Source organism: Dreissena polymorpha, chromosome 15, assembly GCF_020536995.1.
Source record: "Dreissena polymorpha isolate Duluth1 chromosome 15, UMN_Dpol_1.0, whole genome shotgun sequence".
NCBI lineage: Eukaryota > Metazoa > Mollusca > Bivalvia > Myida > Dreissenidae > Dreissena > Dreissena polymorpha.
Window position 1 is genome coordinate 53,795,457 of NC_068369.1, and position 144,179 is coordinate 53,939,635.

Consider the following 144,179-nt stretch of genomic DNA (forward strand, 5'->3'; position numbering starts at 1 on the left):
GCTTCTGTGTCCCTACAGAGAGGGAGAAATGTATGCTTCCTCGTCCCATCCTGCCGAACAGACCTTTACAGACACTCCTTCTTCCCAGCAGCCATTAGACTGTGGAACCAACTGCCGCTAGCAGTCTCTACATCCGGGTCCTTGGAAAGCTTCAAGGCAGGCCTGGTCGCTCTGCATTAGACCACAAGCACAGTATTTATCTGGTTTTAAATCTCAATGTGTTTTTGTTACCTCACAACGACCTTGTGCAGTTACAGTGCGTAGATGCTCCAGAAGAGCCATGCATTTTATGGGAAGAAGAAAAAGAAGAAGTTTGTCATATGACGTGATGATTCTTCTATTAAATGACACATTACTGACCATCTACAAAACTACCTGCGTACCATAGAAAACGCTTCTATCACTTCCCATGGCAAGAACCATCGACAATCAAGTTATCACATTCCATGCGATGTAATAGCACTACTGCTGTATTCACGTAAATTCGATGAACAAGCGACAACGTTGTTATCACATGCCATGCGATTTACCGTTGAAAACACGTGTATTATGTTACATACCATGTTTCAGCGACAACGCTGTTATCACATGCCATGCCATGAACCATTGGGGACGCTGTAACAACTTGCCATTCTTTTTAACATTGACGAGACAGTTAGCACGTGTGATGTGACGTAACATATAAAACGCTGCTATCAAATGCCCTTCGTCTCTTTTCATGCCATATAATTGTAAATAACGCATTTTTAAACAATTTGATTACATCAACCATGGCGCGATTTAACGAGGCCTCAGTTTACTGTTGATTTGAAAACTTTATTTGCATCCTTTAACAATTGTATATATAGTGGTCTATTTAAAGAAATGATCACCACAAACAGAGCAACTCTAAGGAACACTCAAAGCAGACTCAACTTAGCAGGCTTTGTTTTCTAAGTTTGAGCATGATTAATTGCATATTGCATACCCGTATCCGGGGGTGGGGTGCGTTGGGTGCGTTCGCACCCAACATGTTTTGACGAGTACAAAAATGTGTAATATAAGTTGCACCCAATTTTATTCGAGGCAAAGAAAATAAATAATTTGTATAAAGCAATTTAGCTTTTTTGTACTTGAATAACACTTAATGGCATTTGTTCTGCTCTACATCCAGAACTTTTCACAATGTTTTAATAATGTCAAACTATTATGATTAAAAAATAATGACACTAACAAATATGTACTACTCTTAAACAGTTGTTATAATGAATTTAAAACATTATAACATATGATCACGTGGACGTTAACGTTTTATGTTCATTAACTGTGACGGACCTTGAGCATAATGTACAAATTTGTTTTCTTTTTTTCTTCAACGTTCTGGTATACATTGTAAGGACTTTGAGACATAAGGCCAGTAGTTTGTGGTTATAGGATCTTTATGAAGCCTTATGTAACCAGTTATACCATTTCGATTTATGTTTATTATTAATGCAGATTAGAGAAGAACCAGTGTTGTTTATCAGTGTTTGTTGTACAATACACTATTAGCATGTTTAGAGCAATGCTAGGCCGCTGGTACTATCCATAGAAGCAGCCAAGCAATTGTTTAAAAAAAATCAAATGTTTCCTTTTAATTTTCTTGATTTATCAATGGTAGAATTTTGGAATGGTAAAATACACCAATGTTATCAAGATTCCAAAATTCCAATTAATAATGATATTTTATACTGTTCTTATTGTCGATTTTACAATTTCTATAAATGTGTTATTGCCTATGTACACAAAGTGTGTGCGAGGATAGTGGTGTCGGGTTAAACATCGTATAAAATAATGTATTCCGTGAGTGATCGAAAAAGACGGTTATTGAAAAACGGTAGTGGGGAATACATGTATATTATATCATATTCATGTCGATCAGTCACTGAGTATGGTCAATGATAGTGAAATTTTATATTAAAAATCTCTATAACGTCAGTCTCTAAATACAGATAAAAAGTCACCAGAATTCAGGATTTTACTTTTCATTTTCAAAATAGTCTAGGGGGAGGACCCCCACACACCCAATGCAGGAGGGGAGATCACCCCCTCTCTCACCTCCCCCCCCCCCCTTCGCCACTTCGTTGCTCAATAACACTCGTAAACGGGAAAATTCGCACCCCCCCTTTTCAAAACCCTGGCTACGGGCCTGTTATTGTTTCATTCAAAAGATAAGAATGTCTTATTGTTTGGTAACTTTTTCCTTTCCATAAATATAGAAACCCGACGTATTATTCGGTTTTTATACTGCTGATTCATCTGAGGTTTCAATTTATGTATATGTTACATACTATGTGTATAGACATTGCGTTCTGTGAATGCGAATTCTTAAAGGTTTGATTCAGGAACTCAATTTTAATAAAATTGCTCAAGATGCAGTACTATTCCACATGTTTGTATCGAAACATATTTGTTGTGGTCTTTGTGTCTAAACGTGTTTCACATAAGTGTGAACCCAACAATTTGTTTTATCTGCTCGTGGTTATCGACTTACCCATAACGGGAGCTTATTTATCAAGTCACAATTTGCAAACACATGTGATAGTTTTCTCCCTTGAATATTCAACTATATAATTAAAATATTTTAAAGTATGCGCATATGTAGGCGAGCTTAATAAGGAATATAATGCTGTGAAGGGGGAAGTGTCAATGAATTTGGAGTTAAATATTTGATGCCGTTTTAAAACTTCCAATTGTTAATTGCGATGTTTAAACACATCGGTTACGCACATACAGTAAATCAAAGTAAAACAAAAACGAAAACCAGTTGAAATTAGTCAATTAAATATAACGTCACCTACGCGACGGTTATCATACAGTATATAATATAATGAACTACATATTATTGAACTAAAATGAACTGAGAAAACGTTAATTGCGTTGTGTATTTATAAGTCGTTGTTTTTAAATATTCAAATAAGACACAATAGATTTACAGCCTATGTTTCACGCAGACGTTTTGACAACGGCATTTTGCCTTATATTTTTTAATAACTTTGCATTTAATAATAAAACACATATTTTAAAAAAGCACATGGACTGTCATAATCGGCTCTCATATAATTCATACGTTAATGATTGCAAAACAAAACTGTTAACACTGGTTTTACTGATACCGATCATTTCAACTGAATTATGTTTAAGCTTTCGCGTAACACCATCGTCTATAGAAGGTATACGCGACAATCTACGAAACTAACGAAAGTAAAGCGGTCACCTGACTTATTGCATTCGCTTGCACGATTGTATCGCCACAGTTAGTTTGTGAAAATATATGCGCGATGTGTCACCAGAAAAAAATGCATAAGTGTACAATTCTGTTTAAATCTAACATTTGAAAATATAAGAGTCATAACTTTTCTAGGAAAATTAGGATGGCTAACAAAGAAGGTATTCGGAAACTTCGAGTGTCCGAAAACTTAACGTAGTTTGTGTAACAATGTGAAATGCGTGTTCTATCTTTCAATAACCATTGTTTGCACGGTTTTGTTTGTATGTAACAATGTCCTTTTTTATTATTTTTAACATAAATTTGGAGATTAAATGCATGAACGCGGCTCATCCGTTTTCCATCAAAGCAGTAAATCAGTCACATATAATTAAACTGTCTTCAACACAATGTCCTTTCTGTAAGCTTTTAACAAATAAAATTAAACGCGTTTAATGAATAAGGCAATACGTATTATGCCGAAGTGATATCGTCAACAATGTTTTACGTGTGTAGCAACACACACTTTGATAGCTTTCCATTTAAATAGACATAAGATGTTCATGTTTATTACAATATAAATCTTAAAGCATTAGAATTACTGTTATTCCAGATTATTATTGAGACAGAGGTTGTAAACTACTAAATACAGTACGCGATTTAAAAACAAACTGTCGATCGTCACAAATCGACAATACCGCGTGAAATCAATGTATTAGTAAAATACTATTCCACTTTATTATTGACTTAATTTGTTAAACTCAGAGTACAGCTGATGTATGTATATGTTTAAGTTTGCCAACAAAATGTAAGATGACAGATTTAAGTATAGTAACATCAATGTTCAAGTTATTAACGATATAACTTCACGTCAAACAAAGTAAACATAGCTAAGTATTACATAGGGATGCGTAACAATTTTTTTACCATGTTCTTTTTATCGAATGATAAATCGTATTGACTACTTTATTAAAATAAAATTTATACGGCTCTTCAGTTAAATGAAATTAAAATAAAATGCCATAAATTACAACCAATATCTTGCAATGTGTTATATACTCAAACCAGATATATGTCTTCAAAGTTAATGGTATACTTAAAGGTTCGAAAAAGAGCCATAAAATCAGTATGTTTTCCAATGTATGTTTGTTTCATTTATTGTATGAGTTTTAAATAACACGACCTTGTGTGAGCTTTAATAGATGTGTGAGTTGAAACCCTTGGCTAAGATGACTCTTTTTCAGGCAATGTCCTACTTTTAGAGCAATGTTCTAACTACACCACGCTGTTATTAATTAATAAATGAGTATTTACGTAATCTTATCCTATAATGCCGTGACTACTTAAAACATAATTGCCACACATTTTATCTATGTGAGAATGATGCGTTTTACACAAAAGCCATATAAGTTTATTCAATACCAAGGTCATACTTTGAAGTCAAGGGTTGAACCATGTGCTTGCAAAAGAAGTGATTGCCATCCAAACTTTTACTTATCCAGTCAGTTAAACATATTGAAACAAAATGTTATCAATGTCTCCCTATTAAAGGTGGTTACACAGAGGTATTCTATCGCCATCTTCTTTGAATATGTCATACGATAAGGTCAAACAGTAAAGAGGACCATCTTCATTGCCAAAATAGTACGTACATTAGTTAGAAATATAAAATAACTTGATAAGGTGGTCAATTATATAAGGTCAGAAGTTGAGGAAAACAACCCGATTCATGAATTTAATGCCATAATAAAACGTTGAAGTCAACAGCAAAGCCATTTCCTGCTGTAATTAATGTATGCTTCTTAACTTGTGAAGACCCTACATCATTTGAATATTTCACATAATTATGTACTTTTGTAAGACAACGTATTATACTTATGTTTAATGCTCATGGATCAAAGGATAAAATACACGTCGAAATAATATTGCAAATGTAAATATATGCTACTATTTTGGAATCTCCTCTATTTTCATTTAAGCCCTTATTGATGATATTATGTATTATTAACAATACATGGTTCTGTTTCATGGAAGTATGCGGGATAAAGCTGACATTGAGCGGTATTTTTACTTAAACTGTACCCTTTTTTCATGTAGTGATCTTAACATTTTTGCTACGGGTCAAATAAATGAAAAAGACTACATGGTCTAATTTAATAGATTATATTTATTTATTTATATATTTATATATTTTTATATATTGAAGTGTATCTGTATTCATACTTAATCAATTAAGATTATTAATAGATAATTATGCTTGTCAAATATTATGCTTACAATCCAGTTATCCTACTTCCAACAATTCTTTAGAATTTTCATAATTGGTAATTATGTTGTGAATTATTATAGTTATATGAGATAGTTATGAATGCAATGCCAGAACATACATTCGAGCCCCAACATAAAATAGTTCTACTTTCAATAGGTTAAATGAGGTGAACGGAAAGAATTTTATCCTAAGCACTTTGGCTATAAATAGAATCTTTCCGTCTCCTAACCAACTTGGTACCACATAACCATTAACGTGTTTGAAGTTTAAAGGCTAAATCAGTAAAATGATCTCTTTTTGTTTTGATTTAATCGATGTTACGTTACACACGCTAAATTATTTTACTGATTTCGTTTAATGACCATTCATAAACAAACATCTCATTAAAATATGTCTCTTACTCAGGACTGCTTTTTTGCATGTCAAACTAAAGTGCGTAAATCGTTTTCCAACTCGATGACACTTCTCGAAAATTGAAAAATGTCATTTTTAAATAAAATGTGAAAAAGAACCTTTAGTGCATTTGATCATTTTGCAATTCAATGTATATTTATTGTAAAGAGAACCCAGCTTATTTCGGTTTCAATTGTTTTTCCGTCCCGGATATGAGGGGGTGATTGTTTGATTAGCACATGCTACTTATTTTAGGTAATTTCCCGATCGTTAAACATTGTTGCCTGCGTAATGGATGAAATTTGATTGTGTCGATATAAATATGATCTTACTCGATTTAGCCGTGAGCGACACTTTGCGTTATTTGTATTATCCTTTGTTTCATGCACGATTTGAATCGAACACTTCAACAAATGATATTGAAATACATATGAGTCACGTTGCCCCAGGCTAGTGCGTTAAATGAAAAACATTTGTAAATCACTGTGTTTCCTTTATATATACTTTACTTTCTATTTAAAGGAAGCACAATGATATATATATGTACACTATTTCAAATAAAGTGGTACTGTCTACATGTTTATAATCTTACCTGATTGCTCGCAAGCGGCTTTTTCCCATGATTTGTTAGAGAGGCAAGTGATTGTGGGTTTGATAATGAAATCCGGGTCACAATTAATATCAGCGATTGAACCATATGTTATATCGGTATCTTCGCGTAACTTTGCATTTCCGTTTGCAATTGATTGCGGTGGTCCGCATACTGTAACCGCGAAGTGCAAGGGGGTCACTTACGACCCGAATATCCAATTTAGAGAATGAAATATCCTATCATTTGTATAAAATTGTTTATAAAAGAACAAGTAACTGTTGACAATTTGATAAAATGGTTCCAAGCTGATTAATATAGAACAACTCGGCAGGACGAGCTGTATTGTTTAAATTGTATTTACATCAACGTATAAACATAATATTAAACTGCAATATTAAAAGTAAAATTATGACCTTAATAGTTGTTGTCTTCAAAAGAGTTCGTTAAACCTTGTATACATTGAATACAAACGTACTCATGTGCACACAACACTTGCATACCCCTATTGTTATAAATGCTGATCGCCCAATTCCCTCCTCATGTCTTGGTTTTGTCTCAACGACATGTCATATAACAGTCGGATTCCGGCAATGCAGTTGCGTTCAGCGTATTACCGCAGAGGCATGTCGTTCAGTACTATGCACAAGATACACAATTATGCTATACGAATAAGTAACATAAGTTTATCACTAGCATATATTTAGTTTTACATTTTGTTATTACATATTCGTTGTCCGCGCTATTATTTTTGAAAGTTTGTGTATACGTTTATATTGCCAGTTCGTATCATTCCATAAAACATGACATGCTGATTAATAAACCATTTCGTCATCTTATACGCCGATCTGTTGAAAATAAAGAAGCGCCTCAACTTGTTTTAAACAACAACATCAACAAATAAATTAAACGGTGGGTTTGGCCATCGAGCCTTATGTGTGCATCTGACAACTCATGTAATTGTAATTCGGTCGTGAAGGACAGTTATTGAAATAATGATGAAATCCTAGCTGGCAAAGGTGTTATTCTTGTGATCGGAGTTTCTTGGTATCCATCCCTAGTGTTTGAGAGCTCTATTTTCAAACACCGCAAATTAAAAAATAGTGTCACAATCAGGTATTTCCACATTCAGATAACTCAATACCACATATAAGCCTAATATATGACAATAGAAACTTAAAGGTCTTCAAAAAGCTGTTTTTATTGGAACGTATATGATTTTAAAAATACTGTTCTTTGAAGTATGTATGTGGGGTCGCGAAAATTCATCTTTTGATGCGGTAATGAGATACGGAAGGTTACACCTACATATTGAACTTTGCGTTCACGCATTCACTTGCGATTATTAAAAAGCTGTGAAATAGAAAGAAAATGTAGCCAATATGTAACAAAAAACTTTAAATAAGCCTATTTAGGCCTTATATATCCGGAAAGAGTGAAATCTGTTCTGTGTAAAGTCCATAATTATCTGCGCCTGATCGGCTATTGCACAGTTGTTAGCCTTTAAAATAATACCATAAGGCAATTTGGTTCGCTGTATGACAAAGGAAACACTATAGTTTAAAAGTCGAGTCGTCTATAGCCACGATGGCGGGCTTCACAAAAGAGACCTTAGTCCTCCACTCTTGTCTTCTATTGCCATAAGCACTCTTAATAATATTTTTAAGAATTATTATGGGAAGCATTAATAGACCTTGACATTTTGTTGATACTACATTATATCTATTATTATTCAAGTTTAGATAAGAATTATTGTGTGCTTCAAGAAGAAAACGAAAATAACGGTTCCTGATCTACAATTTTACATTTTGCCAATTTAGAAACATTAAAATATACACTATATTTAAACTGTTTGCAAACTCAAAATGAAGTTGCTTAGAAAACACATCATATTAACAATTACTTTTTTTTCAAATGTTTTAACTTATTAAAAGAGTTGGGGCTGATTTAGACACTTTCGCCATCATGTGTACCTATTATATTTCTTTATCAACTACGTTTTAACATGAAAACTAGACAGGAAAATTATTCCAAAATGTGTCAGATAATGTAAATTGATTCGAACTTGATGTGTGTAGTTTGGACTACTTTCATAACAATCCTATTTGTAAATAAAATATCCAAATGTGGTAGATGTATGAACGCCATAAATACGTTTTAACTGAAAACAAAACATAAATATTGCGTATCTAGACCACGTACATGCAAAATACACATTAATAACAACTTAACTCTATTTTTTTTTGTCTATGTACACAAAAGTGTTGTTTGTTTTTGTTATCTTATTTTGTCCATCGTTCTTCGTTAGTCGCCATCATTTACATTTCAAACACAATAGATGCTTCGTTTATTGCTTAATACGCATGCAACTTGGTAAGAAGATTTGATACAACGATAATGTTACCGAGAACAACAGTAGATCAATTGAGGTAAAGACAAGGTCAATAGTTTGAATTTTAATTCGAAACTGGGCACATGTATCGGGTCATTAGGTAAGGTCACGGACCAAGTTTCATAACTATGATCTGAGGTTGAGGACAAATTATGTCATTTGTTGTATTTGAAACAGTGCAACGTTTGCGTTCAACTTCTGTATATCTCTATAATCTCTATAATAACTAGATATACATGTAAAAAACGTTGCAAAACTGTTCAGGGTCTTTATAAATATTTACCGCCAAACACCTATAAATGTGACTACCTTTTGAGGAGTACGTCTGCTTGTGTACTCATAAACTTCGATTAAGGCTGGCATGAAATTTGAAATGCAGTTTGAAATTTGTATGCAACATATACATATCGCTATAACTATTACGGATATTCAGATAAACATCACATATGTCTTTCAGATCACCCTCTCTAATCATTGACCAAGGCCAATAACTCTGACATGCAATAAAGTCGAATTATTCCTATTATTGTACATTTTATGAGTAGGAATTCAGGTAGGTGTTAACGTTAAAAGCTCCTTTCTGAGGCTTTAATGCAGACACAACATAGGGCTTTTTTTTGAATCAGTTGGTTCAATGGCAAAGTCAGTGTTGCTATAAATAAATCAAATGTTTACATTCAATAACTTAAAACAGGACATGGGTTTTACGCTGAAATTGTGTGTGTAAGAAGGTTACAGGTTGAAACTTACATAATGTCATGATATAATGACTCATTAACTCAAAAATACATCGCTCAAACAGATTACCGTACACAAGGAGGTTTACCTGCCTTACGTTGAGGTATTTGTGGTACACAAACCAGTTACCAATTAAATCTATATTTAACGCCCAATTCGTGTTCATTCGTTAACTATTTTTTAGTACCGGCTTGGCTGTTTTCACGAATAGTTATTATTCAGAACTGTATAATTCATTGATTTGCATTAACCATACATCAACCTGGCCTTATTCTACGTTTTTAGGAATTATCAACTAACTAAAGGGATTTTTTCTTTGTAGACATGCGAACAATTATAAAAGAGTAGTGCATAAAAGTGTGTTTTTTTCCTTAAAAATACCCTGTATATTACACATTATAATTGTTCAGGGCATGTCAATCGACGACTGTCACCACAAAACATGTGCTAACATCATTACAGTAGAGGCATTGCGAAAAGCAATATAAGCGTTAAATTAAATTAACTGCTCACTTGTATCCCAGCGATATGTTTAATGATGCCGTTTATAACACGCATTTTGAGTTTGAACGGACTATTTTATTGTGCAGGGAATACAAGTAACATATTAAAGATGTCAACAACACACATTTAGTTTTTGAACGCATTCTTTGATTGTGACGGAAATACTGATGTTGTGTAAAATCTAGCAACAACTCACAATATGCTTTAAATAAATAGCTTGCAATAAATCATTTAATTCTGCCATTTCAATTTGTTAAGCCGTTCGCGAATAATTTACTCTGTAGTATCTCAATTTTTCAAATACTTAAAAACGCATTCAAAGTGGACAAAGTGCTCGTTTACAATCCCAGCTTTTGTTTAAATCAATAAGAGGATATTACAATTTCTTTGATGATCTGCAAAAGCGCTACTCTAAGGCTTCCAAACCTCATTTGAAACAAATGAACGCGTTATTTTAAGTAATTTCGATATGCATTTTTTAAGGTAATGCATTTGAATTCTGCCATTAGATCATTTAAATACACAGTTTAAGTAAGCCCATGCAATTGTGTTGTAAACTAAGGTTCTGAAACCCGTAAATGTGTTTGACAGTTTCTAATATTCAATGTTATGTGTTTTAAAAAATCATTCGTCCATACTGATAGGTTTTGATCGTCATCAAAATGGTAAAGGGTCTGGTGAATAAAGGGTCGCTCTACCACCACAAAACATAACTCGGATTGGTGTGCACTTCATCGAAAAGTGCTCGTAATCAGGTGGGAATTGTATCCCCTACAACGTGTCATCGAGAGGGGAAAACATCGTCACCCGATTAATACCCTCGCCCCACATCACACTACTTATACTTTTTGCAGGATACATGTTTGTGGTTGTTTGCGTTTTGTAACATCACCAATTTCTTATAAGTCATTAATTTAAACACTCAAAAGATGTTCTACGGATATTCATATGATGACATATGTGAAATAAATGCAGTTGAGACATCTTTAGACGTTTTTTTAACAATGATTAGTACTATCTGGCATATTTATGTGTCTCATTTCGAGGATATGAGAACTAATATAACCGGTGCTTATAATTTCAATCGTTGGTTTAATTAACGATGGTTTAAATTTACATCTTTTTTTACTGGCATAAACTTTACTATGGAGGTGTAACTCTGCAAGAGTGGAGTACGATAATATTTTGTTCTGATTAATATTCCGACAATATCAAATCTACGTATAAAAATACCCATGAATCTTTTTTTCCCGTAGAGTATAATTCATTAACCTCGTCTATAGGTACGTGCAGGTCGAGGCATGAATCATGATAATTATTAACCAATCGACGGCTTTTCGTAGGACTGAGTGTAGATAATGATTAAGACGTGTTTTATAACACTACCTATAGTGACTGGTGTATATACGCCTAATTTAAATGACGCATCAACATTTGCCTAGTGAAATGTAGTTTTAAATGAGGAAGACTTCCATAAGGAGTTCATGTAAAATGTGAACTTGACGAAAGTTTATCATACAAACTTTACGCTTTCAAAGGCACATCGTGAAAATGTTGGTTAACATACAAATATAGACGTTTATTATCAAATGTTATCGAGTTTAATTAAGTTTTGATATCATAACAACTTCTGACAGCAACACTATATTTTGTTTTAACAATAATGTCTTTTTCATCATTCGCAGGGGAAAAACTTAACATATATAATAAAATATGTACATGTATTTGTAAAAATAGCATTTATAGTTATTCAAGTAAGATATGTATTTGCATATACAAATACTTATATTGTTACTCATTTAACTTTTATAGTATTATTTGAAACATTCAAACGTTAAACAAGAACGGCACGCGTTGTTAGATTTTAAGTTGGTTGGCTATGACAAGGCCTAGCGTTTGTTGTGTCCGCTAACAAGACTGTCTCTTTTTTATGCCGATTCTAAATTCGTTTGTTTTTGGTACTACAAAATGAAATTTTGATAATTGAGAAACTCCAATCATAATTTCAAAAAGAACTTTTACATATTAAGAAAGACATGCTACAAATAATTTTGAAGATTTTTGTCATTTTGTCTTCGAAAAACCTCATCGGAGTAAAAAACAACTTGTGCATAGTCAACGAACAATAATGTTTGGAAGAAATACAAACTTTTATTGAGATGTTAGTGTAAACATAATATTCGTGTGTTGGTCTTTTCATTACATGAATAGTTCGTGTTACGAGATAATAAATATATCACCTTCCATTTACTACTTTAGACATTACGAAAAGAAAAAAATGTATACACATGCAACTGTAAAATATATCAACGTGGCTAGTTAGACTTTTAAACTTTGCCATTTGCGATGACTACTGCGATGATATCAGCTACGGAATCGTACACACGTGATGAACAGTAATATCATCTACCACTGAACTATAATAAAATCAAAGTAAGTAAACATAGACACACAAACTATGCATGTTATTATCCTTGGTGCGTATTCTGTCATACTGAAAATTTATTTAAATCAAACGCGTTTTGTCTTGTTGGGAAAATGCAATTCCAATTTGAATCCACTTAAATTAAACGTGTATCGATTCTATCTTAATTATATTAACTTATAGAAACATAGTTTTGGGGGCTTTATGCAAATCTGATTTAGAATTATTGTTCAAAATATTTGAATAGTATATTATGCAGAACAATAGTATTCTGAACGTATATATAACATGGAGATATAACTTATATAATGTGTTTTAGAAGCTGAAATATTTCCTTTCTGATTTGAGGCAACTTGTTTAAAGAACAATGTCATTCGGGACCAAGACATGGTTGCCACAAACATGACAAAATAAAATTCACTGACTTTTCACTGACTTTTCCCTGACCAAATTTTGCTTTTCACTGACTAATTTCGCGACATATTCGGCCTTCTCCTCCCCACACAGCCGACCAAATCTAACCATTTAATGTTTATTTTATTCTTAAACATAAAATATTTAACAACTAACAAAGCAGTACTACTTGTACACTAAACTATGCATGATGCAAGTCTATATAGTAAATACAAGAAAACCAAAGATAAAAAAGTTATGCATGTATAACAACCACATCATATGATTATGTCTCAAAATCTAAGAACAAAACGTACTTCTATAGGTCGTTACATGTGATGTTAGAAATGGCAATACAGTAGTGGCACAACACCTATGACTAAAATAGCTGTCCAATATCCATTACATGCTATGATCATACTTTAGCATCTAGACACAAGCAAAGGGGAATACATATGAGTATGGGTAATGGGAAATGTTTATAGAAATAAATCTATTTATAAATGTACATAACTGTTAGAATTTAGTACAAATGATTATTGCAAATAGCCATGGTCTTTGGAAAACATTATTGTGCAACAAAAAAAGGATAAATTTACATTTTTGAACATGATTTACACATATTAATGTAAATAGAAAAAAGTCAAAACATTTCAAATAAAAAATATACTGTTTAATCTACTAAAACATATGATACCTGAAGACTGCAATAGCCACTAAATAACTTATGCATCGACCCAAAATTTTATTTTTCACTGACCTTTCAATGACTTCTGAAATTTCATTTTTCACTGAACATTTTTTTGAAAAAAAATCAAATTTCCCTGACTTTTCAAGTTAAGTGGCAACCCTGCAAGAGATAGAAATGCTTATAACGTAAAGAATGTTTCAGGATGTTCTGAAGGCATCCATGCTAAAGAATCTCATCAAGGAATGATAAAATAGTTGAGGTTTAAGATTCACGGAACAAGTCGAAAAAAACTCTTTACGGAATTATGCTTAAAAAAACGTTTCAGGTTATATTGAAACGTTGTTGTTTGCTAATTTTTAGGCACTTTAATGTTTCGGAATCAGTCACAACACACAAGTTTTGCTAAAACATAGTTTAATACATGTAAAGGTAGCATAGACAGATACAGGCAGTAAGTATTCCAAAAGGTCGATCTAAAGCTACGATGTTATATTGAAACTTCTGAGACTTGAAAAGCGTATTAACTCTCGACAGCAAACGAAATTAATTGTAAATGACACGTGACCAACTGACTGAACTAGACAGTAAATAATAATTAAAAAAACTGAATAAAACATACGGTCGTTACAACTGGGGTGATATTTTTTTACGCCGCTGTATGCACATGTCGACCATGACACGTAAAACAGAATGATTTACAATATCGACAATTTTACTAAAGCACTTTTAAGATCAAATAAGTATAATTCACATTGCAAAGAAATAATATAGAGAATAAAGTCATACATTTGTAAAAAAAACCACAGCTTAACAGGGTTGCAAAACCCGTCACATTTAATTTCAAAGCCAATATCATCGTAATGCATCTCAGGAAGAAGATATGAATCGTATAAAATACAGGATTTCAAAGCTAGAATGTATATGCACAATTAAAGCATGTTATATTTTCGAAAACAGTTTTGCGTCATTTTGTCGTCTATATTACAGGCAATAGTTATGTAACGCTGTCTATTGGTTTTAAAATACTACCTTGAACAAGCAATTCATATACGTAGTAAAGCTGTTCACCATACACGAGTTGATTAAGTTTTGGTCGCAAAAAGAAGTTATGGATAAAAAACAAGTTTATAATTATAATACACATGTCAAAAAGAACACATACATATATGAGTATGAGACGCGCATAAACAAGAGGTTGTTCAAATAATAAACTCATTTGATGGCTGGTAGATTATTCACTCCACTTTATTTGAAGAGTGTCAGAAACGGGCTTAAAAAGCCCATAAATCCTCAAAATAAACAAATATTAAGTACAATATATCGAAAATTTAAAAAAACAGATAAAAAAATCAATGATCCTCATAACAATAGCAAAAATTTTAACGCAAGATGTGGTATGGTAACATAGACTTAACAAAATACAAAATGTTCTTTTTTGTTTTTTTGCTGGACAATATATTAAACACATGTTCATGCACCAAGTTAGTGTTCGTGTGTCGTATGAATATATATCGTTGCGGAACATTAAAATTGGATTAAATGTGGCACACACACACAATAAAAACGAACATTTTGTATCTCATAACATCTATGTTACTGTACCACATCTGAAATTTTGGCTATTACTATATGGAACACTGTTTTTTTTTTTAATGTTTAACTATATTTTACGAAATATTTCGCCAAATATTCGTTGATTTTTAGTATTTATGTTACTTTCATATTACAATATCGGCGAAACTTTCCACTCCAAAATTGTTCGAGTAGATGTCCTATGAATACCCAAATTTCGTGTTTACGTACACAGCCTTACCTGCAAGCAATAATGTAAACTTATGTTATTATAACAGTGTCAAACAGTTGCCTTACACTTAATGAAACAAAGGAGCATAAATTATCTGCTCGTTTTTTTATACAAGTGTAATGTCGAGGCCGGTTTATGCAATCGTATTGTGGTTTTTTTAACAGATAGCACGCTGATTAAATCAAACATGAATTAAAGGTCAGAAGAAGTGGTACCAAAAGATCAACCAAAGTAATGTTAAACAGTTGTTAAAGGGGCCTTTTCACAGATTTTGGCATTTTTTAACTTATTCATTAAATGCTTTATATCGATAAATGTAAACATTGGATCGTAAAAGCTCCAGTAAAAAATCGAGAATAAAATTAAAAAAGGAAAAGAACATTGCCCGGACCAGGTTTCGAACCAGTAACCCCTGGAGTCCTGCCAGAGTCCTGAAGTAAAAACGCTTTAGCCTACTGAGCTATTCCGCCGAGTACACATGCTGGACGTATTTTATACATTATATAAGCAATCTTCGTAGTTTCACAAAATTTAACGACAAAAACAGAACTCTCCAAATTATTCAATCGTTTCGCGTTGCAACGCTTTATAATTTTTAAGTTTTAAAATCGTCAAAAGATGCATATAACGGCTATATTAGACCACGGTAAATGTTCAGTATTACTGTTTCCTCACAAATATCATAACTAAAACGAAAATTTGCGAATCTGAAACAACTTTTGTCAATTTTGTCAATTTACCAAAGCGTGAAAAGATCCCTTTAATACATTGTGTGTTTGTAAAGTGAAAACACTTCCATGTACAAACGACACATATAGTGTTGGGAAATCCTCGCTTTTCTGTGCAAATTGGTTTCTTTTTTTTTTCTTTTTTTTTAAGCAACAAATACGAGAAAACATGTCGGAATCAGTGTAAACTTAGTCGTTATGAATTGCGTTAAAAAAAAACCTAATGTTTGGCACAGACAAAAATATATTTAAATCATTTCAATTACTTTTTCTTTCATATGAATGTGTTTGTTGAGGAGATTGAGCAAATTAATGCAGGCATTTAAACGTATATACGTGCTTTATAACTTACCTTTATCACATTGTACAGATGTATTTTCATACTCATGTGTTATATCGTTGTGCGGTTGTCGCCTTAATTCAGAGTAATGATGAAAATCGCTATAAAATAAAACATAACATCGTCATAATGAGTCTTGTTTTCTTATTAATGGTAATTCATATATAATATATGTTAGAGCAATACTCGACTATGAACAAAATTACGAACTTATTGTTACGCCTGTGTTACCTTTCACCGCCAACTGAAATGAGAAAATAACCAAATGCCAATTAATTCATCACGTGGAACATACACATTATTTATTCGAAGTATTCGACTTCAGTTTGCATTTGGTTATCTATACATCATAGAATTAATTATTTATACGTTAAGGTGCAGTTCAAACGATAGTAATATTGTTATATATGCATGACTGTGACATTTCAGTGTGATTTCCTTATATTTCGAGAGTAGTGAACTCATTTCCACTTTACACATTAGGGACAGATGTGACCACTGGTATTACGCACCTGTTATCTCGTATGCGTTGCTATCAAGGGTATTGCCATCACCAGCACCAATTGAATCATGATCATTCTGCCTGCAAAGGAATTCAAATGGAAAAGAACCGTTACATGTTATAATTATCAGCTATTTTACATGAAGGTGTGTACTGCAGCAGCTCGTTTTGAGATGTTAACATCCTTGCTTTTCATGAGTATTTTTATTAAGCCTTTCTTCAAAGAATGTTTGTTTTTACTTCGACATGTTTAACTACGGCATCGATGAAAACTACGTACCGAAGCGCCTGTGAATTTTCATATATACCTAAAATGTAAATCATATGCACGCATTACCAGAAACATAAATGATATACACTTGTCCGATAACATGTCATTTTTATTTAAAGTAACAATTTCCAATAGACAAACACTCACACCCACATATCATACCGTTGTTTCTAAGTGCATCTTTTGGTGTCTCATATATGTTCAAAGCCTTACTCGTTGATTCTGAAATACGTGTTAAAATATCGAAGTTGTACGTTTGTTTGTTAACGAATGTTGTCAATATTAACCACCGATTATCATGCACACGGTTATCGTGTATTGCTTTGTTTTACATCAACAAAAAAAGGCACGGCTCGTGGTAATATCGTAAGGTCAACAAACTCTATATCTTGCAAATTAACAAAAACGTTTGTGGAAGCGCTATATATATATATATATATATATATATATATATATATATATATATATATATATATATATATATATATATATATATATATATATATCAGATTTACAGACATCCTTACCTTTTTTACGTACGCATGTACACTTCATGTCATATTTCCTCAATATAACAACAAGAAGCATAATGACAAGAAGTCCAACAAGTCCTCCAACAACACCTCCTGCAACACTGCCTGTATTTGACCTCATCTCGGATTCTGAAAACAGATTATATATTTAATAAGCCTTTGTTTATTTATTTGTTAATTTTTATTTATTTATTTTATGTCTTTGTTTGTTTCGTTTCCTATTATCCCCACTGATTTGATATAGACAAAGTTTGCATCATATTCACAATAATTTACCTCCATCTAGTTGTGATGTTGTAAATGTTATATTTTCTGTGCTCCCAGAAGACCCAATTATACTGTGCGATATCATGAAAGCAATATATTCTGAACTGGGAGTCAGGTCGATTATTGTGAAGTTCATTTCTTTTTCTCCTGTATCGTTTATTTGTTTTTCCATCCATGATCCCCTTCCCTTCTCCTTGTACATAATATGAAATATTTGTTGTGCTCCACCATTGAAACCTGGAATCCAGGTAATTGTGACTTCGTTGTGTTTTACCGAACGGATCAGTACATCAAACATGATTGGAGTATTTGGTACTCAAATTTTGTATAAAAGTAAAAATATGGGCCTTTACTTCTTACGATATTGTTGTTAAGACAAATTAAAAGAATACGACTAACGGCATCAACACTATTATTTGTAAACCAAACACTTACACAACAACATTAATTCTTTAAAACAAAATACAAACACTTGAAGAGGTTAAGTAATTTATATTTTAAGTGTGTATATATGATTTTTTTTCCACCAAAAACTGATCAAACATAGAAAATAACAGTTTCGAAGAAATGGTACCAAAACTTAAACGAAATTAGATTTGCATGCAATTTCAAAAACGTTTTGTTGTGTATAGTCAAACACTCATTCATGTACACTGTTGCAAAATCCTTTGTTTAATGTGCAGATTTATTCAAACAACACATTCAAACACATTTTATATTTTACAATAACACGTGTAAGTTCCGGGTTAGTGCCGAGTACAACTAATGAATAACAGTCAAGTAACACGTGTTTTAATTGTCGAACCATGTTACTAGTATACTATATGTTACTTAACTGTTCTCGTTATTATTTATGTGTTGCATTAGGACGCACAAATCAAAATGTTGACTTAAAAAAATGTATAACAACGCTGTAAATAATCAAAGCGCTGTAGGCGCTGAAGTCAAATGCCCATAGGGCGCTCAATGAGACTCAAAGTAACAAAACTTGATTCCTATAAATACAGCAATGAACTGACAACTGCAACATGAATCGTTTTGGCTGAAATAAACCTATAACAAATGGTTTGAGCAAAAATGTCGAAAAATAGGGAAAAACGATGTAACACGGCTAAATTTAGGCCTACATGAGGCCTTATCTCGCTCAATTAACAACGGAAGGAACATAACTGTTTTGACCTGTTTTTGTTGTGTCAGAAACCATTTTTTTCCCCGGCGGAGATATTATTTGAAAAAAAATGAATAGAGAACACATGAAAATTCTAGAGTTTTCACGAGTGTTTAAGTATATCCATCTATAATAAACTTATCCGCTCCCTTACGGCCAAGTTTTACAAAAGATCAATCCTATTTTCATACTTGGTTTACATATTTTTAGAACTTGGATGTCATGATAACAAATGTGCTGAGCAAGTTTCATAATAATTGCGAAAGATGTGACTTAAAATTTTCTCAAGCTTATCCATGTATACGTTTCAAAGTATTTCTTACTAACCATATGGAATCAGTTGAAAGGTCTCATGCCAAGCTGTACCAATGCCGTTGCTAACAACCACTCTGTAGCTTCCATAATCATGCTGTTTAACATTAAATATTGTAAGGTTGGAGACCAGACCACTAGACAATATGACGCAGCCAATGCCATTGACCATATCCGTACATGAACTCGCACAGTTTTGCCATGTGTAGTGTGGTTCTGGATAAGCAAGTGCGTGAAAAGACATGGTCGTATTTACAGATTGTGCACTACTGACATTGTTTTGAATTTTAATGTAAGGAGACTTTCTGGAAGAACCTGAAAATAAATAAAGATATGATGGGTATATTCCTTACAATATTTTGCGTTTGTGTTTATTTTATTAACATACATGAACATATCTTGAAGGTGATTCTAAATACGTATTGTGCCTCAAGTAATGCAATCGGCTTACAACACAGTGGCTCACTTTGCGAAGTGATTATTAAATAAGTAGTTCACTAACACATTGCACGCAAATCAATCTGTGTTGATGTACTAACAAAATAAATGCAAACCAATCAGTGTCAGTATATGGTACGCTGTATTGGTAATATCCCGTATTGTGTAATATTATACTCAGATAATTCAAGATCAATCATATGTTTTAACATCTGGCTTAATGTATGCCCCATAAAATTGTAATAATGTTCTTACACAGGACTCGCACGTCAATCTGTTTCCGAGGTGAACCAGGATACTCGTTTTTTCCCGTACAGATGTGAACGCCTGTGTCTTCACATCTCCCATAAATTGTGTATGAGATTGAATTTGTATTAGCCTTCTCTTGTTTTAACTCTGCGTCCTTTCTAATACTAATGGTTGAACCCGGGTTGCTCTCAAGGATACAGGTCATATTAACGGGTTCGTTTTCTGTCAAATTAATATGAGTTTCACCAGGGAACTTGTCAGTTGAGAATACCATTTTCTCTGCACCAACTACAATGATACAGATTCAATTAAAATCATTAGATATAAAATGGCAATTATAATGTGTTGTACTTACAATGCTACAGACAAAATATATGATTATGCTTCAATATACAAATATACTATTTCGTAAGATAATTGTATGATTTCTTTCAGCGTTCAATACATAGTTCTTATTCATACTCTGAAATAAATGTGTCAAGTCTATATTCAATACAAACTTACAGAAAACTTCTAAATGGAAGAAACCAGCATGACTCCCTATCTGTACACCTGGCTCAGCAGTCAGGTTGAGAACATTGGAAGCCTCGCACGTGTATATGCCATCATCTTCACGGAGTATTTTAGTAAGGTTTAAAGTGATTCCGTTCCATGTCCTACCAGACTCTTTATGAGTCCATAAAAATGTTGTATCGGGTGGGTTACCAGGTGTGTAAGGACAATCATATTGAAATGCAGTTCCTTTCACTGTCTGCTGATCACTCATTGAGCTCACTCTTGGACGATCTACAAAAGGGTGGTTTAATTACAAATACGTGAATGATTATAGAGTAGCATCAGGTATCGTAGTAATGGCCCCTTAAAGTAGTAACAATGCATATATATATATATATATATATATATATATATATATATATATATATATATATATATATATATATATATATAGATATATATATATATATATATATATATATATATATATATATATATATATATATATATAAAGTCATTAAAGGGCATTCAATAAAACAATACCGTCGTTAACTTGATGTAACAATTATAGCATTAAAAGTTAACACACCACAATTTAAGTAATACACACCCAAATATGTTGGTTATGGTTATTAGTTTAAAATGTATACATGTTTTTGTTTTATTTTGTTAGAAATGAACATGTCATAATCTATATCTTTTCAAATGAAGCGGCTTTTATCACTCATTGATTTTTACCGAAATGCTTCTAAAACCAAAATATCATATAGTTAAACGCGAACTTAATAAAACAGCAAAATATTAACCCATGAAGCAAATAAGGAAAAAAAGTATTTATACCTTTATATCATGTCAATTTCCAACCATCATATAAACATGAATCTTAGTATTTTAAAGACGGTTAAATATGAATACATTACAGAGCACATCCACATTCACTGATGACTGGTTATATCTGATCACAGTGCCTTCAAATGTTGTCACCATCCTGTTCTCGGCAAAGCAAGTTATTTGTTTTGAGACATCTCTTGTAACGTTTCCAAATCTGAGAGTAGATGAAGAGAACCCCGGTGTAGACCAAGTGTATGAGGCATCGGGAATGCTAACGGAGTCACAGGTGAGACAGAACGAATCCCCTTCAATGATCCTCATTGTGTAAACAGATGAATACGACCGTGTGTTGTTGCAGTGAGGTTGATAGGTGATGGTTGGTGCAGCAGGAGGAACTGAAAACAAAACTTTTGCAATCTCACTAAATGATGTGTTGTAACTTATGTACCGATTAACTATTGGTCTTTAATAGACAATGATTATATTTGATTAAGAATCAACATTGGGGAGTCAAAACATGTCAACATACAGTCGAAATGTAATAAATCGACTTGCAATACAGTGTACTGGCCGGGAAGCATTACCTTAAAATGGCCGGATACTGTGAAATAAGATGCCAGTCCTGTCCAGTTTCCTTATTTCTTATTTATTTAATAAAAAAAAAGGCTGTCTTGCGAATCGGCAATACAATTAAAATAAGTTTTTTAAAAAATGATTTGTATTGCTCTTTCGTTAAATTAACAAAAACTAGCTTTTCACACTTTACCGAGTATGGGAACGTCTGCCATAAGCAGGCATTTGTTTGACATTAGTAGTTCATTGTCAACTGAGATGCATAACAACTCGCCTATTAATTAATCCTTACACTATATCATTATGATATTGAGAATACTTAGTTATTATTGAATACATAAACGTTTTATTTATCGAGGTTTGGAAAGTATGAACCACGAGCGGTTGAAAGTTTAAGAAAGCGATAGAAGCAATCTAGATTATACGACCTGGTCACTATTTTCGTATATGAATCACGCGTGCTGTGGACCACACGCGCTTGACATTAACCAAATGAAGTTAACGCCTTGGGAAACACGCATACAATGGGCATTTTACGGTAGCGACTCTAGTTCATATACAATTCCGAACTGCCTGGCTGGTAACTTATAAATCACAAGTGTTTTTTTTTATTGAATTGTGCGTATCATTTAACAAGAAAAACACAATTACGTAAAACAGTTATGTAATGTTAATACAGGCAGGTCCTCGATGTGTTAACACTGAACATTACCACATGTCGTATACAAGGCTTCAAAATCTAAAAGATTAAACAATATTTAAGATGAGATATTGCTAACAATTCCATACGTCCCTGAAACATTTGTTCTATCAGGTTTCTTCAGTATATAGAGCACATTTATAAGACTAGGTACTGTCGCAAATGATAAATTGATATAAATACATACCCCATACAATTATGGTTAATGTCTGGGTCTGATTTCCTGACCTTGACTCTCCATATCTGATGCCAGATGATCCAAATGTTTCAACCATATTGTTCTGTGCAGTACATGTCCTTGTTGTGTTTCCAGTAATTTTGGCAATGTTGAGCTCTTGAGATGCTGGGTTTTGGAATGACCAGGAGTAGATTGACACCGGAGGATTTGCCTGAGATACGCAGAGGACTGGAAAACCTTCACCTCGCACAATTAACAGCTTGCTATTTTCAATGCGAGTTCCGCTCAAATTGGCGTAGTGGAAAACTGGAGTTGTTGGTGGGTCTGAGGACGTGAATATTTGCATGCACTTTATATAGGTACTATATTTTAGATGTTAGTATTCAAGTGAGATCAGATGGAAGTGTTCAGTTCTTTTGGTACAAGAGTTTAAAATGAGGGCATCTGGAACAATTCGCTCACTGGGTACCTTAAGGAAATTACTGTTCTGAGCAGGTAATATTAACATGATTTCGTAACAGACTTACATTTCTATCTATTCCAACGACTGAACGCCAGTTTTGAAAAAAACACAATCATTTTCAAAACCTTAAAAGATACCATAACACAATGTTTTGTCGCTCTGATGAGGTTTAAATTTGAGTGTGTAAAAACAGTACCTTAAAGAAAGCTCAAATGAATTAACCATAGCCACAAAAGGACACAGCCCAGCGTCATAATTTTCAATGGAAAGCAAGTTTCATGAATATGCTTTAACATTTTTTTCTTCGAAACAGTTAAAAAACTGTTTCTTTAGTTTGACTCAGTTACCTTGTTTTGAACCAAGAAGATGCAGTGAACAACTCGGTCGAGATATACGTGTTAAACATTTTCTGAATCATTGAGATTTGACAATACAAATGGCATCTCGAGTGCCCGAAAACTTTTTCTTTGTTAGGGTAAATTCTATTTTGACCGCTTAAAACCCAGTTTCAAACTCGCCCGATCGATACTTGAGTAACAATTCTGCTCTAGTTATGAATGGGCAATACATGTCAGAGTGGTCTCAAGCTTTTTCTTTAATTTGACCTTATGACAAAGTCTTGAACGAAACTCTGAAAAAAGGTTCTGACTACGTTAAAGGAAGATTGGGCAAGAAATGTTGCGTCTAGACTTTTCTTTTTTTTAAACTTTATCTAGTGACCATTATGTTGAAGCCGCAGGAAACGGTTTCAAAATCAGCCGAAATATGAAACATATTATTGAGAAGAATGTTCTCACGCAGTATTTTCTAGTTTTCAAATTTAATTGCTAGAATTGACCTTGTAACCCAGATTTTACAACCTCATAACCCAGTTTAAAATGAAACTAATATGTAATTGAAATATATGTTTCATCCCATTTGTTTTGAAAGATTCGGAAATACATGTTGTATTGCTCACAAGCCTTTTCTGTAATTTGACAAAGGGATCTATTTTGTGGACCTCATGCGCCTTGTTTATGCAACGAGATACCATTGGGATGATGATCATTCCAAGTTTCATGAAAATTGGTCAATGAATGCGGTCCTAAAAATGTTTACAAGCATCTATAATTTTACTTAGCGATATAGTTTGTTATCCAGTGACCCAGTTTCGAACTCGGCTTTGATATTATAAAGACAAATATTCTGACCATTTTTCAACAAGATTAGGTTAGAAAAGGAACCGAGTGTTTTCACAAGCTTTCCATTTATTAAACCTACTGACCTAGTGTTAGACCCCTAAATCAGCCGAGACAAATATTCTTACTAAGCTTCATGAAGACAAGAAAATAAATTTGGCCTCTAAAGTTTAACTGAGCCTGTTCTTCAAATTAACATACCTAACAAGTTTTTTTACCATACGTGAATCAGTTATCTTAGTAAGCATTGAAACTGTTGTCAAGCAATTTGGGTAAAACTCATTCACATTCGAAAACAACTGTGCTCAACCACACAAATAGTGTAGTACAATGACATAAAAAAAATGTTTGTTTTCATGCACACGACTTTCGAACCAAGCTTCACATGTATGTGCTTTACAGTTGGCATTATGATTTCTGTTTCTCATTGTGTTTTTCCATGGCTATATTTATCAAAGAACGTTTTTATTTGAGGTATCATCAAATTTCATTTTTACGATTTTTTAATAATTATAGGTACACGTTTTAAGCAGTTTGAGACCCTCACAGTTCTTAGAAACCTACAGCTGTCTTACATTAAGTGTTTGCTTTAAACTGTTAAAAAAAACTCTTTTCTGAAATATCCTTTTGACAAATTTTCTGGTTAGGTCTTTGGAGAGTAGACTATACATGCTTATGTATTCGCAAGTTTTTTTTGTAAATTGATCTGGTGACTTACCTCTTACCCAAAATAACCCAGTTTCAAACTATCATTGGTACAAATTTTTTGACAAAGTTTGTTTTTCATGAAGAAATATGGCCTTATATTAACAAGCAACATGTTGAAGAAAGATAGACATCACACAAAGAACCACGGAAAAAAGGCTATCACAAACGCTCACTAACAGCATGTTGGACTTAGTTAAGATAAAAACAGTGCAAGCATTAAGGCACAATGGATATTTCTTGTTCATGGCATATTATTGATTTTTTTGAAAATTGAAATCAATATTTGAACGAGAAGCGCGGTCAATAAATAATGGATAATTTACAGAAAAAAACATAGTTTATTTGTGTGTAATGATTTTCTAATAGAATTTTGGTGAATAAAAATAAAGTGATAAACATACACGAAAAGCTTACCGTTAAATAGGAACTATGGATATATATCATTTACAGAAACAACATCATTCGTCAGGTTTATTAAAGAAAACAAGAAATGAGGTCGACGTCATCAGACATTAAGGGCGACGCCAAAGTCTGGCATACACTTTCTGTGCCATATTTGTTAGGAAGACCAGGAAGATTGAAATGTTCCAAAACAATTGTTAATATTTAAAGAACATGCTTTATATCAAACTTATTACTGTTTATACACTTAGTACAAACATTCATTAATTACTTGTCCAAAATTAAGTACTTAAGATGGGTTATAAGTTCAACAAAATATATGAATATCTTTACAGGCTTATTAAGAAGTAAGCTAGTGAATAATAAATGTAATAAAGTCAAGAGATTATGTTGTTTTTACAATCAAATAGTGTAACTATCGATTTTTTAAATGAAATGTAGTGTTATAATTACAAGAAAGGTTAATTATAAGTCGTTAGTAACTTTTATTTCGCTATAAATAATAATAAATAGTACTAAATAATAATTATTAGTTTAGTTAACCGACTTACACAACACTTCTACAGCCACCGTCGCATTCGCTTGCCCAACCACATATGTATCTCCTGTTGACTGCATGGTGTTTTCAACTGTACATATGTACTGTTTATTACCGGAAGGATGCTGTAAATTACTCAGTACAAGATCAGCGTTGTTCGTTGTTCCCCCAGGTGTCCAGGTATATATGGGTGCAGGATTACTCTGACTAGAGCAACTGATAGTCTTACTGTTACCATTTATTATCTTTACTTTACCGGATACAGTAGAATTTCCTATTCTGAAGGTAGGGACAGTTGGTTGGTCTGAAAGAGTTTTATTCACAGTGATCAATGCTTATAAAGGACCTTTTACAAAACTTTGCATTAATGACACTACATATACAAGAAAGTCGTAAATGCTAAGCATCAAAGAGGTGCATTTTGAAGTTTATATTGCGACACAAACTTTATTAGGTTTGATAATTTTTTTAAGTACCAATAACGGAATCATAAAGCTCCTTATTTTAATTAGCGGTAGATATTGAATACAACGCCTCACTCTGTGTATTATTGTAATATCCCATAAACCGACCCTGCACAATTTTAATATGCCAAGGCGTTGCAGCGTTGTAAATAACGATCTGACTAGTAACACGGATTTTCCACAGGAATCTGAACGTGCGACTGCTTTTTGTGTTTTATATGAGATAATAATAATGAAACTCCAGTAAATTACAGTATAATAAGATAATTATCATAGATGTATTTCAGAGTATAATATAGAAAGGCCTCCATCTGGAAGTAATATTAACCTCGGTTCATGAATCTTTCTACTAGCTATGCCATATAAATAATTTGCAAAGTCATATCAAAGCCCATTAATTGACAGAAGATGTTATGTCAGTGCGCACAAATATTGATTTCGACCGTTTAATATTGAATACTGACAATATAGACAATTGAAACAAAAAGGGAATTTTTTCCAATCCATATAATATGAAATAAGTTATGAAACGTAATAATCTCGCCATTCCCCATGATATCATCTAACGCCAAAAGACAGTCAATATGACCTATCGAAAAATTCCTCTTATCACATCATTTTTCACAAAGTTGAACGCTTAATCAAAACATCAATTAATGAAACTTAAAATCATACCTAGTAACTGAACACTCTTAAAACACATAATGATGCAACTGTAATTTATTAATAATTAATTAATAATGTCATAGAGACAAATATTTGCCTTTTGGATTGGCGGCGATAAATGAGACTACTAAAGGGGTATTAACATTTTTCATTAAATTGTACCTAGTGACATTGTTTTGGACCTCAAGTGACCCTGTTTCTAATCCGGCATCAACTTCAATAATAATAATGTTTTGCCTGAGTTTTATGAAAATAAGAAAGAAATATGGCTTCTAGATTGAGAACAAGGAAAATGTTTGTAAGACGCAATTGGCATGATAAACGAGGTACAAAAGAAAATATTTCAAAAGCTCAACATGAACATGTTGTGCACAGTTTAACTAAACATATTTTTTCGTTTGTGACGCTTTTATTGCTTATTTGCAAAACTTGTGTATTATTAGATTATTACGTTATTAACTTTTAAACCTTGTGGTTTAGATGTTATCGAATGTAAATTTGCTTCCGAAAGTGTTCCGTTTAAATCCGGTGAGGACAGTTTTTAAGCATACTTTTTTTACTTGTTTTAAGCATTTGTTTAACTATTCATAATATTTTCAAATCTAAACACATTTAATGACATTTTCAAACAAGAGGGATTACAGGCTATAGGTCGCCCCAAGGGAAATGTAGAATTTAACCTGTTGTGCGTAATAGTGTGATGTTTGTTTAATAACTGTACGTTTTTCCTTTTTGTTCCACGTACGACACACACTTAATGTGGTATGAGACTGCATTGAAACACATTGAAGTTTCGACTAGAAACATAAAACATGCAACATCATGAGCATGATTTGAACAACTTAGCAGAGGATTTCGCTATAAATATAAAATTACAGCAAGTAACGGTCTGGATGGGGCTAATTTTGACCCGATCGGCATTATTGGAACAAACTTTGTAGAGGACCACCATAAATTTTACACTCCAAATATTAAAGACATGACCTTTGTGAATTCAAATAAGAAGATTATAACGTAATTAGTATTTTAATAAGGAGATCCCTGAGCGAGACCATTTTTTCTCTCAAGGGCATGATTGTTAAACAACTCAGAGAAAGACCATACAACGATTTAACCCATCAACTTTTTAAAGCCGTGACCCTTATGGTAAAAAAGAACCACCGGTGACTTGCCAGGAATCGCACCGGAAATGATTTGAACGACTTTTACAATGTATCACCGAAGTGTCATTCCTATGAGGATTTTCTTAACTTTGCCTAGCGGTTTATGGGGGGAATTCGTTAGAGGTAAACAGTTAACAGACGATTGGACTCACGAAAACACAAGATGGACATTACAAAATCCTAAAGGCGCCCCATTAACACATAGCATGTAAAGATACGAAAATATGTGAATCGATTACTTTAATATCAATATAGGTTCATAAGGAAACCAGCGCCTACAACTTTCTACCAGGATGGTGATTGCCTCCACTAACCACTTGCTACACTAACATGCTCGTTGCAATTGAAGTTGATAGTGAAACAACATTTCAATTGATATTCTGGAATCCATTTGCTGGTTTAAAGATAAAGGATTGGATATTGTTTTCGTATTAGTTGTTGTTTGGCATATATCGACTAAACAATATATTTTTTCATAGGGTACACATATTACCACACTCCACTTTTGTCTCAAAACCACCCTTAGGTCACAAATATTACATTTATAAATATAAATATATCTGACCAAATATGAGACAGGTGATACATGCGACACTATGTCTCCTAATGGAATTCAAGTATGGTATGTTATTTTAAAATTGCAGGATGACTAACATAACAGCCCCGACAAATCATTTGAAATTTGAATTTAAAGTGCGAACTTGATCTCTACAGTATGAAAACGATTTTTTCACATGACATGCTGTTTCTTCATATTAGTCAATAATGGCAAGTTCTTGCTAATATCTTGATGAATGATAAAATTAACAGTTCCGGAGAACTAAATTATAATGGCTTAATATGACATGTGAAGAGTTGCGTGCTGCATTATCATGTGATGGTAGGCATTTGCGCATATTGTTTTCGAAATTCATTAATTTAGACAATCATACAGTACTATAAATAAAGGCCGCCTGCTTTGAAAAAGCTTAATAATACAAAATATGTATACTAGCAAATTGTGTACATAAACTTTTCTGTCTTTGTTATATATCTTTTAAGCCGAAGTTGGCAACGACCAATTTTTATCATATTTAAAACACGCCACAGTAAATCTACAGCTCACTTTTAAATACTTACAGAGTATGTCCACTAATATTTGAGATGCGTTTGTTTTATTAACAGATGTGTCTCCGGTAGGGCTGATGGTATACCAAGCTGTCACTGCAAATATCCCTCCATGAGTTGTATTTATATTAGACAATGTAAGAGTCTGTCCAGTGTAGGAACCACCTGGATATGTCCACATGTACAAAGGACCTGGTTTGCTGTCACTTATACACGACATCACCAATGAAGTACCTTGACTTATTCTGATCGGACCAGTCACTGTCTGTCCTCGATATGTGAAAACTGGTTTACCAGGACCATCTGAAACAGCCAAGCGCAATGAAAACCACTAAATAAGTATGTAATATCAAACTCTGGTGTTTCAGTGATAGTCATGTTTATACAGTTTTAGAGCTTTACCTTACAAATTGATAGCCTCATATATAATAAGTTTCACACATAAACATAATTCGAGCTCAATAGTGCATTTTCACTTACAGGCGACATTCAGCGACGGCTGGCTTTGTGAAGATATGGGTGGTCCTAGATTGGTAGCTGTGCAGTAAATCTTCCACCCATCGTCTCCCCTTGACGGCGTAAAATTAAGTGTGCTGGAAGTACCCGTTTCATTTGAAATGCTAGATATCTGAGATGTAATTTCTACTGGAGGAGCACCAGGTGCACTGCTGACTTTGTACCAGTTGACTGTTGGCGCGGGTCGTCCAATAGATGTTTTACACAATATCTGTGTGTTGATACCGTCGATGACCGTTAAATTAAAAAGGTCTGGTGTAAGTGTTACAGAGGAGACTCTAACTGAAATGGATTAAATTTTACAGCTAAACATTTCATTGGCAACAATACTTTTGACAGAGAGCGTGACGTACATAAACTGTTTATTCTGTGACGTGTTTCTTACTTCAAGTGAAAGATTGACCAACTATTAACGCACGCAAGATATTAAAACATTTTGCTAAGCATACCAATGGTGTGTGTTTGAAAATAAAGCATACACATTTTATTTATATTTGCTGCGCATTAAGGCGCACAGTTCAGTATTTTACAGGGATGCAACCGGTACCCAAAATTACACGTATTCTTTGTTTCATTAAAATTAACTTACATTCACTATCTTCTTGGAATTTGTGGAAGGTTATGTATTAAAAAAATACTATACATTTATCGAATTTATCGATATTTTTATGCAACATAATATTAATTCTTAAGTATTTTCAATACAATTAAAACGAGTACACTTGTTTCCATCATTCTTTGTTTTACTGTCAAATCTGTTTGCCATTACGACCTTCGACCACAACAAACAAATTATACTTGACTATTCAAAGTTAATTAACAATTTCATGTTGTTGTAAAAGCACAGCATTTCTTGTGCTTAAATATGTGTTTCATTATTTCTAAAAAAATGTTTAATATAGAAATTGCTACCAATTTTCAAATCGAAGAAGAGGAAATCATCTACCAAGTGTGTGAGTTAGTAAAGAGTTAGTTTACAGGTCCCAGTGCCTCTTCACGACTGTCTGTATGTGATGTCCTGAAGTAGCCTAATTACTTGCTTTTCCAATTAGTTTTCTAGAAAAGTTAAAATGAGTCTTCTTCCTTAATTATTTGTAACAGTCGGTCAAAAGACTTAATTGGACACGTATTACCTTTATTTGTTCATATACCAAAGGATTACAAATTTAATTGTGTAGCTGTTTTACCATTGTGTAAGAATGGGAAAATAGTAAGAATAGAAAATGCCATATGTCGCATAAGTACTCATTTGAGTCAAATTACGATGCTAAGATCGATTAGATAAATCAAAATCTATGAACAGCATTTTTTACTGATTTGGGTTTCCTTTTCAGAGTGTGTTATATTATCGGGATGATAAATAGTATTGAGTAATATATTTAAGGTGAACATTGATGTATACTTATATTTATAACTGGCTCTTAAATATCCGAACGAACAAAACCAAACCCGACCTTACCAAACACAACATTAAATCAAATTTCAGGCCATACCGCATACCATGTATAGCAACCGCTTTCATTTTATCATTTAGGAATTTGTTTACGTGAAAAATACCATTATATAATACATGTTGAGGTATAAAGGGAAATCATTGCAATCTTAAAGTATCCATCTGCAAGACCTGAAGTCCCCATATCGTTACCAGAAAAACTAAAGCTATGTCAAAAACGTGACTAAATATATGCAATGGTGCAGGATCACGTGACTTTGTGGGTTTACGTTTACGTAAAACACACCGGTAAATGGTGTTTACTTAAGCATTTCAACTCTTGCATAGAAACAGTTATTTATTCTGCTAAAGACAATGTTAACTACATCAGAATAACTGTTGAGCTCACCTGATTGCTCAGGTGAGATTTTGTGACCGGTCTTTGTCCGTCGTCCGTCAGTCGTCCGTCCGTCCGTCGTCCGTCCACATTTGTACGTAAACACTCTAGAAGCCACATTTATTGTCCGATCTTCATTAATCTTGGTCAGAAGATTTGTCCCAATGATATCTCGATCGAGTTCGAAAGTGGGTCATGCTGGGTCAAAAACGAGGTCAATAGGTCAAAAAAAGGAAAAACCTTGTAAACACTGTAGAAGTCACATTTAATGCCCAATCTTCATGTTACTTTGTCAAAATGTTTGCCTTAATGATATGTTGGTTGAGTTCAAAAGTGATTTCGGTCCGTTGAAAAACATGGCCGCCAGTGGGCGGGGCAGTTTTTCTTATTTGGCTATAGAGAAACCTTGTAAACACTCTAGAAGTCACAATTTTTGCCCAATCATCATGAAAGTTAGTTAAAACATTGGTTTTATTGATATCTCAGACGAGTTCGAAAATGGTCCAGATCGGTGAAAAAACATGGACGCCAGTGGGCGGGGCATTTTTCTCTAAATTTATATAGTGAAAACATGTCAACACTCATTTTGTCACATTTTTGGCCCAATTTTCATAAAATTTGGTCAAAATGTTTCCCTTAATGATATGTTGGTTGAGTTCAAAAGTGGTTTCGGTCAGTTGAAAAACCTGGCCGCCAGTGGGCTGGGCAGTTTTCCTTATTTGGCTAAAGAGAAACCTTGTAAACACTCTAGGAATCACAATGTTTGCTCAATCATCATGAAAGTTGGTCAAAACATTGGTTTTATTGATATCTCGGACGAGAATGAAAATGGTCTAGATTGGTGAAAAAACATGGACGCCAGTGGGCAGCAATTTTTCTCTATATGTTTATAGTTAAAACATGTGAACACTCTAGAAGTCACATTTTTTGCCCAATTTTCATGAAATTTGGTCAGAACATTTGTTTCCTTGATACAAGAGTTGAGTTCGAAAATGGTTCCGGTCAGTTGAATAACATGGCTGCCGGGGAGGGGCAGTTTTCTAATATTTATATAGTAAAAAAAGCTTGTGAACACTCTAGAAGTCTTATTTTTTGCCCAATCATCATGAAACTTGGTAAAAAGATTGGTTGTATATATATCTCAGATGAGTTCGCAAATGATCCCGATCGGTCAAAAAACATGGCCGCCAGGGGGTGGGCAGTTCTCATTATGTGACTAGAGAGAAACCTTGTGATCGAACACTATAGAAGACACATTTTTTGCCTAATCATCGTGAAACTTAGTCAATACATTGGTTTTATTGATTTCTCGGCCAATTTGAAAAATGGCTCAGATCGATAACATACTTTTTAGCTCACCTGATTGCTAAGGTGAGGTTTTAGGATTGGTCTTTGTCCACCGTCCGTCCGTCCACATTTGGGTTGTAAACACTCTAGCATTCACATTTCTCAAGCATTCTTTATCAAAGTTGCTGGAAGATCTCAGTCAAGTTTGATAATGAGCAAAATTACATAATAAATGCCATAATTATTGCCCTTAGATTGTCCAATTTTTCACTGTATTATTCAAAATCCTTGTAAACACTCTACAGGTCACAATTTTGTTTCAGATTTTATGAATCTTGGTCATATTTATTTTTGTAAGCAAAGTTTGATGTTTGGTAAGGGGGGTCAACTCAAAATATAGGTAACCTTGTCAAATCTTACAAAAATAAAAACACTCCATGCTCCAGAGTTTTGGTTCAATAATGATGAAACTTGACCAGGATGTTTGTCTGGACAATATCTAGGTAAAGTTTGACATTTGGTTAAGATTGAATGAACTGACTCCTCTCAGGTAAGCGAACTAAGGCCATCTTGGCCCTCTTGTTTAAATAAACCTGTGTTCTTGGCAAACAATACGATGTGAAGAGCATCATGTACACATTTATTCTGCACGCAACATGAAACGTTGACACCGATTTCAGACGTATTCAATGATTTTTCATTCAATCTTTAGATATGGGCAAAAACTGAAAAAAACTCTCTTTTATAGCTTATGATTTTTTCTAATTTATTTCAATTACATAAGATTTGTGCAAAATAAAGTTGTTTACAGCTCGTGTACAAACCCCGTGTTAACCCCGTTGACCCTGCACCTTGTATTCACGAATCGCTTACGCACCAAGTTCACATACCTGAGGAATTAATCGATCACTGCCCGTAAAAACTGTATTTCGCAGATAAACACTTGATAGTGATAGCATATTCCGCGTTTAAATGCATATCCTTGATAAATGCAAAAGAAGTGAAATGCGCAATATTTTAAGATTGTATGCAACAAAATCAAAGTCACACGCCTAAGGAACATGTGGATCACTGCACATGAAAGGTATGTAATGTATGTGTGTGTATCCCATGATGATTTCATAAAATAAGTTTCATTCAATAGCTTGAAAAACAAGAAGTTGTTTGCTCCTTATACCTATAGCAGTTTACGGATTATAACATTATGATGCAATAGCTTGATACATTTAGACGTAAACTGTCGATTACCGCATTACAAAATTATGTCTTTCACATCTACACTTAATGTTTTTTTTTTATATTTTCCGTTTCAATTAAATCCAAAACACTATTTTCCTTTGCAATATATTTTCAGAATATAATATTGTTTTACATAGTTGAGTTCAAACTTATTTAGCCAGGTATTAACAAACAATCGCGAAACATCTACAAGCATTTTCCTCATGCATGTAAGGCTCCAGCAATGAATCAGGTGGGCAAACAAACCCTCTATTATTTAAGGGACTGTAAAGGTTCTGCAATCTAAAACACTTAGAGCATATCCAAATTATGTGCGCACAAACAATCCAAACCTTAACTTAAATCATAAAATATCTTGCAAACTGATTGCACATGGTGTTTAATGCCGATGTTGAACTGCAAAGATTTCGCAAATGTTAATTTCAGACAGCAAAGATTGTTCAAACGAGTATATAATAATGTTTATTATGGTTTATTTCAAATCGTATCATTCAAAGAGGGTAAACAGTTCATGACAGCATGTTTGACGTATAAGTTTGAAAAACGTGTTAAAAGCTTATACAACTACTAGATGATTGTGTTTCAGTTTTATAATACGTTTCCTTATTAATTATTCTCATCAAAGAACGTGTACATAGACATGACAATTTAAAGCAAAACATAACAATGTATCGATTCTTCGGAAAAACATTTAGGACTAGGTACATGTTTAAAAAGACCTTTTCACAGATTTGGGCATGCATTGAAGTTTTGTTTTAATTTTGTTAATTTACCAAAACGTGAAAAGGTCACATTGGTGGTTGAAATATTTTTGCAAGAATTCAAGCAGATCTTTGCAAAAATATTTCAACCACCAATCACAACAAACACATTAACATTTAGGTATAATTATGCCACAAATGAATTTTGTGTTATTTTGAGAACCCCCTTTTTTATAATCACACACCTGACTTGATTTATTTGTCTTACTTTTTAAATTGTTTGTACAAAGGATCCCTAGTCTGATACTTGCTACTTGACTGTATTAATTTTTGAAATGACTTTTCAATCATTTGCAAGTACCTGATTGGTATGTTCAATGTCTTTGCATTTTGTTTGCATTTTCATTTCCAAGCTTATTTTAAGTACTACTGATATATTACTTGTAGACTTTGCATTATTATATCAGAATGTGTTTGAAAACTATTAGCAAATAATTGCTTATCTCGTTCTTATTTCTTTCTTGTAGAATATATCCTTCAAAAGTCTGTTGCAACTATGCTTTAATTTATTAACAATACATTTGCATATTCGAACATTGCTTGCATGTTTCTGTTTTCCAACGTTTTGCAAATAAGTTGCTTTATATCGGTGTCCGATTTTTTTCTTTCATAATAAATATGAGCTCAAAATAGTATTCAAAAAGTTGACGAAGAAAATATTTAATTCGGTAAATACCATAATAATGCTTGAGATAGCTTTAGACTTGAAGAAGTAATTTGCTACACACATGTATTATATTTTATGCGTAAAAATATTGTCATAAAAGATGCGCTCATCAGTTAATAAAGTGTAGGTAAAGATAAGACAAAGTCTAAATTGATTTTTCTTATTTTACCCTTCTAACCTAAATTTTGACCGTGACCTTCGACCTAGGGACATGATTATAGTGTGAGCCATTCAGTATGCTTCCAACTATTGCAAAGTTATGTATAACCCATTCATAGACCATTTTACATTTGCAATATCGAGTCATGTAGAAGTTTCGACCTTTGATTAAACTATCGATAAGGAGGCTGACAATGAGGAAGCATTGAATGCCTATACAGAGGCATTATATTGTTCAGTTTATAACATGTTAAAAATAAATTTAAAAAAAGTATTGTTTAATTTTCGGTTACAGTTTTACAGTCAAAATAAATTAATTTAGTTTATTTGAATATGCTAATATTTTTTGTATATAATATAAAAAAAAAATAACTATCACACGATCTCCGCTTGTGATAATGTAAATATTAAGCCTGTCATTATTCATGAACACAAGCAATAAGAAGGTTATTTAGGTACCCATGGATCGGGTAACTTTTGGGAAAAAGATAGCATTACCTTTCTAACATTTATATCATTATCTATCGAAATACATGTTCTGCAAACAAGAAGGCAAATGACCCTGAGGGGCTCTCCAAAGACCCGACGGAACAAGTCGTTTGAGAGATTGGAGAACCTCACATTTTTCGCAGAATTACTCGCAGACCAAACGCGCGTCTAAAATAATCGTTATCAAATAGACATATGTAGTCAGAAAATAGAAATAAAAATGCAAAAACTAAACCCGCGAGTTAAATTTAGACACATAATTCTTGTGTATCATTGTCGTAGGTATCGGAAATCTATAAAATGATAAATATGTCACGTATACAAAATATATTAAACTATTCAGCTAGTTGTGTTTCTGCAAAAAATTGGCAAACAAACTTGATTCAAGAAAGATTGTAAACATTTCATCCACACAACAAATAATAGCTATGGTATTACCAATATTTGATTATTTAAAATATTCCATATACAGGATGTATATTTACGTAATAAGACCTTACATCTATGTATAGAGGATAACTCTACTGCAATAACCCAGTTATTGGGCAGGTTGTAGTCTTTCCTGCAAAACATAATGTCTATACAAGGTTCAATAGGTCACTTAAAAATCTTGTATAGATCACTTGATAGATTCAAATTAATGGCCATTAAAACCATGTATATTGAAAGAATGGTTATATTTGATTTATATGAAACAGCTCTTGTTTTATTGTGTTCATCATTGGGATCTTCTGAAAAATATATTATATTAACATGAAGTAATGAATATATTTAAAACGAGATGTCAGATATCGTTAAAAACAAATCGGACCAAGTGTCATGAAGATTGGACCAAAATTGTGTTTTATAGAGTGTTAACAATATTAAACAATAACCATAATAAATAAAATCCCCGCCGACTATATTTTTGAAGCATTGAATCTCTTTTCGAACTTGGCACAAATATACATCAAGACAATAATGTTCTGACCAAATTTCAGGACGATTTGACTTAACTTGTTTCTTTAAGAGTGTTAATTTTTTCATCCAACCTTTTTGCCTGGTTTTATCCTCTCGTGATCCAGTTTCACACCCAGTCGTCATTTCATTGTGATACATGTTTTAGGCAAAAAGAATGCTAACAAGGTTTTGCTATAGCCTTATAAAGAAAATTACCACGCCCTTGGCGGCCATGTTTAACAACGTACAGGAACAAGACCGAGGTATCATAAGAGCGAATTGTTAAACAAGTTTAATGTATATTGGACTTATATCTGACTTGTAGAGTGTTCACGAGTTTTTCATAAAGCCATATAAGGCAAACTTTTCCACGACATGGCGGCCATGTTTTTAGACGAACCGGAACCATTTTTTAAAATTTGGCGGTGATATCATAAGTACAAATATCCTGACAAATGTCATGGACGTTTGAGTATAAATGTGACTTCCAGAGTGTTAACAAGCTTTGTATATTATTTGATTTGGTGACCCAATGTTTGTTGGACAATTAATGTGTCCTCAAAGTGTGCTCAAAATGTTGACGACGCACACGCAAGACGAACGACAAACAAAACGCGATCACAATTATCAAATTCTCACCATGAGCATCGTGTGCTCAAGTAAATTGAAAAAAAAAAGAGATGTATTTCATCATGGGTTCAAATTGGTACACACTACTTATCTCCCATTAAATTGTAATATAGTATGCGTGATAAGAACGGAAACAAGGGCATTTTCATCAGTTGATGCGTCTAATTATGGTGGTAATCCATGAATATATGGCAAAGTTATTGATGATAAAGGAAATTTCGCACAGACATATAGGCAAACATATGAAACACGCACGTGACCTGAACGATTATGAATAGTATTGAAGTCAAACGGAAGTAAATTTGTCAATCCTATATTCAAAAATAGTAGGAGTTGTTAAACATTTTTTATAAGTTTAATTTATTATTTATATTTAATCTGATGAACTAATTTTTAACGCTCGTTAACAAGATTCAAACTCTTCCCATATATTGCCAAGATAAAGATTCTGACCAAGTTTCATCAAGATTGATTCATAGTTATGGTATGCAGAGTGAAAACCAATGTTACTTGAAGATATTACCAGATGACATAGGAGCACATTTTGACCCAGTTTTATCAAAATTAAGTCGCACATGTTGTCTCTAGTGGTTACAATCTTATTCTAAGATTTGTCATGGTAACCTAGGTTTAGACGCACTTTACCCAGATGCAAACTCGGCCCATATAATGAGCAAATAAAAATCAAGATTAATCAATATTTTTTAGTCATTAAGTGGTCTCTCAGGTGGTAATAAGGTGTGGCCTAGTGAACTTATTTTTTTTACAAACGTGACCCAAATTCTTATTTTGCAGGTTATTTTGTAGATAAACATCTGCACTAAGTTTCATCAAGATCTGATAATAAAATAATTATGCTGCCTTTAGAATAACAAAGAGATGGAAGTTGGCAACGCAGCTACGGATACCATAAATAAGGCGATCACTTTGTACTCACTGTAGCTAACAATTAACGATTTAACTTTACAAATTGTAGTAAAAACGACCCGATACGTTACAATACAAAATACTCGGCACAATTTTCAAATTTGTTGAAAAAGAAAACATTATAATTTTAACATAATCATCAAAAGCAATTACACACTAAACATAAGTTTAAACTATATTAAATATTTTTACGAATTAACCTTCTGATCACGAGTATAACATACATAAAAAAGTATTGAACAAACAATTCGCGTATTCATTGTTGGAAAAAAGGGATGAACAACTTTAATTTTGTATTTACCCATAAAGGTTAGGTTCGTGATAAAAAGTTGTATGCTTGTATAACGCGTTAAGTGTCTTCAATTTGAACAAAATACACATAGTGCTTCACGAGGCGGAATCTTATACACACAACACATATCTTAAATATATTATGAAAATATATTGCAATAGGGAATAGTGTGGTGAGTTAGATTGAGAGGTAAAATATTAATTTCACCATTTAGTGTGGATGGGCATGACACAATTTTGCAAATATTCTTGTGTAAATAATGCTGCTGATCGTCCAACAATTCCTTACCTTAACATCCTTTTACCATTTGGGTAATTCAGATATTTAAGTTTGAACGAAACCCATCACGTCGTTTAAGAGGATATCGGTGTACTCGAATTTGAAGACCATGTATTATGTTATGGATAAACCAAAAAAACTAGTCAACAATAATCATCATATAAAACTCTCTCGACTAGTATCAGCCACTTTTATCAATTGATAAGAACAATAAACCCATATCGGATTAATCATAGAAACAAATATTTAAATTAAGTGTCATGAAGTTTTTGACCACAAATGTAGTTTGAAGATTTTTCAGATGCTTTTTCTTAATGTTAACGATCTTAAAAACTTACAATTAGCAATTTGTGATCGGTTGATATCAAATGGTAACAGCAGAAAATCCATTATTTAACCTTATACATGAGGAAAAAAGCTGAGTAAGTTTCATGACGATTTGGCGAAACATTGTGACTTCCAGATTGTTTAAAATGTCTTACTAAACATAACTGAAGAGAAATTCAATTATCTATATTTAGCTTTGAAGAGTCAAAATATTTTGTGGGATAATTTAAATGTTACACTCACAGGAGACCTTTACCTTCAACCTATCCCCATGTAACATGATTACTAATTTGAAAGAGTGTATGGTTAAGCATAAATTATATATGATGCGGTAACATAAAATGTTACTGGCAGCTCTGACCTCGATATTTGAACTGGTGACCTTAAAATAAGAATGTCAATTCATGACGGGAAAAGATCCAACAAATTTTAATAATTAAATGTCATTGCGTTCAATTTACATATGAGAAAATCGGTTTCACGTTTCAAGCATAATTGACATTGACTTGTTAGCCTCAAAATCAATTGGTGTATTTTTTTACTCCAAATGAACCTTAAAATCAATTGGCATGTTCAAACATGGAGATGACAAGCTTTCTTTAGATATAGTACGGAAATAAATTTAATGTTACACTTTTCGGTGACTTGGACCTTTGACTAAATTGATTTTCTTTCCTCTTTTCCTTATAATTAACTATCACGACCAATTGGAATTCCTGTATTTCAACGACGTTCCTCAATATCGTCCAAAAATTAAATTTTGTGTCGATCTACAATATTACAAGTAGGTTCAAAGAGGATCAGTTAGCTCAAAAAGTAAAGTACTAGGCTACTAATCCGACGATCGCGGTTTCGATCCCCAGCCGGGTCACATAACTTGAGTGGATCATAAAATATGTTCTAAGGGTATTATCACCCTACCTTTGATTAAAGCATACAGTTGGAAACGACCGACTTATAACCGAACTTAACAATAAACAAAGCAATATATGTAGCCTGTTACCGCAACTTTAAATGTGTGGGATTATCATTGAAAAACATTGTGTAATTATAAAACTTTAATGATGGCCCTGAATAGCAAACCTAAATTTTCAATTAAACAAGTGTTGGAATACCATTCAACATAACCAGCGATTATATTAAATAAGTATATCAATAAGTATAATTTTAAGAAAGTTAAAAAAATATTCATACATAACGCCTGCTAAGATATTTTCGACTGGGAAGGTCCAGGCCTTAGCGTTCCTTTATTAAAACAGTGCGAAGCAATTTTGAACCCAGAAGCATTTTTTGAAAAAGCCTGGTACAGAACCACTTTGAGATATTATATTTCACATTCCAAACATATAAATATGTTTGCTTAGCGAATTTAGATCTTAGAAGACCACCAAACGATATGACTTGCATAATTTTACACTTCTTGTGTGTGTATTTTGCTATTTAGGTAAGTTTTCAGTTTATAAATCTATTTTAAGCACTAATGACCTACATATGCAGCGGACCAGAACGATTTGAAAAACTACAAATGGGGTTCATCAAGGATCATATCTGTAAAATTTCGTGTGGCATGTCGTTTGAATGAAGTTGATGAAGAAACAAAACAACGAACGACATAGAGCCACAAATGAATATAGCTCGGCATCGGCTCTTTTTGCTCGCACGCGCTAACAAACGTTTCGAGATATTATGATCGAGACATGGTCCATGGCAATAATCAGGCTATTTAAATATTTTAAAGATATAAATTATAACTGTAATAATACGCACGCTTGTACAAGATATCGCCTAAAATGAATATGATTAAATATGAAACAAAGGCACTAGGAAAACCAAGTATAATCAAAAGTATCTTTAAGTGATTTGTAGCTAGTATTGTATTTAAGTTGAGAAGAGTTCATAGTTATCGATTATTGTTTTCGAAATCAAAATCTGCTATTACCCTTTGTAAAGATAAGCTCATAAAATCATATAACGTTGCCACTTCAACATATGTTCTTAGTATTTTCCGTAATCATAAAGTGTAAAGATAACTTACCAAGAATATTAATCTGTAGTGTATTGCTAGAACCTCTAAATCCGCTAAATCCGTTAAATGCATCACATCGATAGGAATCCCCATGGTCACCATCCTGTATCCTACCAATCGTACACACGTACAGGCGGGCACTGATACATGCGCACGTCATTCCTGCGGGAATCGGACTCGCAAATTCACAGGTTCCGCTTGACAGCCGATCCATTTCAAACAGTCTTGTGAAAACTGACTCATAGCTCTTCTTTTTCCACCACACGATATTCAAAGCATCTTGTGATGTACTACAATTCAAGGTGAGTGCACTCCCTTCAGTTACTGCAGATCCATTTGAAGATGTGCCATTTCCAGATAGGGTCACTTCCTGGGCGCCTGAATTAACATTCAATGAGTATTATAAAGTCAATAATTTGTGAATAAGTTTCATAACCGGACTTTAATGCAGTATAAATATCAATACTCATATACAAGTTCTAATTGTTTAAGGTTTGTTTTATTCTAAGCAACATATTAATGTATGGTCGTATTAATCACTACTTGACAAAACTAAGCAATCATATACGGCATTTGTTTTTTAATGTTAGGAATTTGACACGTCGAATCAATGATATGGAGGATCATTTTAAGTTTAACAACTATGTTTTGCTATAATTTTTTATAGATTTACGGAAGATATATAGATATATCGATTTGGAAACCTACGTATATAATCAAATAGAACTAAAATCGAGGGGAAACAGTCAGACGTCTCGAAACTTGTATTTAGGGTCTTTAAATTAACAACACAATTATGCCACGATTGACGTTTCTCTCAAAACTTATGAAAGTTATCATGTTTATGGTATAAAACTTAACTTCTGTTTTCAAATTGAAAATTAGCATATACTCTCATTTTGTATCTTATAACTGTTATAAGTAGTTCGAAATTAGAAATAGAAATACGAAATATAACCATGCGAAGTTGATGCAAATTAATATTTTTATTTTTAAATTATACTTGATGAATGTTTATTTTATAACGTTTGATCCTAATGTATTTACATTAAATAGAAATTAGTATTCGATGCGTTAAACATGAATATTTTATTTTGTTTTTTGACCTTGTAAGACATTGACAATTAGATTGTATTTATATGTCAGATGTGTGTCATTGTACACCCACGGGCATAGTGATTAAAATTAAATAAACTGTTCAACTATCAAACTATTAAGTCAGTGAATAATACAATGTAAATAAACATGTCAAAAAATAAGGTTCTTTAAATCGAAGCACGAACAAGACATATATTGAGCAACTCAATTTATTCGTTGTATGCATATTATGATATTCCTTAGTATAGACGGACAGGCTAGAGTTCATTGTATGTCAAATATATTTGTGTTTGTTATCAGGTTCTTTTTTATACTACAGTGATACTTTAAAGATGTACTTAAATTTATTACCGGGGTACCTATTTTTCAAATTGCTACAATTCAGTACAATATATTTATTATCGTGACTTTTTATGCACAAAGGGCCACCATAAATCACCTCATTACAAACATACCTACAACAAAGTTGTGTTAAAAGATAAAGAAATATGAAAAACGAAACGTTTAAAATAATAAAATCAATGTTTTGATTGGAGCTTAATGTTTGACTACCGGTGCTCTTCCAAGAATAGTGCAAATTTCTCCATAAACGTGGGTTATTGCTTCACCTAATTGCATGCAACTTGATTTACCAAACCTAAGACATATGCTAGAATTTCATAGCAAAAGTCAGTTAAGTTCTTACATTTGTATTTAATTATTTTTATAAGATATATGTACATAAGCAATTGTTTACATAAGCAACAATTCATATTAAATAAAAGAGCATAGATATCACTGCAAAAACTATAACTTGGAGTGCCCTGTACAAACTATTTGGCGACTTAATAAATGAACCTCGCTTCTTTACTTAATGTAAATATATGCCACTTTATAAATGGCTTACAGATAAACATGTCGCAAAATATGTATTATACCAATTAAAATACTATTTAAATTGTACAATAAAACTTATATTTGAATCGACCGCCATTACGTTGTGTGAGTTACGGGATTTGGTACAAAATGTGTTCGGAATCAGTAGAATCTCTTCGCGGAGGAACCGTGTCCCTACCTTAATGATGTTACACACGAGCATACATTAAGACACATCGGTTGTCCTCAGAATGATTAAATTATTTCTTTGTAAATTCTTGAATTTTTATAAAGCCATGTTTTACATTGAATTAAAACCCAACACTAAAAAAACGTTTCTTTATAGTTTATACATATACATGTTTGTGCAATAAAAAGCCTGTACTTGCGTTTTCATGCATCTTTTACATTAACATCGTAGTTCGTATACACGCATATATATTAAAGATGAAAACGTTTGTTTACGTATACACGTATAATTTGCACTAGTGAAGCAATTTATAATTGATTAACTGATGAAATGTGTGCATAGGAATATAGTTGCGTTCCACAAAAATACACTATGTTGATTTTTGCAAATGTCTAACGGAAGCGTTTTATGCTAGTGTTGGCGCAAAATGTAAATAGTACTTTAGATAGTCCATAATACAAAGAACATTTAGCGCACATATAAGTTGATAAGCTATTCATGTGACCTTAATGTGTAAGATCCGAAATCAATCTTACGGAGAATTTCTGAAATAGTCAACGTTTTACAATATTGTCATAAGCATGTGCTCTCGCTACTGATATTCCAGCTTAAGTGTTATACCTTAAATAGTGTTACCAACTAAGTTTAGAACCCAATAAATCCCTTCTTCACTACACAGCTAAACCCACAAACATTGTTAAGATACATCCAATTATTGTTTATAATTCAAATCGAATACAATACCAACAAAAGTGTACACACATAAAAACGTTAAACATGTTAAAGTAGGTTACTTTTGAACAATTGACAGTCCCTCATTGTGCATGTTCAGTTGATCGTGTCTGGTATTTTCGACGGTCACATTCAACTGAATAATATAGCGAAAAAAGTTAAGTAACCCTCTTCACATTTAATGGAACACTGTGTAATACGATTTCAACTTAAATATCGATATTATTTGAAAATTGTACGATGTAATGTCCATTACACCCGTGTTCATATTGCTCTCCAATGATCATTTAATATTCTTATATGCACTCGCTATAGACGCATGGATCAATCTTTCAAACCTATAAGAATTGTTGTCAAAAATTCCAAGTGCACTCATTATTGATCTATCACAACTTATCATATAATATGTAAGTTAAAAAGAAATGCACTATAGAATATTGGTGGGTATGACAGTTTGCATGTGTTTTTATATCCTACTAGAATTTGACTTAAAGTAAACTTTTCTTTTCGCCGGAAACCTTTTTCTGTTGAACAATAATCTATATGGTCTACACATAAGCATCACATGACTTTTCTGGAATGTACTGTATTTAAAAAAGACAAAATGAAAACATATGGATTAAATCCAAAATTAAAATGATAAATGATGAGTCATAATATTAAAGGATTAGCTGACAAGGATGAAAACTATTGTGTATGAAAGAGAGTGTGTAGATAGATCGTATTTATTGCTTTAATCACTTAATTTAGGACATCTGTTGAATGAACTGTGTTCATCAAATTAAATAACATGACTCTTTCTTTTCGGAAGTTGCTTTTTATCAGAGTTTATTTCACCTTTATTTGCGTTCATGCCGTGACATATGTATCACAATTTTTTTTAACCGGTGACGGTAACAAAACATAGCAGATGAATACAACAGACCCTGCACTGTTACGTTTGGGTAGATAGGAATGTGAAATCGATACACGTTATTATTTATACGATAACTGTAAGCAGTTATGCAGTTGATTTTTTTATAAATAAAGGTTTAGTCTACAGTATATTGATTCTTACGTTTGTACTTTGTGGTATAACGTCAACATTTTCGTATTTGTTTGTTAAACAACATCAAAGTCTCTTGATTTTCTGACATTTTCTTTTAAGAATATCTCAATGTTCGGACTCGAACGAATAGTTATTTTTCAGTCTCCGAAATTTAAAGAGAGTATGCACGATTTCGTCAAATTTTTATGAATTTATATAAAATCTGTAAAACAAAACAACTTATAATACATATATTTCAATATAAATTAAAATAAAAGTTAAGAAAAACATGTGTCGAAAAATGCGAAATAAGCCAGATATTTCATTCTGAAATCGAAAATGTCTGTACAGTCGAATTCGCCAGCATGTATATCACGCATGTATGATGTGAATTTAAATTAAGGTTTACGGATAATTTTAATTTCCTGCAACGATATCTATTCATACGACACACGAAATCTAACTCCGACTCTAATTAAAAGACTAATGCTTCGGTTATTGTAGGAAAATATGTACGAAATTTCTTCGTAACAATCGGCTCGGGGCGTTTATTTGTCTTTGCTGCATTTTATTTGTCTTCAATTTATAATTTTTCTTGCCTATTTTGTGTTATTGTAACACATTTTTTTATCAATTTACTACAATTTAACACATATAAAAGTCGTGCATACTCTCTTTAGGAGTAATTACTGTATATATTTTCCAGTGAGATTTATCGAGGGTTTTCGTGCACCGATCTTATTTTTAAAACATCCAGTCAAATTACTGATAATAATAACGTAGTTGTATTACAATGTAGTGAAATAAAAAGCCAGCAATGTGAATTGCTTTAAATTAAAATTCAGCATGACTTAATTTGCACAATTGAAGCTTGTACCATAGTAATCATAATAAGGTGAACGAAACTACCATTGGTATATGAATATGTCAGATTTGTTTATATATATAGAAACTTAGACTTAGTTGGAGATTGTATTTAAAAGAGAGAACAGATACGTTTTAACTTTAAACTAGAGTAAAACCAGTAACATTACCAGTAAGAGAACTCCAAATAATCCAAGGAAGTATAGTTAAACATATCGATATCATGGTTACAAGGTTATTGAAAAAATCAAACAGGAAGTTTCTGTGCCTGTTTATTCATCAGCAATGCCTGATACGATACTCGACAATATAAATAAACCAGCGACCAATAAAGACGACTAGTGTGATGTCACGCATGAGAGATTTTATAAATTGTACCGAGTCTGCATAGAGATGCGCTGTTCGGTATTCGGTATTCGGTCTTTTGCCACTACCTGAGCGTAGAGTGTTCTCCCTTTCCAAAAGTACATGTTAACAAGATACAATAAGAATTCGATTTCGGACGATTCCCTGAGAAATTATGGCTCCATGGTGAAAGTATCGGTTGATTAGTTTGGTTATTAAACTCGTGAATATATTCTTTATAAGCTCAGCTAGTGTCAAGGTGAGACTTTGAGCGAGTATTTGTTAAACAAGTGTTTTATTTCAATGCTAGTATGCCACGTGATGTCAGACTCCCGCGTAATTAGATATGTGTTTATTTTGCGCAATAATAGGCGCTGATCATTATTGACATTTAATGACAGTTACGTTTTAATATCTTATCTTACCGATCAATAGACTTGTGTGCTTGAATTAAGCTGTAGAGCTGTTTTAAGGATCAAATCTAGTCAATCGAGGATTGACCCACGTGGTTTATTCAAGGTTGATAATCCATAGAGATTTGTGACTTGGAATAAAAAGCAGTTACCTTTCTTTCATCGAGTAATTCATTGAACGCAAGAACAATATTCCAATAAGTATATTTTTACTGGCAATACAGCTTTTACCACCCTTTTACTACAACTGTTTAACCCTTCCAAGCCGCACAGCAAGCATTATAAACATTTACAAAGATGCTTGTTTCAATGATTTGAGTGCTCTCTATTTGCTATTCTTGGGAATCAGTTGCTATCAATGTGTACCATGATCTTGATTGTATGACTGAAGCTCATTACAATAATAGAACATGTGCATTTGGACTACGTCTATTTCTGATAATGTTCTGTTGCTCATTTGACAGAGACAAGTGTCTTTGTTTACATGTGAGTAATTCTGGTCTCTGTATTTTTACATCTTTTAATTATCTGATGGCATCGACGCCTTCGATTGAATAAAGTTTGAAGTAAAACTTTACAATAAAAAGACCTTTTGACTTCGCCATCAAGATGTCAGATGCAATCCAATGCAGCATGACCAGCAGTCCAGCGCATCGAGAAGACGATGCTACAGTTATTAACCCTGATGTAACTGTACATGCTATTGGCAATGGAGAAACTTTAAGAAAATAAAAAACTTTAACCGACAAAAGGAGTATGCACGATTTTTATATGTGTTAAATTTTCAGAAAAACTAATTAAACATAGAAGCGTCATACAGAACAGTTTAACTGAATATGCAACAGCTTAAACATACAATGAATCCTGCCAAAAGTTAAAATTACAGTTAATAGAACTGTTTGACCAATATGAAAAATACCATTATGAGTTTTACAATTTTCTTTCTCGACACGGTACATAACAGAGTGATTATGAAAGACAATCCATCAACATTTTTAGAAGAACGTTTAAAGAATGTGTTGGCTTCATTTGTAGAAATGGACAAGCAACTGAATAGTCATTCAATATCAGTTATGTCTTATAGAAGTGGCAAATCGGCGACGTCCAATGCTGAAAAACGATCCAAGGCAGAGGTCGCAAAGGTCAGCCTGGCCTTTGCCAAAAAAAAATGGAGCTGAAGAAAAAGCAACAAGAGATTGAAGCAGAACTAGACCTTATGGAGAAAGAAATAGAAGTAGAACTAGCAATGGCAGATTACAACGCGTTAAAAGCAGAACTTGAAGGTTAAGATGACAATGAACAAAACGAAAAGCAAAGGGTTGTGCAAATTAAACAAGAAAACACTAGTACTTTGAATCCAGTTACAATTAAACAAACAAACACTAGTATGTTGAACCAAGTGACAATAAGACAAAAACAGTTAGTGCTATGAACTTACTCACTGCACCTTTTGTCCCAAAATCCACAAATGTTCTCGAACTTTTGACAGCACGAGAAGTTTCCACCTTTTTAAAGATTTGTTTGCTAACAGACTTACAACGTTTGACGACAGGCCGGAATATTTCTCTGTGTGGCGTAAGACCTTCTGGTCAGTAATTGAAGAACTGAATCTGCGCCCTGATGAGGAACGCGACCTGCTTGTTAAATGGCTTGGATCAGAGTCAAAGAAATATGCTGCCAGCTGTGGAAGCTCTTCAGCCGGCAACCCATCAAGAGAGCTACACCGTATCTTGGAAAGACTTTTTGAGAGATATGGCTACCCGGAGATGATCGAGTCAATCCTGAGATCAAAACTGGGGAAGTTTACACGAATAAACAACAGAGACAACAAAAGATTGCATGATCTCTCCGATCTTTTGTCAGAAGTCGAGTCATGCATGGAGGATCCCAAATTCAAGACGTTGCTGGGATATTACAACTCATATTCTAGCGTCTCACAAATCGTTGCCAAATTGCCTACACACGTCAAAAGCAAATAGATGAACAGAGCCACGAAGTACAAAACGAACACAGTGTAACTTTTCCTTCATTGTTAAGACTTCTGTCAGTTTGGGAATGAGATAGGGACCATGTACAACGACCCTAGCTTCACATCCACACCCGCTCCTAGGTTCACAGTCGACAGTGGCGCTGCCTCCACAAAGGAAGTCCACGTCAGCAAACTGAGGTAAAGCATAATGGTGCAGATAAGACAGTTAGCCCATTTCACAAGATCCCGCACTCAGTGAACCACTGTAAAGCCTTCAAAAACAAAATAATGGCCGACAGAAGGAAGTTCCTGGGAGAAAACAACATATGCTATAAATGTTGTGACAGTGACGCACACATCTTCAGAGATTGTACAGATATTTTCCAGTGTAGCATATGTAGAAGTGGCCGCCATCCAGACGCCTTAAGCTCCGAGCATCGCCGTTTTGAAAAACGCCCACCATCCAATGGTCAAGGAGCTGCCAAGAACTATGGCAGGGAGGAAACAGAGCCAAATGGTAGATTGTCTGAAAAAAGCCAACCAACGGAACGGTAAATTCAAAATGTACCAAACGCTTGCGGCTCCGAGTTTCTTAGAAGATCTTCTGCAAAGATTGTTCTGCTTAAAGTGTTCCCGGATTATCATGTACAAAATGCACAGAGAATGTTTGCTCAAACGAGGCAGTAAACTACACTCTTGTTTCATGCACAGGAACCTATCAGACTCAAGGACGAACTGCAAAGGGGTTTACAGTTGACGCGATTGATAATACCTTCGCCTTATCACTACCAGGATTTTAGAATGCAGTGAAATTCCAAGCATTCGCTACAGCAGAGATCACCAAATTCTACAAGCATCTGGAAGACGTAACAATCTCAGAATTGGATAATGCTCCTAGGTCGATACGTTCCAGAAGCTCACCCCGTCTTTGACCAAAGGACCGGCCCAAGAAATTCCCTCTCTGAACAGAAGCTAGGTTTAGGCTGGGTGGTGATTGGTGACGTGTGAACGGAAGAGCACACAGTCCTGACCGAGTCAACGTTATGAGAACGAGAATTCTCGAAGACGGACGGCCGACCATTTTCCCCCAATGTAATTACAAATAAGATGTCAAGCGACATGATCAACCAATGTTGGATGAAGATGTATTTCTCACGACCGACCATGACAACAAACCATGTTATTCACAAGAGGACAAACAGTTTCTGACCCTAATGGACACAGAGTTCAGAAAGAATACAAATAGTCACAAGTCAGCAATATTGCCATTCAAATATCCACGTCCACGCTTGCCCAACAACAAACAACAGGCGCTGAAGAGAGCTCTTGAATAAGACGCCAGTCTAAAAAGAGACTTAAAAAAAAACATTTTCAAGAATTCATGGAAACTATATTTAAAAATGGACAAGCAGAAAAGGCGCTTCCTTTAAAGAAGAACAAGGAATGTTGGTATCTCCAAATTTTCGGGTTTTACCAACCAAAAAAGACGGATGAAATTAGAGCCGTCTTCGACTCTTCCGAAAAGCATGAAGGCACGTTCTACTCACTGGCCCAGATCTGACTAACGGACTAGTTGGGATCCTGATGAGATTTTGGCAGAACAATGTTGGTATTTCTTGTGACATCCAACAAATGTTCTATCAATTTCAGGTTGAACCAAAACACAGAAATTATCTTCGCTACTTTTGGTATAAACACAACAACATGGACAACAAGTTTATCGAATACCGCATGTGTGTTCATATCTTCGGCAACTCGCCTTCTCCTGCCGTCGCAACATATGGTCTCCGAAAGATTGCGCAGCTAGCAGTTTACTCCAACGTTGACAATTTCATCAACCGTGACTTTTATGACGACGACGGCCTAACATCTTTGTCGTACGATGACGAAGCTGTCCAACTGATGAAAAGACAACGAGATACCTTGTCCACAGAGGGTCAACTAAAACTTCACAAGATCTCCTCCCTGACATAAGGGTCTAAAGCGCATTTCCTAGAGACTGCTTTAAGTTCGATGTAACCCAACAGAATTAACCCCACGCCATGAGAGTTGTACTATCGACAGTCAACAGTCTATATGAGCCGCTAGGTTTCATTGTTCCAGTTACGTCTGGTGGGAAGCTGCTTCTTCGCGAAATATCAACTGAAGTACAAGACTGTGATGAGCCAATTCCGAGCAACTTGGAAGAAAAGTGGGAATCATAGCTGCGTTCGATACAAGGCTTAGCTGACGTGAAAATACCAAGGCCGTATTTTCCTCCAAGAAGCTACAAGCCTGAAGAAACGGGAGTTGCATGTGTTCTTGGACGCGTCAGAGTAAGCAATAGCAGCTGTCGCCTACATTAAAATCGCAGATGAAAATGGCCAGACATATGTTAGCTTCGTATGTGGCAAGTCCAAAGTAGCTCCAAAACACGGTCACACCAACCCCGCCTTGAGTTGGGTGCAGCTTTGCTAGCTGTAGAAGTTGCCGAGCTGGTATCAGAAGAGCTTTCGCTGGCTTCTAAAAGCATGCGGTTCTACACCGAAAGAAAAGTTGTTCTTGGGTACATTCAAAATAAAACCAGACGGTTTAATTTCTATGTAGAAAAACACAGTAAACCGTATTCTACAATTCACAAGTCCTGAATATTGGTTCTTTGTTTTGACCGACAAAACCCTAGCAGATCAAGCAATCCGCGCAGTTGCATCGGTTGATCTACCAAAAGGGTCTTGACAGGTGGCACTGTAAAGGAGATGTTTGAAGAAGGACACAACCAGACGTTCCCATTGATTAGCCCAAAAGAAGATTGTGAAGTAAGACAGGTAGAACAGACGCTGAAAACTGCGGTTTCCAGTCCCACACTGCTAGGAACATAGCGTTTTGACAGGTTTTCCGATTGGAAGAGACTTCTTGTTGCATTATCCCTTCTCACCCATCGAGCTAACACCTTCATGAATAAACCTTAGGTCAACAGAACATGTAAAGGTTGGCATATGTGTCAGCAGTACAAGACGGTAAAGACCCAGAAGCATGCCGCCAATTTTGTCATTCGTCAATACCAAGAAGAATCCTTTAGTGAGGAAATCAGATGCATAAAAGAAAACAAGATGCTACCAAAGGGTAGCAGTAAGGGTGTCACGTTTAAACGTTTAAACGGTCGCGTTTTGCTGAAAAAAGTTTACCAAAACAGTAAAGGTTTAAACGACAGTCAATATTAATATAATAAATATTGGGGTGCAAATAACGTAGCCGACTAGCCGTACGAAGTATATCGATGAAGAACTGCGAAATCCAGGTACTTGCGGTAATTCAGGATAGCGTGGATGAGGCTTTAAGCTTAGTCTACTAGGAGCGCCGCACAACGACATAATACACAAATAAATTGAACAAGCAAGAACGACATGTTTTGCTGTACTTAAATTATATTGTGTTGGCTCAAAGTTTAAAAAAATATAAAATATCAATTTTACAAATGAAATTAGAAGTAGTAGTAGTAGTAGTAGTAGTAGTAGTAGTAGTAGTAGTAGTAGTAGTAGTAGAAGTAGCAGTAGTAGTAGTAGTAGTAGTAGTAGTAGTAGTAGTAGTAGTAGTAGAAGTAGTAGTAGTAGTAGTAAATTAGTAGTAGAAGTAGTAGTAGAAGTATCAGTAGCAGTAGTAGTAGTAGTAGTAGTAGTAGTAGTAGTAGTAGTAGTAGTAGTAGTAGTAGTAGTAGTAGTAGTAGTAGTAGTAGTAGTAGTAGTAGTAGTAGTAGTAATAGTAGTAGTCGTTGTAGTAGTAGTAGTAGTAGTAGTAGTAGTAGTAGTAGTAGTAGTATCATGCACATCAGAATAATCAGATATACGCACGATCTTCATCAGATGGTCTAATAAAGATGTATAAATGTATAAGGATGAATAACTATGCGCTAGTCTTTGTCAAATGTGCACAAATGAGGCAGACACATGTATTAGTTCTGCTATCAACTCGAGAAAAATTCCGACCCTAGTCAGTATATGCATTTCTTGTTCTCATTTCCATTCAAGTTAAATCGAATTTAATTCATTATGCTAATTTTCTACGTATTCTAGTTATTTTGTGTTGATTTACTTAAAAAATGTATGCATTATTTTTCTTAGAAAGCATATCAAATATGTATATATTGAATAATGAATAAGAAAAGGTTCGAATAAAAACGAAAGGTAAACAGAACGAACATACTCTCTCTCCAGAAATGCCTGTGTTGCCGTTGCATGTTACAGTGAAAAGCAAAAACAATGTTCGGATAAAGTCAATTGTTCACATAGTTTGAAAAGATTTTAATCTGTTTACGTCGCTCTACGTCGGCAGTGCTGTTGTGAGGGATGCATTTGATATGAGATGGACGACGTTTTGGTCGCTTATTTAGGTAAAAAAAAATGTCAGCTCCTTATTAGACTCGACTAAGGAATAAGGAACTTGTTCCCTTTTTCTTATTAAGCAGCGATTTAAGAACTGGGCTACCTTTAAGTAAATTTTAATTATTATATAACCAACCTTGTTATGACGAGGATAAGTTCCCCATGTTTGATAAAATGTACACATAGTTACCGATCCAGCAGCAATAAATGTCAGTCAATAAACAGCTATTCCACGTGTGTGTGAAATGGCGACCATAGCAAAAGACCAGCTTTCACTCTTTTTCATAATTAGAACCGTATGAATATATCAGTGTGACTTGTAACAACCTGCCCTACTTATAATATTATTTATAAAATTCATTTCCATCTTATTAATACGATATTTTATATTAATTTTTGCATTTTATAGTTTGTTTATTTTACGAAACGTATTATAAAAGTATGTGTTTGAAATTGATATTGATTAAAGTTTCATTCATCAAATACAAACATAATTCATTTACAACTGTATCAGCCGGATGGATTTATTATTTGCAGGGTCAAACAGTAAGAGATTGCCAAATCAACAAAGAACAAAACAATGAAGCAGATTATAAACACAATTTCAGATGAGGGTAATATGAAATTATTTTAATGTTAGAATAATACGCTTTGGGAAAACTTGAGACGCTTTGGATTTTTTTAATAAGAATGTTAACACGTATACGTTTCTCTGTTTAAAATATTTGTTACGCATACGAATATTCCCTTCTTAGATAATTATAATTTAAATAAATTGGTAGACATAAAATATAAAAATAAACGTATGATATTTATTGATGTAATTTTTCCGCGAAATATGTTTGCTCCCGTATGGACCAACAAAGACATATCTAGTTGAAAAACTGCAGTAAGTAAGCAAACTCATTGATAATAAGTGTTTGAATACACTAATATCAATTATTTCAGGTTTAACGTAATGTTTATTTACAGTTGGGTGTTAAGTTATTAATTCTGGACTAAATGTATAATTTTGTTATACCTTTTCAAAATTTTAACATCCTCGATGCTTGGATTTACAGTTCTAGCTTTATTTTTTATGTTTAAGGTAGTGTTGTATAATAAATTGTAGATTGTGCTGCTTTGTATAGGAATTGTATACATGTATATAAGGTGCTGGTCGTTTTCACAGAAACTACAGACAATTTAAATGTCTTGCAAAATACGATATGACTGCCTCGTCTTCAATAACAGTACATTTAATCAATTTAAACAACAACAGTAATGCCAATTATAAATTGCTAACCTTTTGCTATGCAAATCCTTAAAATGTGACAGATTTCCGTTTGAATTTATTGTTGACTGGGGAAGCATTTTGTACTTTAGTTTATTACAGTAATTTAACGTGTAGTTACATAAAAAGTTTCCGTTGTTACTTTTATAATGTCGTATCATTTAACACGACATAATGGCTGAGACAGTGGGCATTTATGCTGAGTCAACTACAAACTGTCCGATGTTCACCAGCTCGAGACTAGATTCAATGAACGGTATTAACAACTAATTAAGAAAAAACGAGACCACAACAACGAATGAACACGTGTATCTATCAAAATTGTCAATGTTTATCACATAAATAAATGTGCATGCAAATAGCAGATTTTAACATTGAAATTCTGATGTATTTAGAAATAAAGTATTAAATCATAAATACACATGTCATAGTTTAAGAAAAAATCTGTATTAAATAAGTAGATTAATTAATTTAAGGTAGAATTTGCAACGTTTGCTATAAGTTTATAAAATATTAGAATGTTACTAATATTTATGTGTATCGTACTTGTTTATTATGTACATGGCTTTCAACTGTACTTAATGATAACGATTTAATCACTCACAAGCTGCTGCGTTTAATCAATATACAACAACTAGAACATCACATTTGTGTTATCAGTTATATATGAAAAACGTAGAGATTAAACAATCAGCAACACACTCGTTATATAGACACGTGTGTCAAAAGTTTGATTTAATAAAAATATTTTGTGAAACAGCAAACAATAGATCATGGGCAATGAGCTTAAATCATTTAATGTTTTACAAACGTGCTTTAAATCTGAAGAAGTTAAATAGAAATTGAAACATGAAAGTTGGATTTTAGACGTAATTATCGTTTTAAATACGTGTATTTTATTGTTCTTGATCTGTGCTTGATAAAGATTAGATAAAGTCAAAAACTAAAATCCGGAAACAATGGAGATTTCTCGGCTTTTGACCCTGAAACTGTTGTGCCTCTTTATTGGATGTCTCGCTAAATTCACCACTGGATCCTTGTTTGTGTTTAACGTCTACCAGAACGCCATTAAAGACACGTTCAACTACACACAACAGGAAGGTTGGGCTTTATTAATTGAGTCGCGTTCTGAGAAAACTGGGATTAATATATGTGCGTAAAGTAGTTTCAATGAGGTCCCTCCTTACCGAAAATAAAGTTCAGGCGGAAAGTGTCGTCCCTGATTAGCATGTGCGGACTGCACAGGCGTATCTGGTTTGACGCTTTACGCTCATGCATTATGCCCAGTTTTCTCAGAAAAAGGCTCAATTGTTCAATGTATAATTATTATATGATTTTATAACATATGGGTATTAATTTGTGTATTTATCGCGTATGCATGTGTATATATATAATGTGTACGTTGCTTTAAACAAAATCGGAATATAAGCCTAACTTTTGGCAACGTTTAATTTGGTAACGTTTTCTAGCTGCTATATACGTATATAAATTAAATTCTAATTATTAATGCATTTGAGATGGCGGTTGCATTGAAAGAGATATTGAAATAAATTCACTCTTTCCGAATCCGCATGCACTTCAACATGTTTAAACATGCCTATAATGTGAATCTCATATCATTTCAGTTGAGCTAATGTCTTCCATGTTGAACATGGGGCTAGGCATTGGGTTCCTGCCTGGAATGTTCTTTGACAGGTAACACATTGTCTGGTGTTGCTTGTTTCCTTTAGAGAAGTTGTATAATTTACTTCTTGGAATACAAACAAATCAATATCATCAGCATAGTTGCAAACGAATCTATGTAAAATATATGCAATACCATTTCCTAGTCATAATCTATTTCAATACATTATAGTGTTGTGTATTTTTCTTTTGTCTATTACCTGCTTTAGTCAAAACAGTTATGTACGGTGGCATAGAGGTGACATTCACTCCTCTTTTTTTAAATTGCACTCCTCTTTTTTTCTATCTCGTGGCCACGAGTTAGCTAAGTCGGGATCTCGCGATAGCTATGTCGTGGCCACGAGATAGAAACAAGAGGAGTGCAAAACTAAATAAAAGTGGAGTGCAATTAAAAAAGAGCAGTGCAGTTAATAAAGGAAGGGTGCATTAAACAAAAGAGGAGAGAATTTCGAGATCTCGAGATCCCGACTTAGCTAACTCGTGGCCACGAGTTAGTCAGCCAATTAAATACTATCTTGTTCCCTCAAATTAATCAGCCAATGAAATCGTCCCAAAAGCAAGGCTCTGATATAACATAACATACTACTATTAATACTACTATTACTACTACGACTACTGTTGTTGTTGTTGTTGCTGCATGCTTCTACTACTACTACTACTACTACTACTACTACTACTACTACTACTACTACTACTACTACTACTACTACTACTACTACTACTACTACTACTACTACTGCTACTACTACTACTACCACTACTAATACTACTACTACTACTACTACTACTACTTATACTACTACTACAACTACTACTACTACTACTACTACTACTACTACTACTACTACTACTACGACTACTTCTACTACTACTACTACTACTTCTACTACTACTACTACTACTTCTACTACTACTACTACAACTACTACTACTACAACTACTACGACTACCACTTCGACGACGAAGACAACGGACGACGACGGACGACCAACGGACGACCGACCGACGGACGATGGGCGACGCCCAAAGGACGACCGAGGGACGACTGATGGACGACCAACGGACGACAGATGTTTGGATGAGGGACGACCGACTGACGACCGACGGACGACGCCGGATGGACGACCGACGGACCACGACCGGAGGACGACCGACGGACGGACGACCGGAGGACGACCGAAGGACGACCGACAGACCACGACCGGAGGACGGACGATGGACGACCGACTTACAACCGGACGACGACCGACGGACGACGACGACTACGAATAATACTACGACGACGACGATGACTACTACTGCTACTACTACTACTACTACTACTACTTCTTCTACTACTACTACTACTACTTCTACTATTACTACTACTACTAGCAACAGCAGCAGTAGCAGTAGCAGAAGTAGTAGTAGTAATAGTAGGAGGAGGAGGAGGAGCAGTAACAGCAGTAGCTAAAGTAGTAATAGTAGTAGTAGTAGTGGTAGTAGTAGTAGTAGTAGTAGTAGTAGTAGTAGTAGTAGTAGTAGTAGTAGTAGTAGTAGTAGTAGTAGTAGTAGTAGTAGTAGTAGTAGTAGTAGTAGTAGTAGAAGTAGTAGTAGTACAGAATATTTACACATGTTACGCAAAATTTGATTGGTTGACTAACTCGGGATCTCGAGAAATTCTACCCTCTTTTGTTTAATGCACTCTGCCTTTATTTACTGCACCGCTCTTGTTTTTATTTAGTTTTGCACTCCTCTTGTTTCTATCTCGTGGTCACGACATAGCTAAATCGTGGCCACGAGATAGAAAAAAAAGAGGAGAGCAATTTAAAAAAAGAGAAGTGAATGTCACCTCTATGCCATTGTAGTTATGTGTATAAATGTGAATATTTCAAAGCTCCAAGAAAATATGACGACTCGTGAAATATTTTACAATCGGTCTGCTAAATGTAGCCTTAGTGGATGGTTCTTGATCATCTGCGACGCTTTCACTTTTTAAAACATGTACACCACTATAATTCTTGAACTCATAAATTATGTTTAAGAAAAGAAGTTGAAAGAACAATAATACATCCGCTACATCAGTTTGCTCCTAAAAACATCATATAAAATCCAATGTTATATCAATTCTTAGCATAATTTGCCAGATATATAATTGAGTCTTTAAAGACAGTGATTGAAATAGAAACAGGTGATGTTCTAATGTAGGTTTGGGCCTCAGCTGACGTCATTCGTTGGGCTTCTGGTGTCCGTGTCCGCATATATGCTGATATGGAGCACCACCCGTTACGTCCATTTCTACTCCTCCAATGCTTGGTTGATGGCAATATATTTCTTCATCTGTGGTAGGCGTAAGCGTTATTCTTTTGTTAGCTAGTTTTGTCTCCGTTTGAAAAACTATTCCAGTTATCACGGTGTATCAGCGGTCATGTTAACCTAATCAAAGTTTTGTCAGGGAAAACATAGCCGATTTAAGCGGTAAGCTAGTTATTATTTCCCAACTTAAATCAGAAGAATCGAGAGAAAACCCGTTGATATAACTTCATTTCAAATCCTCATCTTCATGATCTCTGAATTTTCAGTCCCAATTATATAATTTTAAGATATAATACATGAACGTAGTTAGGAGAATATATTGGTAAATATGTGATTGAGAGTTTATTGGTTTAGCTGCAAATATGTAAGTATACAAAAAGAATAAAAATAAAAACTATTCACCTCTGCTAGAGATCCTCCAAGGCAGTTAATTAATGTCTGTACACACGTGTATTACATTAACAAAATGCACCGTCTGATTGTTAAAAAAATAAATTGACATAATTACATTGTTTTGTTGTTAAAACCCGCATTATGCAAATAACCTGTTTCTACTGTATCAGCTGAGGTATCCAGCATGTAGAGGTGAATTCATTTTACTGTATCTAGTGTTTTTTTACTTTCAGGGCTTGGTTCTGTGTTTACCTATATGGTTGCCCTGAACACCAACGTGATAAATTTCAATCCGAAATACAGCGGAATGATCGTCGGAATCCTGAACGCTTTCTTCGCTGGTTCTCCTTCAATCTACGCTACCATATACTACAACGTTTTCACTCATGGCGATTCCACCGTCACTTCTAACCAGGACTACCCCGGTTTCATGCTGATGTTCGCCATATCGTTCGCGGTTGTGGACATTCTGTGCATCATTTTCATGAAGTTATACCCGGACGAAAACCCGCTGTTTGAAAGGTTCGATCAAGAGTCATCAAACGATGTTGTTGGTGTCGAAGAGCACACCACAATCGACCCTCACCACGAGGTATTCAACTTTAAGAATGGTACCAGTATTAACAGCAACGTATCGCCACCATCACCAGCTGTAAATCCATTAGCAGAGAGAGAAATGTCTCTGACGGAAATTCTAATGACCTTTGACTATCAGATTTTAATTTGGATGATAGGCTTTGCTTCTGCAATCGGGCTAGTTTATGCCAACAATATCACGGTGATCAGTAAGTCTGTTAAATTGGACCACCATGACAATGTTTTAACGATCATTATTCCGATAACTAATGCCGTTGTAAGCGCTGCCGTTGGAATATTTTCCGATTACTTCAAAGACAGATTACCAAGAACGTGGATTCTAATTGCTTGCTGTGTTTTCTTCACATTATCACAAGTCTTAGTTTTCATTTTTGCAGACGTTTACGGGATTTTAATATTGTCATTAATTCTTCTTGGAATCGGCATAGCCATTTTATGGACGATAACACCAACCGTCGTCAAGGAGAATTTTTACGTTGGTAATCTAGGACGAAACTGGGGTATCGCCATTTTACTGGCGGCGCTAATAGGCTTTGGTATCCAAGAGGCCTTTGGTGCCATCTACGACCATAAAGCTACCGGGACTGTTGACCAGAAGGTGTGCTATGGGATGCAATGCGTCCGAGGTGGCACTGCGGTGGTGATTACTTGTGGGGGTATTTCCATAGCATTGGGACTAATAATGCAGTTGAAACAAAGATGCTGTAAAAGAAATTGACTACCATACATATGTTGCCAATTGGGATTACGCACATACTAAATTATTATTAAGATAAATGAATACGTCGAGAGATTAAAGACCAATAGCTTCATAATCAATGATGCAATTTGCATACAACTATTTAACGTTAAAAACGTTAATTATCAAGTTCACTAAACTGTCGTGAATTATCAAGTTTACAAAACTTTTCGGTTTATTTATTTAGGCATTAAACAAAGCTAATTATTTAAATTTATTTTATGCTTTCCGGTGGTTTATAGAGAAATATCAGTGAATTAAAACTGATAATTTCACTGTTTCAAACAATGAAAATTATCAGTGAAAATTATCGATAATTTTCATTGTTTATGTTAAATGACGTCATTTTTTAGACGAAATGACGTCATTTTCCAAGCGAAATTCTTTAGTTAAACCCTTTAACAATGTATATAAACTGTGAAAAAAAAGCATAAAATAAAAAGAAAATTTGTTGGGTTCGGTGGATTATCGATTTTAATTCACTCGTGATCATATAAAATATATATTTTCACTCGTGGCTGCGCCACTCGTGAAAATATTATTTTCTATGATCACTCGTGAATTAAAAACGATAATCCACCGAATCCAACAAATATCCTCTATGTACTTAACTTTATTGCGTCTTTTTTCTTTCCAAAAAGTTTTAAGATTTTTTTTGTTATCTATTTTCTCGTTTTTCTTGCATTGTTTTCGTGACTAAAACGTCCATCAATAAGACTTATAGTGCAAACGTTGTGTTTTTTTCAGAAGGCTTTTACGGTAACTGGATTGTATGTGGCGATCTAGTATAATTACATTTTTAGATTATATGAAATTATCAGGTTTTTTTACTATGAATAAAAAAAGTATTGTTACATTCAATTTTAAGTTTTTGCGAATTGTATTGTTAATTTTAGTTGTTTCTATTGCATGATCGATGTACATACATTTTACCCCAGTGTATATACATGAAGACTATATATATATATAGAGTCGTTTAATTCATTTTCAATCATTTGATACTACATTTCATTATAATGTTTAAAATAACAGAAATGCGAATTGTCATGAAAAGAATACTTCGAAAATAATTTATTGACGATGCTGCTTCAGCATCGTCTAAGTTATCATACCATGGAAAAATTCTTCACAATGGCGAGCTATGTAAAAGACCGAGCCAGTCCGATTGAGATAATGTCGATTTTCTAATCGGCATATCTCGGTGATTAGCATTGGTAACATTCTCCAGCAGAGTTGTCGTTCATGCCTCAACATAGGGTACGACTAAAATGCGTATATGACTCATATCGGCGGATATCACTGAAAAGTGCGGATAATGGCTTTTTAAATGTATTTTCCTTTATTTTGTTATATGAAAATCGTTCTGTGACAAAAATACACGTTGCTAATGTGTAATGTTACGATCGAATGAATTTATAGCGTTTTTCATTGGCATTTTAATTTCAGTAACTCCAAATTAATATCCGCGAATATGAACGACCAGTCAGACCACCGCTTTTATTAAATTGCTATATTTTGAGGCAGTCTTAACATATTTATCACATATTGTGAATTTTTAATTCAACAGTAATTTGTTCATAACAAAACTGCAAAAAAAAACGCATAAATATTAGCTATATTCGTTCATATTAGCACTTTTCGTTCATATCCGCGAATATGAGTCATAAACGCATTTTAGACGGACCGCTCAAGGTCATACAACAATGGCCGCGCCCATGAGAGAATCTTCACACTCGTGTCAAAACTTTCTTACATCAAAAATCGGCTTGTTTGGCTATTTAGAAACTGTCATTTAGGATATATGAGTTATTTATTAACTAAATTTCCGCTAATGTCAACAATGGATTGAATTCGAAGGATACATTCGATGTGAATGCAGGACTTTCTGGATCTTGACAGCTTGACATGGCAAAACTGGTATTTTAAGTTATCAATTTAAGTCACATTTTGCTTTGTAAATTGTATTCCAGCATTTTGCGACTTATTGAATGACTATGATACCCGATATCAACATATCACATGGGATTTGCAGATCACCAAGCTGTCCTGAAAACATTGATTATAAAGTCTTTATACTCATATTACGGGTTTGTATTATTTCTTCTTTCTAATTTAGTATTAAATATCATTTTTAAGTCAAATGAACTGTGTCAGTAAAAGAGACATTAAGGCGATTGTGGCCAGTTTGGATCCAGATCAGCCTGCTGTCGCTTAAAAGCTGTTTGCTTAAAAGCGGTTTTCTGACAATAACAAATAGTTTAATTGGATACTGATTAGACTGCCCTTTCCCTGTGACTTGGCTCAAATAATAGTATTGTCATTAATCAAATGATTTTATTTCGACCATTAATCAAGTGTTTTTTTCTGGTCCTTCAGGATTAATGACTCCAGCACTTTCTTGTTGAGAATCGAATACTGCGTAAGGCGATGCTGGGGGCGTGAGAGATGTTGCACCTACCATTATCTCTCATGAACTGACTCAATAATACCGAGTCGGCAATATTTGACTTAATTTTTGGTTTGGTTGCTCTGACGAGGGATCAAAAAATTTCAGAATCTTGCTAAAAGCCTAGTGGTAGAGTGTCGTCTTTGATTGCAGGAGGTTTTGCTGCGGGTTTGATCCCCAGAAGCGACATTGAAAACTAGCCAACTTTGTTATCTAAAAGGCTGCTAAACCTGCTATACTCAGATAATGTGAATTTTTTCTCACATGATGGTCATTAGTTATATTATATAAAAACTTACAGCAGTAGGTAACAATAGGACAATAATTAATGAACGCATCTTTCATTTGACTTTGACACTTTGAGTTTGACATGGCCTAGATTGAAATATGTGACATGACTTTACCAGGACTCTTGTGACAGAGCTAAAGTGTAAATGTACCATTGAAGATCACCTAAATCCAGATTTGCTATTATAGAAGTGTGGAAAGTTTTAAGGTTGTGGCAAGTTAGCGAAAATGGGTCATTACCGAGAGGCCACAACTGATCTATGACTGTTTTAAAACAAGAAAAATCAATGCCCGATTTAGATTTCTTTACATAGTTCAATAAAAATTAATTTCAGAAGACTGGTAACAGTTTTACGTTAATCTGTCCAATTTGTCAGACCAGGGCCTTGATGGACGATGCTGCGAAGCAGCTCGTCTAAGTTATCATACCATGAAAAATTCTTCACAATGGCGACCTATGTAAAAGACCGAGCCAGTCCGATTGAGATTTTTCTAATCGGCATAACTCGCTGATTATCATTGATAAAGGTATAGGAAGCTCAGCTATAAATAGGACAGCATATTATGGGGAAAAGATTTAATAATAGTTTGAAAACGTTAATTTTAAATAAGTTACATTCAATCCATTATTTGTTTATAGATCAATAAAACAACTATGCATTTTCTGTATTGTATTTGACATTTGTCGTGATTCAGTTAATAAATTGCGAATTAAAACGTGTATAATTAACTTTCAACGCGATCATGAGTGTAAAGAAAACGAATTAATTTCAAACCAGCCATTTGTAAACGTTGTAGCGCCTATATGGGGTATATAAACAGCATAATAGCCGTATGATATCTGTGAAACTCGCTCTTATGCATGCTTTCTCATTTTGCATATTTAATAAACTTTTCAAACAGAAATTACAGAGCCACATCAGTGCACATACTATGTTTGATAATTCATTCGTTTGTTGGATATAGTTTGCTGTTTTAAACACATCTTAGGTCATATCGCGGAGATTTAGTTAACCTTACCATGTGTTCATGGGCGAACTCACGTATTCAAGTGCTCTTACGACTATGTGCTCATACCTACTTCCGGGAATCATCATGAAATTATTGCCGTACTTAACGAACAAACATGCCTAAGCTTATTGAATTTGAGAAAAAAATAATAATCAAAAGAGAAAAATTATATGTTCATGCACATGGGCATGTGAAATCACGTCCGTACACATAGCATCATTAACTTAGGAAAGGAAACAACGAAATATAAAGTTTGGTATGATATACATGTGAAATTAAAGAGCATGGTGTAATTAATGAGCATGTCAAGTTTTGAATTTCTATGCTGAAACGTAATGTTATAACCCACAAACGTTTTACTGTAACAGAACGTGTTTTTTTTTAAAGATAAATGGTACAGAAAATACACGTCGAATATCTTTTTCAAGATATTTCTTGTTATATTTGATCCAGAATGTAACCCGCCTCCCAGTTTCGCTGAATGGATCATGTTCCCCACGGGTACTACTTCCCCGTACCCCCAAATTTTTTTAGTACCCAACATTTTTCGTACCAATTTTTTCGTACCCTATTTTTGTTCGTACCCAAATTTTTGCACGTACCCAAATTGTTTTTCGTACCTAATGTTTTTACCCAATTTTTTTCGTAACCAAATCTTATTTCGTACCCAATTTTTCTTTGGCATAATTTGTGTACCCAAAATTTTCGTACCCATTTTTTTCCTACCCAAAATTTTCGTACCCACATACACAATTGTGGTGATGTAGATAAACTTAAATAGATGCTTTTATATCAATCCTCTTCAAAAGCATCGTCACACCAGTACTGTCAGTACTTTGATTTGATTTTTGTCCTCTACAAGCGGAAACATTCGGTATACCTAATTGTTGCACTGATCGACTTGACTGTGATCGTGTTGTTGAGAAGGATGTAACACTTGACAACACTTAGGGAACGGCGTATTATCTAAAACATCTCATTTGAAACGTAGGGTCTTAGCTGTGCATTATGGATTTATAAACGTTTTTCCGATTACGAATTTTCATTTATTTAGTTAAAGCAACACAATTAAAAGTGAGTGAAATTTGAAGAACATTTACATGATAACCATATTTATATATGGATTGTATGGTACATTTGTGTAAGGTTAAAATCATTTCCGGGATGTATAATTTTTTCAAATAAAAAGTTGTTGCAATGTTTACACATATGTTTTGTCTAAACTAAATATTTTTACTATATGTAATTTTTGTTGTTGATGGGATCAGCGAAATATGGCGGTTTAAAATTTTATTTAAAATCAGTTTGCGAATAATATTAAATCATGCACGTACGAGTTAGGATACTTAAAGCATTTATAATCCAATAATTCTTTATGGTAATTCCTAAAACGTTTAACTTGTTGATTTCAGAATTATTTTGTTAATGCATGGTTGCATTTATTTTTTGTAATGTACGCCATTATACATAAGGTTCGTATTTGAACTGTAAATGATTTTATTGTTTTTTATTAATACTTTTCAAAGAAAACTGCAAATAGATACATATATACTTATAATGTTAAACACTCAACACCAGTTTTGGCTATTACTAAAATTGAAAGTTATGATGCTGGAAAGTAAAAGTAGATAGCTTTATGACAGAGGAAAATGGGTCTGCGAGTGATGAGTCTGGTTCCACTTTCGTTGTTGGCAATACAGTTGGTCCATACACAGGTTGTTCTTTGTAAGTAAAAAATCGGTATTTACTCACACATATTTCATTCTTTTATATAGCATTATTTGGTTTGCCGGAAATTCATGCCGATTGTGAAATAAAATGTTGAAACAGGCTCAAGTACCAAATAAACCAGTATGTGTCAAAAGTGGTATACATGTTACCAATAGTTATCGCATTTGTAAAAATAGTACTTATCCGGAATCGTGAGGGAAAAAATATTTTATATAAATGTATAATACAACAGTTAAGCAAATGAAAATAAGTGTGTTTTTCTGCTTTAAACAACAAGCACAAATATTCATGTTGATTTTTAAACACCGGATAAGTAATTTGTTGATGTTGCTGTTGTGAAAAATGTGGTGCTTTTCACTACAGCAACATTGGATATTAACCCATCTCATTAAAAAAATATTTTTTCCCGTAAAAATTTAATTCTATACATTTTTCGGAACGCTATAGATTTCAATTCGACGTCATAAATTATGACGTCGCGTGTAGTAAGCAACGAAAAATCTGAAAATCGAAAACCAACGATTGTCAATATACTTACCTCTCGCTGGTTAAATGTTTCATGAGCATAGACCATAATGATAAAAATAATATTATGTTAGTACATATAATAAATATAATGATCGCATGCATAGCCTTTTAATATTTCGCAATACGCAAGTCTCGCGTCATTTCATCTTGTCTTGTATCATCCAAAACCCTCACCCAATATCTTCATATAATTTTAGCACAGCCAAAATATGCATGGTGATGTTGTTTTTCATATACATGACACGTTTCTTAATGATAAAAAACATAAGACTGAACTGTAATGAGGAAAATTCGAACATGCCATTTAATGTACACTATTCTCCTTCTTGTCTTGTGTTAACAGACCACAACTGCACCGAAAGCTATGATTCGTTGACACACGTGATTTACGTGTACAGCGCCAAATTCGCAGTTTGCAGCTGGAGCATTTTTGCACCAAATGAAGAGCCCATTCACGTGTGGCGAAATGACGCGGTAGTGCAGGTTAGTAATGAGATCACGGTAATGTATATACACGCATACTAATATTTTATGCAGAACATGATCGAAAGTTCCAAGCAAAAAACTTAATCACGTTAACATAATTTATATTTAAAAATAACATAGTAATGCCGCCGTTGCACTTTCACAGAAAGGTGAATTATGCATTACAACAGAAAGTGTTATGATTTATAATTGTAACATAACAATGTGTGTAAAAATACATTTTTAAGGTGTTCCATCAGCATGTGAACAAGTTTGATTCTCGAAATTACAATTCAACACAGTCGATAGACATTGGTGAAACTATGATTGAGATTGTTACCACTGGAAACGACAGAATGAGATTCCGAATTAATAGATGTGAGTATGAAGCAGTGTGTTTTTACTATAATCATAATATTTCCGTTTACATTGTAAAAACCTACCATTTTCTTTGAGCAAGACATTTCGTTTTTCCAATTTGATTTAGCGATCATGTTCAGTGGTGTTGTTAGTCTAACATGTTGCCGATGTGGGTTCTATAATGGCCATATATTACACGTCTAAAGTGTTGAATGAATGTTTTAAGATAAAATAACAATTGCATATTCTCGCAAAAGAGCCAAACAGAATACGTTTATAGAAAATGAGAACATTTCAATTCACCAGCAGTAAAGCCATACACGTTCCTCCAGAAAAGTATGCTAATCAACAAACTTAATGAGCTGACGGTGTTTAGTTATGTACACATACACAAAAAATGCAGATATTGTATATGTAAATTCTGGAAAAAACGTTTTTGTTAATTTTTCATGACAAAAAGCACATCCCATCGATACAGTCTACGAGTACCACGAAGAACGCATAAGTTGGTCAAAGGCAGACGGCATTTGCAGTAAACATGGCGGCACTTTGATTACGTCATATCCAAAAGTCTTGAGTACGAGTCTAAAAGCAATAACAATGTCGGATAATACAGCAATATGGCTGGATAAAGCTCTCTCTAACTGGATTTGGCTGCAAGGTAAATGCTTTCTAGTATTAGTACCAAAGATTATTTGAACTTTGTTCATAAGTCTCATTTGCTTCATATACATCTGTTCGTTAAAATTCACGCGGAGACGCAATAGATTACCTCTTTTCGATGTACTAAACAAATAGCGGTTACTTTCACAAATGAAAACAGAAATAATATGAAGGATTGTTATTAAAACGTGATTATTGATATGTTTATTGTTGTAAAATACTTCTCGAAACAGTGCATGCACTTTCATTTTCATAATATTATATCACTTAAAAGCTCTACAAAATGTGATCAGCCATCGACACATAATTCTTTCTGATTTTAACCGCTTAAGAAAGTAAACAAAACAAGCGGGAAGAAACCATTAGCTATTAGCTTTACATTTTAAAATGTGGTTAGTTTCCAACCCGTAACTGAAAATTCCGCACAAGAATAACACTGTTAATGGGACTCACACATTATGATGATTGTAATGCCACTTCACCTGCTTTACAGAAATTTAAATACATAACGTTATAATACATATATTCGCTAACACAGGCTGTGTTCACGTGACTGTACGCAATGGTTCGATGACGATTTACGAGATGACTAAAAAAGAACAGCTAATGGCGTGTGAGACTTTGTGTCATTCCTACAAATATTTCTTGACAAATGTAAGAAGTTATTCATCATTATATAACTCCCTATACATATAAACAACCGTTTTCCAATAAAATACATTGAAACATATGCATTGTTTTGTGTCATTATGCTTATTGCTAAACACGTTTAGAATACTAAAAGAAATGCGTTGGTCAACTCTCCAATAGCATGCCATCTAACAAAAAAACAACATATCCGGTAAAATAACATGATATGAAAATAACTCTCTTATCAGATCCATGTACATGATATTCTTCATTCAAACGGCACAGCTCAGCGTTAACTATGATTCATGCTTGATAACATATACTTGATTACAGAGGCAACGGTGTTTCTGTTCAGACGTCAGTGTAGGTCGCAAAGTCGCCATGGCAACATGTCCACTTTACTATGACGTCTTCATGGAAGTCGGGACAGAAGACAAATTCGACGACTATTATATTCTGTGGGAAAGACGTAAGCCGTTGTTGAGTTAAAGTTTCTCACTTTCATAATGCAACTGGTGATTGTATTATCATCATCATCATCATTATAAGTTAAAGTTCACTTAAACATGAACAAAACGAGACACATTTGATCATGGCTATTACCTCTTTCTGAAGATTATGACTATTAGCCGAAACAACATAAAAGCATTCTAAGACGGGAAAATAAGTTATCTAGCATATAAATTTCTTACTAAAAAGCCTAATGTAATGAAAGTTACTTTTTCAGTAAGCTAAACTTGTCATTTTTCAAAACGGATTTCTGAAACAAAAAGAATTTATTCTAATTTCTAGCATTGGTTCATTACCAGCTGTGGTAAGAGGTTAAATTTGCTGTTTCCACTTGCATGTTCATCGAATGTACTTAGGTTAACAACGATACATATTTCTTCATTTGGAAATATAAAATTGCAATTATATTAATGGAAATGTGATTAACATTTGTGAACATATGCGTAATTAACAATTAATGTATTGCTGTTGACAATGTACCTGCTATAAAACCCATTTATTGTCACAGATGATGAGCAAAACTCTCCAGTGGGTAATTTGAAAGATCAACACTGCGTTACGAAAGGCAAAAACATATTTTTAGAAGTAACGAGTTGCCAGGATCAGAACGGTTTCACGTGTGCAATTGAAAATGGTTCGTGTTTAACTTATATATTTTTTGGAATTGAGACAGTTTCTACATCACTTTTTAAAACGTATAAATGCCTACGTACAATGATTACAAAATCTGCATTTACGCATCCATTTGTCCTATGTATTGATGTACTGTTAAGAAACAATAACACTAATACTATTATTAACGCGGCTTCTTACTGACCCCGCAAGATGTTTTACACGGGCGCAAAAAAAACAACAACAACCAAACTGAATTACTAAAAGCAAAATCTTACAAGTTAATATCACATTTTCGCTCGCATTGCAGGTTCAAACCAAACATATGCACAGCATATTCCTGGTTTCAACGCTGCCCTCAGTTGGGTCGAGGCTAATGCCTTCTGCTCGTCCAAAGCCAACAGCACCGGCCTTGCAAGTGTTCCTGACTTAAAACACATCGCTATTTTCGAAGGCGATAGATATTGGACATCTTTAGTTCGAAATGTTACATGGTCCAAGACGTCGTGTATGTATTTGGAGCTTTGAACAGATTTTCAAGTTACGGAAAACTGTACTTCTGGTATTACATCTAGCTGATGCGAAAAAAAGGGCAGCATGTTAATAGAATTGTACATTTAACTGATTTTAAATAATGTGTAATAATACTCGTTTTTCGCAGATGTCTCATAATGTTTTCTTTAAAAAAATACTTAACCTTTTTTAATTGTGAGGCTTTTTATATGTCAGTACACAAAGCTTCAAAACGTTATATTGCTCTGGTGAATATTACACAATTTATAAACTTGATTTTGATTGAATTGTAAATGAATAAAATTATTTGTGTATCAGTATTTTGTTTGAATCGCAATATTTTCATATTAAACTTGAACGATAGTGCATCTGTTTTGATTAATGCTGGATTCCTTTTTTTCGTTATTTGTTTAAGTCTGGTTATGCTTATTGCCTTGCGCTGTAGTGTAGGGGAAATTGACTTGTCAACGACATCAACATACAAAACATTTACAAACAATCGTAAGCCTTTATTTAAGACAAGTGCCCGATGGTCAATACAGGTCAGGCAATACCTATATCACATCACTAAAACATTAGACGTCAGCATAGGTCACAGCCTTACGTGACTTGCCTTGCCAACAGGATTCCTATCACACAATAGCTCGGGTCGCTAGAATGGCGATAACAGAACGCTTTTCCAACATGGTTGTTGCTAGAAACATGGTTGCTGGGCTACTATCATGCTAAATCATGTCTTTGGTTTTGTACTTGTGCGAGTTTCAATTTGTTACTTGTGTCCCGCTTAATGGTTGATCGACATTATAATGCTTGGTTAAAGCATGATATCGACTTATTATATTATTTAATACACCACTTGGTTGATGCAATACCAGAATCGAAGTGGCATATATGATTTAATAGCCGAGGTACAGAGGTCAAACATGTGAGACATCTTAAACATGATTTCGAGGCTCGCGTGAAAACGTACTACGTAAATTGACAATTATTGAATCTTGTTAGTTTGGAGCTCTATACAAATTTTATCATGTTAACAATAAAACTATTTTGTGAACAATTTAGCTTTAATTGAACCGATTTCAAGTAAGGTCAATCCTGACATTAAGCCCTAAATTAATCACAACATACATCCATGCAAATGTATAAGCCTCGAGCAGTAAGTGTATTTGCTTTGAATATATTTCTACTAATTATACTCTTATGTTTTCCAGACTACAAGCGGAAACCTCGTGTAAGTTATGTGGCGAATGACTTAAACATCTACCCGAAGAACAGCACAGATGACAACCCATTTATATGCAGTTTTGGTAATTTGTATGTTTATGTGTGTACAAATATCTTTTACAGCCTTTGATGTTTCTATCGATCTCATCTTAACCTTAGAATACGTTGGCAATCATGGAAATTTGCTATAGTTAACAAGATAATACTCATATAAGTATATTGATTTTCATTATGATTTATAAATAATCTGAGGCCCTATTGATACAACTGTTTAATAATTTGTAACGAATAATGTTTGCATTGATTCGGTAGTTTGATTTCTCTTCATTTCTTTCGCAAATCAGTCATCTTAGAATAATAGCAATTTTTGTAATTACCGAACGTGATTGCACTTTGCAACGAAATCATTCCAAAATAAAGAAACCCTTATGAGAATTAGCACTTATCTAAATGACAGATGTACCTACATGCGGTCTCGAAATATCTGGGGTAAGCGGGATTATTTCATCGCCAGAATACAGAGCATCCTTGTTTTGTAAATGGCGAATACTCGTACCGGTAGGCATGGTCGTCCATCTTGAACTCGCTGACCTTGATGTAGAGCTGAGTGACTCCTGCATATATGATCGAGTGACGGTATGAGTATATTACATATATTCGACTAGTATACACACGTGCATTTATATATTAGAATGTACATAAGTTTAAAAAAATATGTATAACAACAAATTATCAATACATTTGTTTTCGCACTGAAATCGTGATTAAATATATGAAATAATTTACTTTGATTATTCGTATAATACCATTTAGAAAGTGTGATATATCATGTCTTTACTACATCGCGAGATATTTAAAAGAATCGGTTAATTCTCCTTCAAAATAGTCCATTTCTTGGAATGGGTGATGTCATTTACCGGATACCGAATATTTCAGTAAGTAAAAATTCCAATTTATGAAACTCAAATAGTTCAATACGTGCATTTTGTTTAAAGGGATCTTTTCACGCTTTGGTAAATTGACAAAATTGAAAAAAGTTGTTTCAGATTCGCAAATTTTCGTTTTAGTTATGATATTTGTGAGGAAACAGTAATACTGAACATTTACCATGGTCTAATAGAGCCATTATATGCATCTTCTGACGATTTTAAAACCTAAAAATTATAAAGCGTTGCAACGCGAAACGATTGAATAATTTGGAGAGTTCTGTTTTTGCCGTTAAATTTTGTGAAACTACGAAGATTGCTTATATAATGTATAAAATACATTCAGGATGTGTACTCGGCGGAATAGCTCAGTAGGCTAAAGCGTTTTTACTTCAGGACTCTGGCAGGACTCCAGGGGTCACTGGTTCGAAACCTGGTCGGGAATGTTCTTTTCCTTTTTTTAATTTTATTCTTGATTTTTTACTGGAGCTTTTACGATCCAATGTTTACATTTATCGATATAAAGCATTTAATGAATAAGTTATAAAAAAAGCCAAAATCTGTGAAAAGGCCCCTTTAGACCTAATTATAGTTTTGTTTGTTTTTTAAATATCAGATAACAGATAACGTTGGGCCAGAGAAATCATTCTGTGGCCAAAAGAGAGGTGTTTCCCTGACAACAAGGTCAAACACTATAAACATGGTATATCGTACCGACGATACCGTTCAGAGTAAAGGTTTTGTAATGAAATGGCAAGCAGGTAAAAAAATCCAAATGACCTTAACACCCAGCTTTTTTTAAGTATTGTTTTGTATTTCACAATTGGAGGTACATTATTTGACTTTTTTTTAATTTTACACATATTTATCAATGCGTTTTGTTGGATTTCATGCAAAACCTTTAACAGATAAGAACTACAAAATACTCATTCAGAACCTACTGATTATATTTTGACCTATTGACCAGTTTGATTCAAATTTGACCAATAGCATCCACTATTATGTTTCAGTTATATATGACGACGCAGAAGAGAGCACGACAAAGTCTGCACATCGTATCACAGGTTAACCATGAAGCCACATGTTGAACGAATTATTAAGCCTCTATAACGCTCAAAATCAACGAAAATTTCGCAAAGTATTTCGTAAAATAAAGTTAACACCTAAACAAGCACTGCTCCTTATCACAATAGCCATAATTTCAACGCTAGATGTGGTATGATTACATAGATTTGTGTAGATACAAAATATTTTTTTATGGTACCATTTTAGTTTTCATGTGTCGTATGAATAGATATATTCGCGGGAAATTAAAATGGAATGAAATATGCAAAACAATAAAAAAACGAGCATTTTGTATCTACAAACATTTATTTTACCAGACCACATCTGGCGTTGAAATTTTGGCATTTGCCATTAGGAACACTGATTGTAAATGTGCTAAATTTATTTTATGAAAAACTTTACGAAATTTTCGTTGACTTTGAGCCTTATAGAGGCTTTAATTGTTTTGAAGCAGCATACATATGTTAAACTAAAAAAGAACGGAATGAAATCATATGAGATAATACATACGTAAATTGTAAATAGGATAAGTACATGTTCTTAACTTAATAAAAAACGTAATGAGTGTAGTGCTTCATTCAAACATAACGTACGGTAAGCAAAGGCTAATATAAGATTCATATTTGCTTTCCGTACGATGCGTCAAAATTAACGCAGTTCGAGTCATCTGTCTGAGCGTGTATTTCATTTCGCTAAAATAGCTGGATGTTATCGAAATCCAAAAAAAAATCATTTAATATTTAAGGAGGAACCATAGCAGGCATCGTGGTAGGTGTTATCTTCCTGATTTTCTTGACCTGCTTCCTATCGTGTTGTTTGAAATCTGAAGAAATGCGTAGAAATGTAATCTCCTGTTGTCGAGGTCACGTTGGGTAAGCACTAGAAGCAACACGTTATCATGTATTTATTTTTTAAATGCAGATTTATAGTAAGTGCGCTGTTAATGTTACGCGATTGTATTTTTATACAATGGATTAAAATATATATTCTGAGAAATACCTCATATTAAACATATTATGCTTTCATATGATTTTTCCAAGGTTGACAGATAAATCTAAGACCCCGCAAGTCAGTAACGTTCTTTATGGAGTGAACTCGTTCTCATTTGGAAGCGAATTCACAGATGGTAACACTGGATACGACACTATTGGAGATGCGCACCACGGCCTATTGCTCAGGGTATGGTTTCGCTTACAAAACCGAAAAATCCAGTTCTTATAAAAAATTTGAAGTATCTATATTTGTTTAAGTATTTTTGCAATTGCAGAATGTCAGTTATGCCAACAATCCAAGCAAAGTCAGTCGGCATACCTATGAAGACATTGAAAATGACATGCTCACTAGAGATCACTATGCAGACATTGAAAATGACATGTCAAATATGAATGAACAGAATAAACCTGAACAGCCAGGTGCAATGTCTAAGAGAGAAGTGATTCACACACAGAAGAAGAACACAGTAAAAATAACCGTTGACATGATGCATGAAAATGTACATCCGAATGAAGCGGAGCCACTCGATTATACTGACGATTACATGCAGCCAAATGTATCGAGAAAAAAGAAGGAAAGATCATTTGCTTCCGACGATGGTGGATATCTGAACGATGACGTTACCGGAAAACCAAAACACATTTACCTTGAATTAAAGCGTTCAGGTGCGTCAGTGTCGGCGAACTCTGGTGAGCCAGATACGCAACAAAAAATGGCCACCGAAAACCATTACGTAGCTATAGATTAACTATAACACTATTGACCTGTTTTTCTGTTTCGTTTCAAATGGTATTAATGGTGATTAAAGGTCGATGTATGTACCTGGCAAAGAAGTTGCTTATTTAAGTCGATAAATAGTATCGGCGTCTATCGGCTTGATCAGCTACTGGCACTAAAATCACTAACAATTTTACAGTTGTTGGCTGTGAAAAAAACTTGTTCCACTGTTCCACTCTGATTGTCTGCGTGGATTAGATATATGTATTATAAATTTCGACAGTCGTATTGCTTTTGGTACATCATTGAGGAATTGTGGTGTTGCTGTATAATTTCATCAATATGTATATTTCCCTGGAAGTAATAACCTGGTTTAAGCTTACACCTACAAAATGCATTCAAATATTAAATATTACAATAATAATGAAAATTATGCGTGTGATAAAAACTCTGCACTTCTATACTCCATTTTAAAAAGCAAATAAATCAATTTAGAAACTGTACCTGTAAACATCAATAGCACCTAAACTTCTTTTTTAAACTCGTTAAGCAAAAATAAGTTACAAACACGTAAACATAGAAACATTGTTGGTTGGTCAAATTCTTTGACGCCGGGGAACATTAGATTTTGGAGTATCGGAATCACTTTGTAAGTCGGTTTGTAGGTCCGGTAATACAAAATAAAATAAGAAGCAAGCTTCATCAACAGTTATCAACCGATCAAACTGAAATGGCAAAAGTTAATGCCCATTAAGTGTAAAGTGCAAGAAAATGTTTTCACGCCGAATGATCGAGATTTTCCTGAATTATGTGCCCTTCAACTTAGCCATAAACTTGGCAACAGGTACTTGACAAAAATGTTGGCCCTTATACTGTGTATATGATAAAAGAAAAGGTTATCCAACGATGATTTAACAGGTGTATTGAATAACACTATGCAACAGCATGAAAAATACACGATTCCACATATATGTCGTTTTGGTTGCAATCAGGCATCGCCCATCTATGATTTAACCCTGTTTCTTTGATTAAAATCCACCAAGTATGGCTAAAACAGCTTTAAGTTTAACCAAGAAGACCCAAAAATCTAAGTGAGTAGTTCTCGACGTCCAAATGTCAGTTATGAAAGAAGGTGATTATTGGTCGATTAAACGAGACCTTTTGTTTTGTTTCCACTTAGTTTTTCATTGACAAAGTCTTCCTTAGTGGAACGTCGTTCTTTAGTTACGGCATAACAAAAATGATGGTCGCGACGGTGTGAAGAACATAAAAAGTGTTGTTTCTTCTAAAAATCCGACTTTGACCGTTCAACTAGGACTATAGAACGACATATTTCAAATGGAAACTAAAATATTCGATTCAATTGATAGTAGTTTTATGGTATTCTTTCTTCTGCTAAACCAAAAAATATGCTAATTGATTGATGGTCGTATCTTGCCACATCCGGTTCGGGACACTAATAGTTGTGTTGAGAGGGATCGGACGATTCGTCCCACTGATATATAGTATAGTACTGTATGTGACATGAACATTGAATATCAGTGGAACGAATGGGTAGTGGCACGAACGGGTAGTGGCACGAAACGTCCATATCACATTTTTCACAAATATCCTTTTTTGTAGTAGCCAATGATTAGCGATCTAAATATAAATGTCAATGACTTTGGGTCTTAGTATGATAGTTGCCAATGACGTTGGATCGCGAAGTTTTACCAACTAATAATAAGAACAGTAGTGTGAATACAAGTACTCTCAGACACCGCATACATGTAGTAAAATGAAACTAGTGAAGCACTGAACTTTGACCTTGGGGCGTGGCCAGCTTTGACCTTTTGGAATAACATGTACTTAAATAAAGTTGATAAAGAACCACAATACAATGTTATGTATTCAATTTTAAATATTTGGGCCTTGTTGTTTCAGAGGAGAAGATTGTCTAAGTTATTTCGCAATAAGTCAAAACAATTTGCCCCTCTGAGTGCGGCCAGTTTTGACCTCAGAATTTGATGAAACTAATTAGAGGGACATTATGAGCCGCGTTCTGAGAAAACTGGGCTTAATGCAGTCCGCACAGGCTATTCAGGGACGACAGTTTCCGCTTTAATGACATTTTTCGTTTAAACCAAGTCTCTTCTAAGCAAAAATCTAATTTAGGCGGAAAGTGTCGTTCCTGATTAGCCTGTGCGGACTGTACAGGCTAATCTGGGACGACACTTTATGCACATGCATTATACCTAGTTTTCTCAGAACTTGACACATATACAATGTTCTATACCAAGTATTGCACATCTCCGTGCTGAAGTTTCAAAGAAAATGCGTGTGCTTATACGTCTTTAGCAACAATTATAATGTTTCAGCAATCATCTGTTGAAAATAGAGATAACCATTTGTAATGTTTTTATAGGATGTTAAAAAATCGCACATGCACAACTTCATATTAGCAAAAACAATTCTAGCAAGTTTGAAGAACTTTTCAGTTCAAAGTTGTGTCTAAAGACACACATAGAAATACAGTCAGACTGACAAATTTAAATATTGATTCAATTATTCAAGCATACTCCCACACACTCACTTCACTGTGAATCGGGGCAGATGCGGGAGGGGGGTGACTTCAGCCATTTGCAGACACACAAGATCAAAAAGTCACCAGAGTAACACAAACGCGAGTGTCATTGTAAATGTCTTAAAATTCAGAGACATGTATTATATATTAAATGCTGTATGTGCCATCCAGCTGGAGCTGGATGTCAAAAAATATCGCCAACAATAAATTTTGCTTTAAACTGGGCATCAACCTTAATTAAGGTACTTGCAACAAATTTGTAAAATGGATAAAAAAAATGTATTAAAAACATATTCAAGGAACACATTAAAATAAATCAAAACCATGAAACAGACATTTATTCAAGGGTTATCTAAAAAACAAACAACCAGAATTTCAATGTTCACAAGTTATTGAGATTCAAGAGTGAATTTAAGTGCCACGCTGTTAATGCAGTAACGCTTTCCACTCGGTTCAGGACCATCGTCAAAAACATGCCCTAAGTGGGAGTCACACTGAAAGAAATACAAAATTGTGACAATTAAAGCAGTCATGACAGGCTATTAACCCATTTATGCCTAGCGTCTAGAAAAAAGGCCTTGGCAAACAGCGTAGATCCAGATGAGACACCACATGATGTGGCGTCTCGCTTCTCATCAGGGTCTGCACTGTTAGCTGAAAGGAATTTATGTAAGAAATATTCTAAATATAAAAATAAATATACTAGACATTCCTAATTTTGGAAATAAATTGATCCAATTTATAAGGATGGGAGAGTCCACTAGGCATAAATGGGTTAATGACAACTTATTGTTTTTGCTGTTATGATGTACCAATAAAATTTATTGGGGAATAAAAAAAAGAACAGCTTGTAAAAACATTTTCTGTCAACTTTGAATAAATGAGTTGCGTTCTGAAAAAACAGGGCTTAATGCTTGTGCGTAAAGTGTCGTCCCATATTAGCCTGTGCAGTCCACACACGCTAATCAGGGATGACACTTTCCGCTTTTATGGAATTTTTAGTTTCAATGAAGTCCCTCCTTACCGAAAATCAAGTTTAGGCGGAACGTGTCGTCCCTGATTAGCCTGTGCAGGTTGCACAGGCTAATCTGGGATGACACTTTACGCACATGCATTAAGCCCAGTTTTCTCAGAACAAGGCTCAAATGTTAAAGCACTTGGGATCTTTACCAATCATAATCTATACTTGTTTATTTGGGTTTTACGACAACTAAACTTTGCACTTTACAAGTTGAAAACACAAAAGCAAAAGGATGCTTGACCACTTGTTACTACCGGTAATCTACCATTTTGAAAAAATTATGAATGATTTATTCAGGGTAAAATAGGTCACAACATGATTATTGATCAAAATAAGATTTGCAATAAAAAAAACTCTTCTGCAAAACGGGGAACGGGCATAATACAGCACCAGTCATGTTTTGCTTTGATACATGTAGCAATTCACAGCACATATACCTTTCTGCAGATTACTTCAATTCTTAACATTCCATGACTGTTGTCTTGCCGTTCAATGACATTTTGTCCCTTATCACTCTTGAATGCAGCTTTAAATGATGGCCAACCTGTCCCAGAATTAAATTTGTCCTTGGAACTGTAAAATAACAATACAAATATCAAAATATCTATTCCAAAGTCCAAAAAATGCTATTTTAAACAGCTGATTGCCAATTTATAGTCATAAAAATTGTCACCTATTACATGTTGTTTATAAAACTTTTGCACATTGTGTATACTGAACAAATAAATGTGAACATTGTATATATGAGTATATTGTATGCACTTAATGTAGTATATTTCATGTACTAAATGCTTGTCTGTAGTGTGTCTTGCATATATCTGTTTTACACCTTGTTTGTAACTGTACATACTGGGGTATGTATCATTGATAATATGTAGGAGGCTTCGAACATGGAAATATAATAGCTTACCACAAGTAATAATGATCATTTCAGTTCAACAGGCTTGAACATGGAAATATAATAGCTTACCACAAGTAATAATGATCATTTCAGTTCAACAGGCTTGAACATGGAAATATAATAGCTTACCACAAGTAATAAAGATAATTTCAGTTCAACAGACTTGAACATGGAAATATAATAGCTTACCACAAGTTATAAGGATCATTTCAGTTCAACAGGCTTGAACATGGAAATATAATAGCTTACCACAAGTAATAAAGATCATTTCAGTTTAAATTGCATGACATTATTTAGCAAAGGGTAGCCCCAGATCCGACTGTGCTGGCTGCATATTGCAATTATTTTTTTTAGAAAAATGCTTATAGTGTACCTGAAGAGCTCTGCTCCACAGCACACACAGTGGTATATGCCTGGATCATAGTGGGTGTTATACTGGCCACTGAAAGGCTGAGGGAGAAACACACATTTAGTGAAATCATAATAGAAAAACTGTAATTGCAGTCTTCAGCATGATCAAGGTTTAAAAATAAATGACAAAAATGCTCGAGCTATCAAATGTCTCAATGTATCTAGATTTCCTGATCATACTTATCAAAACTTTAAGATGGAAGGAAAAGTTAAAATGTAAGAGACTTTCAGATAAATTATAATTTATGGTCCCGACATAAATAAATGTTTGATGATAATTATACATTGTTTAAACAAAAAATATGCAATACACCAATGTATTATATTTTTAATTTGTAAATTGATATTAAAAATAATAAATTCCATCAAAATTAGAGGATATCAATCGAACTAAATTCTTCTAATGTGTTACATGTGTTGCGAACACATCCCCATTTTCTGTTTGCAGCTATCACAAGGTTTATTGGTCACAGTGATGTAGTGGATATGGTGTCTGCCTAGCTATTGGGGGTCAAGGGTTCGATATCACTGTGGCGGTGTTCTTAAGACTTCCCCCATCCACACCAATTACTGGTTCTAGTGCCAGGACGCGGACTTGCGAGCGTTTCAAATAAGCCTTAGGCTTTGAATGCAATCTAGCTCTAATAAATAGGTTAAACTAAACAAGATGTTTTACTCCTGTCAGACAGTCCAACACAGAGGTGTGAATGACCTCTTGAGTTATACATAAATAATACATAGAAGTTGGGACCAAAATGTGCGCTGGAGTAACTCAGTTAAAGATTGCTAGAGTTAAAGGTGGCATTTTCTACTAAAAAGTATTATTAATTTTGCCTAGACTATGAGATTTGTAAGAGTTAACATAGGTATTCCAGTTATTGATGTGTCCTTTACCATATGCTCAAGTAAAAGGTGAACATTTCTTATTGAGATATTGATAATTTGTCAGCATAAGAAACAAAACCTTGTTACTCTGAGAATGCCATTTCAACATTGTAACAGTAAAAAGTAATATCACAGAGCTTCTTCACCTGTTCATATACAAATCCTATCAACTGTGAGAGTGCAACAGTATGCTTTCTTAGTTTGTGTGACTTACAGGCTCTGTGCACTGCTCCCTGCAGACCAAAAACTGTTGACGCGTCAGTCTCTCTTCCCACTCCGCCTTGGTCATGTTCCTAAAATTCTCATCATTTGCTGGCTTGGCGTAACCTACAATAAACAATAAACCGTCGGAGACGGGTGATGCTCCCCAAAGTTTTTTTGTCACAATATTGCACTATATATTCAGATAAAAGGAAACGTCTTGAGGGGCATAAGTTTGGACAAAATAATACAATGGACGGTATAGCAACTTAAAAATTTCAAAGGGCCATAACTCTCTAAATAAATCATCTAACCAGAACCCACAAATAACATGCGCATCTCCTCAAGGTAGTTAAGCTTCCCATAAAGCTTCATTGTATTCCAGTCAGTAGTTGGGGAGAAATAGCCCGGACAAGAATTGCACTATATGTACAGTTTATAGAAAATTTGAAAGGGCCATAACTCTGTGAAAAATCATCCGACCATAACTGGCTGAAAATATGCACATCTCCTGTTGGTAGTGAAGCTTCCCATAAAGTTTCATTGAATTCCCGTAATAAGTTGCTGAGAAATAGCTCAGACAAGAATTGCACTATATGTACAATGGAAAATTTCAAAGGGCCATAACTCTGTGAAAAATCATCCGATGAGACCCGGCTGATAATATGCACATCTCCTCTTGGTAGTGAAGCTTCCCATAAAGTTTCATAGAATTCCAGTCATCAGTTGCTGAGAAATAGCCCGGACAAGAATTGCACTATATGTACAGATTATGGAAAATTTCAAAGGGCCATAACTCTGTGAAAAATCATCGGACCAGAACTGGCTGATAATATGCACATTTCCTTTTGGTAGTGAAGCTTCCCATAAAGTTTCATTGAATTCCAGTCATTAGTTGCTGAGAAATAGCCCGGACAAGAATTGCACTATATGTACAGATAATGGAAAATTTTAAAGGCCATAACTCTGTGTAAAATCATCCGACCACAACCCGCTGATAATATGCACATCTCCTCTTGGTAGTAAAGCTTCCAATAAAGTTTCATTGAATTCCGGTCATTATTTGCTGAGAAATAGCCCAGACAAAAATTGTACACGGACGGACGGACACATGCACGGACAGGCGAAGCGGCGACTTTATGCTCCCCTCAAAAAAATGTTTGGGGGAGCATAAAAAATGCTTCATAGTAAACAGCATTTAGTGATCCATAGTAGAAATTACTAGAATGATTAGGTCATGTGCCAATAAACAGCCAAAGGGTCAAAGTGCCTTACTCTGGTCAACACCAAAATGCTAATTTGAAAAATAATTGTACTTGTCCAACTCATTGAGGGTTACATAACAGAGGCGTATCCAGAAAATTTTCAGAGGGGGGGCTCAACAGGGGAGGGTGCGGGAGGGGTGTCCCCTTCCGTCGACGATTTATTTTTTTAATGGCACCTTGAAATGATGCGATTTCCTGCTATCTAATCAGCATTTTGCATGATAAAAGTGCATGTAAAACAAATAAGAACTTGAGTTCACACATCAAGTGTGACAGATGTACGGACAGACAGACACACAGAGGTAAATCAAATGTCTCTCAAACCACTAAAGTGGTGGGAGACATTATCTTTATCCATAACTTTTTTAACAGAGTTAGATGGGTGGACCTCCTATTTAACCTTGTTGGATATCCTACTAGGTCAACTTAGGTACAACATTAAAATGTTTATGTCCATGTCCCTATGAATGGAACGCAGGCACACAGCGGACAACCTGTCCTGACCCATTGATGATCTTAGTTTTGTCTAAACAAGTCCTTGGGCACTGATACGCTTTTTACACTCACATGATGTAACAGGGAGCACACATGTTATGGACAAAACAGTGTAAATGATGAGGTACAGCTGGGAATCACAATATGCAACAGAGCCCTGAAGGGTAGTAGGAGGGTTGGGTACACCTTTCCACCTAGCCTGCCATATAAAGTGCAACTCAGCAGGGAGGGACTGAGGGGAAGGGAGATCATCAATGAACCATTCAAGGTCACTAGCACTGACAGGAGAGGCGCACATTTGTTCAGGTATAATTTCAATCCCATGGCTGCCTTAGTCTGCAATCACTGAATCGGGTGTCCATTTCGTTAACAAAAGTGTTAACAAAGGGAGTCGTTAGGTTTCTGTGTAGTTTAATTCGGGTGTTGCTGCCTCAATGTTGTCACGCTTTAAGAAAATGATTTAGTTTTATATAGCAAAGTAATTCTTCATTTTTGAGTCTTTTTTAATTATAAAAAGTATGGATGAACATCAAAGCAGTTAGCCCGATTTGTAAAAAAAAAAATAATCAAAAACATAATTGCCATTCATTAAGTGTGCAGTTGAATTTCACTGGCAATAACTTGTTACTCAAAAGGATTATCACTCTAAAGAGCTAATACCAATAAAATTCATCAAAGAAATTACCGAAAAAATAGTTATGATTGTCCATTGCGTTCGTCTAAACTCTTTAATTGCTACAAATTGAAATATTGTTTTTCACAAGTCTCATGCGGCAGCCATTTGTAAACATTTATCAATAGCTAAATGTATGGATGAATTTCATTAGTTGAATGTATCTTCTTCAGCCAATCAAATAGCGCAGTTTATTACTTACAGTCAATGAAGCGTGCACTTTAGCTGACGAAGGTTAGATCGTCTGTACACATGCCTGGGGGCTAATCACACAAATCGACAGCTGTTTATGGCTTAATTAAGGACATATGACAGGAAATACACACGTGGACTGAAACTGTAAGGGGCTCATTTTTATTAAAAATCGTGTCTAGCCAGCCAGCTGGGGGGGCTTTAGCCCCCTAGCCCCCCACCTAAATACGCCTCTGCATAAGCAGGAGTAAAAACTAAAAATCTGCGAGTCATTACTTAGCTTAAAGTAACAAAATATTTGTCTTTAAAAACACACTAAATTCAGGAAGAACAAGACCTGCGTCTGCGTAACACAATGCCCTATCTGGCACTTTGAAGCCAAACAGCTATATCCCAATTTAAAACATCATGACAAACATACTGTATTAGTATTACTTATTCAAAAATCAATAGACTGGAACGAAATCACACTTCATTTTTGAGTTATGAAGGTAGACTCACAAACCAATAATTTGCTGAATATCTGAAAACATTTTGTAAAAAACCCTCTGGAAAACGTTAATTCTAGAGAAAAAAAAGTCCATGGCCCATAACTTCGCCAAAGATCGATGGACCAGAATGAAACTAACACTTCAACTGTAAGTCATGTAGGTAGACTCACACACCAAATATAAGGTAAATATCTTAAAGCGTAAAAGAAAAATGTCCAAAATATGGAATGCCTGAAGGACAGAGTGACAGACAGATAGTAAGACAGCTAAATGCCATCCTACCAGGGGCATAAAAGGGTGACTTGTCTTTGTAATGCCTTACTCAGGGACCTATACAAACAGGTGACCAATAACAACTTGACTTTTGTCATTGACTCAGTGTGAAGCCAACAACTTGACTTGTGTCATTGACTCTAGAGTGACATTGTAGGCAAACAGCAACAGTTATTTTTTGTGCCACTGATAGTGATGAGATCATGACCCATGATTGTACATTCATTTTTCATACCAGCAAATACTATTGCTCACTGATTCTGTACTGTGAACGAATGGCAAATCGTGACACTACAAAGTGCAAGTGTGGTTACTGAACAATAAGGAAATCAACAGTGACTCCAGACTGAACTTGAAAGCAATAAAAGAGGCTATGGGTTGTTCTTTAATATAATAATCATGATAGCCTACATCTTTTTCTGGTAGCAACTATGTACGACACTGAGCGAAGATTTTTACTATCGATTGCAACCAAAATGGTATTGCAACTCAAATTTCTGGTGGGGAATCTACGTAAAATAGTAAACAATGCCATGTTTTAGACATCTCTGCACACGAAAATTACAAGTCCGAATCAACGAATAAGTCCGAAACAGCCGTATGCAAGTTGAAAGTTCACCGACCATCAAAACAAACATGGCGGACGACATTGAAACTTTTTACAAATCAGATTTGCCAACTTTGGCGTTTCCTGTGTTTGAGGATATTCGTCGACAAGGAAAATTATGTGATGTTACGTTAAAAGTGAAGTATTAGTTACTTGTTTTTATGAATTGCATTATAGGTCAATGGCGTGTCAGTTGTGTAAAAATCGATGCGAAAATGTCCGAAAAACGTTATGTCCGAATTTCTTGTATTATGCAAACGTCGTTAGAAACATGTAATTGAAACTTCATAAGTCACAAAACGCAAATTCATTAATATCAAATGAAGTATTTTTATTTCCATGGAAAAAGATAAAATAAATTCTTTTTAAATAAGTTTGCAAGGGACAACGTTTTTTAACCAGGTTTCTGTTGTTGTTGTTGAATCTAATCTAATCTAGGTTTCTGGATTGTGTGAATGTGACTTATGGTGAAGTTGTTAGTGCCCATCACACAAACATGATGTAAAATAGATCTAATAATTTTTTTAATATTCGGGTAATTCGTGTCGCAGAGTTGTTAGTTAAAAAAATACAAATTAATTTCATCAGTTGATATCTTTCTACTCATTAAAATATGCAAGAACTAATACTGTATTTAACTTACATGTACCCCGCCGCCCCCGTGTACTCTTAAGTATACTTACATTTACCCCGGGTACAGTAAATATACTTTAACTTACCTGGTCCATGTTACTGTTAGACTGTACGTGAGTTGTATTCCCGCCAAAATCAGATGTAGTAAAACGCCCTACCAATTACCTTAAAACGATATTGTTAATCTTAAACAAACTTCTCTTTTAAAAAAACTGCATCAAAATGCTTTTTGATTATGAGTTTTGATAAAATAGAGGCCATTTAACAGAAAATTGACACAAATGTGAACATAATTTTTAAAAAAATTAATGCCGACAACAACCGTTATACATGATGTAGCATTAAAATTCCCAAGCAAGTTGTAAGTATACTTAAAAGTACCCGAGGTACATGTAAGTAGTACCCGAGCCAACAATGAGCAATCGAGCTTAACTTACTTTTATGTTGCGCGGCTATGCACTTTCTCACTTTATTAACTGACAAATAGTTATTCTCATAGACCTGGCCTAAATAAAATTGCCAGTTTATTTTGTCATAATGTGACAGTCAATTAATTTATTCTACCTATTTAATTATAGATGGTGATGTATAACCACCCAAGTTTAATCATTGAATGTATTTATTTAGTGAAGTTTCTGGGCATCAGTTTTTGCTTATGTTGTACCATCATCCGACAACACTATTGTGTTTTAGTATGTAATGTAAGCTTAAATATGTATCAGGGAATTCAATGCAGATTGGAAGGGCATCCAGCAAGGAAATCTCGTCTGTCTTAAATTTATTCCAGATTCATGAATGGGATCAGTTTTGAGCAATGTTGCAGCATACAAACTGCGATATTCACTAAGTGCAGTATAATTTGGTGAAAGATTTCTGTCAATATCTGGCATTAAAGATACAATGTTTTCTTCTTCAAAAGGACTCAGGAATAACATCCTCTCAAAGAGCTATGGACTTCCATGGTTAAAATATCTCGACATTAAAACATTTGGGAACTTTTGATTTTAATTTTAATGGTCATAACTGAAAAAAGTCAGGCCAAAGATTCATATAAACTCCAAGGTCTATGACAAATTCTCTGAGAACCAGAATCTTAATCAAAACGGTCTCAGTGGAAACTCAAGAGCAAACTTCCTAACCTGTTCTTGCAAAAACAATTGAATGGCCTTTGGGCATCACAGAAAAACACTACTACCCAGTCAAGAAACATCACATCTTCCAGGAAAAATATACTTAAAACACAAAGCAAACATAAAACAAACACAAAGCAAACATAAAACACAGCTTTGCTAAAGTTTTCAACACGGCAAACATGGCACTTTAAAAAAATTAAATAATCATTTCAGGTGGGTGACCGCAAGTACAGAGCTCATCGGATTGTGTTAGCAGCTTCTATACCATACTTCCATGCTATGTTCACCCACGACATGGTCGAATCTAAACAAGATGAAATAAGTATGCAGGGTATTGACCCAAAGTAAGTATTAAGTTACAAATATGTATAAATATCTGTTAAAAATTTAACAATTCCATTGGATCTTAGCAGATTGCTCAGTGCAATAATCATTTAATGTGGAATGACTTATTTTCAGCAAGTTCTAACTGTTGCACTCCCTCTATTGCAGAATTTATGATCACCATATGAATAAACAGTAGTATACTCTCATTATTTGTCCCTGTATTTCAAAACCTGCAGTCATGTACCAGTAATTCCAATGATTTTGCAAATGAGAAATCTGGACTTCCAACAATTTCAGCTAAGTCAAGTCCTAATTATAATTATTCAATGTCTACCTAGTAAATGTATATATTGTGAAAGTTGAATTATGCGTATTTTGGTCACCAAAAGTGTCAAAACTCCTAAATACTTGTAACAAAACTTCCAAATCAAATGCTTATAGCTGAAAACTTTTAAGACTTTAAAAGTTATTTAAACCTCTGATGTTAAGTTTTTTTTTGTATAAAGCCATGTTAACATCTTGTAAAAAAGGGTTTTAATTAGGCTTGCCAAATCTCCATACTTGAGACATTCAAGTAAGATGATTTAATAAAATACTTAAATCGTGATACATGTACATGTGTATGCATATTATTAAAATGTCATTTGAGAGTAGCACATTAAGAATTTGTCTCTGCAAGGAGAGAAAGTTAAATCATCATTCGCACATGATTGCCATTTCATGAAAACTGGTGTATCTTACCACGGATGCCATGGCAAGTATTAACCCTTACCCACGTAGAAGCAAAGTGAAAATGGCTATGTGCAAACAGCATGAAACCAGAGCAGCCTGCGATTAACTCTCAGTCCGTTCAGGTTTTATGCTCTTTGCTGCTCATCATTATCTAAGGTTTCGAAATGAAGCCTTGTAAACTTGGATCTAGATAGAAATGTCTTTTATTAAATTGAACTTTCTAAGGGACTACAAATGTGTCCAAATACGTATCTAAGTGGTTAAAAGATAATAATACTTGATTTATGGAACTTTCTAAGTATTCTTTTAAACGTTTAGCTCACTGGAAGCCCTTGTAAATTTCTCCTACAATGGACGCGTGGAGATTGACCAGACCAATGTTCAGTCCCTACTTGTGGCAGCCAGCTTTCTTCATCTGCAGGCAGTCAAAGATGCCTGCTGTGAATTCCTGAAGAAAAGGTGACAAATCATCTTGCCTTTTGTCTGGACCTCAAAGAATTTCCAAACACCATTTGTTGTGCTGTTATAGCCTTGAAGAAATGTAGGACTAATTATAGGACCCTCAATATAAACAAATAAAAAACTACACAATTGCCCGCTGTGGGTCTCTGTTCAATATTCCTGACAAAAAAGAGACTTGATTGTTATTTATAAATCATTGAAATTCTTATTCATTGTTTACCTGTTACTCTTTACAATATTTCCTCTGTGACAAGCTTTATGTAAATAATAAATAGGGGGCTCTTTTATGAAACAACAATAATTAACATGACAACTGCATGTATTTTAATACGCTCCTTGTTCTTGTTGCCAGACTTCACCCCCAGAACTGCCTTGGGGTCAGATGTTTTGCGGACCAGTACATGTGCTCGGGCCTCGTAGAGGCTTCTAACAAGTTCCTGCAGAAGAATTTTAAAGGTGAAATAAATGAATAACAACATTCTAGTTATTTAACCCTTTTCCACTTAGAAGCAAAGTGAAAATGGCAATAAGCAAACAGCATAAAGCCAGAACAGCCTGTGAGTAACTTGCAGTCTGTTCAGGTTTTATGCTGTTTACTGCTAATGAATACATGTATCTAAGGGTTTGAAATGAAGCCTTAGAAACTTGAATCTAGTAAGAAAGCTCTTTAATTAAATTTAACTTTCTATGGGACTACACATGTGTCAAAATACATTTCTAAATGGTAAAGGGTTAATAGGGGTATGGTAGGCTCTCCAATAAGCAAAAGTTTCAAAAAGGTGGTTTCTGGTAAACACCTTTGATTAGTATTAACCATCCTTGATTAAAAACTTTTGTTCTAGCAATCTTCCATGGAGACCTGGCTTGGGATTCTATTTGAGTTGTTTCGAATGATAAGCAAGTTGATTTGTAAGGAAACATGAATTACTTAAAATTTGCCTGTTACCGTTTCCCAACCAGGTATTTCTGAATTATTACGTCTTTCAAATACCTAATTTTCGCATGTAGGCCATTCTGGCTCAAAGTTTTGAGGGCCCTTGATTTATCAAAAATTAGTATTTTAGCATTTACATTTTTTTGCAATTGTGAGTAAAGGCCCAGACTAAATCATTATTATGGTATACATTAGAAAAAAACAAAAAAAATGCCATATAACCATTTCAACAGGCAATGCAAAGTTATGGCCCTTGTTTGTTTTCAGATGTTATGAAGTCAGAGGAGTTCATGAACCTCTCCAAGGCAGAAGTTCAGGAGATTCTGGGGAGAGATGAGCTGAATGTGGGGTCTGAGGAACAGGTGAAGTGTACATAATTGATTGTTCTCTATTTCAGTCATAATTCCAGTCTTAAAATTATGACCAAGGTCTGAAGGAAAATGCTTGTTAGATCTAATAGCTTTGATAAGTATTGCACAAATGTTTCAGGTTTAAGCTTAAATTGATGTGGCACAGTTGTTGTTTATGACCGTTCCCTTATCTATACATATTGCCCAACCTTAAACAAAGACCTTAATTTTAAAATGAACTGTGCAGCAAGGGGTAGTAATTTGTGTTTCTCAAACGCAGATTCTTGTTTTAAATAATCATTTCGGTAGGATTGTTGGATTGTTAATACGTTTATTTAAACAGTAAGATTTGTTTATTTTCATACTTGCAATACAAATTTGTGCAATTCATAGTTTAAATCTATTTATTTTACCTCAATTGCATCGAAAGCCTCAGGCTTATTTCAACGCTTGTGAGTCCATTTTCTAGGCAAGTAGAATCAGTACTTGGTGTCTTTGGGGAAAATCTCAAGAACGCTCCCTTAGTGGGGATTAACCCTGTGACCTTCCAGATCACGGACACCATATCCATTACACCACGGCGTATCTTTGCAAATCATAGATGCTTGATATATACTTGATGTAGTTATTAAATTTTTTATCAAAATTATGAGCTAATAATACAATATTTTTCTATAGGAGAACCCTTTGACATATGATTACATGTACTTAAGAGGAAAAGAAGATTGCTATTGATTTTTAGGTGAACAGGTCAAAGGTTAAAGTCACACTTGCTTGCGACTGATCTGAGATGACCAGATTGTAGGTCAAGGTTACAAGGTTTGAAACAGGAAAAAAAGCACTTTTTAGAACGAGTTAATCTATTATTCATGCTCTTTTGTATTGTGTTTACCTAGGGGAAACCAAGACAAATTTTTAAGTAAGGATCTCCAGGTCAAAGGTCAAGGTCACATGAACTTGCAACAAGGACTTTGTTTTGCACAGTATCTAAAGAACGCTTCGTCCTACAAATATCTTAATTGGTATGCTGGTTACTTGAGAAAAATGACACCTTTGATTGATATTGAGGTAAACAGGACTAGGTAACAGGGGATTGTAACAGGACATTTGTTTCTATTCACTATCTTGAGAACACTTTGACAGATGATAATGCACATTGGTAAATTGGTAACATTGGTGGAAGGGATGACACCTATTAAGTTTGAGGTCTTTAGGGCAAATTTCAAGGTCACATGAGATTTTATCGTGAACTTGTTTTCTGCACAATAACATGACAAGACTTTCATCTATGGTCAACTAAATTGCTATTCTGGTTATAGTGACTAGGTAGAAAAAAGGATTCCTATTGATTTTGCGGTTAAAGCTCAAAGATAAAGAGTCACATGTGCTTTGAAACTGAAAGTTACTTTCACCACACAATATCTAGAGGATTCTTAGAAACATATCAGTATGCTGATTAGTCTTGACAAAGGAGGACACTTATGGTTTTGAAAGCAAGAGATCAAAGATCAAGGATACAGAAGCAACTTTGTAGCAAGTTTGGGGTCATGCATGTTTTACAAACATATCTTGTTTCATCTGTTCCACAAATTCAGGTTTTCGAAGCAATGCTGTCCTGGATTAAGAAAGACGGGGCTAATCGTGAGGAATTCCTTCCCGACCTGATGGGCAAAGTGCGTCTGCCGCTGCTAACGCCACAGTTTCTTAGCGATAGGGTAGCGTCTGAGGACCTTGTTAAATCATCACATAAATGCAGGTGAGAGGAATATTACATAGTTAAATAGTTTTTAAAGGTTTTAAGGATCCAGGCTTATCTACAAAGAACATTACAACCAGCAAAAATGCAAACCATTCATGAAATATTTGTATGTATAATAATTCAAAACGAAAACAAAACTATTGACTAAATAATAAATATATCAAGTATACATAATAATCCAGTTAGCTGACCCTTTTGTTTATAAAAATGTCAAAATATTTAAATCTCAAATGTTGAGTTTAACTTTAACAATTTCAGCCTCATTTCTAATTTTGGTCAATATATTTTTTTCCACAAAATGGAAGGTGTAGTTGCTTCTCAAATCACATTAAATGCTCTGCCATCTGTGAGTTTCCACTGATCATGAGCAAATGCATATCTAGCTATTTATTATTACTGAATAATGATAATTATTATTCACAGAGCAACGCTGCATGAAAACAAGGCTTTATATACATGTATGTGTGTTAAGACTTAACGGTTAAGTATCTTCCTCTAGATTAGCCTAAGCAGACTCATAGACTAATCTGGGACAATATTTTCACAGTTTTTTGTTTTAAGTTAGTCTCTTCTAAAGGAAAATCCTGTCTAAGCAGAAAGTGTGGTCCCTGCTAAGCCTGTGTTGACTGCACTGGCTATTCAAGGGCGACACTTAACGCAGCTTCATTGGTCATTGTAGGCTCGGGTACTACTTAAACATACCCAGGAATTCTAACGCTAAATTGGTTGTTGTCAGCTTTTTTTTATATTTATTATGATCATAAATATGTTAATATTCTGTAAAATGGCCTATATAATTATTATCAAAACTCCTGCTAAAAAAAAGTTGTTTTTTTTTCAAAGATTTTTTTTCCTATTCCGTAGCGTGTTTTACATCAGATTTTATGCAGGAATAAAAGTCAGGTACAGTCTAGATTGACCGAGTACAGGTTAGTACATTTTCCTTGCCCAGGGTACATTTAAGTATTCGTAGGAGTACCTGGGTACATGTAAATAGTGCCCGAGCTGACATTGACCAATTGAGCCTTAATTCAAATGCATAAAGTTAGATTTTGCATGAATGTGGCTCATATTATTCATATCAGAGACTTCCTGTATTCAACAGGGACCTTTTAGACGAGGCTCGGGACTATCACCTGATGCCAGAGAGACGACCACTGCTTCAGACGTTCAAGGCACGGCCACGATGCTGCTCTGATGTTCCTGGAATAATCTACGCTGTCGGTGGATTGACATCCTCAGGTCAGTGGGCTACTGAGAAAACTGGTTATTTGTTAAATAAATAAAAATTAATGAATTTAATTAGGCGTAGAAAACATGTTTGGATAATGTTATGAGGCTTTTAAGTCCCAAAACTTTACCAATTTATAAAGTCTGTGTTTCTACCTATGAAGTGAAAAATTGGATTCAAGGTAAGTCTTGTTTTAAACAGGTGATTCATTGAGCACAGTTGAGTTCTATGACCCGCTGTTGAATCGGTGGAGGGTAGCTGAGGCCATGAGTACGTTGAGGAGTAGAGTTGGAGTCACTGTCCTAAATGGTTAGTGCTGTTAGACAAGATTGAGTATTGTTATCAGTGTACAATTTGGAGGGTTTTGGAGTAATTTGCTCACAGTTTTTTAACCAGGTTTTCCGAAGGAAAAAACTGGTTATTAGATTGGCAAATGTTGATGGGTGGGCGGGCAGAACAAGCTTGTCCGGGCCATAACTTTGTCGTTCTTTGTGAGATTTTAAAATAATTTGGCACATTTGTTCGCCATTATTAGACGGTGTGTTGCGCGAAAGAATTACGTCAATATCTCCAAGGTTACACTTTGAGTTCAAAGGTCAAAAATAGCCATAAATGAGCTTGTCCGGGCCATAACTATGTCATTAATTGTGAGATTTTGAAATCATTTGACACATTTGTTCACCATCATTTGATGTTGTGGCACGAAAGAATTGTGTCAATATCTCTTAAGGTCAAGGTTGCCATGACTAAAAAAAGAATTATTTTGAAAAAAGGGGGTTAACTATGAACAATCAGTTCAGTTTGAGTTGTCTCCCTTTATCAGACTTTTTTTCAAATTGAAAACCTGGTTTTGTGACAATTTTGTCCCTTGTTTTGTCTTGGACCAAAATTGCTGAATTAAAGTATACTATTTAAAGAATAAAAAAATGAATGTGAAAGACTTTTATTATCCAAAACTTGAAAGTAAGGATTCCAACATTTTTACTTTCCTGTTAGCTTTTATTAGGCTCCCCATATATATATATATATATATATATATATATATGGGGAGCATATAGTTGCCAGTTTGGGGTTCCTTACTTCCATCACTTTTTTGTTACCGTTTCTCATAGCGCCTTCAATATTTTATCCATCCCTTACATATTTGGCATGTAAGTTCCTTGCATGGACCTCTACCTTTTGATGATGTTTGAGGTCACTGGGGTCAAGGTCACTAAGGCTAATAATAGATTTTTTGGTCACAATTTTGTTACAGTTTCTCTAAGCACCTTCAATATTTTTCCGATCTCTTACATATTTGGCATGTAGGTACCTTTCATGGATCTCTACCTTTTGATGAGGTTTTAGGTCACTGGGGACAAGATCAAGGTCACCGAGGCTAATAATAATAGATTTTGTAGTGCCTTCAATATTTTACCGATCTCTTACATATTTGGCATGTAGGTACCTTGCATGGACCTCTACCTTTTGATGAGGTTTTAGGTCACTGAGGTCAAGGTCACCTAGGCTAATAATAAATTTTCTCAAGGTCACACTTTGGTTACAGTTTCGCAAATGGCCTTCAATATTTGATTGATCTCTTATATATTTGGGATATAGGTACCTTGCATGGACCTCTACCTTTTTGATGAGTTTTGAGGTCACTGGGGTCAAGGTCAAGGTCACTGAGGCTAATAATAGATATACAGTCCAACCTGTCAATAAAGACCACTCAAGGGATTTGGTCGTTGTGGTCTTTGTTCACAGGTGGTCTTTATTCGCAGGGTCGATCGAAAGTTTGCAAAATATGCTAGTAGTTTTTTTAACAGGTACCTTATCTATGTATGTGCTCTATTGTTTAAATGTTTGAATACTTATGCATGTATAATGAAATAAAGGATTGAAACACAGTTTTGTTTTACATTTGTATATTTATTACATGTTGTATTTCTATTCCCTTATGTTTTTATTACTTATTTAATTTATCATATTCTGTATAAATAACATTTGATATACATGTATACGTACATGTACATGTAATTATACAAAGAACAAAGTACAAAATACACATAACATAGCAAACATTTATACATGAAATACATGAATCACTACTACACAACCAGTAAAGTTGACAGTAATGGACAATAAATGACATCTGATATTTATATACGCGAATTCCGACTCACGCTTAGGGCGTTTACTTTCACAGTTTACGTTCTCCTCGAATTCTTTCATTATCTCATGTTTACGCTTTAAAATGCTCTGAATTTGAGTTTTTCCTACACAAAGATCACTAGCCACTCGTCTACAACTGTGTCCTTTACCTAACAAACTAATGACCTTAACGCGTTCTTCCAACGTCAAGAACTTACGCTTGGAAGCCATGCTGGTTAACTTGAAATGACAATTTACTTTTCTATAATCTATGAACGTCTTATTACGGAGAAATTTAAGAAGAGAATGACTATCAAAATGTTTGTCTTTAATAGGCATCGTAAATGATATGAAACCGTTAATTTCCTTAATGAGTTTATGAAAGCCCCAAATTTGTCTTTGATATTTTCGGCAATTAGTAGATTAATCGCGAGTCACTTAAATACAAAGGCAAATTTTTACACTTTTGACAAACTGTCAAATGCATAAAAGAAGCAGGCGACTACCAATTAGCAATGCATGTTAAATAAACAAACAACTGCTATCGAGTGCAATAAACTGTCACTTGCCAATATCTCCATAGCGACCGACGAGTCCACTGGTAAGATGTGTATCACGTGACTACGCAGAGTCCTGGCGGCCATTTTGTTATTTGAAAGTTGCGAAATCGTTGATTTTTATGATTGCAGTGGTCGTTGTAAGCTATCAAAATGGAGATTTGGGAATGTAAAAGGGTGGTCGTTGGTCTTTGTTCACAGGTGGGCTTTATTCGCAGGTTCAATATATAGTGAAATCGTTCGGGAGGAAATCGGTGTGGTCGTTATTGACTGTTGGTCGCTATTAACAGGCGGTCGCTCGGGCAGGTTGGACTGTATATATATCGACAAAGCATCAATGGGGAGCATCCATCAGTTTGACTGATATCCTTGTTATTAATTAGTTTAAAGTTTACAATTCGCGTAGGTCTGAACAACAATGGAATAATAGGTCAGAAACCTATTATACAACTTTAAAGTGAAACCTATTATACAACTTTATGGTAACCATTTCGTGGTCGAAAATGTGTCTGCCTAGCGACCGGGAGTTCACACATTCGATCCCTATTGTTGGAGTGTTTAAGATGTCCCCCAAGAACAAAAAGTACTGGTTCTTCTCAGGAAACTTTTAAGTCCTTCAATAAGCCTTTAGTTTTCATTGGAATCGAGCTTAAATGAATTTGTTAAAATTAATTTACAAATTTTTGTTTATATGTCATATATTTCTGTAGGTCATCTTTATGCAATTGGGGGTTATGATGGACAGGATCGCCTGAGCACAGTGGAGGTGTTTGACCAAGGCACCAAGCGATGGAACAAAGTTGCACCCATGAACTGCAAACGCAGGTGAGTTAATGTGTTCACAATCAAAGGCAGTCTTACTATTATGTGAACAGAATCAAAGGGTATCTAACTACTGGTGACTTAAGTATTGTCATGATGTTACAATTGTAAGCAATCTGGATTTTTGGTCTGTCGCCATTTAAAAATATGGAGGGAGCTCAAGTTAATACAAGAATACCAAAGCATTGTGTTATCTTGAAAAAATTTAGTTATTGATGTATATAGTATATACACAAGCTTCAGAATAAAAACAATCTTGGTCACAGCTATATGTGATGATTACTAATTGATATCTTTGTAAGTTTTTTTTTAGGCATGCTTTTGTTCCTTGCTTTAGATTAAACTCCCTACACTAATTTGTTTAAATCTAAATTATTATGCATATGCTTTTGTGCTAAATTAAAAGAGTGTTGTAGCTTAAGAAATATTTCTATATGAACAATACATTTTTAAGTTTGTAGTCATTGGCTACTTAAAAGGGGCCGTCCAACAGATAAAGTGTCGTGCGACGCGAAACGATATTTTGGGAAACTACGAGGATTGCTTATATAGCTAAAAAATACATCCGCTCTAAGCATGAGTGTGGATGGTCAATTGGTCTAGGCAGGAGACTTTTTACTCAAGGACTCCAGGGGTCAGTGGTTCGGACCCTTTTGAGGGTTACTTTTTTTCATTTTTTTTAAATCGTATTCTTGTTTTGTTACTGGAGATTTTTAGTTCAAATGTTTAAAGTTATCAATATAAAGCATATAAAGCATTTAATGACAAGCTTCAATACATGCCAAAATCTGTTGGATGGCCGCTTTAATGTATAGAGAAGCCTAGTGATTGTATACAAAGATAACAAAATATAATTAAGTCCTCAAATATATATATATATATATATATATATATATATATATATATATATATATATATATATATATTTGAGGACTGAATTAAATATGGCAAACTTTATATTTATGGTTATAAATACATATATTTTTATAGCATTGGAAAAACATAAAAAAAGATATTCTGTATATATATAATTAAGTGAAATGTCTTTATTCTCTAGCGCTCTAGGTGCTGTGGCTCTAAACAGGAAATTATATGTGCTGGGAGGTTATGATGGAGTTACCTCCCTCAACTCTGTGGAAGTGTACGACCCTGAGAATAACATGTAAGTATATGGTAGATTAAATTCTTAATGTTCAATACTGGTGGAAAAAATAGATCAAGGAAGAAAGTGAAGTAGACTACTAATATGTTAATGCAAACAATGGTATTTGCTTACATTAAAACTGGTATTGTTAATAACTAAATAAGTAGCATTCAAAGTAACTATAAAACAATGAAAACTGAAAAATATTGTAATGGTTATGCATATTTACAAGTCAATTAAGAAATTATAAAGAGGCCGAAGTTGATAAATGTGAATGTGATGATTTGTAAGTGACTTAACAATTTCTTTAAATAGTGTAGGGATGAATTTTATGCTTACAATCCTGTTACTGCTGAAGCTGCTAAAGATGAAGATTATGATGATGAGGTAGATGTTATTCGTGATTTTGTTAACCCTTTGCATGCTGGGAAATTTGTCATCTGCTAAAATGTCGTCTGCTGAATTTCTAAAATCATCATTTTCTTCACTTTTTTTCAAAGAATACTATCAGAATAGCAAACAGTTTGGATCCTGATTCCGGTTCCAGCGCTCAAAGGGTTAATGAGGATTCTGATGAGCATTCATGTAATAATGGTCTTGTAAATTGTGTCCAATATTTGTGTGACGATAAGCTCAAGTTGTTGTTGATGTTTGTTGTGGTTGTCGTTGACGATAATCATGATGCAGGTGATGATGGAGATTATTGTCTACATTATTCAGATGGTCGATGCTTTCACATATGCTGAAGCACCGCAGTGCCTCAGGAATAACAGTCCTAGATGGGGACATCTATGCATGTGGTGGCCATGATGGTTTGTCCATCTTTGATTCGGTGAGCATTGTTTAATGGTTATTTTAAAGTCTATAATGGGAATGCAAGGGAAACTGTCCAGACTGAACCCTGTGAAAACTGAATACTTTTCAAAACCAAACATCTGTGTCAGTCCCATTTTTTTTTAAGTCTGTTGCTATTTTTATGTATAAAACTCCTTCATAAACCTAACCTTAAAACCAACTGCTAGTTGTTTTTTAGGTAAAATTTTGGGCCAGATTTTAGCCCCAATCCCAATCTCAAAACATATTTATTTTTCCCAAATAACTTTTTAAAATTCATACTTAAATTCATGATGTATGTATTTCCGGTATGTACTTATGTTGGTAAATTGTGACTAACTTTTGTGTTAATTACATGCAAATTGTGTTGTACTCTTTTAATGATGTTTATCTGACATTTACTTGATATTTTTATTTAAGATATAAAAAAAAAATTTAAGCTAAAACAGTTATTTTATTTATAAAAATATGAGCAATCGTTGACTGAGCAATGATTCTAGGACAATACTTTAACAGTGTCAGAAAGTAACAACACTTCCATTTGTAGGTTGAATGTTACAAGCCTTCTACCAATACGTGGCAGTATGTAGCGCCTATGACTTCCAAACGGTGTCGACTGGGTGTGGCAACTCTAAATGGAAAACTCTTCGCAGCAGGGGGTTATGATGGATCAGTATTCTTACGCACGGTTGAGTACTATGACCCAATTAAAAATGAGTGGAAACTTGTCAAGCCCATGAACGTGAAGAGGAGTCGAGTAGCTTTAGTGGCAACATATGGGCGATTGTATGCTATTGGTGGATATGATGGGGCCACTAACTTAAGTACAGTTGAAGTGTACGATCCCGAGAAGGATTTATGGGAGTTTGTTAGGCCCATGTGTGCTCATGAGGGAGGGGTTGGGGTGGGTGTGGTACCTGTGGAGCATGTTAACGAAGGATGACTCCCTTGTTTGTTTTCCAGAGATAGGGGGGTAGGGGTGGGGTGGGGATGGTACCTATGGAAAATGTTAACGGATTGTTTGCTCACCAGGGGTGGAGGGGTAGGGGTGGGGGTGGTACATGTGGAACTTGTTAACTGAGGTTGGGGCCCTTGTTTGCTAACCGGAGTTAGAGGGTATGGGGGTTGGGTAGATTGTATGTGTATGCACACCTTGGGGCGTGGTCTTGATAATGTGGGTGCAGTCATGTCTCAAATTTCTCTCCTAGAAACTTTTTGCCCATGTCATAAAAGTATCTTTTTAATGTTTTTATGCCGCCTTTCGAAGAAAAGGGGGCATATAGTGATCGGACTGTCCATTTGTCTGTCTGTCTGTCCGTCTTTCCGTCACGCTTTGCGTTTAGGTTTCGAAAAATGCTCATAACTTCTATGTCCCTTGAGATATAACCTTCATATTTGGTATGCATGTGTATATGGACAAGGCCTTTCCATACGCACAAAAATGTTTACCCCTGTGACCTTACCCTTGAACTTAGGGTCCGCGTTTAGGTTTCGAAATCTGCGTTTAGGTTTTGAAAAATGCTCATGACTTCTATGTCCCTTGAGATATAACCTTCATATTTGGTATGCACGTGTATATGGACAAGGACTTTCCATACGCTCAAAAATTTTGACCCCTGTGACCTTTACCTTGAAGTTAGGGTCCGCGTTTAGGTTTCGAAATCTGCGTTTAGGTTTCGAAAAATGCTCATATCTTTTATGTCCCTTGAGATATAACCTTCATATTTAGTATGCATGTGTATATGGACAAGGCCTTTCCATACGCACAAAAATGTTTACCCCTGTGACCTTGACCTTGAAGTTAGGGTCCGCGTTTAGGTTTTGAAATCTGCGTTTAGGTTTTGAAAAATGCTCATAACTTCTTTGTCCCTTGAGATATAACCTTCATATTTGGTATGCATGTGTATATGGACAAGGCCTTTCCATACGCACACAAATTTTGACCCCTGTGACCTTGACCTTGAATTTAGGGTCCGCGTTTAGGTTTCGAAATCTGCGTTTAGGTTTCGAAAAAAGCTCATAACTTCTATCAAGCGTTTATAGGGGGCATTAGTCATCCTATGGTGACAGCTCTTGTTTTTATTTAATGCAGTGATAATAAACATTTTTGACAGCCAAATACTGTTTAAATTATCTATTGGCTATATTTGCTACATGGAAGGGAACTCTGTTTGTGTAATATGGGGGCTAGGTATTGTCAACATCATTCCTGATGTAGGATGTTGTACAGGTCTTACTGTTTATTTCTTGTGATATTTTCAGTTTGAGTATATATAATTGTTGTTCATTTTATATTTGATTCATATTTTGTAAATTGTCACTATAAAAAACGTTGTGAATCGTTTTCTATATATTCATAGGTTTATTAATAAGATGTTTATTTGTATATAAATTTATTTATTAATTGTATTATTTATTAGTAAGTTGTTGAAGTGTGAGCTGTGAACGTTTATATCAGATTTTTTTCAACTCACAAAACTTGTTCAGCTGCAGAAAATCAATTTAAGAAACTAAAAATCTGAATGACCAAAGGGCTCAGAAGCATGAATGTATAGATTTTCTTTTTTATTCTTTTCACATTTTATTTAAATTAAGATCATGAAAATAAAATTATATTACACGATCTTCTGACTAGTATTTTCAAGTAGTGTATTTGTGAGTGTAAGTTTTTGTTGTATTTTTATGCCCCCGAAGGAGGGCTTAGAGTGATCGGACCGTCTGTCCGTCTTTCCGTCACACTTTGCGTTTAGGTTTCGCGTTTAGGTTTCGAAAAATGCTCATAACTTCTCTGTCCCTTCACATAGCAACTTTATATTTGGCATGCATGTGTATCTCATGGAGCTGCACTTTTTAAGTGGTGAAAGGTCAAGGTCATCCTTCAAGGGGAAAGGTAAAAAAAACATGTATCAAAGCGGCGCAGTAGCGGGCATTGTGTTTCTGACAAACACATCTCTTGTTATAAATGCGTCAGTTCCTTGCACTTAACTCTTTAAATGGTATGATCTTATATAATTCATAATTCAATCATAATTGCATTGGACAATCTATTCCTTACTTACAGGTTATCAATATGTCATCATCATTTAGTCATCCAAAATTATATTATTTTGTTCATTTATTAGTTTCTTACTCGATCCTGTGATAACTCTTTAAATTCCTAAAGCTTGGTTGATGAACCATAGTATGTGGATAGATTGTCATATGGGGAATATGCATGTTTTTTCAGTGACTTTGGCACAGGAAAAAAAATGTGGTTCCTATGGTTACATAAATAAATAATATCTTAAATTTGGATCCTACAATAATCTAAAAAAAGTAGTCAAGCTGGATTAATGAACCTTGATATAAGGCGAAAGGATCATAAGGGGAAAACAAATAGTTCATGTATTTTTAAAAACAAGGCTCTCAGTGGGGTTGCAGTTTTCTTTGTATGTCTGTAGCGAAACATTAAGTTTTTGTAAGTCACATTTTAAGTTCAATTTTAATGATGCATGTTCTTATGATATATTGATTTGATTTACTCAATAAGTTTTAATAATATCATTTATAATGGTGACAAGTCACATTTATTGTTCAATCTTCATAGAACTTTGCCAAAACATTTGTTCTAATGATATCTTAGGCTGCACAGAACAGGTAATTTAATTTGTATCTCAGGTAAACGACTTTGGACATTTCCGCCCCTCTTGTAATTTTTATTATTATTAACAAATGTCGTTAATTTAACGTGTTTTTTTTATTGTTCAATGTAAATTGCATTTAATGTATTATTTACTACATGGTTTGTTCAGTTTTGTTTGTAATGTTGCCCACGGAATGAGGGGCATTAAGCATTGGACTATTCTGTCAGTAAGTGCATATGCATGTACAAATATTCCTGAGCTTGTCTTTGAAAGTAGCGGGTTGATCATGGCAGTGGCGAGTTTTGGCAGAATTATAGCTCTTTGTATGTTTTTATGCATTAGATATTGTACCAAAATTTTGTCTTTTTAACTGCACGGCCGATTTTGATCAAACTTTCTCAGCCGAAGGACTTAGATGCGTATATTATCGTTAAGAAATATTTTTTTTAAATGGATTAAAAAAAATCAGAAATCAATGTTCTTATTGTATTTAATAATACGCATATATACTCCAAATTTATTACAATGTCTAAAAATACCCTTTACAAATCCTCAAAAACCCTTAAAGCTGCTGGTTAAATGGTTCACTTCGCCATGACAAAAGTCTGGGGGTGCAATGTCATTTAGTGAAAAAACTGCTACAATGTTTTCTGTAAATAAATGTTGTATATGAGTAAGTTAACTATGCTAATTACATCATTATGATACAAGCTTTCAATTTTGTGAATTTAAATTTCCATTTGTTTTGTGTTCCTTTTCCAATATATGTCAATAGTGTTATTGCTTAACCCATTGTTAAATGATAACCCCTTTACTACGGTTATTGAATTTGGTACAGAATATAATAGTTATACGTACGTAGGTTATAGTTCTCTACCGTTTTTTATTGAATAAAAATTACGTTAACGTTACATTAAACTATATTGTATTTGATTTCTTTGTTGAGCAAACAGATGTGACCACTTGTATTGTACTGTAAATAGAATTTATATTAATGTCAGTTCTTTTTTAATTAAATATTTAAAAAGTTTATTATTTTACTAGTGTTCTTGTCATAATTTTCTATTTTTAGCTCGACTATTATATATGAAATATACATACATGCCAGACGTCCCGATCTCGGCGGGACAGTCCCGCTTTTGGGCCCTTTGTCCTGGCGTACCGATATGAGACGATTTGTCCCGACATTCGTAAAAAACGATGTACGGTCTATAGGTTCCCAATAAAATTCGCTATTCAAGCTCTGTTTCGCTAACACTTACCACCGCTAATCCCTTTATTGCCCCCAATTAATAATCCGATTCTACTTCTCGTGTGAACCAGTGTTGCTTATGACACCTTATCAGCGATTTATCGGCTAATTATTGATTTTATCAGGCCATGGTGGTCTTCAAGATAGTGGTCGCTTATTGCTTTCGATAGTTGTATTATAATGAAATAAATGTTGAAAATGTGTTTGCTTTTGTCTTTGTTTGAAACGGTTTACAAAACATTTTTTTTTGAAAATTAATTCTACGTCATTAATGAGTCTTTTACATTCAATGTTTAGTTCCAAAATAGCGGGATAATCCGAATGTGCAATATACCAAAATTGCAACAAACAATCCAATAAGTGATACCCATCCTGTCTAGTGTAATTGGGTGTAATTGTAATAAAAACAACGAGGTGCTATGCATGACAGTTTGACCCTACTCCAATTAAGCTAAAAACAACGAGGTGCTATGCATGACAGTTTGACCCTACTCCAATTAAGCCGCGACAATTGACAAGTAAGTTTACTGTAACCCGTACTTTCAGTGTACTGGATAGCCTCCCCTGCGTTAATGTTTGCCATTGAAAGTAATATAATGAGCAGACCTGTTTACTTCTACGGATTCGCCGTAGTTACTACGGATTATTTGGCTAAACTACGCACTACGGATTTGTACTGAAAAACTACGGATCCATCGATCAAAATGGTCAAATTTCAGTTTTTAATCGTACTTTGGCTTATTTTTTGCGGGTAATTTATCAATCATAATCATTATGGCGCTTGTGTAGTAAGAAACGTTCAAATTCAAGCCTCCCGAGGAACGAGAGCTGATCGAGCTAGTCGAGTCGTCACCGAACGACAACTGACTTACGTATTGGTTCGCAAATTTAGCTGAATATATACGATTTTACGTTGCTAATCAGAATACACATCTCTCTCTCTATTGCGGAGAATACCGACGATAGTCGATGTATCGGGATTGAGCATGCTTGTTTTTACACACGTCCAAGATGGCGGCAAGCAGACGAGAAATTGCGATCAACGGCGAAAATAATATATACCATTCATATTAACAACGGATTTCATATGATCATTAGGGAATAATGTAATGCGTGTGTAAATTAACGCAAAATACTACGTTTGAGATAAAAAACAACAACAAATATTTATCAGAAATCTGCACAGTGAATGTGCGTCACGGAAACGAGTGTTGGAAAATTGGTGTTCAGTCTACTCACAATGAGTATCGTTCGAAAATGGAAAGAGACAAACATGATTTGATTTATATGTTAGTGGATATGTGTATACTCAGATTCATATGCATATTCTGCTTTATTATGTTTGTTACGCTGTACAGTTTAATGAAATAGCATTGAACTGAGGTTGTCAAGTGCAAGATATTGACAGGTAAACAAATAAAATATATTATTTTAACTCCATTTAATACATCATTAACACAACAAGAACACTAAAGGGTGTTTGTCAATATTTGTTTATGTTTTCCCCTTATGATATTTAATTTAAAAAATACTGAATGAAATTAATAGCTTCTCTTAAAGAGCTTATGATCAAATGGTGTATTTAAGAATCTATAGATTATTGCAAGTTTAATATGCATGTGGATGGATATTAACTAAATATTGTCTTCATTGTAAGAAGATGTTAAAGCAGTACTTTATAATATAAAAATGCTGTCAAACATGCACTTAAAAACAATTTTAATTCTGTTACTTATAATCAAATTTATAATGCTTAATGTTTCCAATTTCATGGTTTATCGCGCTATTTTATCCAATTTCATGGTTTATCACGCTAATTTTCCCAATCCAAATGGCACAGGCTGTAACAAATAAAAGCAAACAAAAATCACTTAACAGATTAAATTATTAGCAGGTAAATTCATCTAATGCTTTATTTACCATTAAACTGATATGTGACCCAGTCATGGTGTTTTAATGCTCAAAATGATTGAAAAGGTTAAAACTACTGACAACAGCCCAAAACTACTGAGAGATGCCCTCCATACTACTGAGAAGCAATCGGTAGGGTAAACAGGTCTGAATGAGTATTGTTGTCTTAATGTTCCATTTGTACTCTAAAAAGATGAATATTATCTTCGTTGTTTGCTATTGTCTTATTTAATAAAACTGTTATTGTTATGTTTTAAATTTCATGCTTCATATCAGATGTGTTATGTCTTGAATAAAAGTACCTATTTCCGAACAGCGTCTTATTCCGAACGAAAATTTAAACATTTAAAAACAATATAATTCAAGCATGAACTCTGACATATGACATCATATTTATGACATCATAACTTAACTCTTTCCGTTTCTTCCATGTTTGAGCGGCAACGATGTTTAAATTTTGAAGAATCTCGGAAAGTCGTTTCACCAACCAGTCAAGTGAGTTGAATTACGCAAATCTCAATTTCACCTTCACTAATTCCTAAGGTTACATGACGTCATTTAAGTATTTCCCCGATCAGGTTTTGCTATTCTATTGTTAGTTAGGCATTTCCCAACTAGTGTGTATGTTCTATTATTAGCTTCCACAAACAAAAAAGGCAAAAATCAAGTGTTCGGAATTACAACCGATATATTAAACGATGTTCATTATTCCGAACGAATTTTTTTTAAGTGTTTATCATTGAAGTTTACTGCAATAAAGCAAAAACTTCCAAGAATATTGTTTTATAAATTACCAAAACTTAAAATAAAAGGCTAATGTCTTGACACATGAATTCGTTTTATTTTAGATATTATGAGTCGTCAATTACAAGCAAAACGTAAAAAGTACGACCCAGAAGTGGTTGGTCGCGCAGTTGAAATAATAAAATCGGGTACAATGACGCTTGGCCAGGCTTCCAAAACGTATAAAATACCTAAAACAACACTCCATGAACGTGTCCGTGGGAAGTACGCAACTGACCATATCGGTGCGAAGACCGTCCTCAGTGCTGGCGAAGAGCAACGAATTGCCAACTCGGTGGTCCATATGAGTAGGGTTGGCTACGGTCGAACAAGACATGAGCTGTGTACGGTTGTCCAGAAGATTATCAATGACGCTGGCAGAAAAACCCTTTTTCTCGAAAACAAATCGGGACGGCAATGGTTGCGTGGGTCTTTTAAGCGTCATCCGTATTTGTCCGTCCGCACAACTATCCAATAAGGGAAGGAGCATGCCGTCATTACTACAGAGAAAATTCAGCGTTGGTTTGACGAATTTGAACGGTACGTTAAGGATGAGCTCAAAGATGAAACTCTGCTGCTTGATCCTAGTAGAATCTACAACGCAGACGAGACGGGGTTCTCTTTGTGTGCACACAAGAATAGTAAAGTTGTTGCAAAAAAAGGAGACCCCGTCGTATATCATTTTGGCAACTCGGACAAGACTCAGATGACGGTGATTGCAGCAGCAAGTGCTTCTGGTCACTTCGTAACGCCAATGATAATTTACCCTGGCCAACGCTTCGCATACGACCCCTTAGATGGCTTTGAGGAAGCTGCGTTTGGTCGTTCTGAAAACGGTTGGATGGACTGCGAGGTTTTCGTTTGTTGGCTAAAAAACGTTTTCATACCTGATATTAACGCCCGCCAAGTAAAGAAACCTGTGTTGTTATTGATAGACGGGCATTCTACGCACATCACAATGAAAGCATCAGACACGTGCCTTGAAAATGGAATCGAGCTTTACTGTCTACTTGAACACTCATCACACTTGATTCAGCCTCTAGACCTCAGATTTTTTGGCACACTTAAGGCAGCATGGCGGCAGTCAGTGCGCGACTGGCAAACCCATAACGTTGGTCAGTTCGTTAAGAAACAGAATTTCGCGAGAGTGTTCAAGCAAGCTTGGACTGCAAGTACAACGGTTGAAGCTGCAGTGAAAGGTTTCCACGAATCTGGCCTATTCCCTCTTGACCCGACCAAAGTGATGCACTCTATGAAACTCCAGCCAAGTGCAATATTTTCAGGAGAGCAGCTTCTCACGTCGTCACCAGCCAATGATGTTTCGGTGAGCCATCATAATCAGCCTGGCGCCTCACCCGTCCGTGTGGAAACGTTACCTATCCAACCAGTCGCCCCGTCTGTCACCACACTAGACCAATCTGTGGACATACCGGTATTAGTAACAAATAATTCGGTTGCCCCGTTGGAGAGACAGCCCAACCAGTCTGTCACTGCGACTGCCATCGCACCTTCGGAGAGTCAGCCCAACAAGTCCATGACTCCGACTGTAATGCTACCCAACCAGTCAGGCGCCCTGTCGGATATTCAGCCGAGCCAGTCCGTCACTCCGACTGTCATACTACCCATACAGTCAGTCGCCCCGTTGGACAGTCAGCCTAACCAGACAGACACCCCAAATATCATGTTAGACAGGCCATCGGTCACTAATGATGTATCGCCAGTAAATAAGACAAACTCACCTGGCTACTCTCCCTTTTCAAAGCATTTGAAATTACCGACATTATCGTCACCCACCGAAAAGCAAAAGCCAAACGTCCAACGGGTTCTCATGCCTAAAGCCATCACAGGGTCTACCTATCGCTCTCTGTTGCAGGAAAAGATACAGAAGAAAGAGAAAGAACTGCAACAGAAAAGTGAACGAAAAAGAATAAGAGAAGAAAATAAGAAAAGGAAAGAGGAAGAGAAAAAACAAAAAAAATGCTGAACAGGAAAAAAAGAGAGAGGCAAGAAAGGCTGAAAAACAACGCAGACTTACCATGAAAAGAAGAAAACAAGAGAACGAGGCGGCAATTCTTCGGGAAATCAATGATTCGTTATCAGACAGCGACGTCCAAGTTGAGGCCGGCAAATGTTTTACGTGTGAGAAGACGTATGACAACTTTATTGAATGCACTAACTGTGGCCGGAGATTTCATTTTGCATGTGTTGACATAGAAAATCAGTTGATTTGCGATGAACTTCCTTTTGAATGCAAATATTGTTGAAATTTGAAAGTGCATAACTGTTCAAATTGTTGAAAATATGTTCTTGTTTTGATTGATTTTACATTTTTGGAATGCACTTTGAGTGTTCGGAATTAAAACCACCAATGTTCGGAATCGAAACCAGTGTTCGGATTTAGCATACATCACTGCCTTTCCTATAACCCAAAAATAATAGTGTACGATGACCCATACACGCAATCGATGTTTTTAAAAGGTTCCGTATGCGTTGTTGATTCTAAAAATAGCATCGATTTTCGGAAGTGTGGTTGCGTTTCCGAACTGTAGATTTTCTTGCTTACATGTTCGGAAATAGGTACACCCGCTCTATCACAGGGTTTTTTTTTACTAAGAAAGTGACGCCGATATTCGGCGTCTTCCCCTACTAGAATTTTTCCCCTAAAAATACCATTTCCGCTCCAAAAATATAATTTTTCACCAAAATATAATATTTTACCCTCAAAGAAATGTTTTTTTTTTCTTTTGGGAAGTCGACACTTATCCAATTTGTACCATGTACAACGATCTCGCTCTCTCTCTCTCCCGACGAACACTCAAATCTGGGAATCCCAGTGATTCTATATATAGCTCTTAAATTACGTCATGGAAACCGGGCAACTAATCGTATTAATCATGCGACTATTTTACTGGATTCCGGTCTTGCGGGAGAAGGGTGTTTCGTCAATTAATTACCGGAAACTAGTCGAATTTTCATCCGGATTATGTGAAAGCCAAGATATAAACGTTAAAACAGAAAAATGTCTCACAATTGGCGTTCATACACGAACAAAATAAAACGTCCGCACTCGGAAAATATTAATTGCGTTGACGCATTTTTTAAGAATGAATCATCAAAAACCGTTGAAACCCAGCAGAATTCGGAGGTACATGTAATCAACATCGATTAATACTGTGAAAGTGAAAGTAGACAATCGGCAGCTGCCGCACCTTTCCCTTCCAATACTGTAGCAGATCTAGATCGTCAACCCATTCATCATGAAATTGACATCGTTCCCCGGCCCCAGTTGAAAACATTTCCCATTATTAGATCTACGCCAGCAACTTTATTTAGGACTTTGACTTTAATATCATACTTGTTCATGTGTTTAAGAACAAAAAGGTCAGAGACATGCCTCTTTTTCTAAAAAAACAACTGAAGTCTGAAGGTGTGTTATAGACATCCCCAAATATGTCTCTTTCGCGCTCGATTTTCCCCTTTTACCCAGCGTCCAGCGTCTTCCCCTTTTTCTAAAAAAAAACCCTGTATAATCAAGAGTTTTTGTTAGTACTATACTGACTACAGTAAAGGTGGAATGTCCTGCTTTTTGGTCAAATGTCCTGACAATTTTTTATGGAATGTCCCGCTTTGGACCTAAAAAATTCTGGCATGTATGGAAATATATATAGTGGAGCTATCCTACTCACCCCGGCGTTAGCGTTAGCGTGCAAATGTTAAAGTTTTCTGACTACCCCAATTATTTTTATTGTCCCTTGACATATTGCTATCATATTTGCATACGTGTTTACCAACATGACCCCAACCCATAAACAAGAGCAGACAACTCTATCAAGCATTTTGTCATAATTATGGCCCCTTTTCCACTTAGAATATGCAGCAAATGTTAAAGTTTTTGTACTACCCCATTTATTTTCATTGTCCCTTGACATGTTGCTTTCATATTTTGCATACTTGTTTACCAACATCACCCCAACCTATAAACAAGAGCAGACAACTCTATCAAGCATTTTGTCATAATTATTGCCCCTTTTATACTTAGAATATGCATATTATTGATAAATCTATGTTAAAGTTTGCATACTTCCCCAAATATTTCCTATATCCTTTGACATATTGCTTTTATATTTTGCATACTTGTTTACCAACATGACCCCAACCTATAAACAAGAGAACTGTATCAAGCATTTTTACATAATTATGGTCCCTTTTACACTTAGATAATTGAACATTTTGCTTAAATTGCCATAACTTCTTTATTTATGATCGCATTTTATTATTACTTTGACAAAACAACACTTACCTGAATACCACAATGAAACCCACCCAAACAATACCCCACGCCCCTACCCAGAATCCCTTCCCCACATTATTCCCCCTCTCCATCTCCCACACAATTTTTTTTTTGAAACATGTTAAAAAACACACACATATTTAGTGTTATTATTTTATTTTTGAAAGACCGTCCAACCATCCCACCCAAGCTATTGCTATCAAACTTGAAATATAATCTTATTAGTTTGTTTTATGTCTTTACAAATGTTCAATAGATTGTTTAAAATAGACCTGAACTCAGAATCGTCTATACTGTACTACTTCTTTAAAACATAAGCGATCAATATGTTTCAATTATGGTCCTCTTCCAGAACAAAATAGAAAAAGATACCGGTATAACCATTATCTATGATTTTGTGTTATAACCCCAAAATAACCTTTATCTATGATGTTGTGTTATAACTCCCAAATAACCATTAATGATTTTGTGTTGTAACCCCCAAATATTTCATAGTTCATTTTATCTAATTGGTTTCCTTTTTTACTGGCATCCGTGTGCAGTTTTCATAAATGGAACAGAACTGTGTAGGTTGTAAAAAATCTGCTTCATCTTGTTAGCGTAATTTCATATTTTTCTCAACTTCAAGGGGAGATGATTCTGAACTTATTCTTACGTTGCTCATTTACGATAGGGGTTTAGTACACATTGATATGAAAACACTGTAAAAGTTTTAATGAGTTTACGAATCCCCCACCCTCTCACACATATACTTCATGGGCATAATAAAAACAAAACATGGTTGCAATAAAACAGCATATTTATTTAAACTAAAATGTCTACATCAAAACAAAAAGTTAACATAGAACACAAATAAAATAATTTGATTCTACTGGGGCTCGAACACACACACATCGCCAGTTACGGGGTCTCTGATTTAGAAATAGGTCATGGGGTTCCCACTTTAAATAAATGTATCTCCATACCCTTTTTTATCCGATATTAACACGAAATAACGTATATAGTGGTACCTAATATATTAATACATATAAATACGTCATTTATTTAACGTCTCATGCAAGGAAATATATAGTAACATTAATTGCGAGGTATAAAAAAATTCAATTTCAGACTTGATTGTGGTTTTCGATATAAGACCTTATTGTGACATTTGATTGCATTACCTCCCCTACACCCCGTCATAGTAATTAAAGGTGCCTAGAACGCGGGGTTGTATACAGACCCCGTTTTTAATATTGACCCCTTCAGAATAGTCTGAAAACTACAGAGACCGCGTAACTGGCACTATGTATTAGTATATATATATAATTATTTATTATTATATATATATATATATATATATATATATATATATATATATATATATATATATATAGGGGGGTTAAACCAGGCTATCCATTTCCAAATATATATATTCACTTACAGCATTCGGCCATCTGTAATCATTCTGTGATTGGTGTATTTTATACATTATATAACCGATTCTCGTAATGTCACAACATATAACGAAAACAACAAAATTCTCCAAATTGCACATTGTTTCCATTGTATGGATGCAAAATGAATGTCAGAAGTAGCCTCACATATTTTGGTTTTTGACAGTGGCTTTCGAAAATGTGTTTTTTTTGTTTACATAATATTTTGGTTCATGTTTCTAAACATTCGGAACAAAAGATGTGTTATTCAGTCTCATTCTTTACTGATAAAACATAATTTAATCAGTACACATTCTAAATTTGCAACATTTGCCCTTGCATGTTTACAGTGAGATTTCTGTATGCATTTAATTATCAATATTTATCTTTTGTGTCCTTCATATTCAAAACAGTATAATTATTTTAATAATTTAGAACAATATTAAATTTGCATATATTGTTATACCTTGAAATTTGACCTTAACCTGTTATTGAGGGCCTTGATTCTTTGATTTGACGACCTGGACCACGTATTCTTTTTACTTATGTTATTTTTATATCGATCAATGCAATACGAATCCTTAATTCAGACAAAACGTTGACTTTGACCTTGACTAATTCAGGATGCCGGTAGTTTGACGTTAACCTTGACTTGTTCAGGATGCCGGTAATATATCTCAAATATTTAGAAAACATATTTATGCCGTACATTGGTAAAGCTCTATACAAATTGATGCGGGTTGATTAAATACATTTGACACGGGCTTTGAACTGTTATCTAGGGCATAGGGCCTGGTTCTTAAGCTGGTGACAAACACTGATCTGACTGTCCATGCGCCCTCTTAAAGCGTTTTATAATCACTTTTCTATGCGGCATTTGGCAATCTTTATTCTTCATCGATTTACAAAAATGCCCACATTTAAACTGCCTGTTAAAACTTAACATTATAGCGTGTTTCTAAAATGTCGGAAAACCAGATTCAAATTAATTGTTTTGTATTTGGCCTTACGAACAGTTCTCTGTCAGGAAGGACATAATTCTTTTCATGTGACTTGTGCTTTCACTGAAATGCACTTGCTGTCAGTGTAATGAGAAGTTATACGATCTTTGAAGGCCCACAATTTGATAAAATCAAAGTTGCATTCTTGGTATTTATTGTTATGTGTTTAGTCTAGAGTTAAAATGATAATGGGTTAATTATGAACTTTTCTGAGAAATTCTTAACGTTCTTCTTCTTAGCTCACCTGAGCACAATGTGCTCATGGAGAGCTTTTGTGATCGCCTTTTGTCCGTCGTCCATCGTCCGTCGTGCGGTGTCAGCATTTGCCTTGTTAACACTCTAGAGGCAACATTAATTTCCAATCTTTATGAAATTTGTTCAGAAAATTGGTCTCAATGATATCTTGAATTAGTTCGAAAATGGTTATGTTTCCTTGAAAAACATGACTGCCAAGGGGCGGGGCCTTTTTCCTTATACACGTATGACTATTTATTGCTATAGGAAAATCTTGTTAGCACTCTAGAGGCCACATTTATTATCCGATCTTCATGAAACTCGGTCAGAAGATTCATCCAAATAATGTATTGGACAAGTTAAAAAATGATGCCGGTTGATTGAAAAACATGGCCGCCAGGCAGCGTTGTAGCCACGCTGAGGCACGCTGAGGCACACCGAGGCAGTTGCCTCAGCTACAATTTGCAGAGCAATGATGAGATTAAAAGGAAACAAATGAAATTATATGTCAAAGAATAACATCTATATAAGAAATTGAGGCAATTTAATGAATTTAAGGCACAATGTTATTCACAAACAAATTTTATCAATGAGTACAATTGGTTCATGTTGAGGCAGATAATTATTTGAATTTGTTGGCTGAGGTATTCAATCAGTGAAGATGGAGACAGGAGCGTTGAATAAGCGTTCAATAAGATTGATATTTAAAAGTTGAAGAATAATAAAACATGTTAAGACAGTGAAAAAGTTTGTCACAATTCTTGAAACATTATTCGCTAAAATGTTTGATAGATCTGTTTTCTTCATATTAAAAGGTAGATCTATATTATTTTAGTATTTCAAAAATAAATATATCATGCACATTATATTATCCATATACATATTATGGCTTGTATGAGAGAGCTGCTTAACACTTTTCTCTTTTTCTATCTGACTTCAAGTGAATTATATGACCATTTTTCTGTAGTTAAGGTTGTTACATCATTGTCACTCCAAACACCGGTTATGGTAACATAATCTAAAATTGACAATAAACTTATAGCAGATTTCTTTTGTTAACTTTCTTGATACTTAACGGTCATATGTAGTGTCCACGATTCCGATAATTTAGGTATAACATGAGGTTTAAATAGCCTTTATATGCACCAGAGTCGTTTGAGGTATAACAATTTGTCAAGGGGGCATACCCCCGAACCCCCTAGAATGACCTAAGATACTGCCTCGGCTAAAATTTTGGTCTGGATACGCCACTGCCAGGGGGGCGGCGCATTTTTCCTTATATGTCTGTAGTAAAACCTTGTTAACACTCTAGATGCTACATTTATTTTCTGATCTTCATAAAACTTCATCAGAAGATTTGTCCCAATGATATCTTAGATGAGTTCGAAAATGGTTTTGGTTGCTTGAAAAACATGGCCACCAGGGGGCGGGGCATTTTTCCTTATGGCTTTTGTAAAACCTTGTTTACACTTTAGAGGCCACATTTATTTCCAATCTTCATGAAATTTGGTCAGAAGATTGGTCTCAATTATGTCCTGGATGAGTTCGAGAATGGTAAAATTTGCTTGAAAAACATGGCTGCCAAAGGGCGGACATTTTTCCTAATATGGCTATATATGGCTATAGTAAAATCTTGTTTACACTCGAGAGGACACATTGACTGCCCGATCTTCATGAAACTTGGTCAGAAGATTATCCCAATAATGTATTGGACGAGATAAAAAAAAATGATGCTGATTGGTTGAAAAATATGGCCGACAGGAGGCAGGGCCATTTTGCTTATATGGCTATAGTAAAACCTTGTAAACACTATAGAGGCCACATTTATTGTCCTATCTTCATAAAATTTGGTCAGAAAATAGGTATCAATGATATCTTGGATGAGTTTGAAAATGACTACGTTTGCTAGAAAAACATGGCTACCAAGGGGAGGGGCATTTTTTCTTATATGGCTATATATGGCTATAGTAAAATCTTGTTAACACTCTAGAGGCCACATTTATTGTCCGATATTCATTAAACTTGGTCCGAAGATTCATTCAAATAATATCTTGGACGAGTGCACAAATGAAAAAAAATGAAAAAATTTAACACTCTAGGGGCCACATTTATTTCATTTATTTTCGGTAAACCCGACTTGCAGCGAATAATACAATCAGCTGACATTATGGAATAGAAATTGCTTATTTTAACTATTTTTTCGTGATGTTGATCTTTTGGGTAACATCATGTGTGAACGCAAGAATAAAATTATATCAGATACTATAAAATATAAAGTAGATAGCAGTACATCAATATTGTTTTTTTTTTAAGAAAAACGTACATTTCTTGGTAAAAAATACCATCTTTAAATCAAACTTTTTTATAACTTAATTTTCTTTGTCAAATCTGTTTGCAGGTATTGGACTGGACTGTAAAAATGTAATGATATAATATATCTGGATGGTCATTCAAATGTTCACAATTTGATATCGCATGGATTTTGTGGTTTTAATCATTTATTTCTGGTAATTCAGTGTAAATTTACGGTGAAGCTGAATTAAAATATAAAATGTGTAATTAAAATCCATATTTTTTTATTAATTTTATCCGATTAAATATTAGGTTTAATCGATTATATATTTTATGGTTTACTTTAAAAATCAAAGCGCTGAAGGCACTAAAGTTCTTCGCTATTGCATAATCTTAGACGCAACTCAGTTTTCAAAATTATGTTAGAGCTTTTTATATCGCAAGTTTGAAATGAACACAACCCATTCACATTTATAAAGTGTGTATATTAAAACACATGTCGAGATGTGTGTGCACTGTTTATCCTAATATTTATGTTATAGAGATAACTTAGACAAAATAACAACAATATGTCTCTTTTTTCGCAATTGGTTGCTGCACTGGCAACCATCTTTATAATTTTGGTTGCTTTGCTACAAATAACAAGCCTAGAATCATGTTCATGTTGTGTTATGTGTATCTAATACTTTATTTATTTTCTTTAAATTATTGAGCAACAATTTAGCCGACATAACAGACTTTAAATGCATCATGTCTTGTTGTGAGCCGGAATCATTTCCTAGGCCTAATTGATCCACAGTCGCCAATTTGTATTCTATGTTTAATTGGATTGAGTTGTTCAAGCTTTGAAATGTTGCCCTGCTTATTAGCCCAACTGTAACCAACTTTTGAAATTTAGTTTCCTGGGCTTAAATCAATTGGCCCAGGCTAACAGGCAACCACTAAACCTGTAAGTAATTCATGATGTAAATTCTGACAGTGTATTGAACTCATTCAATTTGCAAGTCTGAAGACATTAAAGGGACATTTTCACGTTTTGGTATATTGACAAAATTAAATGATTTTATAATTTTGAGAGTTCTGTTGTCGTTATATTTTTTTCAAATTACGAGGATTGCTTATATAACCCTTGTCAAATAAAAACGCACTTTTTACCAAAACACACATTTAGCGCACTTAAAAGTGCGTTAATTGTGTGTTTTTTGTTAATATGTGCGTTTTCAGCGTTCAAAAGTGCATTTAAGTGCGCTTTTTGTGCGTTTTTGCTTTTCAAGTGCGTTATTTTAGTGAAAAAGTGCGTTTTTGTGTGTTTTCTTCATTTGTTAGTGCGCTTTTGAGTGTAGATGTGAGCAAAATGTGTGTTTTTTATCTAAGAAGTGCGTCTTTTATTTAGGAAGTGCGTTTTTTTGTGTGTTTTCTTCATCTGTAAGTGCGCTTTTGAGTGTAGATGTGAGCAAAATGTGTGTTTTTTTATCTAAGAAGTGCGTCTTTTATTTCGGAAGTGCGTCTTTTATCTAAGAAGTGTGTTTTAAGGTTTACAGATGTGGGTTTTTTCTCACAAAAGTGCGTTTTTCTATTTTGATGTGCGTTTTTTTTAAGCATAAGTTAGTCTTTTATTTCATAAGTGCGTTTTTATCATATGATCTGTTTTAAACGGATGTATCTAAAAAGACACATGTTTAACACACTTCTTAAAAAGTGCGTCTTTAACAACCGTTTAGCAAATGTTGTACAGAAATTGAACAAGAAACAAAATTGTTGCAGGCTCTAACAATTTATTTACATCAAATGAATAAACATAGACATATATCTCAGTAACCTGTAATAATATAAGGGGCAGTTTGAATAATTACTGGTTGTCCATATTAACCTGTTTAATGTTTACATACTTTATCATACAATTTCAATGCATACCCTATTGCTTACGTTTTAATCTCAAACATTTCTAAAAATTTCCACCTTAATCAGACTGTGGGTAAAAAATTAAAAATATTGAAAGTGTCAAAAGTATTATGTGGGCTTGATAGTATCAATTATATTTCCTCAACATAAATAAATATTTGAACTTTCTTATACTGATATTTATACCCTAATACAATTAATGTCTACCACATTGACCATAAACATACATTTTAAAAGGCAATTAAAATAATATTTATACTAATAATAATATTATTTGCTCAAACCATTCAGCATGTTATATTTAAATATTTACAATTAAATATAATGTGTTAAGGGTGCTGTGTATTATTCAATAAATATTTTGGTGTTGAAATGACTGCCTTATCAGTATTTCTCAAATTATGTAATTTTTGGCTTAGACACAGCATGGAATCAGATAAGAGAATAGCCAGTCCCAGTTCAGTCCTCCTTCTAAGCCTAACTAAGGGGTGTTGATATACTTTTGATTTGTTCAGGCACCATCTATTTGAGAACCACAGATAGGAAGTTATAGGTACATGTATCAAGTGAACAACATTAAGACTTATTATTCTAGTGTAAAATGTCTTGAAATACTTTCAGCATGAAGTATTGTGTGATGAAAAAAATGTGTATTTACTGCAATGTATAAATCAACAATAAGTTTTTTGCAAAGGAGATTAAAAGTGGGTGGTTAAATACATATAAAGTGAAATGGTCTAGTTCAACAACTGCTTGTATTTTTGGAATACTGAAGAACAGTCTGTTGTAACAGGTTTGTATTTTCAATTCTGCATCCCTTTTTTATTTAGTTTATTGAATTAATTATGATCATTATCATATTTATGAATTGTCACTGGGAAATGTAAATGGATGAGTAAATGTAATGCAATTTTAAGGAAAAACAACACCATTTGAATTATTATGGCTGTATTTAATGGTTATTGTCATCTTAAAGTTAGTTATACCTATTTTTGGTCATTAATGAACAGATTTTTTCCCCCATATTAAATGAGAACTTTTAAATTTAAAGATTAAACCCCATGATGACCGTGATTACCTTGATCAGAAGATCCTTTGGAAAGAATGTGCATTATCACATCGCCTGCCATAAAAGGGAGCAAAAGGGAGACTACCTGATGTATGGACTTGAATACCAGGTTTTACCCTGCACAAGCTGGCCGACATGAGGAGAACAGGAGTGGGAAAACCGCGCCCTCTCCTTGACCAAGAAAAGCTGGATTTGTTTAGAGGTTAAACTATACAGGGTACTGGTTATTGCATTTTAAAGGTGTCACACTTCCTTCCAGTCCACACAGCAAAATGAGACCACGTATCTTGGTACATTTTCGAACAGTATTTTCTATCAAACGTATTTATTTATGAAAAGCGTTAAGTCACATGTGATCAGGGGATTAAAATTGCAAAATAAACAACCAAAAACAACAAGCAAACAAACTATTTTTTATTTAAATTTATAATTTTTATAGCAGCGAGAATACCATAACAGCAATATTCAACACTTACATTATAAAATATCTTTCAGGACCTGATCAAATGAGATCATGCACGAGACGCATCGCGCAAAGGCCATGCCAGTATAATAGTTGCAAAGAAGTTTGACCGGCTGGTGGCAGACGTGGAGAGAAAGATGAGAGCTGCACTCCGCCGCCTCAAAGAAATGCTGACAGGCCTTGATTGATATGCATCTTTCTTATGTATATAGCTGTTCGTGTGTATATACTGTACATGTTATTATAGTATGCTATTATTTTTTTGTTTATTTATAATCAAATTATGTTTATATTTATTTTTTCAAATTGCCATTGATATTTAATAACTCATGTATGTTAAAAATGTTAGTGTACATTAAAGTATAAAATTGAATTATCTTGTAATTATTAAAATACACAAATATATATGTTTATATAATTATTGGTTTTTATTGCATACATGTATCTGAATTAAAAAATACTTTTAACAGCATATAATTGAATCAACTGTTAAGGCAAAAGATGCACCTTTAACGCACATGTGTGCTTTTTGTGAGTGCGTTTTTTACTGCCATTCATGTGCGTTAATTGTGCGTTTTGTGTGGGTTATAACTGCGCTTAAAGTGAGCTAAATGTGCGCTTTTTAAAATAAAAAGCGCACATTTAACTCGCTGAAAAGCGCAGTTTTAACCCACTTACAAGCGCACATTTTACACACATGTGCGCTTTCATGTGGGTTACAACTGCGCTTAAAGTGAGTTAAATGTGCGCTTTTTAAAGAAAAAAGCGCACATTTAACTCGTGAAAAGCGCACATTTAACGCACATAAAAGCGCACATTTAATACACATGTGCGCTTTTATGTGGGTTATAACTGCGCTTAAAGTGAGCTAAATGTGCGCTTTTTAAATAAAAAAGCGCACATTAAACTCGCGAAAAGCGCACATTTAAAACCCACTTAAAAGCGCACATTTTACACACATAAATGGCAGTAAAAAACGCACTTATAAAAAGCGCACGTTTAACGCACATTTAACACACATAAAAGCGCACATTTAACACACATGTGCGCTTTTATGTGGGTTATAACTGCGCTTTAAGTGAGTTAAATGTGCGCTTTTAAAATATAAAAGCGCTTATTTAACTCACGAAAAGCGCACATTTAAAATACTTAAAAGCGCACATTTTACACACATAAATGGCAGTCAAAAACGCACTTATAAAAAGCGCACGTTTAACGCACATAAAGCGCACATTTTACACACATAAATGGCAGTAAAAACGCACTTATAAAAAGCGCACGTTTAACGCACATAAAGCGCACATTTATCCACAAAAAGCGCACATTTTCTTGTTTGTTTGTTTTTGTTAAAAACTCACTCGGTAAGAAAAAGCGCACATAAAACGCAGTGCCAATACCGCCACGTTTAACACACGCAAAACGTACTTAAAACGTACATATCACACACTTTTTTGAGAAGGGTAGGTATAAAATACATCTCTAATTGTATGAGTACGGAATGGCCAAGTGGTCTAAACGATAGACTTTTATTCCAGGGGTCAGTGGTTCGAGCCCAGTTGAGGGTAACCTTTTTTGTTTCTTTAATTTTATTCTTGTTTTTTTAATGGAGCTTTTAAGATCAATTGTTTACATTTATCAATATTAAGCATTTAATGACAAACTGTGAAAAGGTCCCTTTTAGATGTTTACTAAAAATGCCACAAGGTAAAAATTTAGAACTCGTTGGTTGTTTATTTGATTTAAAAGTGATTTGCCTTGTCAGCGAGGTTACTTTGAAGTTATTATCACTTTTATCCTTCAACTCATTAATAGAAAAGATAAGTTAAGCTTCATTTTGGAAAAAACAGGGCTCAATGTATATGCATTAATTGTCATCCCAGTACCAGAGACTCTATCTAAACAAAAAACACCATAACATCAGAAAGTGCCCTCCTTGATTAGCTTGTGTGCATTGCACAGGCTAATCCGTATGCACAGGCTAATCTGGGACACCACTTATTTGACATGTATTAAGCCCCGTTTCCCCTGAAAGCAGCCAATATGTACATGTACAGATTTCAATTGTCGTCCCACAAGCTGCTTTACACATATTAATTACATACACACACTGCTGTCTGCAGTGTACCAATGGTAGAGTATAAACAGGCAGATTGTCGTTCCTAGCGTAGCTAATGTGGTTATCGTTGCTCAAAGCAGACTGACTTAAAACGCACACTCCTAACCTTAGTCCTTCGCAAGCGAAGAACTAACAATTATGTGCACTGAAACAAAACTTAATGCAGGTATTCATAAAAGAGTGGTTGAACAATAAGAGTTTTCATAAATACTTGAAAAACCTTGAGTGATCAATATTTTATCACAGATTATTAACACAATGTCTAAATAATTTATTTCAACTTTTTGCTATAATTGAAAGTCGTTTGGATCAGTGCATTATCAGTTCAAAATATTACTGTATAATGTGTAATTTTATTATTGTATAATGAATTATTGCTTATTTTAAAACATACATTGAATATATGAGTTATTGTCATTTAATATAAGCCATATACCTTTCACAGCTATTTTAAGTCTTAAATGTGTAATATATTCTGAAAGTTTGGTTTATCGAAGACGCAAGTAAAACAATTAAAAAATCTCTGATATAACAATATCTGAGGGATAATATGTAGATTACGTTCAGTGATCTGATGTACATGTACAGTCGATTGGTGTATAGCGGATTTTAGTGATTAGCGGATAGGTTAAACTTTTTTTGCAAAATACATTCATTTATGTTAAGATTTATAGTTTTCTATTAATTGAATACAAAAAGCCTATCATTGTTAAGTCGATTCATGTTTTTGTTGATGTGTGTCAATGTTTACAACTGTTTCTATTTTCGAAAGCAAAACAAGGTCACGTTATGTACGCACCGTTTTTGTGACGACATGAAAGGTGCAGACGAATGGTTTCTTGAATTGTGCAGATTTTGTTTGGTAAACATAATGTTCATTGATGTAATATTTTAGTAATATGTGTCCTTTACAAAAGTAAGAATGCTCAGAAACCAAATTGATGCGTACCATATAAAATAAGCATGAAAGCTGCAACTCGGAATTTAGTGAATAACGGTGTCGCGTGAGAATTGCAAGACCGTGAGGCAGTTAAGATATACAGGAAGACAACAGGTTTTGCGCATGCGCAGTATGATGTAAACATGTTCGTGAGGAATGCAAGACCGTATCCTTGTATTATATCAACGATTCTTACCCTATTTTATGAATATTGCAAATGGTGAATGATTTAGGTGCTGAAAGTACACTCAAAACCCCCGAACAATATCGTCACGATTTGTACTCGTTAGTTTTCTTATTGCGTGAACACAAAAAATAACATTGTTATTATAATGTAAGCAGATTGATTCGGCCCCAAGCTATTTCAGTTATTTAGTTGGGCATATAATCTGGGTCATTTATTATTAAAGCTTATTATAACTACCAAGTTTTAGTTTCAAATACTCGTTGTGATGCGTCGTTTTACTTGGTATTCCAAGATGTTCACATGCAGGCGTGTTGTTTATTTTGCAAATGTTCAGACAGAATTTGTTAAAAAATGTCAACATTCACTACTAGGATTGCTTAAAAACACACATATTTAAAAAAAACGAAAATCAATGTGAGACAGACTCCCAGTATAGGCGCAGTGTGTCAATGCCCTAGAGGAGCTTTGCAATTAAAGTGAAGAAAAAGAAAGCTTCAAATATTTTAAGCATAGGCAGACATATGACCATGGGAATAGTATTGTACTTTTACACACTGACAATTTTTATTATGTCATCCAGTGTGGTCAGTTTCTGATATTAGAGCGAGCCAGAAAACTGGGCCTACCCAAACTAATTCGTTGCTGGCATTTTGTATATTACGTATTTTTCAGTGAAAAAATCATAACTAATTTAAATATAAATGTATTTAAGAAATTTAAAACAAATTATGCAGCAGTAAAGGACTAGGTATATGTAAATCTCTACAAAAGATGACAATCTTGCACAATCATTCTAAAAATGAATTGACTAATTAAAACCTTATATTAGTTTTGTGTGGCAGTTGTTTGTTTTTGTTGTTTTTTAATAATGTTTATACAAGGAATGGTTGAAAGTATGTCAACATTCTTCCATCAGGGATAAAACTTTCTTATAACTGATAATAATAATTATTATTATTATAAATGATTGTTAGTATGGTTATGATATTATGTATAAGCCATAATCCGTATTGTCAGTATCTTTGATAAAATTGTTATTCTAGTGTTATTATTAATGAGAGTGAATCAATCTCAATGCAGAGTTGTTCCTTGCTCTCACATACACCTCTGCAACGGGCTCAGCATCTATTAGAACAAGAACCGTGTTTAAAACTTACAAACATATTCAAAGTATATTTAATTGCACATTGAGGATAGAAAACATTTAACAATTGAAATACCACCACCCATGATTGTAGGGAAACTTTGACCCCTTCATTTATGTCCAATCATTATCTGATCTACATGTAACAGGAAATTCCTGTCTTGAATTATTATTATTATGTTGTACTTGTATTGAACAGGTTTGATACTAGCCAATGTATCTTTATTCAGAATTGTTCTCAGACAGAGATATTAAAGCAATTTATTTTCTTATAAGATTCATATTATTATATTGGGGTTTTAGTATATTGATAGTTTTAGTATATTGATATTTCATTTTTTTGTATTCAATCAAAAATGACTTAATTTTTAATAATGGAAAATATATGAACCATGCAAAATCATAAAAAAATTGAACTTAAGCTGTAATGTGTTGCAGATTCACAGAGGCGTGTTATGTGATGTTGTTATGTTGTGTAAGATAGATCCTGTAAAAATATTCTTCATGGAATTTGTAAATAATACCACAGATAAAATATTGTTGAAGGTAAATAGTCTGCAAGTTGCTCATTTTCCTCTAACATGCCCTTGTATTTCAAGGAAGAATACTTTCCAGGCCAGAGGAAAAAGGTTTGGGTTCATATCCCAACAAGGGCTTCAGAGGACATGCATTTTGGGACAAATAATTTTATTTGCTTAACTTTATCCTGAAACTCACCCAAAGCATCATGCAAATGCATTGACAATAATCTTTGATAATGCATAAATGAAAAGACATAAAACTTATGAATTGAAATCATTTTAGCTCCACTATTATATATGAAATATATATAGTGGAGCTATCCTACTCACCCCGGTGTCGGCGTTAGCGTAAGGTGGTCTTTACCATGTACGACTTGATTATGGGCCCAGGTGCCATAATAGCCATTGGGTTTTGCTAATGGCCCAGCCAAAAACCAAAACTGTCAATGTTTATGACTCGCTGGGTGGTGACAACAAGGTTTTCTATGAGCTTTTCAGGTAAGCGAAAAAAAATGTAAAAAAATTAAATGCAGAAAAAAAGAATGGACATGTGCTTCAACTCATAAAACTCATATGTCAATACGTGTGTGTGCAAAAGACAATAAAAAGCTTGCAAATCTATCAGTTATACATGTAACAGCAAGCAGGAGACAAGGAATAAAAACTCGTCCCCTTTACCATGCCAAGTCCAAAACACTGGATTTTCTTGATAGACTATCAAAATAAGGAAACTAATTAAATGGAACATTGCAATATTAATTTACATATGTCCTGTCAGCTTTTAATCTTTAGAAACAAGAAACTTGGTAGTGAAAATCAGGTTTTTCATGTGAATTCACTTATTTACTTATTTTTTAATCATTGTAAGGTCCCAAGATTTGTCAGTGCAATTTATTGACTGGAAATCATCTGCTTGATCCATCCCCAATTCTATGAACAAGTCAACTTCCATAAAATCTAGGTTCAAAAACTTGACATGGCTTTGAATTTATAATCTTTCAGAAAGTTCATGAGCGTCCGGTCCAATGTAATGTCTGATGGAATGGATCAGTGGCATTTTTCATCAACAGCGCAGAACCGACAAACTGATGGAACGAGCTGTGGCATCTTTACTTTGATGGTATGGATATTTGTATTTATAGTATCTCATTAAGTTTTCCAAGATATTCATTCGATAATATTTAATTTACCATTTAAATAAATTAAGCTTGTTCAATGAGTAGAACGCTCAACTACAAATCAGAAGATTTAGGGATTAATCCTAGGTCAAGGCTAATCACTTTCACAGGGATTGGCCATACAATTGTTTTCCACTTTAAAATCAAGTAGGAAAGTTCTTAAAAAACGAGTTGGTAAAATAATTGTAATTCAACTTAGTATTGTTGAAAACAGGAGAAATTCGATCAAACAAATGGAACAATTTGAGTAAATACAAATAGAGAAACCTCTTCCTTGCATTGTCAGTTTACACAGTTAGAGAGGTATCTGTTTTAGTATAATAACTTACCCCTTGATTTTAAAGTTAAACTTTAAATGCAAACTTAAGTGCAATAATTATTTGGAAGTAATTATATAATTCATTGAAATGCAATATGAAATAAATTTGGCACTTGTGAATTTGATTGACAATGATTATTTTGAATAACTGGATCATCAATTGTATAAGATATTTACCAAAGACGATCCACGATTTCAATCAAAATCTTTAATATTTCTTTTGCAGAAAGCTGAATGTCTTGTGAACAATCTCCCAGCACTGACACTGGGACAGTCTAACGTAGCATTTTTCCGGAACTATGTTCGGGGACGTCTGTTGGCCTCTGGGGACAGGCACACATATTTATGTAATGCCCTGCAGTGTATTGACCCCAGAGGACAACTTTAGTGGCTCAACTGTGATGTGTGTGGGCGTTGGGTGCATGAGAAGTGCATTGGAACTGGTTTGGACATTAAAGGCTTTCGATGTGACATTTGCAATGTCCAGTACAGTTGATAAGATACTGATTACAGTTGATACTTCGAAAGAGGCATTTATATATGATGGTTTTACAATCATAAGTAAGAATTTGAAAGTGTGTTAAACTTCATGACTTCATAATAAGTATCAAACTGCTAGTTATGCAGCAATGGCGTGTACATATTTTATTTTATTGTTTTATTGTGTGTGCTACAGTTTTTATATCACAGTATAACAGTCTACAGTTTTTCATTATTTTCTTGAAAGAAGTTACCGTTACAGCAAGTTGTAACTTATGATGTTATATTGTTCCGTTGTTATATCTATGTAGATATGATTATAAGTTGTTTTTGTACTGTTAATGATAATCCGTGAAGAACTACTTATTGTAAGTCATCAGTGAAACATGTGAGTTTTGTAGTGAAGCAATCATGAACTTATATTTTAAGGGTAAAATACACATTGTATCATAGTTATTGCCTGTACATCATATCATTCAACAAACAGATGGTTACCAGTAGACCTTAAAGTCTCTGTTTTCTGGTAAATAAAAAACAGTTCAATAATTAAAAATTAAAAATACTCAATCACTTTTTGTCTTTATATTAAACCCAGACATTTGATACTATTAATAGAATGTATTCCTTGAAAATATTTATACAAGAATCGTTTGAATGATTTATAAAATATTTTCCAAAAAAAGTATCAAATTGTAGTGAGAAATTAAGCTCTGTTTAAATGTTGCTGTTTGGTATTTATGTAAATATATGTTACAACAGGGAATCATTAATTCCATATATTTTGTTGCTGTCTGATAGTACTCTGCCTCTTTTTGTATTGAAGACAATACTTTTAAGGGATTTAATATTGTTTTATGTTCATCCTTATTATTTGAATGCATTTTTTTCCACAAGTACCACGCTATTTTCCAGGAAAAGTATACTTAAAAATACTCACCATCTGATTTTGTTAGTCATGCCTCTACATCATTACTTGACTGTTGTGTTCACAACAAACTTTTTGTTGTTGCAATTTTCTTAGAATATCTATTATTATTTGTTTTATGAAACATGTATTGTTCTGAGGAGACAGTGTATTATTTAAATAATTATTCATTGTTTCAATATATAAATTTCTACTACCTTATAATACTGTTTAACACAATGTGCAGTTAAACTAGGCTGATATCAGTGAGGAATTTATCTGTATTTTAAATAGCATCTTAGGTTTTATATTTCATTTTATTTACATATTTTATTATATTTTGGTTAGAACAATCAATGATTACTTAGTTATAATACCTGACATATAATATACACTGTATTGATGATCAATCAACTTGTGAAAGCAAAAGATAGAAAAAAAAATCATCTATAACACACATGTTCTTATAATTTACATGTACTTACCAAATGTTCAATAATTTGCTTTCATTGTATTTGGTTATTCTAAACCTCTGTTAATGATTGTTTTTTTCAGAATGACTGACCATTCAAAATGTATGCTGTATTTTTATTACAATTGTTATTTTCCTTCATATCCAAAGATGCTTAAAAATTTACACAAAGCAGTTGTCTATTTATTGCAAAAAGAAGTTCCATTTTCTTCTGCTAATTAGGTAATTTCACCACTGTAATCAAATGACTTTAAACAAAAATTTTACTTTGCTGAAATCAGTTACAAATGTCTTTGTCAAAAAAAAAATATTTAAAAAAACAACAAATGAAGCATATTTGTGAAGTTGTTAAAACAAAAAAAAACGTTCTTTTCACCAAACAACGTTAAGAGACTTTGCTTTGTATAAATAATACTCATATAAGTTGTTATCATTATCAATTGCAATGTTATTATGTTTATCTTAAAATTTGTCATATCAGGTTTGTCATATCAGGTGTATAAAGAATTGCATGTAGGAACACTTACTTATTAACATTTTTGATCTACAATTAAATTTCAAGATATGGACCATCTTTTGTCTCTTGTTTGTTACTTACTGATATACATGTCCCCCGTGTTTTAATCACACCTATGCATACCTGGGAACACACCAACATTGCCAATGCGCCTGGCATATAAAACATGTTATAAAATATTTCATAAATACTTTCTATAACAACTTGAGTAAATTTCAGTAATTCAATTCCTTTCTCGCGAATCTTACACATACGTTGTATTGCTTGAACGTATGAATAATGAATGTATATTCATTGTTGGCTTCTCACATTCATTCATAACTTGAGATATTATAAGCATCAGCTGGTCAAGACAAATATAAGTCACAACCACAACCAACATTATGAATTGTAATTACTTGGTCTTGAAATTCTCACGGCAATATATATCAGCTGTTAAAGCCAAAGATTTTTCACATATCCAGTTTCTGTCTGCTGCACTTTATTTCAAAATATGTTATTGCCTTACCAAAAAAAACTACACCTTCTTCATTTATTATTTGTTTTGTCTGTGATATCTTAGATTTTATCCAAACAATTATCTTAACAAAAACCAGTATGGCTTACATTCCATATAAACATAAATTTCAAGATACATAAATAATTTTTGGTTGTTTATATTCTTAAAAGTGATTTTTGCAATGAATAAAAATTAAAAAAAGTCATGTTTATAATAATAATGTTTATATGAGCTTCATTATGTTTAAATTACTTACAACTGTTTTATATGAGGTTCATTATGTTTCAATTGCGTAAAACTGTGTTTTTTTTCTTGATTTGTTTTCTTAAATAAAACAAGGACTGTTTGTAAAACAAGCATGACTCCCCCCCCCCCCCCAAATGGGCTGTCAGCTGTAGTGGCAGCCATTGTGTGAATATGTTATGTATGTGACCTTGACCTTTGACCTACAGAACTAAAAATCAATAGGGGTCATCTGTCGGACACGACCAATGTCCCTATGAACTTTCCTGATCCCAGGCTTAAGCGTTCTTGAGTATTTTTACTGCTTCGAGTCACTGCGACCTTGACATTTGACCCAGTGACCGGAAAATCAATAGGAGTCATCTGCAAGCCATGACCAATGACCCTATGAACTTTCCTAATCCCAGGCTTAAACGTTCTTGAATTATCATCAGGAAATCAGTTTACTGTTTCCAGTCACTGTGACCTTAAATTTTTACCTGGTGACATGAAAATCAATAGGGGTAATCTGCCAGTCATGACCAATGTACTTATGAAGTTTCATAATCCTACGCATAAGCGTTCTTGAGTTTTCATCAAGAAACCATTTGGTGGACAGACCTACAGAGGGACAGACCGACATGTGCAAAACTATATACCCCCTATTCTTGGAAGGGGGCATAATAAATGCCACAGTATAATTGATTGTTAAAAAAAAAAAAAATGTGTATGGGTATGTTGCTCTAGGTCCGTCCGTGCACAATTTTTGTCTGGGCTATTTCTCAGCAACTAATGACCGGAATTCAATGAAACTTTATTGAAAGCTTCACTACCAAGAGGAGATGTGCAAATGATCAGTGGGTTCTGGTCGGATGATTTTTTACTGAGTTATGGCCCTTTGAAATTTTCCATTAACTGTACATATAGTGCAATTCTTGTACGAGCTATTTCTCAGCAACTAATGACCGGAATTCAATGAATCTTTATGGGAAGCTTCACTACCAAGAGGAGATGTGCATATTATCAGCGGGTTCTGGTCGGATGATTTTCACACAGTTATGGCCCTTTGAAGTTTTCCATTAACTGTACATATAGTGCAATTCTTATCCGGGCTATTTCTCAGCAACTAATGACCGGAATTCAATGAAACTTTATGGGAAGCTTCACTACCATGAGGTGCCCTGGAGTACAGTCTTGTACAGAGAGTCGTGCATGATGACGTGTCCAAACCAAGCCAGCTGTACCTTAGCACAAATATTCGAGGTTATGGTAGTGTAGTCATTAAATTGCCCTAACTGAAGTTTGTTTCATTTGGTTCACTGTTGTTCGTTTCTTAATGTGAAACAATCATAAGCAACCCAGTGTAATTTGTCCACTTCATATAGAGGGCTTCATTTGTCCATTGATATGTAGAGAGTACATCACCAGAATCGATTTAGGTTGGCATGTATGGTAAAGTTTCATGGACCTTGCGTAGTACAATCTGATCTCAATTCTGAAATTTAATGATATAATAGCATATACTGGACAATATAACAGCAAAGATTTTTCACACATTGAATAAACACACATTCAAGCATAAGCATAAAGGATTTCTTTGCCTGTTAATTTGTGTAGTAAAAGGAAAAGAATGCTATCATTATAAATATTATTTATTTACACCACCACCACCAACATCATTATTTCAAACTTATACTTGATCTTGCACTTCTCACGGCCAGTAAATATTAGCTGGTCAAGCCAAAGATAAGACACCACCACCACCAACATCATTATTTCAAAATTATACTTGGTCTTGCACTTCTCACGGGCAATACATATCCGCTGTTAAAGCCAAATATAAGACACCACTGCCACCAACATCATTATTTCTAACAAATGCTTGGTCTTGCACTTCTCACGGGCAATACATGTCAGCTGGTCAAGCCAAAGATAAGACACCACCGCCACCAACATCTTATTTAAAACAATTACTTGGTTTTGCACTTTTCACAGGCCATACATATCAGCTGATCAAGCCAAAGATTAGACACCACCACCACCAACTTCATTATTTCAAACTTATACTTGGTCTTGCACTTCTCACGGGCAATAAATATCAGCTGTTCAAGCCAAAAGATAAGACACCACCACCACCAACATCAATATTTCAAACTAATACTTGGTCTTGCACTTCTCACGGGCAATAGGTATCAGCTGTTCAAGCCAAAGATAAGACACCACCACCACCAACATCATTATTTCAAAATTATACTTGGTCTTGCACTTCTCATGGACAATAAATATCAGCTGTTCAAGCAAATTATATAAGACACAGCCACCACCAAAATCATTATTTCAAAATTATACTTGGTCTTGCACTTCTAGCGGCCATACATATCCTCTGTTCAAGCCAAATATAAGACACCACCGCCACCAACATCATTATTTCAAACTAATACTTGGCCTTGCACTTCTCACGGGCAAAAAATATCAGCTGTTCAAGCCAAAGATAAGACACAAACACCGCCAACATCATTATTTCAAAATTATACTTGGTCTTGCACTTCTCACGGCCATACATATCCGCTGTTCAAGCCAAATATAAGACACCACCGCCACCAACATCATTATTTCAAACTAATACTTGGTCTTGCACTTCTCACGGGCAATAGGTATCAGCTGTTCAAGCCAAAGATAAGACTTAACCACCATCAACATCATTATTTCAAAATTATACTTGGTCTTGCACTTCTCACGGGCAATGCATATCCGCTGTTCAAGCCAAATATAAGACACCACTGCCACCAACATCATTATTTCAAACTAATACTTGGTCTTGCACTTCTCACGGGCAATAGGTATCAGCTGTTTAAGCCAAAGATAAGACACCACCACCACCACCATCATTATTTCAAACTTATACTTGGTCTTACACTTCTCACGGGCAATAAATATCAGCTGTTCAAGCCAAAGATAAGAAACAACCACCACCAACATCATTATTTCAAAATTATACTTGGTCTTGCACTTCTCACGGCCATACATATCCGCTGTTCAAGTCAAATGTAAGACACCACCGCCACCAACATCATTATTTTAAACTAATACTTGGTCTTGCACTTCTCACGTGCAATAGGTATCAGCTGTTCAAGCCAAAGATAAGACACAACCACCATCAACATCATTATTTCAAACTAATTCTTGGTCTTGCACTTCTCACGGGCAATAGGTATCAGCTGTTCAAGCCAAAGATAAGACACCACCACCACCAACATCATTATTTCAAACTTATACTTGGTCTTGCACTTCTCACGGGCAATAAATATCAGCTGTTCAAGCCAAAGATAAGACACAACCACCACCAACATCATTATTTCAGAATTATACTTGGTCTTGCACTTCTTACGGCCATACATATCCGCTGTTCAAGTCAAATATAAGACACCACCGCCACCAACATCATTATTTCAAACTAATACTTGGTCTTGCACTTCTCACGGGCAATAGGTATCAGCTGTTCAATCCAATTATATAAGTCACTACCACCACCAACATCATTATTTCTAACAAATACTTGGTCTTGCACTTCTCACGGGCCATACATATTAACTGGTCAAACCAAATATAAGACTCAACCTATTTCATGATTTCAGACAATTACTTGGTCTTGTACTTCTCATGGGCAATAGGTATAAGCTGGTCAAGCCAAAAATAAGACACCACCACCATAAACATATTATTTCAAACAAATACTTGGTCTTGCACTTTTCACGGGAAATAGGTATCAGCTGTTCAAGCCAAAGATAAGACACAACCACCATCAACATCATTATTTCAAACTAATACTTGGTCTTGCACTTCTCACGGGGCAATAGGTATCAGCTGTTCAAGCCAAAGATAAGACACCACCACCACCAACATCATTATTTCAAACTTATACTTAGTCTTCCACTTCTCATGGGCAATAAATATCAGCTGTTCAAGCCAAAGATAAGACACAACCACCACCAACATCATTATTTCAAAATTATACTTGGTCTTGCACTTCTCACGGCCATACATATCCGCTGTTCAAGTCAAATATAAGACACCACCGCCACCAACATCATTATTTCAAACTAATACTTGGTCTTGCACTTCTCACGGGCAATAGGTATTAGCTGTTCAAGCCAATTATATAAGTCACTACCACCACCAACATCATTATTTCTAACAAATACTTGGTCTTGCACTTCTCACGGGCCAAACATATTAACTGGTCAAACCAAATATAAGACTCAACCTATTTCATGATTTCAGACAATTACTTGGTCTTGTTCTTCTCATGGGCAATAGGTATAAGCTGGTCAAGCCAAAAATAAGACACCACCACCATAAACATATTATTTCAAACAAATACTTGGTCTTGCACTTTCAACGGGAAATACATATCAGCTGGTCAGCCAAAAATAAGACACCAACACCGCCAACATCATTATTTCAAACAAATACTTGGTCTTGCAAAACATTTACTTGGTTTGCACTGTTCACATGCGATACATATCAGCTGGTCAAGCCTCACATAAGACACAACCTCAATCAACATCATGATTTTATTAATTGATTGGTTTTGCACTTCTCACGGGTAATGCATATCAGCTGGTCAAGCCAAATATATGACACAACCACAACCAATTTCATGATTTTAGACAATTACTTGTTCTTGCACTTCTCACGGGCAAAACATAACAGCTGTTAAAGCCAATTATATAAGACACAACCACCACCAACATCATTATTTCTAACATATACTTGGTCTTGCACTTCTCACGGGCAATACATATCAGCTGGTCAAGCCAAAAATAGCACACAATCACCACCAACATCTTTATTTCAAACAAATACTTGGTCTTGCACTTCACACGGCCATACATATCAGCTTGTCAAGCCTAAGATAAGATACCATCAACACCAACATCATTATTTGAAAAACATACTTGGTCTTGCACTTCTCACAGGCCATACATATAAGCTGGTCAAGCCAAATATAAGACACAACCACAACCAATTTCATGATTTTAGAAAATGACTTGGTCTTGCACTTCTCATGGGCAAAACAAAACAGCTGTTCAAGCCAATAATATAAGACACAACCACCACCAACATCATTATTTCTAACAAATACTTGATCTTGCACTTCTCACAGGCAATACATATCAGCTGGTCAAGCCAAAAATAAGACACCAACACCACTAACATCATTATTTCAAACAAATACTTGGTCTTGCACTCCTCATGGGCCATACCTTTCAGCTGGTCAAGCCAAATATAAGAAACAACCACAACTAATTTCATGATTTTAGACAATTACCTGGTCTTGCGCTTCTCATTGGCAATAGGTATCAGCTGGTCAAGCCTCACATAAGAGTAAAAAGACACAACCTCAATCTACATCATGCTTTTATTAATTACTTGGTCTTGTACTTTTCATGGGTAATACATATCTGATGTTCAAGCCAAATATAAGACACGGCTACCACCAACATCATTATCAGACAATTAGTTGGTCTGACACATTTCTAATGAAAGTAAGTATCAGTTGGTCAAGCACAATTTAATACAAAACCACCATCATCCTTAATTCAGGCAATAACTTTGTCTCTCACTTCTGATCCATTATAAGTATTAGCAGGTCAAGCCAAATATAAGTCACAACCACAACCAACATAACTTTATTTCAGACAATTACTTGGTCTTGAACTTTTCGGGGGGCAATTTGTATCAGCTAAGTCAAGTCAAATATAAAACAGAACCACCAACATCAATATGTCAGACAAATAATTGGTCTTGCATTTCTCACTGGCAATTCCTATCAGCTGGTCAAGCCAAAGATAAGACACATTACCAATGCCAACATCATTTTTCCAGCCAATTACTTGGTATTGCACTTCTCACTGGCAATAAGTATAAGATGGTTATGGTAAATTAAGACAAAACCACCACCAATTTTATTTTTTTAGACAAATGATTGTTCTTGCACTTCTCACGTGCAATAAGTATTAGGTTTTTAAGCCAAATATAAGACACAACCACCACCAATATCATTATTTCAGACAATTACTAGGTTTTGCACTTCTCGAGGACAGTTATTATCAGCTGGTTATGCCAGTTTGTATGTTGGTTTTGCAAATCTAAAAGGCAAATATTTTTGCAAGCAATGAAAAATATAATACACTGCTACCAAGTTACAATATCATTATTTCAGTCAATATTAAAGTGAGTCTTACATGAATCAAATGTAATTATATATGATAATAAATGTATTACTAGCTATAGACAATACATACAACACATCACCACAATTAAAATTTGAAACAATATTTTGGGAATATAAAAAAGTGGGAAAAAGCTAGAAATAGCCATTAGAAATATAAAATATTTCCAACACCAGCACAATTATTTTGGTTAATAACTTGACGATTGATGAAATAACTGTAAATGTATTACACAATAAAACAATATTCACTTTTTGGTTCCCATATGTTAAGTAATTTTGGCAGGATTTTTTAAAATTAATTTACCAAGATAACTAATCATTATAATTCAATCTAAACACTTACAGACACTTAATACCTTAAGAATTAATCATAATTTCTACATATAAGCGTACACAGAATGTGCGATATCTAAACGTTTTAAGTACACTTGTGGTAACGCTTCAGTATAAACATATTCATAAAAATTTGGGTCCGGTTGTAAGCACATTGATTTTAAACAGTGACCGTTTTAACCTGTCAGGCCGTTTTACCTCGGGACCGTTTCATTTTTACCAGCAATAATTTTCACCATTAATGTCCGGAAATATCAACAATCCGAACAGTAGTTTTTTGCATTCTTGATGTAAAAAGTCATTTTGTACTTTTAATATTAACAAAACTACTACAAATTCAAATTAAATAAGTGCTACGTGTATCGGACATCGGTAATGTTTTCACGGTCAGCGGGTTTGTAATTCTCACGGGGGTAACGTGAGAAATGCAAGACTTCCGGTTTATCTTAAGAAATTCACGGTCTTGCAATTCTCACGCGACATGTGATGACCCATATTCAGGAATGTGGGGATTGTCTCAAAATAAATATAAACTCAATTGAAGTTGTCCATGTGGTAGGCGTGTGGCTATAATATTAATAAGTAAAAACATCATTTTTAATGAAAAACAATCAAATTATATCGAAAAATCGATTTCTCTGAAAACATATTTTCCGCTATCAAATCTATATATACTGTGAAACCATTTATTTTCGTCGGCACAAAATTTCGTCCTTTTCATAAAAATGACTATTTCGTCCGCTCTTAAATTCGTCCATTTCTGGTTTTGAAAAAAAAGCGTCCGATTTGTTTGTAACACATGTAATACGCGGTTGCGAAAAAATCTTGCTGGGGAAAGAGAGGTGACACTTGGTAGTCACTTGCAGGAGGTGGGCCTTGTTTGGCATATGCCAATTAACAAGTCTGTTATTTTAGGTGATAGTAACTGTCCCTTATTATTTTATGTCATTGACACGTTCTTTGTTATGATTAGCGGATAAGTGGGACTGAATAATCGTTAACGAGTGTTTTAAACAACGAAGCCCATCGCCAATTAGTCTTTTTCCATTACTATCACGGTCAAACTGATAACAATCTTATCTTTATCGGCGCCAATTAGAGAAGGTGCGAACATTATGTGTTATAATTAGCGTAAGCAAATTAATTTGGTCATATTTCATTAAAGTTTCAAGCGTTTTGTAAACACAAATCAAAATGTTCCTTATTAATTTGTAACAAAGCGCAGAATATATTTCAGTCAGGTGTTGATCACACATCGTCATATTTTAATTGTGTTTAATAGTATTGTCTTAAATCCGGATTCGCCGCGTGTAGGCTGTTTTGTACAACGCCATTGAATATAATTATATAAATAGGCGTTTCATCATATAAAAAAAATTAGCAAGTTTCACGTTTTACAGGAAATGTCAGTTGTCAGTACACTGTATAATGAACACCCCTTTGTGTCAAAACCGGATTTAACTTGAGTGTGAATAGTCGACTGTTTCATGTTCTTTGTATCAATACCATCTGTGTATCTGTATTATAAGTATACCAGTCAACAAACAAGGTGCGCGCTTCCGCATATGGGTATTCGGACGTTCAAAAAATTGACCTACGGTTTAGCGTTCTCGCCGTCGAACGCATTAAGCAATATAACTCAATTTTTTTTCACTATTTCTTTACTTGCAAAAAATACTAGTGGCTTATAACTTACCTTGCATTCTTTTTTTCTCGCATTTTGCGAGTGTGCGAGTGTTAATTTCGAGCCCTGTGTATATGCGTGGATTACGCTGGATTTAAACGCCTCTTGCCTACGGTAATTCAGTCTTATTTGTTTCAAATATGGGACTTGATTGTTCGTTAGGATCTTGAATTAGATTAAACTCAAAATGACCCGAATATAAGGTGCATCGCTTTGAACAGCAATTACTTCATCAATTGTGCAGCGATTTCCATGAATTTGGTCTTATTAAACGCAAAAATGAATTTCCTTTCTAAAAATGTAACATATTTCAATTATTTTTTACAAATGCTGTGTCAAATTTCAAGAAATAACACGATACACATATGTAATCCGATGTAGACCTAAGCGATCCGGTAATGGCTGAATCAGTGTACCATGAAATTCGCGCTGTAAACAAATAATATTTTTCGGAAATTTAAAACCGCTGGCATGTTTCAATAGGAAAGACATGGGTCTTTCGAGATTTAATGGTTTAATTACCGAATGCAGGATGTATTAATTGAAATTAGACTCGGAGTGCTTAGCTATCCGCTATACACCAATCGACTGTATTGAGGTCGGAAGTAAGGAACAATTTTATTTGTAGTACAAATTAAACATACACTGTATAACTTCAAGAGTTTTACTAAGTATTTGTTTGACTAATGATTTGATATATGATATGGCAATTTAAACTGCATCCTGGCACACTTATTGTCTCTTCGCGCATACTTAATGTCAATTACTTTTAAAAACACACAATTATTTAGTTGGGTTTAAATGCGCTGTGGATTAGCAGACACATATTCAGTTGAATTAACAAGAAACACAGTTTGTGTTTATTTGAAATATTTTACTCACAAGTGTTCCAAAAACTAACAAACGTGGTTATTGTATTCTAAGAATCGTAATGCTTATTGTCGTTATAAGTGTTAAAGGTATTTGAATTTCACTATCCACAAACAAAAACTGCTCACGAGGCATTTGTTTCTTAATTCAAAGAAATGTGTTCGTTTCGTGATTTCGCATTGAGTTTTTTTTAAAGTTTTCTCGTGATTTAAAGATTGAATAACGTTTCATTTCATTCGATATATAACCGTCTTTGATTTAAAATACTTATATGGAAAAAATACAATAACGATTGAAATGTGAATAAAAACATCAGAGAACATGCTAGGCGGGTATCGTGAATAATAGCTTATTTGAAGTTATATAATTACAGTCTATCAGAAAGATGCATTTATTGGATTTAATATTGGTTTCAGTTCTACTTCCGTGCATATGTAAGTAATACAAATATATCAAATATAACTGTTGTAGTGCTATTTTAAACAAATTGCTCAATATGAATTAATTTTGAGTTTTATTTCACTAAAAATCTCGCTATTATTTCTTGCAATTGTAATATGTTTAATTTGCCCATCAAATGATAAATCCATTTATCGTACTGATTATCCACGGTACAGATATTAATTATGGTGAAGTTAATCTTTAACCAGTGTGGTATCCGAACAAGTTCTGTTGTTGGTTAATATGTTTAAAAAGTTTCAACCCTCTAGCTGAAAAAATAAATACATATGCAACACATACACATCCGACAGACGGACGGACGGAAAGACGGAAATAATGAAGGACGAAATGACGGACGAACGGACAAGGCAATTCTGCATGACCCCCTCCCCCTCTGAAATACGGGGCAAACTGATATAAGAATAGTAACAGTTTTCATGTTATTCTGTATAAACTACCGAATCTTATTGTTTCAGATGCGTCCCCTTCAAGTGTAAACAACAGTTGCGGCTACATTGAAGTTCAAACACCCTCTCTATTGTTTTATGGAAGAAATGTGACAATAACATTCAAGCCAATTGACGACAAGAACGCTTCTGCTCAATTAATAGATTCTTACAACCGAAATGTAACATATAAACATCACCATCATGATAATGAAAGTAACGTCTTTACATTTATACTGCCCCAGAACAGTACAGCTAAACGTATCCAAGATTATTTGGTAATATATGACGAGTGTGGTTCTGGTGTTGTTCGTTTAGAATTGCAAGGTTTGTTTTTTCTGATATATTTGGTATATAAATCGTTTTTATAGTTATAAGACTAGATGTGAAATATAAGCTTTCAAAAAAGTTACAGTTTGATTGTTTACAATATTTGGCAGTGGCTAAACTAGGAAATACTCGATGGAAGTATAAACTCGCACACTAAAGTATATATCTTGGATGAAAAACTTTAAAAAAAAAGTTCTTTCTCCTTTTATACTATATAATCAGCAAGTACTGCCTGGAATGAAGCGATACTTTATTATTGTGGAAGTTTGAATACTGTCAAGACGTCCGGTTCCTTATATACCAGTTCATTCAAGTCAGATATATATCAATCTCAAATAAAAAAGACAATGTCTTCATACTTTTTACAAAACATGAGTTATATAATGTTCAATACATTTTCCGTATTGGTAAATCATCTGAAGAGTGTACTGACTGCATCAAACATGATAAACATTAATCACCTGTTAATGGTGATTTTTTTTAAAGAAATTATATTACAAAACACAAAACCATATTATAGATATGTTCAAATGTTTTATTATCAGATCCCCCAACACTAGGACCACGGAAGAATATCGAAGGTTGCCATGGTTGTTTAATAGCATCAATCGGTGAAAAGACAGATGCCTTTAAAAACGATGAACCAGTGATCAGTTGTTCATTGTCGAAACCTATTTCATGGACGGTATTTATAACGATTAATAATAAAACACTTCGAGCGCTCAGCTTTTCAAAAGGCAAATTCACCGTTCACCATACAGTTCAGGCCGTTGATCATATGACCACTGTTGAGTGCTCTATGACTATCGGAGACCTAACGTTGGTTGATACGGCAATTCTTTATGCTCAAGGTAAGAACAGTATTGGTTGTTTTCGTTTTCTGAATTAATACACAATTATTTGACGAAACAAAAAAAATGTTGATTCTATTTTACCAATATGTAATTCTTAAGACATGAACGTACAGACACCTTGTACGCAGGCTCATTGGAGTCATGCTATTAGCACGTTATGCTAATGCTTAAATTAGATTGAATATTTGAGGAAATCACTTTGGTGTGTCACAGATTCCAAACATTTTATATGAAGAAGCGAAACAAAACATAGAACAATTATAGTTATAAACAGTTTATTGAGTCTGTTTTATCGAGTAATCATGAGTTGAAATAGATATAAAATAAAGAGTAAGCAACGCGGATAAAATCATAATTTGGAGTTAAGTCCTCGAATAAATAGCTGACAACCCAAATCGCATAACTTATGTACAAAATATTAGTTCATTTCCAAATTGCGGATTTGTTTTATGTGCTACACGTCTGATTCAGATGACGTGGATTCAAATTAGTTAAAAAGCCAAACAAATCGATTCATATCGTAAACAGAGACTATGTGTACAGGGTATTGTTAATGATCTCTGTCATGCAAAAGTTACGAAACGTCCATCTTAAAACCTCAGGGTTAACTAAGTTTGTACTAAATCACTTATGACATATGAATATCATACTCCTTATTTTAAATATACTTTGATTTTAGTTTTACTTGTTATTTGCATGTATAAAAACTTGTATTATTTAGCATGGATGAATGTATGAAAGTGTATGAATGTAGGTACAGTAGACTCTGCCAATACCGGACACTCGGAATACCGGAACTCTCCCGATTCCGGACGGTCGGGCCAGTCCCGTATTTTCTCCTTCTATTTCTTTGTTAAAAAATGTTGAATTAACCGAACTCTCTGAAAACCGGAAACCGGACGGGTATCTCCGTAAATTTTGTCATTTTCAACGTAAAATACATTGAGTATACCGGACGGTCTAAATTCTCAAGATGCCCGAGGCGTGAAAATAACAATACCTAGTCGGCAAACCGAGTGCGGTGTCACATTTTGCTCGCGCAATTATCGATAATCGGATTAAACAAACCATAAAGGTGTCAAGTCATTACCGCGCTATGGGATTCCGATTAAGTAATGTAAACAAACTGTGAATGTCTATAATAGACGTGCGGTAACACCAAAAAGTGATTGACTCGATCGTTTTATTAATTATTTATTATCGCCTATGATAAACAACTAAATTAAGAAATTAATGCATGCCGTTGCGACGATCACTTTCTTGAGATCTTCTCGGGTATTTTAAAAGATCTTATAGCCATGTTTTTAACGCTGAAACGGTTGTTTGTTTGTTTGTCAGATAAACTGTTAGAAATATGACTGTTAAATATCCATCCATCAGTATTTGCCTTTAATCGATTAAAAACACATTTTTAAAGAATGCAATTAACATCATCAGTACCTGCGTACAGTTATCACATGGTACATGTAAATGTATACGATTTGTTTTATTTTTATCTGATTATGTACACAATGAATACCGTGTATATTTCGGCAATATGAAAACTCTTGGTAAACCGGAACTCTCTGAAAACCGGACGATTAGGCCGGTCCCGAGACCGTCCGGTTTACTGTATTATATTTTTCTGCGGATAGTTAAGCTGTGAATCTTTGATAATAATGTCATAGGTTACGCATGCGCAATTCATTTCCTTCTATATTACATATAAAATAGTTGATGTTCGATATCAATTTTTACCATGACCAAGCGTTTCAACACTATATCATCATACATCATTGGAAAGATAAATGCATAATCTTTTTTTAAAAATGCATGCCATCAAATTCTATGTGTCGTAACTCAAAATATTTACCTTAGAATAGGCACACCAGTTTTGACACATGTGGAGGCGACCATTTTTACTCTAATAGTATGACCTACTTTCAAAGCCGGGAACCATCAACAGAAAAAGTAGAGCACACAAATGGCTCTTTTTCTTATTGCTTACAAATATACCTTCAAATTAATACCAAAACGTACCATTTGCATTCTATTTTACAAATCCTAGGCAGCATTCACTGAACAATGTGTGCTATATATCAAATTGACTACATGTAACCCTGTAAACAAGAGTTCCGGTTTGGGGTTATGCGACCTCATAGATAGAACTTGTTTTCGTGTGTATATTTATGCGATGATCGTAAATCGTTTCATTGTCGTGTTGCTTACAAATCGTTACATGACAAATGCCTCATATTTTATACAAGTGAGCTATATACATGTTCCAAATAAGATGACATCGGTGTTAAAGATTAAGAACACTTCAAATTTAATTTACACATTAATATCTAAATTGTTAAGTATTTAAAAAAAATATATGAGGAACTGATATTTAATAAGCTATAACAATTCTCTCGTAAGATACGACCCTTCATAAACAATAACAATAATGTCCCTTTATAAACAAAAAGAAGAGTGTGGATTCACTGACTGTTCAATGATTATTTCAATGACAGAGAGGCCCGATGAACATGGTCTGAGCGTTCATGTACCAGTTTTATATGAAAAGAGGTGTACCATTACATATCAATCTTAAGGATTAACTTAAAATAAAAGAAATATCTCTTTATTTTCTATCTAAACGGCATTCCTATATCGTCAACGCAGATTGATAAAAAAGACAAATATATTTCGGTTTTGGGGAAGGCATGGTGTTCTTGGACACAGTTACATACTGTATTTTACACGACCCGTGAATTTTAAATTTGTTTTTTAGTTGTTCTAACGTTCGTATTGGTAGTTGCATAATGCATGCACAATTTCATTGCACAATCAATAACACTTAAACATATCGTATTTAGTCCAAAACAATTCTTTATATTTGACTATTTAAAAAAAAAAGAGAAAATAGTGGCTTTAAGTCAGTTAGCGTGAGATTACGTTTATAACACGGATGGTTAGTAAATGCATGAGCAGACAAAGACCGAAATTTAATAGGCGTCATTCTATCAATCTTATGAATTTTAATGTTTTAAGTTTAACAAATGTGTTGACAGAAAACACGATTAATATACTTATTTTTCTTTCTTTACAACCTTCTTGTGACTGTACAGATACGCCAAGCGTTCAGTTTAACACGCCGAACCATACATTCGTTCCCAAAGGTTCCTCAAACGAGATTACGTGTCTTGTGGACAGTAGAGCACCTCCTAACATTACGTGGTTCTACATGCAGGATGGTGGCCAAATAACGAAAACGTGTAACGCTGTCACCCAATGCTCTGTTCTTGTGTCCGGTTTACAAAAAGGAGAGACGCGAACGTATGTGTGCACGGTGGAGACGGTTGGCAGAAAGCTGAGCATTTCCTTGCTTGCCGAAGGAACAGGTCAGATATAGTTTGTGATAGAAATCATACCTGCTTGGCCATTTATAATTAAATTTTCGCATCGCGAAAGTTAATACGGTATTAATATTTGAAACATTATGTAGATTTACGGACTGCAACATGAAAGAGCCAAATAATTAATTTGATGTGCTTGTTTGTTAACATTGAACGAATAACTACACGTACATGTTTGTCTATTGCGTTGCTCTGTTTCACAGATCTGGTTATTGTTTATTAAAGAGTATTCAAAACATAAAAATACGAAAGAAATCTTATTTCATTCAACCAGCTTTTAGAAACCTATATTATTGGACACCCATCATGCAAAAATAAGTGTTATGCCGTACGCGGCCAGAATAGCTCCAGACAAGCCTGCGTATCCGCGCAGTATGGTCAGGAGCTACCCTGTACGCCAATAGGACCTTGTTTGACTTCATAGCGGATAGCGTAGGCTAGTCAGGAGTAACCCTATCCGAATATGACATATGAACCATTTTTCATGACGCATGTCATTACATGGCATAATTTTGAAAATGAAACTAAGATTGATTGTTACAGTCTCTGCAGACTCAACAGTTCTATGGGTTACAACGATCCCATCCGGTCTGCTGATAGTAGGCGTCATTACCGCTTGTGTGTGTCGAAGATGGAGACTAAGTACGCATAATGTCTTTCTTTTTCGTCGGTAGTTCAAGAACGAAACGTTTGTTCATATTTGCATGCTGTAAATATGGAATATTACATTAATCTGATATTTTGATGGGTTTATTGTTTGATGCTGTATTGTAGTTGGAAAAAATGTTGCGGTCGGAACGTTACATATTTTTACGATAAATATCACTTGAAGGTAGTCTGCGTTTCAAGCCGTTGAATGCGGAAACGGATTTCACACTTTATAATAAGACATTGTTATACAGTGGTAGGTATTTGATAGTTGAAATGCTCTGCTATTTTAGAAGGAATTGAGGTATGCAATAAAATACATCTCATTTTATCAATTTTTTACTTAATATAACTCAATGCTGGTAGGCTGTTTTGTTGTTTTGTTTTCATTTTCAGCATTTACTTGTTGTCATCATCTTTTAATAACTACTATGTTTTATGTTTTAATTTCAGACAAGAAAACTCTGAGTACCGATCAAAAGTAAGTACATACGTGCCTCAAACGTAACTTTGTACATACATTTTTGACAATACAATACTATAAATATGCCTTGATATAAAATATTGAAATTATATTTATAGTTCCGTTCGTTTTAACAGTTTTTCAACATAT

General features: G+C 34.3%; 5 protein-coding genes, 2 long non-coding RNA genes and 1 pseudogene across 8 annotated transcripts in view; 6 read left to right on the plus strand and 2 right to left on the minus strand.

The window, feature by feature from the left end:
• Positions 1-19,555: 19,555 nt before the first annotated feature.
• LOC127859757 (hemicentin-2-like) lies at positions 19,556-42,225 on the minus strand. The gene is made up of 8 exons (XM_052397266.1): positions 42,075-42,225; positions 30,302-30,496; positions 26,312-26,602; positions 23,019-23,333; positions 21,648-21,953; positions 20,737-21,018; positions 20,239-20,520; positions 19,556-19,860 (listed from the first exon to the last, which is right to left on the minus strand). Exons 1-8 carry the CDS (start codon positions 42,223-42,225, stop codon positions 19,556-19,558), a joined length of 2,127 nt encoding a protein of 708 aa, XP_052253226.1.
• A 13,642-nt stretch (positions 42,226-55,867) lies between these two features.
• Positions 55,868-61,144, plus strand: LOC127860954 (uncharacterized). The gene is made up of 4 exons (XM_052399282.1): positions 55,868-56,290; positions 56,815-56,884; positions 59,060-59,196; positions 59,794-61,144. Exons 1-4 carry the CDS (start codon positions 56,149-56,151, stop codon positions 60,873-60,875), a joined length of 1,431 nt encoding a protein of 476 aa, XP_052255242.1. The 5' UTR covers positions 55,868-56,148; the 3' UTR covers positions 60,876-61,144.
• Positions 61,145-65,657: 4,513 nt separating this feature from the next.
• Positions 65,658-75,682, plus strand: LOC127860998 (uncharacterized). The gene is made up of 16 exons (XM_052399324.1): positions 65,658-65,715; positions 66,168-66,366; positions 67,244-67,383; positions 67,614-67,743; positions 68,186-68,386; positions 68,927-69,042; positions 69,352-69,487; positions 70,037-70,162; positions 70,451-70,648; positions 71,865-71,960; positions 72,335-72,513; positions 73,420-73,564; positions 73,814-73,867; positions 74,614-74,740; positions 74,909-75,047; positions 75,136-75,682. Exons 2-16 carry the CDS (start codon positions 66,291-66,293, stop codon positions 75,607-75,609), a joined length of 2,337 nt encoding a protein of 778 aa, XP_052255284.1. The 5' UTR covers positions 65,658-65,715; positions 66,168-66,290; the 3' UTR covers positions 75,610-75,682.
• A 2,782-nt stretch (positions 75,683-78,464) lies between these two features.
• On the minus strand, positions 78,465-85,535 carry LOC127860093 (peptide methionine sulfoxide reductase MsrB-like). 2 transcript variants are annotated; one of them, XM_052397896.1, is made up of 5 exons: positions 85,361-85,535; positions 81,574-81,686; positions 80,437-80,513; positions 79,600-79,735; positions 78,465-78,635 (listed from the first exon to the last, which is right to left on the minus strand). In XM_052397896.1, the coding sequence occupies exons 1-5, from the start codon at positions 85,482-85,484 to the stop codon at positions 78,531-78,533; spliced, it is 555 nt and encodes a 184-aa protein (XP_052253856.1). In that variant the 5' UTR covers positions 85,485-85,535; the 3' UTR covers positions 78,465-78,530. The 2 variants fall into 2 exon arrangements, with proteins under 2 accessions (XP_052253856.1, XP_052253857.1); XM_052397897.1 differs by lacking the exon at positions 85,361-85,535 and adding an exon at positions 85,185-85,295.
• An 11-nt stretch (positions 85,536-85,546) lies between these two features.
• Positions 85,547-99,564, plus strand: LOC127860092 (kelch-like protein 18). Its single transcript, XM_052397894.1, has 12 exons — positions 85,547-85,693; positions 87,536-87,666; positions 88,700-88,840; positions 89,196-89,299; positions 90,045-90,139; positions 91,723-91,883; positions 92,992-93,128; positions 93,319-93,426; positions 96,518-96,632; positions 97,687-97,791; positions 98,494-98,605; positions 99,155-99,564. Exons 1-12 carry the CDS (start codon positions 85,550-85,552, stop codon positions 99,548-99,550), a joined length of 1,749 nt encoding a protein of 582 aa, XP_052253854.1. The 5' UTR covers positions 85,547-85,549; the 3' UTR covers positions 99,551-99,564.
• Positions 99,565-106,330: 6,766 nt separating this feature from the next.
• LOC127859758 (uncharacterized) lies at positions 106,331-108,711 on the plus strand (annotated as a pseudogene).
• A 27,607-nt stretch (positions 108,712-136,318) lies between these two features.
• LOC127860783 (uncharacterized) lies at positions 136,319-142,892 on the plus strand. The gene is made up of 4 exons (XR_008039923.1): positions 136,319-136,711; positions 138,385-138,681; positions 139,230-139,535; positions 142,631-142,892. It is a non-coding gene; the product is annotated as an uncharacterized LOC127860783 (long non-coding RNA).
• Positions 142,893-143,457: 565 nt separating this feature from the next.
• LOC127859305 (uncharacterized) overlaps positions 143,458-144,179 on the plus strand; it is a 6,529-nt gene continuing 5,807 nt past the window's right edge. Inside the window, exons 1-2 of the long non-coding RNA XR_008039306.1 lie at positions 143,458-143,560; positions 144,020-144,047. This is a non-coding gene — a long non-coding RNA (uncharacterized LOC127859305). The remainder of the gene's footprint in view (positions 143,561-144,019; positions 144,048-144,179) is intronic.

What these genes read in the sequence shown, in the direction of transcription:
- LOC127859757 (XM_052397266.1), bottom strand. Translation starts at nt 42,225, where the DNA reads ATGACGTGCGCATGTATCAGTGCCCGCCTGTACGTGTGTACGATTGGT. An exon ending in ACTACAGATTAATATTCTTG is followed by an intron (nt 30,497 to 42,074) that starts GTAAGTTATCTT and finishes AATCCATTTCAG; the next exon opens with TTAGAGTCTCCTCTGTAACA. An exon ending in GATTGACGTGCGAGTCCTGT is followed by an intron (nt 19,861 to 20,238) that starts GTAAGAACATTA and finishes ATTTATTTTCAG; the next exon opens with GTTCTTCCAGAAAGTCTCCT.
- LOC127860954 (XM_052399282.1), top strand. Translation starts at nt 56,149, where the DNA reads ATGGAGATTTCTCGGCTTTTGACCCTGAAACTGTTGTGCCTCTTTATT. An exon ending in CAACTACACACAACAGGAAG is followed by an intron (nt 56,291 to 56,814) that starts GTTGGGCTTTAT and finishes ATATCATTTCAG; the next exon opens with TTGAGCTAATGTCTTCCATG. An exon ending in CCTGGAATGTTCTTTGACAG is followed by an intron (nt 56,885 to 59,059) that starts GTAACACATTGT and finishes GTTCTAATGTAG; the next exon opens with GTTTGGGCCTCAGCTGACGT.
- LOC127860998 (XM_052399324.1), top strand. Translation starts at nt 66,291, where the DNA reads ATGGGTCTGCGAGTGATGAGTCTGGTTCCACTTTCGTTGTTGGCAATA. An exon ending in TACATGGTCCAAGACGTCGT is followed by an intron (nt 70,649 to 71,864) that starts GTATGTATTTGG and finishes TATGTTTTCCAG; the next exon opens with ACTACAAGCGGAAACCTCGT. An exon ending in ACCACGGCCTATTGCTCAGG is followed by an intron (nt 75,048 to 75,135) that starts GTATGGTTTCGC and finishes TTGCAATTGCAG; the next exon opens with AATGTCAGTTATGCCAACAA.
- LOC127860093 (XM_052397896.1), bottom strand. Translation starts at nt 85,484, where the DNA reads ATGGCATTGTTTACTATTTTACGTAGATTCCCCACCAGAAATTTGAGT. An exon ending in AGTTGCTACCAGAAAAAGAT is followed by an intron (nt 81,687 to 85,360) that starts GTAGGCTATCAT and finishes TGTTTATTGTAG; the next exon opens with GTTACGCCAAGCCAGCAAAT. An exon ending in TGTGGAGCAGAGCTCTTCAG is followed by an intron (nt 79,736 to 80,436) that starts GTACACTATAAG and finishes GTTATTTTACAG; the next exon opens with TTCCAAGGACAAATTTAATT.
- LOC127860092 (XM_052397894.1), top strand. Translation starts at nt 85,550, where the DNA reads ATGCAAGTTGAAAGTTCACCGACCATCAAAACAAACATGGCGGACGAC. An exon ending in CCTGCAGAAGAATTTTAAAG is followed by an intron (nt 89,300 to 90,044) that starts GTGAAATAAATG and finishes GTTTGTTTTCAG; the next exon opens with ATGTTATGAAGTCAGAGGAG. An exon ending in AAATCATCACATAAATGCAG is followed by an intron (nt 91,884 to 92,991) that starts GTGAGAGGAATA and finishes TGTATTCAACAG; the next exon opens with GGACCTTTTAGACGAGGCTC.